Source organism: Schistocerca cancellata, chromosome 1, assembly GCF_023864275.1.
Source record: "Schistocerca cancellata isolate TAMUIC-IGC-003103 chromosome 1, iqSchCanc2.1, whole genome shotgun sequence".
Classification (NCBI taxonomy): domain Eukaryota; kingdom Metazoa; phylum Arthropoda; class Insecta; order Orthoptera; family Acrididae; genus Schistocerca; species Schistocerca cancellata.
In genome coordinates, this window is record NC_064626.1 from 173,660,558 (window position 1) to 173,804,736 (window position 144,179).

Here is a 144,179-nt window from a genome sequence, read left to right on the forward strand (position 1 = left end):
AGGACAAATGTAAGGATGTAGAGGCTTATCTCACGAAGGTTAAGATAGATACTGCCTACAGGAAAATTAAAGAGACCTTTCGAGAAAAGAGAACCACTTGCATGAATATCAAGAGCTGAGATGGAAACTCAGTTCTAAGCAAAGAAGGGAAAGCAGAAAGATGGAAGAAGTACATAGAAGGTCTATACAGGGGCGATGTTCTTGAGGACAATATTATGGAAATGGAAGAGGATGTAGATGAAGATGAAATGGGAGATATGATACTGCCTGAAGAGTTTGACAGAGCACTGAAAGACCTGAGTCGAAACAAGGCCCCGGGAGTAGACAACATTCCATTAGAATTACTGACAGTCTTGGGAGAGCCAGGCCTAACAAAACTCTACCATCTGGTGAGCAAGATGTATGAGACAGGCGAAATTCCCTCAGACTTCAAGAAGAATATAGTAATTCCAATCCCAAAGAAAGCAGATGTTGACAGATGTGAAAATTACCGATCTATCAGTTTAATAAGTCACAGCTGCAAAATACTACGCGAATTCTTTACAGACGAATGGAAAAACTGGTAGAAGCCGACCTCAGGGAAGATCAGTTTCGATTCCGTAGATATGTTGGAACACGTGAGGCAATACTGACCTTACGACTTATCTTAGTTGTAAGATTAAGGAAAGGCAAACCTACGTTTCTAGCATTTGTAGACTTAGAGAAAGCTTTTGATAATGTTGACTGGAATACTCTCTTTCAAATTCTGAAGATGACAGGGGTAAAATACAGGGAGCGAAAGGCTATTTACAATTCGTACAGAAACCAGATGGCAGTTATAAGAGCCGAGGGACAGGAAAGGGAAACAGTGGGTGGGAAGGGAATGAGACAGGGTTGTAGCCTCTCCCTAATACTATTCAATCTGTATATTGAGCAAGCAGTAAAGGAAACAAAAGAAAAGTTCGGAGTAGGTATTAAAATCCATGGAGAAGAAATAAAAACTTTGAGGTTTGCCGATGACATTGTAATTCTGTCAGAAACAGCAAATGACTTGGAAGAGCAGTTGAACGGAATGGACAGTGTCTTGAAAGGAGGGTATAAGATGAACATCAACAAAAGCAAAACGAGGATAATGGAATGTAGTCGAATTAAATCAGGTGATGCTGAGGAAATTGGATTAGAAAGTGAGACACTTAAAGTAGTGAAGGAGTTATGTTATTTGGGGAGCAAAATAACTGATGATGGTCGATGTAGAGAGGATATAAAATGTAGACTGGCAACAGCAAGGAAAGCGTTTCTGAAGAAGAGAAATTTGTTAACATCGAGTATAGATTTAAGTGTCAGGAAGTCGTTTGTGAAAGTATTTGTATGGAGTGTAGCCATGTATGGAAGCGCAACATGGACGATAAATAGTTTAGACAAGAAGAGAATAGAAGCTTTCGAAGTGTGGTGTTACAGAAGAATGCTGAAGATTAGATGGGTAGATCACATAACTAATGAGGAGGTATTGAATAGAATTGGGGAGAAGAGGAGTTTGTGGCACAGCTTGACTAGAAGAAGGGATTGGTTGGTAGGACATGTTCTGAGGCTTCAAGGGATCACCAATTTGGTACTGGAGGGCAGCGTGGAGGGTAAAAATCGTAGAGGGAGACCAAAAGATGAATACACTAAGCAGTTTCAGAAGGATGTAGGCTGTAGTAGGTACTGGGAGATGAAGAAGCTTGCACAGGATAGAGTAGCATGGAGAGCTGCACCAAACCAGCCTCAGGACTGAAGACCACAACAACAACAACAAATCAGAACATTGAATTTAAGTAGTATTAAAAATTTAATGTATTTGAAACGTCAAGTACATAGTACATTATGTAACCAAATGTTCCATTACCTTTCAAAAATCCTTGCAAAAAGTGGGTAAAACACTTTGCAAACAAGTTGTGATAAGAGTAGTCCACTTGTTTAAAGACAGTAAATACAGTAAATGGCAACAATCTCTGTAAGTACCCCACAAATACAACTAAATGTTTCTGAAAAATATCACAGGAGATTGCTATTGGTATACGTGTTGAGAGATGTCAGCTGAACAGATGTCTTTAAATTTCTGACATGGTTTGCTGGAACCACTGACCATATGCAACCCTTCGACCTAGAAGAAATAACGCAACTCTTACGAGAGGTTGCTGCTAATAAGGTACCTGGAGGGGATGACAACCTTTTACAAGAGGTTTTGGCACTTACTTGTAACACATCTCATGCAGACCTCTAATGAAGTTTTAAAAGGTATATTTTAAATGGTATATCATTACTGGAGACTTTCACTGAGGGAATCATTGACCTTATAGCCAAGCACGGCAAACGGACAATGTCACAGCAGTATCGATATATCAAGCGCCTTAAAGTATTGTCAAGTTCTATACTTGGGTACTTAATGCAGAAATGTGGACAGTCATCCCCACTAATACTGGGACAATACTAATTAAGTACAGAACAAGGTCGATCCAAAGCAGAGTTTCTTTTACTGTACAGTGTTTCTTTTCCTATTCTCTAAATGGTGTGGCATGAGAACACCTCCTTGTTGTTCACATTTTTAAACTTAAAAAATGCCTATGGTCACATTGAGTTCTATCTAAGTCAGTACCAAATGACCAATGGCGTTAAGCCCAGTTTCGTTCAGACTGTAATGGGCTGCATCTTGCTCGTCAACACGAGAATTAGGGTCTGTCAGTCCCACACATTTCACTTAACTTTCAATCGTGGTCTGAGACAAGAATGCTCACTATAACTGAGGTTATATACATTAGCCATCGCACCACTTCTGTGCTGAATCCATTCTAACCTCAAAGGCTTCATGTTACTGGGACATAAATATGGAGTTCAAGCATGTGCAGATGTCATAAATATCACCCATGTTGGTGAAGCAGATCTTCATCTCATGCAAAAACACATACATGAATATGAAGAGGGCAATGGCGCCATCCTCAATAAGCAAAATTCAGCCCTGCAGGTCAGATATGAACAAGCCATGCACCTATTGTACTGTCTCCCAAATGTCACACTCCATAAGCAATTGGGTTTGAACATCTCAGCCAACCCAAAGTATATGTTGCATAAGAGCTGGGTGAATAAAATCCCTTTGAATAACTTGATGAGAGCACCAACTGTATCATTTTGAAATATCACAAATGGCACATTTATGCTTTATCTAGGCTCTACCACGTTGCATTAGTATACCGTATCCCAATCAAGAAAGTGAATCAAATTCTGGCAGCCACTGGTTAGGTGGTCTCATCATACCTTCAAGTTATCGTCTCTAACGACAGCCAAACCCATTTCTGAAGGTGTTTTAGGTTTGTGCATTCGTGTAGTCCATTTCAGTCTTATTTATGCCAGATCTGTTTTCAGTTTGTCATCAGCCACAAGAAATTCTGCAGCTAAAAGCTTGTTCAATGTCTGCAGGACGGTTTAAATGTCTCTGCCAATATTCATACCTGAAACAGAACCGCTGTCACATTATGTGCAGTTGTATTTCATTATGGCAAGTAACAAAGGGGTGGACTCCCTCCACAGTTCCACAGCTTTTTTTATACCAGTAAGCATTTCAGCATCCATCAGTACGCTTTATGGAGTTACTCATCAACAACCTATAGGAGAATTTGGCGAAATGTTCATCAAAAATTCCTACCTTCAGATGTCACATCCACTTCATCTTCAACTAGGGTGAAGTTACACAACGTAAGTCTAACGCCAAATTCTCTCTGCAGAAAAAGTCATTTACAAGATATCTTTGCATATTCATTTGATTTGATCAAAATACAGTTTGTTCATGAACAAGGAAAAAGCTGAATTTAATTATCAGAACAAGTGCTACTACCATTGACTTGACCATAATTTTCGAACTGGACTAACTCATGTTCCTAGGGATAAAATACTTGTCATACTCTTGGTATATCGCACAAAGGTGCAGCAGAAAATATGTTGAGTGGTTCCAAAAGTTTTTAATGATCTCTCCTAGTTTACATTAATGAAGAATACAAGCTGGTATTCAGTGAGGACCAACGATGCTCTTAGAGTGATAATGGTCTTCACTGAACCAGAACGAATACATAATCCAAAAGAAGGAACCTTTTTCCTTATTTTCCCATCACAAACTTGAAAAAAATTAATTTCAAGAATTAAGATTAAATAAAGAGAAAGAAAAGGAGAAAAAAGAAAAACCTACATTGAAGAATATAGTGTGAGGAAAAACAAAAGTGGTGTAGGGGTAGCATAAGCAACTCATTAGTGAAGGTTGTGGTTCGATTCCTGTGTGGGTATGGATTGTTGCTGAGCACATCCTTTGGATCAGAATGACTGTTAAACATTAGGTTTATAGTAGATATGGTGTTTCTATGTAAGGACTAGCAACAATTTCCTATAACACATAAAATATGATATATAATTTTACAATAATGAGAGAATTCAAATGACTCTGTGGAAGTATATTTCTGTATATCTCTTGAAAGCTTGGAGCAGTTTTAATTAGACCATCTGAAAAAAGTACTATAGACTGTTATGGAACTATTATTTGGAGAAATGGTCTGAGGTGGCATCAAGAAAAGGCTGATGTGTACTGAAAATGACCGATACTGGTACTGTATCTACAACTGTTGGGATCTCTATGCCTGCTGATAAAATATCTGAGTTTAATCAACAGAACGTTCTGAAAATATTTAGAAATTAACAAAACTCTTTAGAATCTTCTGTAAGGAACTGATATGGAAGACTTTTTTTGCTCCATTATGTTCTGGTGCACTTCAAAATTCTAATGGCAAAGCTTGCAGAATTGCAGTGCAAACACAAGATTTTGAAGATGAAATATGCATTGTCATCGACAGACATTTATGCACCTTCTTTTAACTTTAACTGCTGTAGGGATATGCTGAACTCAGCAGGGTTCTTAGACTATGAACATCTATTCAGTTCCTTTTGGTTCTTGAGAACAGAGCTCTCCATTCCTAGTGGTTATCGTTTCTACCCATCTCTAGTCCAGAGTACTGGCTGCAGTGCAAGTGACATAGATATTATTTATGTGATTAACTCAGTTGAGATCATGGAGGTAAAAAAAGAAGGGAGTTGTCATTACGTCACAAACTTCAAGCCAATGTCTGCCATCTTAAGTAGCCCAAAACATTAGTTTCACTGCATTCATACCTCCGTGGCTCACTGCGATGATACTACCCCATGACATCACTCTGATGTGCCAGTGCCCACTTTCGACTGTATTGGGTGCTTTGACTGTGTGGAGACACAGGTGTTTCATCAAAAATTCCAACTTTCATTGTTTGTGGGAGTACCAATCGATCTGATAGTAATTTACAGTTGAAAGGAATCACATTTAATTTGTAAGTGGAGCTGTTCAAGCAGTATTTTCTTTTGCTTGCATGGCTTATGCTTGCACTGTTTATTTTTAGTGTAGTGGTGTTATTTCTGTCATTTGATGTTAGATTTGCCTTACTTTACTCAGTGTCCATTCTCTCTCTCCTTTCTTGTCTTTTTCGTTGGCTTTCAAACCGCAAATTCTCTGACATCTGGGCCACACTATATCAACTATCTCATCCCCATACAACACACAACCCCGTATCTGCACTGATTATTGGGCAGCATCTCACGCCCTAGATTTCTCCCTCCAATAATTATTCATTGCTTGCACTTCCTTTCTCTTTAAAAAAATATTCTGTCTAGGCCAGCTACAGAAAGAAGTCATGTGTGTGTGAGTTTTGTGTGTATGATTGTATGAACGTGTATGTATACTTTGCTTCCTTTCTGAAAAAGGCTTTGGCTGAAAAATTAAATGAATTGTAATGCCTGCCAGTTGCTCAGTGTGCGAGTAGCAATCAATCCATTTCACATTATGTTATTCCCTCATGAATGTCGTTGTAAATAATCCACTGCACTTCAACATTAATAATGATGTACATAATCAAATACCAGAAGAAGAAAGTGACATTGATTACACCACACCAAGGTTGTCTGTAGCACAAACAGGGATTCACAATGCGGCAACCAAAAGTTTTGATCACTTATCCATTGATAACAAAGTAACATTTCAAACTAAAATGAAAACGTTTCTCTTTAACAACTGCTTCTATTCCACAGAAGATTGTCTATTATTGTAATGTGTGAATCGCGATTTGTGGAAGTTACTAACGTCTGTCTGTATTTAATTAAAAGGAAAAACCTAATAAATGATCAGCATGGAGCCACAGTTACAAAAAAGTTGATGTCAATATACACACATCAAAAAAAGTTTTGCATCACCTCGGTTGCGAGAGTTCCAGAACCTGTACAGAAAATTGGAATAGAGATCAACATAAACATCATTTCCGCCCTTTTTATTGCTCGCGAAAACCACACATTGTATGTTGTAACACCATACAGCGAGACCTTCAGAGGTGGTGGTCCAGATTGCTATGCACACCAGTACCTCTAATACCCTGTAGCACATCCTCTTTCATTGATGCATCCCTGTATTCGTCATGGCATACTATCCACAGGCTCATTAAGACATTGTTGGTCCAGATTGTCCCGCTCCTCAACGACGATTCGGCGTAGATCCCTCAGAGTGGTTGGTGGGTCATGTTGGCCATATACAGCTCTTTTCAATCTATCCCAGCCATGTTCGACAGGGTTCATGTCTAGACAAAATGTTCACACTCTAGTGGAGCGATGTCGTTATCCTGAAGGAAGTCATTCACTAGATGTGCACGACGGGGGCGCGAATTGTCGTCCATGAAGAAGAATGCCTCGCCAATATGGTGCCGATATGGTTGCACTATCTGTCATACAGCCGTTATGGCGTCGTCCATGACCACAAGTGGCGGACATTGGCCCCACATAATGCCACTCCAAAACAGCAGGGAACCACCACCTTGCTCCACTTGCTGGACAGTGTGTCTAAGGCGTTCAGCCTGACCAGGTTGCCTCCAAACCCGTCTCTGACGATTGCCTGGTTGAAGGCATATACGACACTCATCGGTGAAGAGAACGTGATGCCAGTCCTGAGTGGTCGATTGAGCACGTTGTTGGACTCATCTCTACCACTCTGCATGGTGTCATGGTTGCAAAGATGGACCTTGCTGTGGACGTCGGGAGTGAAGTTGCGCAGCATGCAGCCTACTGCGCCCAGTTTGAGTCGCAACACAGCGTCCTGTGGCTGCACGAAAAGCATTATTCAACATGGTTGCATTGCTGTCAGGGTTCCTCTGTGCCATAATCAGTAGGTATCGGGCATCCACTGCAATATTAGCCCTTGGGCGGCCTGAGTGAGGCATGTCATCGACAGTTCCTGTATCTCTGTATCTCCTCCATGTCTGAACATCATCACTTCTGTTCACTCCGAGGCACCTGGACACTTCCTTTGTTGAGAGCCCTTCCTGGCACAAAGCAGCAATGCGGACGCGATCGAAACTAGGTATTGACTCTCTAGGCATGGCTGGACTACAGACAACATGAGCCGTGTACCTCCTTCCTGGTGGAATGACTGGAATTGATCGGCTGTCGAACCCCCTCCATCTAATAGGCGCTCCTCATGCATGGTTGTTTACACCTTTGGGTGGCTTTAGTGACATTTATGAACAATCAAAGGGACTGTGTCTGTGATATAATATCCACAGTGAACGTCTATTTTCAGGAGTTCTGGGAATGAGGGAGATGCAAAACTTTTTTGATATGTGTATAATGATTCATTCCACACCACTATGATTTATCATGCAAATGTTACACAGAATGTGGTACTAAGTAACTAAATAAGTAACTAGCTATGGGTGTACCACAAAGCGTGGTATTGGCTTCCATACTTCATCAACCTTAAAAAGGAAACTCAGAAGTAAAACCAACCAGATGATGAAAATAGACATACATTCCAATTGTGCGAAATTTGGTTATTCCTGAAAAACTGACAGAGTTACTGGTGAGAAATAATCTGGGAAAAGAAGTAAATAGAAACTGTTTGAAGGCCTACATCTTACACAAGTTACGCTATCATTACTAAAAAAAGGTTACCTACCTTAATGTTAAAGCAAAATATCCATTTTATGGGGTCTTAAATGATTGAGACCATTCCCCTTAATCACATTTGTAGCATTACACAATGGTGAAATATGCTTAAAAAATTATAGCCTTTTGTTTTACCCTATAAACCGCTATTATTGGCGACATACTGTACGATGTATCATAGGTGAGATATGAAAGTGAAATGTGTAAGCTTAAGTGAGACTAATGCACTGACAATCTAATAAAACAAGAACTCTATTCTACATGGATGTCTATCTTTATGCAGTTCTGTTTCTTTGATGTTTAATAATAGTTCACTTTGTTGACTTACACAAGATACAATGGCGTGCCTTGCTTCTTTCGTCATTGCACGCGTTTGTAGGATAACAAAGAACACATAGGTAAGTTTTATGCAAACGTGAACAGTAAAAATGTTGTGAATACGAACTGAAAGCTGAAAATGTGACAAACGGGAAGCAGTACCAGTAAGCAAACAAGAATTGGTTTCGGAATTTGAGATTCATTTGCTATCGATACAAATATAGTAAAAGTGAAATAAAATGCATTACGAAAGCATCCTTCACACAACACATCCTTCCCTTCCTGGTTATTCGAAATATATTAACTAAAAAAAAGCTACATCAACCTGGACAAATTTGTCGTATTGCAAGAGCGTTTGAAGACAGAAAAACGCTCGAAAATGCCTGCCTTCTTTACACTATGTCATTCATGTAATAGTTGTAACTTTTAGTCTTTAAAAGAGCTGCTGCATGCACACAACAAAAATAATGAGCAAAATGCAATCGCAAACAGCAGTCTGCTAATGTTTTGGGCTATTTAAGATGGTGGCAGGATCCACCTACTCTGGCTTCAAAACAACATACAATGTAAGCCTACAGGGCCACTCCCATCCTTTTTTTAACTCCATGGTTGAGACATTGTTGAGACATGGTTGAGACCTTCGACCATAGGTACTATATCTATGTTAAGGGTTGAGACCATTTGATATACAAACATCAAAAAAAGTTTTGCATCACCCCAGTTTCCAAAACTCCTGAAAATAGACGTTGACTGTGGATATTTTATCACAGAATCCCTTTGACTGTTCAGAGATGTCACTAAACCCACCCAAAGATCTAAACAACCATGCATCAGGAGCGCCTATTAGACGGAGGGAGTTCGACAGCCAATCAGTTCCAGTTATTCCACCAGGAAGGAGGTACACGGCTCATGTTGTCTGTAGTTCATCCACACCTAGACAGTCAACTCCGCGTCTGCATTGTTACTTTGTACCAGGAAGGGCTCTCAACAAGGGAAGTGTCAAGGTGTCTCAGAGTGAACCAAAGCGATGTTGTTTGTACATGGAGGAGACACAGAGAGACAGGAACTGTCGATGACATGCCTCGCTCAGGCCAACCAAGGGCTACTACTGCAGTGGATGATTGCTACTTAAGGACTAAGGCTTATAGGAACCCAGACAGCAACGCCACCATGTTGAATAATGCTTTTCGTGCAGCCACAGGACGTCGTGTTACGACTCAAACTGTGCACAATGGGCTGCATGATGGGCAACTTCACTCCCAACGTCCATGGCGAGGTCCATCTTTGCAATCACGACACCATGCAGAGCAGTACAAATGGGCCCAACAACGTGCTGTATGAACTGCTCAGGATTGGCGTCACATTCTCTTCACCAATGTGTTGAATATGCCTTCAACCACACAATTGTCAGAGACACATTGTCCAGCAAGTGTAGCAAGGTGGAGGTTCCCTGATGTTTTGGGATGGCATTATGTGGGGGCAACGTACTCCGCTGGTGGTCATGGAAGTCGCCATAACGGCTGTACAATACGTGACTGACATCCTCCAACCGATAGTGCAACCATATTGGCAGAATATTGAAGAGGCATGGACGACAGTTCACGCCCCCATTGTATACATCTTGTGAATGACCATCTTCAGAATAACGATATCGCTCGACTAGAGCGGCCAGCATGTTCTCCAGACATGAACCCTATAAAACATACCTGGGATAGATTGAAAAGGGCGGTTTATGGCCGACATGTCCCACCAACACTCTGAGGAATCTACGTCGAATCGCCATTGAGGAGCGGGGCAACCTGGACCAATAATGCCTTGATGAACTTGTGGATAATATGCCACGACGAATACAGGCATGCGTCAGTACAAGAGGACGTGCTGCAGGGTATTAGAGGTACCAGTGTGTACAGCAATCTGGACCTCCACCTCTGAAAGTATCGCTGTATGGTGGTACAACATGCAATATGTAGTTTTCATGAGCAATAAAAAGGGTGGATATGATGTTTATGTTGATCTCTATTCAAATTTTCTGTACAGTTTCCGGAACTGTCGGAACCGAGGTGATACAAAACTTTTTTTGACTTGTGTATATCTATCGAATGAACATAGTCGACTGCAGGCGCTCCCAATATCAAAGCGGACTGGTCACGTGATTTTGGGACTACACTGCTTGTCTGCAAATTGTTTCAATAGCGAAACTTGAGTATTACACGTATTTGCTTTGTGTTATATATGTTTGAGTTGCAGAAACTGCTATGGTGCAGTATTGTCGTTGCTATGGTTGTAAACAAATGAGTCTGAAAGGCGTGAACAACAAGTGGATAATTGTAACTGTCATATTGATATGAAGAACTTTGTATGTTGAAACATATCGAGACACTGTTTTATAAAATCTTGTATTGTAGAGATAATTTTTGCGATTTTATAGACATGTATTTATGTAACAAGTGATAGATAAATTTTCAAGTTTTTTTAAGCAAACTGTGTCAGTGTATACGTATCAGCGCTATATTCACATGTGGTAAAGCTTACACATCACAGTCTGTTTAATTTCCTTCAGTTTATGCAGATTCTCAAACTCTAGTGTGCATCTAAGTACTTCTACATGAGACAGTTTACTATAGTGTCACTATAACGTAATTAATTGGCGTTGATTCAACAATATGAATCAGTGCAATAGGAAACGTAAAAAAATATTGTTGGCTGTCACTTCTTTCATTACTCCAAAATTCGAGCACTGATCTTGTGTATTTTATGTTTTGACACACTGTATGGTTACTTTACTGATGAGATGGGGTACAATGTTATAGATATTAGAATTGTCTGTAAAAATCAGAAGGGTAAATAAAGAAAAACTGAAAATAATAATCGGCAAATAGATGGTGCAAATCGCTTACCATGTTTACTGTAACAATTTCATAGTTACAAATGCATTGGTTTTTCGTGACACCTCTGCGCTGTCTCCATTGTCATTGTTAAGACACGGTCACACTAGTTTTGTGGGTCCCTGAGTCGTGTCTGAAATGAAAGTTTTGGCAGCTGCACGTCGTACAAGTTGTGGTAGAGTTAAAGCTTATTGCGTGGAATTGCTGCATAAGAAAAAAATAAGAAACGTGTGACTGAATGAGGAAAAGACGTCAGCTCGGCATCCTTGCTGCAATAATTTATAATAGAAGATCCCAGAAGTTCTTTTAATTATCTTAGAATGTCACCAGAACTGTTCACGTTTCTTCAAATAGAGTTAATCATGCGATAAGGAATAAAGGTACTGTAATGCATGAAGCACTGTCGCCAGAACTGAAATTACCTATCATATTGCATGCATTACAATCGAGAGCACTCGGCTGCTGTAAGATACGGTTTTAATTGGTGATGACGCTATTTCATTAACACCAATAATTATTAACATTAACAGTAGTAATTATTAACATTAGCAACAATAATTATTCGAAGCAGGCCGCATAAAGAAGAGAATTTTTGCAAACTACTCTCTTGAAGACAGATCTGTACAGTGGCAATATTTCAAAATTCCCTGCAGTGACGTTTTAAATAGATGAATACTGAATAAAGAATGCGTCTCCTTGAATTTGTATAGCCTTCCCTTCTGTCAACAATACTCCTTAACAAAGAATTGGCCAACTCGAACAATGGGATTTTAGTCTTGTAGACGAAAGCATTGCCACAGCTAGAATTACACTTGCTTATATTTTTCTTAACTCAGTTGTATATGTGCTCCTACCTCAATAAATTTTACCCTGCAGCTCAGATATTGTCAAACCATCTAGGTTATGATCGCACATGATGATCTCAGCAGCAGTAATATGTTGCTTATTTTTGTAATCAGCATCACTGAAATCCCACAAACACCTATGCAAAGCATAGATATCCAAAACGCGAACATTATTCTCCGTTCCCCACTTCCTATTTCAGTTTGTCTATACTCTACGAACACACATAACCCCAAAACTAATGCAACTAGTGCCGCCAAAGTTGGAACACGCCAAAAGTGTTTAGTTTCACCAACGAGTTGCGCAAACGCGCGGCGCGCATGCGCAGTGGCGGTAGCGCAGTTGCCTGCAACCTAGTGTCGTCGTGTAATCTAGGCTTAATGTAATTAATGTTCCGTCCCAAAATCACGTGACTTCACCAGGAGCAGGACGAAATTGTAATTCTGCGCATCCGAACGCTCATTCATAGATATTTATACTCTATAGTTGAGACAAGAGATCACTGGTACTTTCGAGCAAGGAGATTCGAACTTCCTTCCCTTGGAGTCTGTGATCCGTAGATGTGGGCGTGTAGCATCTCTGTAGATTGCTCAAGGAATATCGTGTGCGCAGAGGTTTTAATGTCACCTTGGAGATAGATTTTTTTTTATTGGTGTGTGTTTCCCAGAGTGGAGTGTGATTGTGGCGTGGGTGTTGCGTGTTGTGAGTGTGAGTTTGTAACTGCTGTTAGTGATGTTGCAGCGGGGCGTCCGAATCTTGTGTAGCAGGACTTCACAGCGGCAGGTTAGTACTGAAAATTCTATTATACATGTGGTAAAGTGACATTTCTACTGAAAGTTTCCTATTACAGTAATTTCACCAGCGCAAATCTTTTTAATACCATAAAATACTGGAAACCCTGTCTTAATGACTTTGTGCTTGTTCTAGAACGAATGAACGAATATTAGCCCTTCTGTCGTGTAAACTTTCAGCACCGTAAGAAATAAAGTATGTAAATTTATTGTGTTCATTGTCAAGATGAATTCATTACCCGCAAACGAATTCGTGAGCTCCATGCAGTGGAGGTTCTTTATTTAATGACACTGAAGAATGGGCTGGTAAGCACAAAAACTCGCGCTTGTGAGCAGAGGACATTTCTTTTAACTTGACTGAGTCATAGTAATATGTAAAGTTGCTCTTAACTACATCAATTTGCACAAATTGTATCAAAAATGCAGTATTTTTCATGATTATGTGGACAACATTTATTTTAATTGAGCGAATTAGTCTTCAGAAATTACATACACGCATGTGCCATATGCGAATAAGTTACGTCCCCTGTGTGTGTATTTTTGTGTTTATAGTGACTTATGCCAGCAATGTAGCTACATTTGTTTATTAACGATATTCTGGTATTAACGATATTCTGGTCATCTAAGTACAAGCTTACATAATGTGATAAAGTGGATGGCATATGCCAATCCTTTTGTACCAACTGCCAGGTTTTTTGTTTGAAGATTTACTTCATGTATGGACTTCGATGCCAGTGAAGACAGTGTATGGAATAGCGAAGAGGCGAGAGCGTGTTGGAATGTTGAAGGCTTACCATTAATACTGAGAATATGCAGGAGACGTGAGCTGCCAATTGCCCTCACCCCGAAACTTAACGTCGATAACATGTTTGTTTACCTTCCGACACTGAAATTAATAGTAGAAACTGCATGGTAGAATCAGAGAGCCTATGTCAAATATAGTCTCAGACGAGTATTTTGATACATATTATCTAATGACGTATCACACGTAAACCACAAAGAGTGTCTACTGTGTAACTTTTACAAAGATTAGGATTGAAGGAGGTGATGCAGTGGTAAGACAATACTCATATTGTGGAAGACAGTCATATAAATTCTGTCAGGCCATCAATAATTGTGTTTCCCATAATTTTATTAAATTGCTTAAGGGAAATCTCTGGATGGTTACATCGCAATGGCAAGGCAGACTTCCTTCCCCAACGTAAGCATGTGTTCTGTCTACAAAGCACTTGGTGTTGATGGGAGGGTAAACCCTGACATCATTTCTTCCTTCCAGAGATGAAGGTCCTAACTCTTGGAAGGTCTTGTGGATTAACAATTAAAAGTTTGATTTTAAGCCATTATGTTACGTAATGTTTTCACATCAGATCTGCAACTCATTTTCTTGAATGCAGTGTGCTACATGTTTCACAGTTTCTGTTCAATTTCTATGACAGCAGTAATTGTGACTGTGTTCTGTGTGCTGTTGTATGTTTGCAGTGATTGAAATGTGTATGAGTTAAATTCTTGCTTCATCAGTGTTTGAAACACTTTCTGCTTCCCTTTTCATAAATAATACTGAAATTTACTTCAACTCATATTCAGTTGTCGTAAATCGTGTCTTGTAGAAAATGCACTGTAGTCAGGGCAGGTCCAGAAATCTGTAATGAACAGCTGAATTACAGATGATGTCAGAGAAATGAAATTGTTTACTGCACCACACATGGAAACTGTTGATAAATCTTGTACTTGCTAATTTGGAGGCAAGATATGTTATATGTTTTCGCATTTGATTGTGGGCTTGTCACAAAGGACAGAAGTGTTGATCACTCTGCCTGTTAAATGGAGGACACAGTGGACTACCTCATCATGGGTTTATAGATACATAATTACCATTGGCTTAACAACTTTTGTCATGTGTATATTTTAACACCTTACACCAACTTGCCACTATTCAGAGAGTTAAAGTGGATGATGATACCCTCAATGATGAAAAATGTCTCCAAGCTCTGTTTTCTTTTGACAACTGTATGGTTGTCTCATTACCTAAAAGTGTTTTTGGTTTGATGAATATGGTGGAAGCAGAAACCTGACTTCCAATACTCAGTCATATGGAGCACAGCCTGTATACTGTAGGATGAGCACTTTAGCCTGACCAGTTCGCTGCACTTTCGGACAATCATTGAATGGTCAAGGGCTAGTACTGCTTTTCAGTGCATAGGTGTGATATGGAATTCACACTGCAATGAGCTTCCACTATATGTAAATGATTGTACTGTGTTATATGCTACTAGAGAGACAAGTGTAAGTTTAATGGCTCTTTAATCTAGCACAACTATCATTTCATCAATAATTAGCAACATTTCACGTGATGAAGGCTAGCATGTCTTGAAAAGTAATCAGTTGCTGAAACTATGCTGTAAATGTATATAAATTTTTCTTGTTAAAGTGACTTTTTTTTTCGTATATTGCCTTTCCAGATGCAATCAAGAATGTTGATGTCCAAGATACTGGCAAGTAGTAGCATACTTACTCTTTCTTTTTTGTGTGTGTTTTTAGTGTAGAGGTTCGCCGTGAGTTTTCCAGTCCATTTGAGTATGAGCTATCTAAAAAGAACTTTTGACTAAATACAGGGCCAGTGTAGTACGTGAATGAAATTCTGAATAATAATAAAGATATCAGTTTCTCATTTATATAGCTAATCTCTCTTCTTCTTAGTCGTCCCCCCACCCCTGCCTTCCTCCCCAATCATAGTGCCTTACATGTCCGGCACCCCCTCTTCAGTCATAGTATCATATGTGTGTACACCATATTGAGATTTATCCATGACAAAAGTGTGTTAAAAATCCTCATTTGGCTTATTTTTAAATCCCATTCATTGCTCTTTGACAGTTACCAAATCATGTTAATGGTAGAGTAGCAAATATTCATAGGAGAGATGAATGATTATTTACAGATTTCTTTAGTCAATACAAATGCATCACAGAAATATTTAAATCCAGAGTGGGAAATTACGTGCTCCTTTGGGGCTCTCCATGCCCTTATCAGAAGGGCTCCCTCCTAGTAGATATTTCCAGCCAGCTCAGTCTAATCTGTTTGAACATGGGTACACCCACATTTCTTTCCAATTCCACACACTCCTTTTCCCACTTGGACCTTTCAATTCATACTGCTCAGTTTGCTCATCATCTCAAGTAGTTCATTCTCTCTGACACACACTTGCATGACCATTTCACAGGTGTCATTCGTTTGCTGATGCTTTTCCCATCTGGGTGTCCAGCCAAGTGGCAGCTTTCCAAATCTGACTGGCAGCTCTACTCCTCACTGGCCACTTTTGATGAAAGCCATTTTCCTTGCATTGATGACCAGGTAGAATACCTTACAAGCAATACACTTACTGCCACAGAATGTTCCATACCTTGCATCTCTTCCTTGGCATGACATACCCCAATCCTCTGGTGGACTGAGGCATGCTGTGACACAATCCGCACATGGAGACTGGCTCTCCACAGTTTTAAACACCGTTTTCAGGGATAACAAAACAGCTTAAGGGCTTTCTTTTCTAAGCTCTTTTAACAATTTTACTCCCTCTTCTCTTTGGGGTAATTTCTGTCAGCTTTCAGCAACTGCAGTTCACATCTTGGCTTTTGAGGGTGACGCACTGCCTGAGAAGGTCATATCAATGTGATGTTAAGCCTTACGTCCCTCCTCCCATGCGCTGCTTTAAGTGCTGGTGGTTTGGGCACATGTCATCGAGATATGACACCAACCCTACTTGTCAGGATTGCGGACGTGCCTGCCACCCCAACGTCCCATGTTCGCCGCCCCCTGTTTGTGTCAACTGCGGACAGATACATTCACCTTGCTCGTCAGACTGCATGGTTTATCACAAAGAACGGAAGATTATGGAGTATAAGACCTTGAACAGGCTCACTTACACAGAGGCTAAAGGCAAGTACGATCGACTTCACCCTGTGCGCATTTCATCGCCGTATGCTGCAGCAGCTTAGATGTCACCATCCCTGGCAATGAGCCCCCAAGCTCAGCCGCTTTTTGTGGGCCCTCCAGCCTGGCCGTCTATTCCTGTCCCCCCTGGTAGTTGGGGGAATACCCTCTTCCATTGCTCCCCTGTTTTCAACATCGGGAGTAACAACCCCTCCTTCTTTGGGGACTTCAGTCCCCACCTCTGCGCCGGAGAAGTGCCCGCCTCCTCCGGCTCCCCCTGCGTAGAAGGGATCGCTTGGTGCCCTCCCTTCCACAGTTACTGCCCCTCCAGATGTCAGCCAGTGGCTGAAAAATCCACCACCTGAGGGCCATAGGGCTTCCAGGTCTTCCTCGGTCCATGAGACTGGGTCGGAAAAGCCCACCCAGCCCGATAAACCAAAGGACAAATGAGACCCTACCAAAATGAAGAAAAGCAAAAGGAGAAGGACATAGAGACAGAAAAGGAGTTCACCACTGCACCTGAAGATGATGTGGAGCATCTAGCGTCCACTCGGGAGCTAGACGTTGCACGACCCGCAGCCCCTATGGAAGTTGATCAGGTTACTTCGCAATCGGTGGCGGCGAGTGCTTCTAAGGCGTGACCTATCCCCCCCCAGGTTCTTTCATGTCTTCACAGTTGGATACCATTATCCTTCAATGGAATTGCTATGGTTTTTTCCACCACCTTACTGGGTTGAAACAGCTTTTGCGCCGCTTCCCTGCCACTTGTCTGGCCCTACAGGAAACCCGGTTTCCTGTTCGGCAGACCCCCTCCCTCTATGGCTACCGAGGTTACTATAAGAACTGCTTAGAATACAACAGGGTGTCTGGCGGTGTCTGTGTTTATGTTCTTGCCACTGTTCCTAGTGCCCCAGTGCCACTTCACAGGCCTCTCGAGGCTGTGGCTGTTTGAATCCGGACAGGGATGGAGCTTACCATCTGTTCCCTCTACCTTCCCCCGGATGAGGTCGTCCCTCTTGCTGACCTAGCTACCTTGTCCTCCCAGCTCCCCCCGCCATTCATCCTTTTGGGGAACTTTAATGCCCACCACCCTTCATAGGGTGGGGCCCAGATCTCGGGCCAGGGTACGAACGTTGACGCTCTCTTGGCACAGCATGACATTTGCCTCCTTAACACTGGTGCTCACACATATTTTAGCTTGACTTATGGTGCATACTTGGCCATTGACCTCTCTTTTAGTAGCCCAGGTCTTCTTCCATACCTCAGTTAGAGGGTGCACGACGACCTCTGTGGTAGCGACCACTTTCCTATCCTGGTTTCTCTTTTTCAATCCCAATCCCCTGACCAGCTGCCACGATGGTCTCTTCGTGGAGCTGATTGGGTAGCCTACACCTCAGCTACTATGGTCATTGCTCCGCTTCCTTGTGACATTGATTTGGCAGTGGACGAGGTCGCTATGGCCATTGTTTCTGCTGCCGGGGCAACTGTCCCCTCTTCTTCAAGTACCCTAAGGCGTAAGTCAGTCCCTTGGTGGACACCAGAAATTGCAGAAGCTATCCGGGACCGCAGGCGAGCCCTGCAACAACACCGGTGTCATCCTTCCCTAAAGAATCTGGTCGCTTTAAATGGCTGTGGGCCCGGGCTCGGCGGTTAATCCGGTGGAGCAAGCAGGCCTGCTGGGAATGAAATGTTGCCACCATAGGTTCTTGCACCTCCCCATCTCAGGTGTGGTCACGGGTTCAGCGCATTTTTGGCTGTCGGCCTCATGCGTCTGTCCCTTTCCTTTCTCTTCGGGGTACACTTTGTACTGACCCAATCGCCATCACCGAACATCTGGCAGAGTACTTCGCTCGTAGTTCCGCGACAGCAGGCTACAGCGCAGAATTCCGCACCATTAAAGAGCGTATGCAGTTGTTGGGAACGGTACAACGCCCTGTTTTGTGAATGGGAGTTCCAAAGTGACCTTACAGCTTGCCTTGATACCTCTCCAGGTCCAGACCAAATTCACAACCAGTTTTCGCCATATCGCGGCGCACTGTCAGGGTGAATTACTCGCCCTGTTTAACTGCACCTGGATGGAGGGCATTTTCCCAACTCGTTGGCAGGATAGCGTTACCATCCCGGTGCTGAAACCTGGTGCAGATCCGCTGGTGGTTGATAGCTATCGCCCTCTCAGCCTTAACAACGTTATGTGCAAACTCCTGGAATGGATGTTGAATTGGCGGCTCATGCGGATCCTTGAAGCTCAGGGCCTCCTGGCCCAACAACAAGGGGGCTTCCGTCAGGGCCGCACAGCAATCGACAATTTAGTCTCGTTAAAGTCGGCTATTCGTACAGCTTTTACTCGGTGAGAACATCTAGTTGCTGTTTTCTTTGATCTTCGGAAGGCATACAATACCACCTGGCGCCATCACATCCTTGCTACGCTGCACGAATGGGGCTTACGGGGTCCACTTCTGATTTTTCTACGGAATTTTCTCTCCAATCGCTCCTTTTGGGTTAGAGTTGGCACTTATTTTAGCTTTACTCATATTCAGGAGAACGGTGTCCGCAGGGCTCGGTTCTCAGTGTTCCCCTCTTTTTGGTGGCGATTAATGGTCTTGCGGTTGCAGTGCGCTCATCGATCTGTTCCTCTGTATATGCCGATGACTTTTGTCTTTATTACAGTTCCCCAAGCATCAGTGTCGCTGAACGGCGGCTGCAGGGAGTCATCTGTAAGGCACATTTTTGGGCATCCAACCATGGTTTTCAGTTCTCAGCCTCTAAGACCCGAGTGATGCAATTCTGTCGTCGTTGAACGGTCCACCTCCATCCAGAGCTCTACCTTGCCAATGAACTCCTTCGTATTGAAGAGACACATGGCTTTCTTGGCATGCTGTTTGATTCTCAGCTGACTTGGACACCTCATCTTCACGAGCTTAAATTACGGTGCTGGCGGCACCTCAACATCCTTCACTGCCTCAGCCACACCATTTGGGGAGCTGCACGAAAAACCCTACTACAGCTCTATAAGGCCTTAGTCCAGTCCCGTCTCGACTACGAGAGTGTGGTGTACGACTCAGCAGCACCTTCAATGTTGCAGATCCTCGACCCGATTCTCCATTGTGGCGTTAGACTGGCGACAAGTGCCTTCCGCACTAGCTCGGTGACTAGCCTTCTTGTAGAAGATGGAATCCCTCCCCTACAATTCCGCCGACAACAGTTGCTTGCGTTGTACATCACCCATGTCCATGCCTCGCCTGACCATCCAAACCGCAAGCTCCTTTTTCCATCTTCTGCACTCTTCTCCTCACGACGGCGGCCTAGGTCAGGTCTCCCGATCACAGTCCGCGTTCGTTCTCTTCTCTCGTCACTCGGGTCCTTTCCTCTTCCTCCATCCTTCCGGCCCTCTTTTTCTACCCCTCTTTGGTCCCTCCCTCGCTTGCGGCTTTGCTTGGATTTGTCCTGCGGCTGCAAGTCCTCTGTTCCACCTGCCAGCCTTCGTCAACAATTCCTGGCGCTTCTTGCCTCATTTCCCGATGCAGATGTAGTCTACACCGATGGTTCTGTGGTCGATGGACGCACTGGGTTTGCTTTCATCCAATGCGACTACATTGTGCAGCATTACCTACCTTGTGGGAGCAGTGTTTTCACTGCGGAGCTGGTTGCTCTTTGTCGTGCACTCGCTCACCTTTCCTTCTTCCCTGGGGAGTCATTTGTCATATGCAGTGACTCCCTGAGTGGATTGCAAGCATTCAACCATTGTTTTTCTCGGGACCCTTTGGTGCACGGTATTCAAGATGCTGATTTTGCTCCCACCGAGTGTGGTCGTTCAACAACGTTTGTGTGGACCCCAGGCCACATCGGCATTCCAGGAAACGAATGTGTCGATCGGTTGGCCAAGCAGGCCACTACTTCGCCACCCCTGGAGCTTGGTCTCGTGGAAAGAGACCTCCAGTCAGCCCTACATCGCAAGGTCCGCGATGTCTGGGGCTCTGAATGGTCTGTCTTGAACACGCCAAATATGCTCCGCATGGTAAAGTCGTCCACGGCCATATGGAACTCATCCTTGAGGAGCATGCTTAGGGACTCAGTTGTTCTCTGCCGTCTCCGAATTGGACATACGTGGTTGACCTACAGCTATCTCCTTCGCCATGAGAACCCGCCAAAGTGTCGCTGTGATGCAGGGCTGACAGTGGTCCATCTTCTGATGGACTGCCCCCTTACGACAGTCCTTTAATTTACCAGCTGCACTTTCCTTAATTCTAGGTGACGATGCCTCTGTAGCTGACTCAGTTTTAAGTTTTATCCATGCAGCTGGGTTTTATCACTCACTTTAGTGTGGGCGCTCTCGCATGATTTCTCAGGCTACACCCACTCCAGCGACTTTTAATTGTGACGTGGATACCAAAATAGTGTCTTTTATGGTAACAAGTTGTGATGGTACCTGTATCAACACTTTCCAGCTGGAGGTTCTTCATTTGTAGTTGAGTGGTTGACCTTTTACCTGATCCATCAACCACTGTAGTCTGTTTTACTCTAGTCAATTATTTGCTCTGCTCCTTTTAAGTGTCCTCTATTTTGTGTTATTGCGGTGTTCATTTTAGCTCTGTACCTCTTGGTGTTCCCTCCCTTTGGGTGCAGAGGTTACGCTTTTACTGTATAAGCCTTTTACAAGTATGTCTGTTTGGAACAGGGAACTGATGACCTCTATGTTTAGCCCCCATCAAACCCCAAAGCCAACCAACCAAATCTGTCTACTTGAGCAGCGTCTTCAGCAGTGTCTTGATTGTCTTTACTCAAGGAGCATCAACAAATGGCTTTTCAGTGTGCACTGACAAGACTGTGTGTATGAATTTCTGGCAGCACCGAGGGTTTCTTCCTCTGTCCCTATGTCTCGGCCCATTCCTTCGTCCGTTCATTGACAAAACGAAATTTTCGGGACCCACGTTTTGTAGGAAACTGTTGGCCTTCCCACATCTCTTTCTTGCAGCTCATTTTACTCGCTCCTCAGTGTTCTAACTGTTTTATGTGATGGGGAGCGGATTGGACCCCCCTCCTCCGTTTATACCGGTCCCTTGTACATTTGAAACTGGATTATGGATGTATCATATATTCATCTGCATATCCATCTATCTTACATCGTCTTAACACCATCCACCATTGCAGAATATGTTTAGCCGCTGGCACTTCTATACTAGACCCGTTGGGTGTCTTTATGCTAAGCCTACTGACTTACCGTTGTCATAATGGCAGGATGTTCTCCTCAGTCATTACATGAGTGTCTGTCTTCTGTGCCCAGTCTCCCCTCCTATGCTCCCTTTTTTTGATAATTCCCTTGACCACCAGGATGGGCTGCGCCTGTCTTCTCTGTTGCCTGATGGTGTTCACTTTCGTTTGCTGCTTCAACAGCTTTATGCTTCCTGCCATGTTCACCATGTGTGCAAGCTCTTCGCTGCCCTGGCTTTGTGCTGAGGTACTTGTTAATTTTGGACTCCATTTGCTTCTTAAGAACCCTATTCCTGGTGTATCACAGTGAGTTTCTCGCACTTCACATGAGGCTCGGTGACAGTGTCTTCCTCTACACTGATAGTGGTGTCGGGTGTGCCTTTGTACTTGGTGATGATCCTTTTCAATATCAGCTCCTTGACCACTGCTCAATTTTTACTGCAGAGCTCTATGCCCTTTTATCAGGCCACCCAGTACATCTGGAATATCTCCATTGGCTTGCTGTGTGTGTGTGGGGGGGGGGGGGGGGGGGCAGTATAGTGTTCCTGTGGGTTGCTGGTCACGTCGGTGTGCCAGGGAATGATGCTGCTGCAAAGGCTGCAGCTCTCCTCCCTTGGCCTACTAGTCATTGTGTTCCCCCAGATTATCTTCATGTCACTGTCTTTCAGCATGTAGTATCACTTCAAAGTGCACAATAGTCTTTTCTCCAGGGGCACAAACTCCAGGACATTAAACCACACAATAATATGGTAGACTTCATCTTGGCTCTCACATCACAATAAGCTCATATTAGCCCAGCTGCACATAGGACAATGTCATTTTATAGTGTGTTTAAAATTAGTTGCGACTTTTGATAGTTCCGCACTGGGCGAGTAGGGGCAGCATTGTTGTCGGCATGTGCTGAGTGCTCCATTGGGCAGCAATAAGGCCACACCTACTTTACATTGCAGATGTTAGCTGCTGCCAGGCAAACATTTTTTGGTGGCAAAGAAATGATAGTAATCAGCAGAGAAGTTAAATCAATGATCATTTATACACACTCACAGTTACAGTGTAAATGGAGTGACCCAAGGGAAGAACCGTCACTGTCCTCTTCCTCGGAATGTACTAGTCCCAATTGAAGTTGCCACCTCTTCAATCTGTTCTTCCAGCATTCCTTCATGAATCCAAGTCTCCTCAACTACCTTCTTCGTATGGCTGACAACTCAAGGCCAGTCCTCTGAAGTAACATTCGCTATGGCTTCTTTTGTCAGCATTTAAATGTCACTGAGCGTAAACTTCTTGTTGTTTTTTGCCACACTACATTTCACCTGCCTTCATACATTCTCACTAGGATTTAAATGAGCATGATATGGAGGAAGCCTGATTAAATTATGGCCTTATCAGTAGCCAGTTCATTGACCTGATAGTGTGGAGTTTTTATCTTGTAAAATACTACAATGTCATTTAACTCAACTTTATTCATGCCAGGTTCAATTTTATCCCCCCTCCCCGCGGGTCCGGCAGTTGAAATAGGTTTGAGGTATTCGTGCCTGTCGTAAGAGGCGGCTAAAAGGAGTCTCACATGTTTCGGCCTTTATGTGATGGTCCCCTGTGGGGTTTGACCTCCATATTTCAAAATTTTCCCAGAGAGCAAGTCAATTGGGGAAGGGTGCCTTACATGGTGCATTGTGTCCATCGTGCACTGAGACCTTTCACTTCCTATGTCGACGTGGATCTGCTTTCTGATTCTCATTTTACAGCTGTTGTGCAAGGTCACCCTGCATCCACTGTGCAGTATCATTTATTGTGCTGATGATGGTAATGGACTTGTTTGCACCTGATATCCAGCACAGTAGCAAGTCTGTTGTGGTGGAGCCGCCATGTACCCTGTTGGTTGTAGCCCCCTGACCCCACACGGATCACTCTGCTGATGCCTGCACCGTTAACTCCCCACGTATGCCAAGTGGTAGATGCCCATCCCCCTGGAGCATCGGGACTCCTGGCAATGGCCCTCCTACCAGGTGGCCTTTGCTGTGGCTGGGTGGCACCCTTGGGGAGGATCCCTGGTCAGAGTGGGTGACACCAGGGTGGATGCCACGTGATGAAGTGTAGTACATCATCTCTTGTTGGTGGTCAAACACCAGCAGTCTGTAAGTGTTCACGGGCTCAATTCAACACGCAGAAGTCCGGCCCCGTATTGTTCCCCTCCCAGGCCACACAATGGGAGGAACACCAGGCTAAGGATGGCAGCAGCTCTTATTCGCCCCAGTACCTTGTATATTCGAGAGCAGATGGGGAATCTTTCATGATGATGAAGCCTCAGTTTTTTGTTAAGCATTTAGAGGACAAGTTTGGGGAGGTGGAGGGATTGTCCAAAATGAGATCTAGGTCAGTCTTGATCAAAACAGCATCCTCTGCCCAGTCACAGGCGTTACTTGCTTTTGACAAACTGGGGGTGTTTCTGTAACCATCATGCCCCACAAGAGCTTAAATATGGACCAGGGTATCATATTTCACAGGGACCTTCTTCTGAAGTCTGACAATGAGCTGCACACCAATTTAGAGTGTCCACCAGGGTCCGAGGGATAATCAGGTTGCCACTGGTGCTTTCATCTTGGCCTTCGAGGGTCATACATTACCCAAGAAGGTCAAGGTGATCGTCTACCACTGTGATGTAAAGCCCTGTATCGCTCCCCCAATACGGTACTTTAAATGCTGGAAATTTGGCCATAAGTCTTCATGCTGTACTTCCAGCATCACGTGTCATATCCCAAAACTCCACGTGCCCCGCCTCCCATCTGTGTAAACTGCAGAGAGCACCATTCGCCTTGCTCACCAGACTGCAGGATTCTCCAGAAAGAAAGGAAAATCATGGAGTACAAGACCCTAGACCGATTGACCAACAATGAGGCTAAGAGGAAATTTGAACGCCTACATCCAGTGTGCATGACACAATCTTAAGCTGCCGCTAGAACAGTTCTAGCCGCATCAGCTCCACCAACCTCAGTCACTTCTCAGGGCTGTAAGTCTGCACCTGTCCCCTTGAAGGTGGGGAGGGGGGGGGCACTTCCCTCCCTGCTGCTCCTGCACCATCTACTTCAGGAGCAACACTCCCCCAACTATCGGGGACGTCTGTCCCCACTTTTAAGCTGGAGAAGCATACAACTCCTTCGGCTCCTGTCGCTAGGAAGGGGTCCCTTGGGTCACTCCCTTCCCAGGTTTCTGCTAGTGGGAAAGATTACACCCGCTGGTGGCAGCTAATTGAAGGGCTTCATGCTCATCCTCAGTCCCGGAGACTGAATCAGTGAAATCCTCCCAGCCAGAAAAACCCAAGGAACAGAGAGAGAGATCCAAAAGGAAGATCCCCAAGGCCAAGAGACCTGCGGTTGCACCCACACCACTGCTCCCTACAAGCTCTGCATCTGTGGATGAGGTGGAGATTCTGGCGTCCACCAAGGACCTTGATCTCGCCAAACCCTTAGACACAAGGGATATGGACTGCTCAGGCAATAAGTCGGTGGCAGCAGGTGACCCTGAGGCGTAAACTGCCTCATTGGATGCTCCACGCCTTCCCAGTCACACAATGTCATCCTCCAGTGGAATTGTCATGGTTTTTTCCACCGCCTGGCTGAGCTATGGAAACTGTTAAACTTTACACCTGCTTTCTGCATTGCCCTCCAGGAAACCTGGTTCCTGGCAATGCGGACAACCGCCCTCCGTGGCTATAAGGATATTACAGGAACCATAGTGACTAAATCGAGTGTCAGGTGGGGTTTGTGTTTATGTCCTAAGCTCATTCTGTAGTGAAACTGTGCCCTTTCAAACCCCTCTTGAAGCTGTTGCTGTCAGAATAAGGACGACACAGGAAATAACTGTCTGCAATGTATATCTTCCTCCAGATGGTGCAGTACCTCTGAATGTATTAGCTGCACTGATTGATCAACTCCCTAAATCTTTCCTACTTCTGGGAGATTTTAATTCCCATAACCCCTTGTGGGGTGGTACCATGCTTACTGGCCGAGGCAGAGATGTCAAAACTTTACTGTCGCAATTCGACCTCTGCCTCTTAAATACTGGGTCCGCCACACATTTCAGTGTGGTTCATAGTAGTTACTCAGCCATTGATTTATCAGTTTGCAGCCCAGGACTTCTCCCATCTATCCAATGGAGAGTACATGACGACTTGTGTGTAATGACCACTTCCCCATCTTCCTGTCACAGCCCCGGCATCAGGCCCACGGACGCCTGCCTAGATGGGCTTTAAACTAGGCGGACTGGGAAGCCTTCACCTCTCTGTCACTGTTGAGTCTCCCCCACAGGGTAACATCGATGTGATGGTTGAGCGGGTGATGCCAACAGTAGATTCTGTGGCAGAAAATATGATCCCTTGTTCCTTACGGTGCCCCGGGCGAAAGGTAGTCCTTTGGTGGCCTCCGGAAGTCACTGAAGCAATTGAGGAGCTACAGCGGCATAAGTGGCACCCTTCCGTGGAGCTCCTCATAGCCTTGAAACAGCTCTGTGCCCGCGTTCACCAACTTACCAAATGACAGAAGCAGGAGTGCTGGGAGAGATAACGTCTCGACCATTAGGTGCCATACGTCACCTTCCCAAGTCTGGGCAAATATCAAACATGTTTTCGGGTACCAGGCCCCAATAGGTGTTCTCGTTGTTAACATAAATGGCGTGTTATCTACCGACACGAACACAATTGCAGAGCACTTGGCTGAGCACTAAGCTGGAGTCTCTGCGTTGGAGAACTACCCCCCAGCCTTTCGCACTCTAATGGCGGCTGGAAGGGAAAGTCCTCTTGTTCACTACATGCCACAGTGAATGCTATAATGCTTCATTTACAGAGTGGGAGCTCCTCAGTGCCCTAGCACATTGCCCCAACGCAGCTCCTGGGCCAGATCGGATCCACAGTCAGACGATTAAACCTCTTTCATCTGATTATAAGCGACATCTCATCGTCATCTTCGACCGGATCTGGTGCGATGCGCCTTTCCATCATTACTGTGCTCAAACCCGGTAAAAGCCCGCTTTATGTGGATAGCTATCAGCCCATCAGCCTCACCACCACTCTTTGTAAGCTGCTGGAATGTATGGTGTGCTGGCGGTTGGGTTGGGTCCTGGAGTCACAAGGCCTACTGGCTCCATGTGAGGGTGGCTTCTGCCAGGGTCGCTTTACCACTGATAATCTTGTTTCCCTCGAGTCTGCCATCCGAACATCCAGATGCTAAAACCTGGTTGCCATCTTTCTTGATTTTCAACAAGTGTATGACACGACCTGGTGACATCATATCCTTGCCATATTATATGAGTTGGGTCTCCGAGGCCCACTCCTGATTTTTATCTAAAATTTCCTGTCGCTTCGTACTTTTCGGGTCCAAGTTGGTGCCTCCCGTATTTCCCCGCTTACCCAGGAGAATGGGGTCATGTAGGGCTCTGTATTGAGTGTATCTCTATTTTTAGAGGCCATTAATGGTCTAGCAGTAGCTTTAGGGCCATCCGTCTCACCCTCTCTGTATGCAGAAGACTTCTGCATTTCATAATGCTCCACCCAGTACCGATGTTGCTGAGCGGCGCCTACAGGGAGCCATCCACAAGGCGCAGTCATGGGCTCTAGCCAACGGTTTCCAGTTTTCGGCCGCAAAGTCATTTGTTATGCGCTTCTGTCAGCGTCATTCCATTCATCCAATTACGTGGCACATATTGGTAGTTCTCCTGCACGTCCAAATTACCATCTCCTTTTCCCACCCACAGTGGTTCATCTCCCACATCAGCAGTCCAGGTCAGGGCTTCCAGTTGCAGTTGGTTTCCAATCCCTTCTTTTGGAACTGGAGTCCTTACCTTTTCCACGTGTACTTGAGGTACATTCATGTACACCTCCATGGTGTACACCTAGTCCATGGCTTCACTTGGAACTTTCACGTGGCCCTAAGGACTCAGTTAACCCTGTGGCTCTCTGCTGCCACTTCCTCTCAATTCTTCACATGTACTGAGGCCATGAAGTGGTTTACACTGACGGCTCGATGGCTGATGATTATGTTGGTTTCGTTTATGTCCATGGAGGACATATTGAAGTGGCTACATCCCACGCTCTTGAGCACATCCGTTCATGCCCTGGTGAGTCGTTTCTTCTGTGTACTGACTCTTTGAGCAGCCTACGAGCTATCAACCAGTGCTATCCTCGTCATCCTTCGGTAGGGACCGTCCTGGAGTCCATCTATGCTAGAACGGTTTAGTCGTTCAGTGGTGTTTGTCTGGACCCCAGGTAACGTCTGCATTCCAGGCAACAGACTTGCCGACTGGCTGGCCAAATAGGCTACATGGAAACCACTTGAGGAGATCAGTTTCTCTGCAACTGATCTGCGTTCAGGACTACGCCGCAAGGTTTTGCAGCTTTGGGAGACGGAATGGCATAACCTCAGTATGCACAACAAACTGCCGGCGATTAAGGAGACTACGAATGTGTGGAAGACCTCCAAGCGGGGCTTTTGCAGGGGCTCTGTGGTTCTTTGTCGGTTCCGCGTTCGCCATGCTTTGGAGACACAGGGCTACCTCCTGCGCTGTGATGACCCGCCACAGTGTTGGTGCGGCACCCGGCTGACAGTGGCCCTAATATCTACGTGAGCTGTCTTTCTTTGGTTGCCCTGAGACGGACTCTTCAGTTACCGGACTCGTTGCCATTAATTTTAGCTGAGAACGCCTCATCGGCTAATTTAATTGTACGTTTTATATATGACAGTGGGTTTTATCATTCTATGTAAGTTTTAGCGCATGTCCTTTGTCCCTTTGTGTTCTCCACTCTAATGCTTTTAGGCTGGATGTTTTAATTGTGTCACAGAGTGGCTGGCTTTTCCTTTTATTCTCATGATCAGCCAGCCACAGACATCTGCTCTCTTGTTTTTATCCCTTCTATCTGTTTCTTGCTTTTCTGTGGTTTTCTTTTCCTGTTTTGTCCATTGTAGTGCCGGTTGTCGTTCTTCTGGTTCTTCCTTTCTCCTGTTATTGTGCTGTATGTCTCCTTTCTTTTCCTCTTTCCTTGTGTAATTATTTTACTGGGAACAAGGGACCGATGACCTTGCAGGTTTGTCCCTTCCCCGACCCCCCCCTTCCTCCCCCCCCTCCCCCACCCCTCGGTCTTTTAAACCAACCAACCAACCAACCAACTTTATCTGATGGAACGTTTCTTTGCACCCAGAGCAAAATATCTACTTTTCTCCTCTGCATTATCAGTATTTTATCTATCATAACAGAGTAGTATGGCGCATTGTCCATTACAATTGTTGTATTTGGAGGAACATTCTGCAGCAGAACATCAGAAAACCACTCCATGAAAACTTTGGCATTCATTTCCTCATTATAGCGACCTTGCTTCCTGGAACAGAACAGCAATAAACAGTTGGAAAGAAGCCACAAGCAGAGCCAGCATGGAAGCAAATTATCCTGCCATCCTTGCCTATCAGTACTTTCATCATTCCCTGTGCTGTGAGATCCATCCTCTCCTTTGTTACTAGGTGCTATTTCTTGGAAAATAGCTTGAAGGTGCATAGCTTTATTTAAGAGATTTTTCATCTTGTTTGCCTTGAATAGATTTATTACATTTTGACTCTGCAGTACAAATCCTGAAAAACAACCGTTCCTTATTCCAATAGATACATATTTTATTAAAGTGTGCATGGTTTCATTGACATAGTGTACTTGATAGCAATCTGGAACTGTAATCTCTTTGAAATATGTGAACTGAGTTATTGCATTGCTGATTTTTTGCAATGCTGCCAGTTTGGAACATGGTACAAAGTGAGTAAAGAAGTTGCAGCCAGTGTGTTACCAGACTTCATGGAATTCTCTATGGTAATTACGAAAAACTAGTTTCACACTAAAAGTGTGTGTGTGTGTGTGTGTGTGTGTGTGTGTGTGTGTGTGTGTGTGTGTGTGTGTGTGAGAGAGAGAGAGAGAGAGAGAGAGAGAGAGAGAGAGAGAGAGAGAGATCGCACGCGCATTACTGTCATAAACCTGTCCACCAAATTGTATTAGTCATTGAGAAGATGGGTATGTGTTTTTGGATTATTATAGCAGTTTCTCACTGTTCAGAACAGTAAACAGAACATTACTTTTCAGTGTGTTCAAGATCTGTTAGCAACTCTGCATAAAGAAATCAAATGGGAGAGGTGAAGAATGACAGTAAAAAATATCCTAATCCTCTACGAGTGTCTCATTGTCAGTAAATTATTATTAAAAATATTATAATACAGTAAGACTTCTGAATAACATACATGTATGGGGAAAATTGTACTGCAGTATACTGTATAAGTAAATTAGTGAAAATTCATCTTCATTGAAGTACAGTACTTCATTAAAATATCCCCATACACTAGTATAATACAGTATTAATTTTTTTTTTTTTTTTTTTTTTCCACACGTTCTAGATGGTTGGTTCGAAATAATCATGTATTTTTCTCTGAACAAGAGTGTCATTTATAATTGTCAACTTCGTACATGTTTTAACTGCTAAAGTTAAACTGAGTCCATCTTCATCACTTTTCTAAAAGGTAGTATTTAAATTTTCTTACCTCTTCAGCTGCCTGCTTACTTGAAACTGGAGTAAAGTCTGGTTCAATTCAATCCTGTTGTCTATTCTCAACGTTGTCACCTCACCCTTCTTGATGAAGCTCTTGTTTTGAGTTCACTTATACTAGTTGATGTAACTTCTGTGAATACTGGATAATCAATATTGGGATATCCTTCAGAGCCACCAGATTCCTCTACTATAGTCACAAGTTTTTGCTGATGCTCTTTGATTTTTCCCCCCCACACTGTCATCAGTTGCTGAAGCATGGTCATTAAAGATGAACCCTGCCGTCTTGAAACAGTTGCCGATGTAACGTATGTTACTTGTTTTAAGGCTGAAGAAATCCATACAATTGCATGCAGTACCATGACAGATTTCCAGAGTTCATGCCTTGATTCAAAATTGTCTGTTTGAGAGACAAAATGTCTCAACACTTTACACCTGTAAAACACTTCAAAATTTTGAATAATTTCCTCATTCAGTAATTAACAATGTGCAGTTGAATTTTGCAGCAGAAAGAAATTCTTGCATTTTTTTAGTGCAGTACTGCAGTGGTAAGCGGCATTATCCATAAACAAAATTACTTTTTCTTATGTCTTTCCATTCTTCTGTCAAATGCCATCAACCATTCACTGATTATTGCTCTCATCATCCAAAATCATTTATTAACATACCACTTCATTTTCAGTTTACTCAAGACAATACCCTTTAAACATCTAAGCTTTGCAACCTTACCAATAATTAAAGGCTTTTAAAATTTGCCCATCATATTAGCACACAGTGGAACAGTGACTTGTTCTTTCGAAATGTTGTCTCCTTTCAAGCTAAATGATTTAATGGAAAGAATTCTGAAGGAAAGACTAGCCTTGTCAAAGTTGAAAATGTTTTTCTTTGTAACTCCCATAAATTCCTGTTATCCACTTTCTCCAATCTGACACAATGTTTTCATCCACTGAACTGGATTCATCATACATGGGTAGAAAAGAGATGTTGTATCTACTCCTAAATTTGTCAAACCAGCATACAGATGTTTAAAATCACGAAGTCCTAAATCCTTGCCAATTGCAGGTGCTGTCTCACAAATCAGAGGCCACTAACTGGAGCCTGGCAGAACCATTCAAAAATCAAATTGTCAACTTCTAAACCTGGTGTGTTGGGAAAAACTTGTCTACTGATATCATTTTCAGCCCACAATTTCGGAATGCCCTTTTTGTTTCTTAAATTTCACTGATCTCTGTTTCTACAGCAGCACGAGTTGTAGCCATATCTCTAACATTAAACTTTCCTTTCTATAGACTTGATGATGATGAGCTTTTCAATCAACGTTTTTGTGACATCTTAACACTACAGTGCATAAGCTCTCTTCCTTGACAATAGAAACAGTGTGTACTTTAACTTACAAACATTCAAAAGTATGATAATGATTGTTGCCATTTACTTTACACAACCATCTGTTCTTTCATGCTGTCCATTATTTGGAACTTTTAACTGTTGTTGGGAGATACAGTTCAGCAGCCACGTCTATTATTGAGATTTTCTGCTGTTAGGGAGCTGACAAACCCTAAGGTTCTAAGCAGTCAAACAAAGGTGATCTTCCCCTTCTCCACCTTGACATTCTTCCTCAGCAATGTCACCATGCTATACCCTCACCCAGACAATCTCTGTTTCACTGGGATGCCATCAACAAGCATTCCGCCGGCCTGCCGAAGGCAAATACCAACACCTCTGTCGAACTAATGGACAAGGATCCTCCTATCTCTGAAGCTGGTCGTTGTGAATGTTCTGGAACTTTGCAGCCACCTCTGTGACTGCCCCCTTATTTGACCCATCTCCTGTCATCGGACATGGTTATTCTGCAATGAATTTACGACATAGGAGCCAATAGGTTTTAATTACAGCTCCTCTTGCGATCATACTGTCCTGTTGTTTCCTGCCTCCAGGAAACAGAATTACACCCTCAAGATCACTTTTACCCTCAACACTTAAATTCAGTCTGTTTTGAACTTCCCCCAGAGGTGGAGACTCCGGATCATTGGGGAGTCATGTTGCTCATTAGAGATGACATCTATAGTCACAGCATTTCTTTGCATACCCAGCTTCAAGTTGTTACTGTCTGTCGTCCCTTCCTGGTTTCACCTTGTCTCTTTGCAACATCTACTCACCCTCATCTTCTGCTGTCACCAGGGCAGACATTTTGCAAGTTATTGCTCAACTTCCTCCTCCCTTTTTGCTGCTTGGCGATTTTGATGCCTGCCTTTGCCTTTGGGGCTCTCCATGCCTCTGTCAGAGAGGCTCTCTCCTAGTAGATATCTTCAACTAGCTCAATCTAATCTGTTTGAACCTGGGTACACCCACATTTATTTTCAATTCCATGGACTTCTTTTCCAACTTGGACCTTTTGATATGTACTGCTCAGCTTGCTCATCTTCTCGAGTACTCTGTTCTCTCCAACACACACTCAAGTGACCATTTCCCATGTGTCATTCATTAGTTAATGCCTATCCTATCTGTGAGGCAAACCAACTGGCAGCTATTCAAGCTGACTGGCAGCTGTGCTCCTTACTGGCCACTTTCAATACACGCCATTTCTTCTGCATTGGTGACCAGATAGAATACCTTACAAGCACTATCCTTACAGCAACAGAATGTTGCATACCTCTCATATCTTTCTCGCACCAACATACCTCTGTCCACTGGTGGACTGAAGCATGCCGCAATGCAATCTGCACGTGGAGACAAGCTATCTGCATTTTTAAACACCATCCCACAATGGTGAACTGTATCAGCTATCCATATAAACAGCTACATGTGCAACATTACCAAATTTTGAGGGATAACAAAAAAGCTAGTTCGCTTTCTTTTCAAAGCTCTTTTAACAGCTTTACTCCCTCTTCTGCTGTTTGGGATTATCTCTGATGGCTTTCAGGAACCACAGTTCATTCCCCACTTCCTGATCTGACCATGGCGAACAATGTCATTGTATATCATGTTGATATCTCCAACACCTTGGGCCGATATTTTGCAGACATTTTGAGTTTCACCCACTACCATCCTGCCTTCCTCCCTGCGAATCAGGTAGCAGAGGCAAGGGCAGTATCTGTTTCATCCCATAATCATGAATGTTACAATACTGCTTTTACTGAGGGAGCTTAAACATTCATTCTCTTCGTCCCAGTCATCCGCTCCAGGACCAGATGGCATTAACATTCTGATGTTGCAACACCTATCTCCGGAGGGTTTAAGTTTTCTCCTCCATGCATATAACTGCATTTGGATGTATGGCACATTTCCCAGTCACTGGTGTGAGGCTATTGTCATTCACATACCCAAGACTGGTAACGTCAAACACATTCCTTCCATCTGGCGCCCAATTTCCCTCGCCAGTTATGTCTTCAAGGTGATGGAACATATGATTAATGGTCAGCTAGTGTGGTTGCTCAAGTCTCAGAATCTCCTCACTAACGCCCAGTGTGGATTCTGTAGGCATTACTCTGCAGTTGATCATCTTATCCCTGTGTCAACTCATATTATGAACAGTTTTTTGCAGAATTGCCGAACTGTGGTCATATTTTTTGATTTGTAGAAGTCATATTACACTTGCTGGAGGATGGGTATGCTCCATATTATGCAAGAGTATGGCTTCTGGGTCACCTGCCCCTTTTTGTCTGGGAATTTTTAAAAGATTGTATTTTTAAGGTATGTGTGGACTTGGTTCTGTTGGACACTTTTATTCAAGACAACGGGATGCCTCAAAGTTCCGTGCTCAGCGTCGTATTATTTGCCATAACCATTAATGCTATTGTCTCCCACCAGGTATCTCAGCCTCTCTTTTCATTGATGACATTTCTGTCTACTGCAGCTCTTAATGGACTCCTCTACTTGAGCAGAGTCTTCGGGAATGTCTTGATCATCTCTATTCATGGAGCATTGAAAATGGCTTCCGGGTTTCTGCTGATAGTACTGTCTGTGTTAATTTCTGGCAGTGCCAGGAATTTCTTCCCCATCCCTGTATCTCGGTCCATTCCCTCTTCTGTTGGTCTTCCCGCATCTCTTACTGCTCGCAACCCTTGACAGTGCACCACTTCCTGATCATGTGTCCATTTCTTAACTGTTTACATTCAAATCTGTGTTTGCCCTCAACTTTGTTAGATGTTTTAGCTGAAGACACGCATTTTGTTGATTGTGTCTTAGTTTTTATTCACTGCAGCAGCATGGCGAAGCAAATTTGATACCCCCCATTGGGACATCCACCATCTCAATGATGATTTGAGAAATTTTCGCTATGGACCTCCTTGTCCTTACCTGCTTCACTTTTAAATTTGCTTGTTTGAATTTTTGCTTTTTCACCTCAGGTTATTACATAGTACTTGTTTTTTCTTACATTATGACGTGGGCACTTATGACCTTAGCAGTTTTGCACTGTAGAGCACCAACCAACAGAACTATCATTAGTTTTTTTAATGTCCTCTATTTTATCTTATACAAATGTTGATATAAAGAGACCATGACAACCATTTATAATAATATTCACTTTTATTGATAAGTTAATTCATGACAAGTAAGGAAAAGTTCCCTCATAATCATCAACATATTTTTCTGGTTTTCACTTAATGCATTTGGTACCTACATGCTAGATTTTTTAACATTGTTCATAAAATATGAGTGTAACATTGTTACATTCCTCTGTGTAACTGTGAGCTTTGTACTTGAAATAGCAGATCACAGACGTGAAATAGTGAATAGGGGTCCAAAAATGCTGCTGTGTTGACAGACAGACAAATTCCACGTTAAAAATATATGCAGCAACCTTTAATGTTGCATTTTATTGCTTGATTTTTCTCTTAACCTTGCAATAAAATAAAAATATCACCATATTTGAGTGGATGTGCATTCTTAAAGAAATGTATTTCATTAGAATTTATTCACAAAAAATTGCATTTCATGAAATTTGTTTGTGATACTGTGCAAAGTAAATGTGTGTTTGTTTCCCATTAGTTGAAACTGCCAAGTAATGAGTTATCAAACAATGGAAAATCCATGGTGGAATGTAACAATATTAGAGAAGGAAAGTTGCTAATCACCATATAACGGAGATGCTGAGTTGCGGTAGGCACAGCAAAAAAGTGGTGGTTTCAGTTGTCTGAGATTGCAGACGTGTGTGCAAGTTGCGTTTGCGTGAGAGAGTGTGTGTGTGCGTGTGTGTGTACGTGTGTCTACTGCTGACAAAGGCCTTAATGGCCGAAAGCTATAATTGTGTGGATATTTTTGTTGTGCCTATCGCAACTCGGCATCTCCGCTATATGGTCAGTAGCAACTTTCCTCTCTAATAAAGTAATGAGTTGTGTAATTCTTCTTTACTGGAGAGTTGCCTCTTTGTGCACAAGTGGGTATTCTGTGTGCAGAGTGATGGTTTTTTATTGTGCTGGCAGCCAATTTTTTACATTAGACCATAATAAATGTCCTCCCTCTCTTTTTCCAGAAAGCTCTTTCATCATTTTTTGGAAGCAAGAGCAATTTTGCAACTAAAGCAGACTTTGAAACAAAGGTACAGTACTGCATTAATAAGAATTATATAAATTATGCAGAATACCTGTTTCAAGCCTTCTAAAGCTGTCTTTAATGCCACAAATATATTTTAGCCATTTCGTCTACACAAACTCGATTCTGGCCCAACTACACAAGTTAGTGTGACACGTGATGAAGCACTTATGTTGTATAAGCATATGCATCTTATCCGTCGAATGGAATCGGCTGCAGGCAATTTATACAAGGAAAAAATTGTACGCGGATTTTGTCACTTGTATTCTGGTCAGGTATGGTTAACAAAGAAAATTTATCTTGTATTTGTGTACTAGGAGACCAATATTTGACTTGTGGTGCCTTACCATGAATTCTTACACCTTTGTAGGAGGCTGTTGCAGTGGGAATCAAAGCTGCTCTCAGGCCACAGGACAGTGTAATCACTGCCTATAGAGCTCATGGTTGGACTTACCTGATGGGAATTCCACCATCAGTCGTTCTGTCAGAGCTTACGGGGAGGAAATCAGGCTGTGCAAGAGGAAAAGGAGGATCTATGCACATGTATGCCGATAACTTCTATGGTGGAAATGGTATTGTTGGAGCTCAAGTTAGTAAACTTCTTTGAATTTTCTATTATATTTATGTTTACCATGACTCTAACAATTTAGTTTCATTAGTCCGCCTCCAAATTTGCAACTTTCTAACACGCTGATGCTTTGAACAAAGTAACAAAACACAATTTGTTCATCAAATTCATGTGCATTTATCAATTAGTAAGTGGTTTTGCTATGATTTACGTTCATTCTGAAGAAAAACAATTTATTTTTAACATTAGAAAACAGAGACTAATTTACACATCAGATTGATGCCTTATTCATATCTTTTTCCCCAGTCTCTTAAAATTTTTAAAGAAACAATTTGGAATTTGAATGTGTATACTTTCCCCTGTTTAGAATAGCTCATTCATCATGTAGGGATTCGTGCATCACTGATAGATTGTGAGTAACTGCCATTCTAATGGTCCATTGTCTCAAGCCAACTGCTTCTCCTTAGAAGTAAACCATCTTGTATTATCTGTTGTAGCAAAGTTCTTGTAGACTGCAAATATTTTAGGATTAAAGAAAGCTTTTAGTTTTTGATGGGCACACACAAATGAAGGAAAACTTACTAGCTTTGTTATCCTTGGATGAGTTAGAGTATGCACATGCATGTGCCTGTGACCGTATGTTGTGTTTCATGACGTAATTTGGCATCGTGAAACAACCAAAGCTATCTGTTGGTGGCAACAAGGCACTCAACGTCCCGTCATGCAGCAGTTCACTGCCGATAGTTATCATCCTATAAACTTTCCCATGTTGGCTACATCATAGAAGGCAGACAAAACCAAGCAAGTTTCAGACAGTTACTGCCCTCTCAGTTCCTGATTTGCGCCCAAACAAATGGAGGGCCATTTCTCTCTACCAATCCATTGTTATTTGTGGAAAATATTGAAAACATATTTGGAAAGCTGTCTTCTTTCAGCAAATTATGGAGTGGTTCCATTTTAATCAAGATGACAGATCTTACACATTTCTTGACAACACACTCTTATTCACAACACAGTGATGTACCATTTCCCATCACACTCCATAAAAACATCAACATGCGACATGGATTAATTTTTCTCTGGGAGTTAATGCTGCCGACAGACTGACTATGCGAACACTTGGAGAGGTGAGGGGTCCTCTTCACGCATTGTGATCTGTCACCAGTGGGTATGGAACGACATCAATGGACATGGATTCGGAATCCAACGGCATGGGGGGGGGGGATCTAGTTCCTGTGGGGTCAACATAGAAGCCTTCTCTTCAGATTATATCTTCTTCTCTTCCACAACTTTTAGTGGTACTTTTGGTGGTCAAGATCCTTGTGAGGAGTTATCTGCTGCTGTTTCTCAGATGAATCAGATCATCTCTACTAGTGAAGAAATTGTCAAAGTACACACAATGATTCTCGGGTTTTTCAATGCAGTCCAGCATGTTTAGGACTACTCTTGATCCCAATAGTAGGTCATCCCTTGCACTATCTTCTGGATCCTTTCCACAGTATAAATCAAATTTGAAACAATAGCCACTTGCTCCACAAAGAGACCACAACTTATAGCCAAATCTAATAAGCTTGCCTCAGATAAACTGTTTCAGCCCACTTCGTCCAATCATTTCGTCAATTGACAAATTTCCTCAAATATTCCAAATTTTTGAAAAGATGCATTTATCATTTTCAAGAGAGGTCTAATTTTGAATCTGCGATCATGTTTGTTTTCATTGCCTAAGTCATTATCTTGAAAATGAAGCAATGTTTTCAACTTCTGATATTTATTCCTTGACATAGCTGTCTTTATAATTGGTATGCCAACATCTTCATCTTCAGACCAGTATAGCTTTTCAGCAGGGAGCTTATGGTAACCAGCAAAAAGAAGAAATATAACAAAGACCTTCACATCTTCAACTGTGAGGATAAAATCCTGCATATTCTTCATATTTACTGCATATCTCATAGTTTCTATCACTATGAACTCGTATATGTTTTCGTTCATAAGCTCTTCAAACATCTCTTTCGGAGTCAAGGAAGAAAGTTGTTCCTTCAATTCCTCTCTCTTCATGCTGATGTCATGATCACTAGTTTGAGACAGCCTTGTATAAACTGGAGGTGTCTTTTTTCCAAGTGCTTTTCTCATCAGTAAGATGTCTCTCCTTCGATTTACTTCTGGAAACTTGGGATGTACTTGGCAGTGAAGTTTTACATACATTTTCTTCGTTATTCTCTGATGGAACATAATGTAATTCAATAGCCCCTGGCACATCTGAGACTTCCACGGTTCCAGTAACATCGTCTGGACCTTCTTCTTCGTCGGTCATACAGTCTCCCTCAGGAGGACATACGGTGATATCAATATGGTCCTGATCATCTGACACCGCATTATAGAATGTGTCACTGTTTATTATTTCTTCGTTAGTGAGATATCTATCTCGTCTGAAGGCCATTATAATCTATATAAAATGAAATGAAATAAAATAAAGTGAAATGAAAGAATAATACATTAGCACAAACTACAGAAAATGGAATGTGTAAATACCTCTGTCCGTCTGGAACTGTATTATTTACTAATGGGTAACATATTCATAAATATACTTACATAATACGCTGTAAATTTCAAAGTAACTTCATACCCTGTAATATATATAACAGGGGTCATTACTTACTTCAGCAACAAAATCTGGTAAAATTACCATGTTCTAAATAGAAAATACATCAGCAGTAGCAGAGTTTCATATTCGAACGTGCAGCAATACAAATAACTGAAATGATAACACCAAGTCCCAGTGTCCTATTTTGAGTACACCAAATTTTATAACAATGGAAAACAGTGAATTTTAACTCCAATTGAGCTAACAATGCAAGTAGTTTAAAAGACACATTGTTGACTATAATTAATCACAAAAAGATCTTTGCCACATATTTCAAATATTACTAAATTGTCGATAAAGTAAATACCTGTAATAACGAAAAGTGTGCCTTAGTATTCAGTAATCAGTTAATGGCAGGATTATTGCTTTTAATTTCCTGTAAGCATACATTTGTTATAAAAAGCATCAACAAATGACGTATAACAGTAATAGTTTCAAATTAATAATTTATTGTTTATTTATAAATAAATATGTGCTCTGTCCTCAAAATAGGACACTGGTACTTAATGGGTTAATTTTCTTCTTCTTAAAATGAGGGACATTGTTCTCAATTTTAAAAGTTCATACAGGCTTCCAGGCGTCTCATTTGATGAGTATCGGACACAGTTACCCCATCTGAAGAATATAAATGCCAAAGGGCTAAAGGCATGCAGTCCTGCCTTGACTACAGATGCAGGGTTTACAACTCAGTTAGATCATCTTATCATAAACAATCATTGCTGTACATGAGGGGATTTGGTTGGCAACAGGAGTATACAGAATCAGTCAAACTCACAGCCTCTGGTGAGCCACTACTCTTTATTCAGTGGCAGAACTTCATGGTGTAACATGTGTGCAGCCTACTCTAGGCCCCAGTCAGTAGCATTCCATACTGTTGGTCCCCATTCAGTGGAGCAGCGAATATTGACAGCATGACGTAGTGGCTCTTACTGTGAATCAGAGTCCTGTGCTTCGTAGTGGTTCATGTCGCTGACTGCCCTGGTGCGTAAGGAGACAAGAGTTATTTTAGATTTATTAAATTACAAAAATAATTATACCCTAGGCTGTTTTTAAATCAATGTATTCCAGAATTTTAGCCAAGCATTGCAACTGTGTGGTAGTTTACACTGATGGGTCTGAGCAGGAAGATTCTATTGGCTGTGCTTTATTTCCAGAATATGCTCTCAAGATTTGATTATCTGATACATTCACATTGTATGGTGCTGAATTATATGCAATCTTGAGGATGCTGAAGCAGATGCAAAGTAATCATACTACCTAATTCCTTATCTGCACGAACTTGCAAGTGCCCTGAGCCTACGCATAATGTGTGTCAAACGGAGAGGTATATGTAGATAATTCACGGCTCTCTTTTTCCTGTTAGAGACGCAAGGCAAGGAGGTGTCATTCCAGTGCATACCGTGGCACATGGGAAGTCAGGGTAATGAAGCCGCTATGGATGCCTGATTGGAAAGTACAATTTCCAAATGTGCTGACCCTACACATACAGTCACCTCAACATGAAGATACAGTTACCTTGCTGTTGAGGCACAGAATAATGTGCATGTGCAAGGAATAATGGTTAGGATTGAGGAGCAACATACTGTGATCATTGAAATAAATAACACAGTCATTGCTTTCCTCCTTCCAGCCACTGCAGCAGGAGGAAAGTATTCTTTAATGCGCCTCTGTATAGGGCACTGTACTGTGAAACATGGATTCCTCCTCTGATGGGAGGATCCATCAGTATTAACACTTATGCTGTACAGATATCTGTATGAATTTTAGCTCGATGTATTTTATACCAAGATATAAGGGTTGCAACCCATTTTCAAGTTGACCTGCCATCTTCAAATAGATGATGAATCAAATTTAGTTTGTGTTTTAATAAATTGTGTTATGTGCAACCTTTTACATAGCTTCTCAGGTAAACGATTTTAATTTGTCTTTAGGGTGATAGCTTCATCTTCTACATTTCCACTGATTAAACAGGCACAGTTCCCGATAATACAATTTTGCTTTTGTCTAGTTATAGTCTGTGTATAGAGACATTTGTCTGTAATTATTTTAGTAAGGGGGCTGATCATCTTGCTGTTGAGCATCCTGTACATGTTGCTGCTGCCACCACCACCACCACCACCACCACGGTTCACACAGACATCATCAGGGAATGGATTCCCCTGCATAACACATTGGGAGCCATAGAAGTGCAAGTGCAAAAGATCCCAGTGATCACCATTTGTAACATTTATTTACCTCCAGGCAGGGCACTTACTTACATTGAGATGACCACCTTCATCCCTTTCATCCTTGGGGATCCCCCTCCGGGGAAAGCACCATGTTGTTTGGTAGGAGTCTTCTGATTGACCAGCTTCTTTCCTGTCTTCATCTCTTTGTCGTCTAGGACAATTCTCGTATCCACTTCAGTGCTGCCCTTGGCATCTTTTTCGCCATCAACCATATGATCTCTTTACTAAATCTCATGGCTTTGCTAAAGTAGTCACTACATGGTGATCTTTGTGATAGTGACCATTTGTGGTGATCCTGACACTTCCTTACCACCACCTGACTGAGCATTTAACATGCTGAATTCTTCAAAGAGGCAACTGGAGTTGTAAGGTGTACACACACACACACACACACACACACACACACACACACACACACTCAGTTAGTACCCGGACCATGATATGTTTTAAGGGTCTGAATAGTGTTTTCACAGTGGAGCTGTTGGCCATAAGAGCCCTATGCTTAACAATACGAACCTTCCTGGGCTGCATTTTAATTTATAGTGAGTCAGTGAGCAGTCAAATGGCTATTGACTGATGTTACTCTTGTCTTTCCATGATATTGGCTGTTCATAATTTCTCTCTCACGTTATTTGTACTGCCTACTTTCGCATTTCTCTGGTCCCAAGTTGTATCCCAGGGAATAAACTGACCAACATTTGGGTAGAGAAGTGGTTATTCATCCAACATTCACTTTGATGATCCTGCTTTTGGAAGGAACTCATCATGCCATTAACACTGGATTTTTCTATATGTGATGAGACACCTCTCTGTATTGTTACGGAGCCTTGCAGACAGTAGCTTGCATCCTAGTGGAATGCCTCCCTCCTCCTGGCGCTCCATGCTAAGCGTGTTCTTCTGTATTCTTTGCCTCTAATATTGATGGCCGACTCGTGGATAATTGAACTAGTTTTCCAGTTTCTCCATAAATGTTGTTTTCATTCTGTTTTCAAGGTGGGGGCAGGGTGTCTGTGGTTGGGGCATCTCCCACCAGGAGCTGGGTTTGGAGGGCCCTCAACTTGACCTCATCTTCCAGCTGGATTTGTCATCTCTTCTACTCTGTTTTAATCATTTGTTATCAATAAACCAACAAACTGTCAGGCATAGAAAACTGCTGGATAAGTCACCTCACTGGTTGGAAGAAGGCAAGGGAATACCACCTCCAGTAGAAGCACAATAAGTGAAGAAAGCATTGTGGTGTTCAAAACAACCATCAAGTTTAATTTAATGATTTCTTACCCATAGTTTATCACATCAAACATTTCAAGGAATGCTCTGCTTCTCAGTCTTTGCTAATAGTTCAATGTTCGAAGCCTCACACCTATGGCCTTGCAGAAATCCCATGTGGGAGAATTCCGTAAAACACATTAATATAGCTTGTTCCTTCATAGTTTAAAATAGCTTGTTCCACCATAATGAAAGTTCGTAATAAATATATTCTACATCTACGTACATGGTTACTGCGCAATTCACAATTAGGTGTATGGCAGAGGGTTCATTGAACCACCTTTAAACTGTTTCTCCGCCGTTCGACTCCCAGACAGCACATGGGAAAAACAAACACTTCAGTCTTTCTGTGCAAGCTCTAATTTCTCTGGTTTTATTATGATGATCATTTCTCTCTATGTAGGATGGTATCATCAAAAGATTTTCATATTCAGAGGAGAAAGTTGGTGAATGAAATTTCGTGAGAAGGTTCTCCTACAGTGAAAAATGCCTTTGGTTTAATAATACCAATTCAGATATTATATCTGTGGCACACTCTCCCCTATTTCATGGTAATACAAAACGAGTTACACTTCATTGAGTTTTTTCGATGTCCTTCGTCTATCCTATCTGATGCAGATCCCACACTGTACAGCAGTACTCCAGAAAAGCGCAGACAGGTCTAGTGTAAGCAGCCACTTTGGTAGACGTGCTACATTATCTATTTGATCGTCCCAGTTTAAGTTATTCATAACTGTAATCCCCAAGTATTTAGTTGAATTCACAGCCTTTAGATTTGCGTGATTTATATTGTAATTGAAATGCAGCAGATTCTTTTTAGTGTCATGTGAGTGACTTCATGCTTTTCATGATTTAGAGTCAATTGTCATTTTTTGCACTGTATAGATATCTTATCTAAATCATTTTGCAATTCTTTTTGATCATCTGACTACTTTACGTGATGGTAAATGACAGCATCATCTGCAAACAATCTAAGAGGACTGCTCAGATTGTCTCCTAAATCGTTTATGTATATCAGGAATAGCAGAGGGGCCTATAACACTTCTTTGGGGAACACCAGATATTATTTCTCTTTTACTCAATGACTGTGTCAGTTATTATGAACAGTGGCCTTTCTGGCAGGAAATCACAAATAGTCACACAGCTGAGACGATACTCATTCATAAAAGATGAGTATATTTTGTATGTATTATTGGCTCTTATAATAAATTTTGGATTTACAGCTTTTGCAATCTTTTCTAGACAGTCAATGCTTTCTTTTAAGATGTGGCTGTTATAAATTTTGCTTGTGTGAGACATGAGTATCTCCCAGCATATACAATGTTCAAATAACTTACGGGGATGCAGGCAGGTGACATCATCGATAACTGCCGATATTTCAAAATAGTACACCCTGCCATTTTCAAGGCAAAACTGCAGCAAGTAAGTGCTGTGCAAGGGGACCTAAAAAATCTATTTTCAGATAATTCTGGAAAGATAAACAGTAGCACCAGCACAAACCGAAGCCGACGGGCATCAGAAATTATCAGTAGTGAAGTTAATAATAAACAGTGGAGGTAGCATAAACTCTGCCCCTCTGTTTTTTGATGAGGGAAAGAGCAGTATTCCATGCAGCATTTAAACAAAACCCACCATCTCTGTTTGTAAGGTTACTTGCTAATTTAATTTAAACAGCTTCCTTAATAACACTATCCCAATAACTGGAAGTACATACCAGACTCCCATATTGTTATATTCAATATGATGGGTGGTGCCAAGACAGTCTCCTGCAATAGTGGATAGGCTCCGCTGTTTTTTTTTTGTGTGTGTGTGTGTGTGTGTGTGTGTGTGTGTGTGTGTGCCACTTGCACTTAGTACACTGGTCTTCCACAGTCCAACCAATAGGCGACAGCAAGGAATATGATAGATGCCTGTCTTGTGCTAACCAAGATCATCCTTTACAGAACCTAAAAGGACCGTTATCTTGCGTGGTAGACCAAAACATACTTCACATCATATTTCTGCAATATATGGCCAATCCTGTTCGAAATGCTCCCTGTGTAAGGCAGACAGGCTGTAGACTTTGATGCCACTATGGTATTATCATCACTCATCCAGTGCACAGCTGGTTTACAGCACAATGCATGTCTGATCTGTCTTTCACTACAACCACTCTGGTGAAAGCTGACTTAGAGATGGACTAGCTCTCAGGATTCCAGATAACATGTGCCCTGTGAACCAAGGTTCCTGTTATGCCGGACGGTGGCAAGTATCAGCTTGTAGATGCAAATCAGTGTGAGTACGCTTCCTATAAGCAGTGTGTCCCACATACCATCCACCTTCCTCCTGACCAACACATCAAGGAAGGGAAGACAGCCTTCATTTTCCACCTCCATTATGAAACAAATATTAGAGTGGATTGAATTCAGGCATTCTAAAGCCATTCAAGTTCTCACTGTCATAAGGACAAACAACAGAAGTGTTGTCTACATCTCTGATAGAACACACAGGTTTCAGGGCCGCCAACTCCAAGGCACGTTCCTCGAAATCTTCCATAAACAAATTGGCAATAACAGGTGACAATGGGCTTCCCAACACAACTTCCATCTGTCTGTTCATAGTACTGTTCTTTGAATAATAAGTAAGTGGAAGGCTACACAGGCTGAAATAGATACGTTAATTCGGCACAAAACGTAACCTCAATCAGCTGTCTGTCTGATTCAGTGAATCATAGGATCAGTGCTGACCCCACAAAAGATGTTGAGTGAAAGATTAGAGGCCTCTTGAAGAAAAGTCTCTTATCACAGGAGACTGTAAAGAGTCTGAGTTCTTATTGCACTGTTTGCCCTAGGTTATATGGTCTACCTAAAATCTACAGGGAAGGGGTACTTTGTCATCCGATTGTGAGTAACATTGGTGGTCTGACATATCATGTAGTAAAACACCTTGCCACTCTGTTGAGCCCTCAAGTAGGTCAGTGTGAGAACCACATCAAGAACTCGGCAGATTTCTTACGTTAATTACAGGGAATGCATTTGAATGACTGATATTCTAGTAAGTTTTGATGTGGTCTCTCTCTTCACTCATGTTCCTCTGTGTGACTTTTTACAGTTAATTGAGGTTAGGTTTGGTGCTGAATTAACTAACCTATTTCAAATGTATTGGCTTCCACCTATTTTGTATTCAGTGACTAGTAATACGAGCAGACAGATGGAGCTGGGGTGGAAAGCCCGTTGTCACCTATTATTGCTAATTTGTTTACGGAAGATTTTGAGGAATGTGTCTTGGAGTTGGGGGCATTGAATCCTGTGTGTTCTTTCATATATATAGATGATACTTTTGTTGTTTGGCCTCATGATAGTGAGAATTTCAATGACTTTTTAGAACACCCGAATTCAACCCACCCAAATATTTGTTTCATAATGGAGATGGAAAGGATGGCTGTCCCGTACCTGGGTTCATAGGCCACATGTCTTTTCAGACCATGAGAGTTTGTCAGCCGAGTTAGCCCATCTTGAAGTCACCTTTCCTCAGAATAGTTATATTGAAAGACAGATCAGACATGCATTGTGCTATTGAACAACTGTGCACCTGGTGAGCGACAGTAATACCGAAGTGACACCAAAGTCTACGGACTTTTGTCTTATGCAGGGAGCATTTTGAACAGGATTGGCCATATTTTGCAGAAATATCACGTCAAGTGTGTTTTTCGAACACCATATAAGATCAGGGTCCTTTTAGGTTCTGTAGAGTGTGATCTTGGTTTCCATAAGGCTGGTGTTTACTGTGTTTCTTGCAGTTGTGGCATGTCTTATATCGGTCACACTATCAGGACTGTGGACGACCAGTGTGCTGAGTATAAGTGGCACACAAACTTATAACAGCTGACCAAATCTGCCATTGCAGAATGTTGTCTTGGCATCAGTCATCTTATGGAATAGAACAACAGAGATATTCTAGGATGCTCTTCCAGTTGTTGGGATAGTGTTATTAAGGAAGCTGTTGAAATTAATCTAACACATACATTTATAAAGAGAGAGTGTGGTTTTTGTTTAAATTCTGTATGGAATGCAGCTCATTTCCTTCTCAAAAAACAGAAGTACAGAATTTATGCTACCTCACCCATAGATTATTAATTTCACTATCGAAAATTTCTGCTGTTAGTAATCTTTGGTTTGTGATGGCATTAGTGTTTACAGCATTTGTGTGTGTGTGTGTGTGTGTGTGTGTGTGTGTGTGTGTGTGTGTGTGTGTGTGTGTTTTATCTTTATGCAATTCTCTGAAAAGAACAATTTTAAATGCCCTTGCACAGCACTTACTTGCTGCAATTTTGCCTTGAAACTGGCAATGTGTGGTCCTGTCGAAATATTGGTGGTTGTCGATGGGATCACCCAGCTCCATTCCCATAAATTATTTGAACACTTTTGCTTGCATTTTCTGCTGCTGAGATTAGACCTAATCTGTGGGAGTATTGTCATTGGTAATAAAGGTAAACCTCACACCACGATAATGGTCAGCTATGTGTGTAAACAAGTTGTCTATGCTGCCACCTCACTATCAGTGTCTTGGTCTAAAGATGGTTATTTGAACAAAATTAGTCACTAAGTACAAAGAAAAAGTGTCTTGGACTGCTTTTAAAGATCAGTTTTTGGTAAGTGTCTGAAATTATATATGTATCTGATGTTTATTTTAAAATACTAATCTGTTATTGGTTTTGTAGTATTAGTTCAGAATCTTTATAATTTATGGAAGAGCCAAGTCGAGCAATTTTCTTTTCTTTTTTCCACTTTTTGTTGGAAAGCAGCTTGATTGTAACTGTAGCAGCAGTAATAATACACATCAACACTATTGGTTTTAATGTTACAGGTTCCCTTAGGCGTTGGAATTGCTTTTGCACACAAATACCAGGGCTCAGATGCCGTGTGTGTTGCTCTGTATGGTGATGGAGCTGCCAATCAAGGACAGATCTTTGAGGTTTACAATATGGCCAAACTCCTGAATCTACCTTGTATATTTGTTTGTGAGAATAATGGTTATGGAATGGGAACAAGTGTAGAACGAGCATCTGCAAGTACAGCATATTATACAAGAGGAGACTACATTCCAGGATTATGGGTTAGTAAAATAAGTGATATCTTATAAGTAATTAATATGTGCAGCTGCAATCTTTCAGTTGCACAAATTTCAATGATACAGTGTTACCTTAGGAGCTTTATTGTTGTATCTTGCATATATCTGCACCAAATGTAATGCTGTGACTTCTGATGTCAGTTCCAAAAATGTTGTCCAAGTTTGGAGTCGGCTTCGACGGTTCTCAGGTGCGCCTAGTTTCTCCCCGGTCTCTGGGCTCACTGTTGCGCATGATACATTAGTGGACCCCGTCGCAATTTCTAACTCATTGAGTCAGCACTTTGCTGAGATTTCGAGCTCTTCCAATTACCCGCCAGCGTTTCTCCCGAAGAAACGTGCAGCGGAAGTGCGACATCTTGCTTTCTCCTCTCAAAATCACGAAAGCTACAATACCGTTTTCTCCATGCGGGAACTCCAACATGCCCTCTCTTCTTCTCGCTCCTCCGCCCCAGGACCGGATGGTATCCATATCCTCCGCACACTGTTCTCTTGGGGCTTTCGAGGTCGGCTGCCCCTTTTTCTTTGCGAATTTATGGCAGAGCGCACATTTAGGGTGCGGGTGAACACTACTCTCTCCCGTACTTTCTCCCAAGAAAACGGGGTACCCCAGGGCTCCGTGCTGAGTGTTGTACTGTTTGCCATTGCCATCAATCCAATTATGGATTGTCTCCTTCCTGATGTCTCGGGCTCCCTCTTTGTGGACGATTTTGCGATCTACTACAGCTCTCAACGGACCAGCCTTCTTGAACGACGTCTTCAAGGATGTCTCGATCGCCTCCACTCTTGGAGCATCGAAACCGGCTTCCGTTTTTCTCCCAGTAAGACCGTTTGTGTTAATTTTTGGCGACGTAAGGAGTTTCTTCCACCCTCCTTACATCTAGGACCTGTCAACCTTCTGTTTTCAGACGTCGCTAAATTCTTGGGTCTTATGTTTGACAGAAAACTATGCTGGTCCTCCCACATTTCGTATATTTCGGCTCGCTGTCTGCGATCCCTCAACACCCTCCGTGTCCTGAATGGTACCTCCTGGGGAGCGGACAGAGTGGTCCTTCTCCGCCTTTATCGCGCCTTAGTGCGCTCGAAATTGGACTATGGAAGCATAGTCTACTCCTCTGCTCGGCCGTCTATTCTTCAGCGTCTCGACTCTATCCACCACCGTGGATTACGTTTAGTGTCTGGAGCTTTTTACACCAGCCCTGTGGAAAGCCTTTATGCTGAGACTGCTGAACCTCCGCTGTCCAATCGGCGAGCAGTCCTTCTGAGCCGTTATGCCAGCCATCTGTCTTCCATGCCTGCTAATCCAGCCCATGACATATTTTTCAACGCCTCCTTCGATGTAGGGTATGCAGGCCGCCCTTCCTCCCTACTACCACCGGGAGTCCGCTTCCGTCAACTGCTCCATTCTCTTTCCTTCCGCTTTCCTAAAACCTTCTTGACAACTTGGGGTACAGCACCGCCTTGGCTCCGTTCCCGGATCTGCCTGCTCCGTGACCTTTGTCGATTTCCCAAGGATGGTACCCCTTCACTTGTTTATCGTCGAGCATTTGCTGCTCTATGTGCACAAATGACGGAAGCCACATTTATTTACACCGATGGCTCGAAAACATCATTAGGTGTAGGGAGTGCCTGTGTTGTTGGCGACACCACAAATCACTTTCGGCTTCCCGACCAGTGTTCGGTCTATACTGCGGAGCTTTACGCTGTTCTCCGGGCTGTCCACTACATCCGCCGCCATCAGCGGATACAGTACGTTATCTGCTCCGATTCTCTCAGCTCTCTCCTCAGTCTCCAAGCTCTCTACCCTGTGCACCCTCTGGTCCACCGGATTCAGGACTGTCTGCGCTTGCTCCACCTGGGGGGCGTCTCAGTGGCGTTCCTCTGGCTCCCGGGACACGTTGGTATCTGCGGAAATGAGGCGGCCGATATTGCAGCCAAGGCTGCAGTTTCTCTTCTTCGGCCAGCTATTCCATCGATTCCCGTCGCCGATCTACGGAGCGTTTTATGTCGTCGTGTTGTTCAGTTATGGCACGCGCACTGGTCGACACTTCCCCAAAATAAATTGCGGGACGTGAAAACTCTTCCTTGTGCTTGGACCTCTTCCTCCCGAACGCGTCGTCGGGAGGAGGTAATTTTAACTAGACTCCGGATAGGGCACTGTCTTTTTAGCCATAGACATCTTTTAAGCGGTGATCCTCCTCCACTCTGTCCCCACTGCTCTCAGCCGTGGACGGTCAGACACCTTTTAATTGAATGCCACTATTTTAATCCGTTACGCTCCCGTCTACAGCTATCGCCTGATCTATCGTCGATTTTAGCAGATGACACGCGCTCAGCCGACCGCGTTCTGCAGTTTATTAGTGACAGTGAAATGACGTCAGTCATTTGAAGTTTTTTTTTTTGGGGACACTCACCCCCTGTCTGTAGTGGATTTTTAAGCATTCTTTCTACTTTTAGTTTCTCCAATTTTATGAGTTTGTTCCCATTGCTGTTAGTTTTCAATTTCGGTTTTGTGCTGTCTTAAGTCACGGGCTGGGCGCTAATGACCATAGAAGTTTTGCGCCCTAAAACCACAAAAAAAAAAAAAAAAAAAAAAAAAAAAAAAAAAAAAAAAAAAAAAAAAAAAAAATTTAGCAGATGACACGCGATCGGCCTATCGCGTTCTAGAGTTCATTCGTGCCAGTGAAATGACGTCAGTCATTTGAAGTTTTTTTGGGACAACCAACCCCCTTCTGTAGTGAATTTTTAAGCCTTCCTTCTGCTTTTAGTTTCTCCAATTTTATGACTTTCATTCCCATTGCTGCTAGTTTCCGTTTTCGTTTTTTTACTGTTTCCTAAGTCACAGACCGGGCGCTAATGACCTTAGCAGTTTTGCACCCTAAAACCATAACAAAAACAAAAAAACAGATAGTGAGATATGAAAATACTGCCAGTGAGTTTGTGGACTGTGAGCTTTATTGAAGATTCATGGATTTATCTCCATAAAATTTGACCATTTGCCTGTTAATGGTAGTTTCAGAAATGATTATCTTATGTGTGTGAGGTTTTTTGCAATGGAGGGGTTAAATGTGGTTTAAGCAGCCCATAGAAAATTTCTTGTTGCGATACTTTGTTTAAACGAAAAATGTTCATTTTCATATTAATCAAAAATGACTGATTTTACTTAGAAGGGGGTCAACGATTTGGCTCAAACAGTGTGAATAGAAGCATGTAGCTGCCATCCATTTCAACTTCCTAGAATATCTCACCTGAGTGGTTCTTGGTCCACAGGAAAAGAGAAAACACACACTAAAGATTTTGAAGTACAGTAGTTTTGAGCACTAACTATCAAGTCATTGGCATACTGCAGTGGTCAAGGGCACTGACTGTCAGTCTCCAGCTCAGCTACAACTTTCACTATTACTGTGATTTTTTAAGTTTTTATTTATTCTTCATAATGTCACCGCCATTGGTTTGTAATTTTCTTGCATTCTTAAATCTTTCCTATGTTCCAGAGATGATGAATGCAATTTGGTATTTACAGTGCCACACTGTTCTATTTCTTTCCTCCAAATTTGAGGATGACCTTGTTTTGTTTCCCCAATATTAGGAGTCATGATTTCAGTGATGGGAAAGTCCATTTTGGATGAACACCAGCAAAATCGGTGAGATTCTTCTTAGCAGCCAAGGATACCAGAATAAGAGATGAATGTTCATTAGGATTGTAATCATTATTGTTTATGTCTGTATTCGAAAACGGAACCTGTTACATATAAAATAGGACTGCATACAGTAAAAGTGTGTATGAGGAAAGGGGGGGGGGGGTGGAAGATATCTATATAGATTTACTATGAAATTATCATTTATAATTTTAAAAACCTGCTCTGCAGTTTCTCAACCCATAATTATTGCTATGGGATCTGCAGATTCAGAACAACTATAAGTGATCTTACATTTTGTTTATAAGTTGAAAGGGCACTGGTGAAATTTTTCTCAAAAGCCTTCATAAAAAGTTAAAGTTTCAATGTGTTCATCAATCACTTCACTGGTAGGAAATTCTTGTTGAGTTTCCATTTTTGAACAAAATAATAAATTTTCATGCAAAATCACCAAAGGCCCTGGGTGAGAGGCTGTTCGCATATGTAGAGTGTGTTAGAAAATGTCAGAAAACAGGTATAGTAAGGACCAACTGTAGGGTATTTGAAATGACTATCAGAGCCATGTGCTCTGAATGCATGAAAGTGAACTAAGAAACAGTTTGGAGTGGGGATATGACAACAGAATGTTGCTGTTGAAGGACAAATGTAATTACAAACCATCAAAAATGTATCATTTAAAATAATTACTGCTCAGATATATTGTGTTGTTGTGGTCTTCAGTCCAGAGACTGGTTTGATGCAGCTCTCTATGCTACTCTATCCCATGCAAGCTTCATCATCTCCCAGTACCTACTGCAACCTACATCCTTCTGAATCTGCTTAGTGTATTCACCTCTTTGTCTCCCTCTTTGATTTTTACCCTCCACGCTGCCCTCCAATACTAAATTGGTGATCCCTTGATGCCTCAGAATATGCCCTACCAACCGATTCCTTCTTCTGGTCAAGTTCTGCTACAAACTTCTCTTCTCTCCAATTCTATTCAATACCTACTCAGTAGTTATGTGATCTACCCATCTAATCTTCAGCATTCTTCTGTAGCACCACACTTCGAAAGCTTCTATTCTCTTCTTGCCCAAACTATTCATCGTCCACGTTTCACTTCCATACATGCCTACACTCCATACAAATACTTTCAGAAACTACTTCCTGACACTTAAATCTATACTCGATGTTAACAAATTTCTCTTCTTCAGAAACGCTTTCCTTGCCATTCCCAGTCTACATTTTATATCCTCTCTACTTCGACCATCATCAGTTATTTTGCTCCCCAAATAGCAAAACTCCTTTACTACTTTAAGTGCCTCATTTCCTAATCTAATTCCCTCAGCGTCACCTGACTTAATTCGACTACATTCCATTATCCTCATTTTGCTTTTGTTGATGTTCATCTTACATCCTCCTTTCAAGACACTGGTCCATTCGGTTCAACTGCTCTTCCAAGTCCTTTGCTGTCGCTGACAGAATTACAATGTCATCGGCGAACCCCAACGTTTTTATTTCCTCTCCATGGACTTTAATACCTACTCCGAATTTTTCTTTTGTTTCCTTTACTGCTTACTCAAATACAGATTGAACAACATCGGGGAGGGCAAAAAACCCTGTCTCACTCCCTTCCCAACCGCTGCTTCCCTTTCGTGTCCCTCGACTCTTATAACTGCCATCTGGTTTCTGTACAAATTGTAAAAAGCTTTTCACTCCCTGTATTTTACCCCTGCCACCTTCAGAATTTGAAAGAGAGTATTCCAGTGAACGTTGTGAAAAGCTTTCTCTAAGTCTACAAATGCGAGAAATGTAGGTTTGCCTTTCCTTAATCTATTTTCTAAGATAAGTCGTAGGTGTGTGTGTGTGTGTGTGTGTGTGTGTGTGTGTGTGTGTGTGTGTGTGTCCACACAAACCACAGCCAGTCCTTGGCCTCACTCAGTCCAGCCTTCTACACTTACCTGTCATCTGCACCTTCATCTCCCAGACCCAGTATCTGCATGTCTCCCATGATACTACCCTTCCATCCCAGTCTCAGCCATCCCAGTGGTCTCTTTCCTTCTGCTTTTCCATTCATTACAGCCTTTATTACCGTGTTCTTCCCTCTCCTCCTCACATGTCCGTACCATGTTAGTCTCTTAATTTTCACTCTAAAATCTATAGAGAATGTTTTTTCTTCATATGGCTCACTCTGGTGGGATAGTCTAGGAATTTTAAAGGAGCCTCAACTTGCTTATATTCCCACAGTTTGAGCCAAATTGGTGAACCCCATCGCACACCCTCCCCTTCCTTGTTAGTATGTTAGTAGTGAGTGGGAGGTATTTTTCATATCAGGTTAATGGGTAGGAGCAATACTGTGTGAAGGACTTGTCATTCCATATCCCATTTCATACTCCAGAGAAAAAGGAAACTGCAAGTTTGTTTCAATCGGGAACTGCAAACTCCACAACCAAATTAATGAGATTCAAGATAGGGAGAAGGGCTGCATTGTATCTTGAAGTTTTCCCAGCGTATTGATTGGTCCATCATATTTCGGGCTTGCAGCCGGATCACGTTGACATCTTGGCACGATATTTCGGCTAACAAACATGCAGCCATCTTCAGGTGAGTACGAGACTAAAGATTACTGGTGCGCGTCGTTCTATATATACCGAAAATTGGCGCGGCGGCACCTGCGCAGTGGAGAAGGCTAATACCGCGCCCCCTATCTAATTTGGCGCGCTCTGCAGCAGAAGCGGCCCGCGCATGCGTAGTGGTGTACCTACATTTGCGCTATCTGTCGTAAAGCGCCTTCGCGCAGCTGAGGCGCGGTAGTTGAAAGTATAAAATCAATTTTCGTCAGCCAGTTTTTCTTCTCCATGGGGCCAAACTACAAATGTGTCATCCTGGAGAAAAAAAACTGGCAGGATTCTTAAAACATCTGAATTCCATTCACAAGAATATTCAGTTTACCATGGAGGTCGAAAAAGATAGATGTCTGCTGTTTCTGGATGTCCTTGTCAATCGTAGAATCGATGGATCTTTGGGGCACTCCGTTTACCGGAAGCCCACACACACAGATCTGTATTTGCAGGCGACAAGCTGCCACCACTCTGCACAAACCATGGGTTTGCTGCGTACTCTGGTGCACCGGGCACATGTGGTATCTGATAAGAACAGCCTTCCTAAAGAATTGGAACATTTGCAATCCGTCTTCAGGGAGAATGGATATTCTATACGCCAAATCCGCACAGCTGTAACAAAGAAGAAATGTAAAGAGAAACAAGAAGAAGATGATAAAGAGGTGGTCAGGTCCAGGGCGTTCCTTCCGTATGTGGGTAACCTCTCCTCTAAAACAGGAAGGATTTTAAAGAAGCATTGTGTTAAAGTGATCTTCCGACCACCTACGAAAATATCTTCTTTGCTTGGCTCTGTGACGGACGATCTGGGTCTGAGGAAGGCGGGTATTTATAAGATCCCTTGTCAATGTGGCAAATCCTACATTGGCCAAACTACTCGCACAGTACGAGAAAGATGCGTGGAGCATGAGCGCCACACATGTCTACTACAGCCCAACAAATCAGCCATAGCAGAACACTGTATTTCGATGGGACATTCCATGGATTATTGTGGAACAAAAATTTTAGCGACAACTAGATCTTTTTGGGAATCCATTATCAAGGAGTCCGTGGAGATACGATTGGCAGAAGATCTTATCAATCGAGACGGTGGCTTTCAGATGGATAAAGCATGGGATCCTGTAATTTCTTTAATCGCTTCACATAGACATTGGTCTGCATCTAGTGCGACGGCTGACGAAAATTGATTTTATACTTTCGACTACCGCGCCTCAGTTGCGCGAAGGCGCTTTACGACAGATAGCGCAAATGTAGGTACACCACTACGCATGCGCGGGCCGCTTCTGCTGCAGAAGCGCGCCAAATTAGATAGGGGGCGCGGTATTAGCCTTCTCCACTGCGCAGGCGCCGCCGCGCCAATTTTCGGTATATATAGAACGACGCGCACCAGTAATCTTCAGTCTCGTACTCACCTGAAGATGGCTGCATGTTTGTTAGCCGAAATATCGTGCCAAGATGTCAACGTGATCCGGCTGCAAGCCCGAAATATGATGGACCAAGGGCTGCATTGTTCATAAATCTGTTTAATGCCGATAGATTTCAGCTACTGTGTAGGTATCTTCAACACCCAAGATATTCATGAGTCTCCCACTTCCTTGCCTACTTAGTTCTGTTTCCCTCCCAGGGTTTAACCTCACACTTCCAAAATTCTACAGAAGTGTGAACCATTTAAGGAAAGACGCCTTAAGTGGTGCACCAGATATTCATAGGCCGGTTAGATCTCTTGTGCCTCTTATTTTCGTCGCTTTGCAACCTCACCCCCAATTCAGATTTTTGGGGAAGGACACCTTCTTCCATTCTCTGCTGTCATCTTTTGCCTTCATAACAGTGCTGAATTTTTCTGCATCCAAAATCTAGCCCGGTAACCAGTCCATCATGGTGGGGCCATAAGGCTACCCTCTTGGTCGAACCCCCTTGACAACACAGGTTTGCACTGCTGATACCTGAGCTGCAAACTCCACGCATATGGCAAGGAACAATGCTGACAGGTATGACCCTAAATTGTTTCCCACCATAGCTACATCACAGGAGGAACATAGGACTATTCGACAAGGTATTTAGTCTGCAGCAGAACAGATGTGGACTCCTTTCTTGCTAGAAAACCTCTGTTGTTTTGTCGAAAACATGGAGGATATGTTGGGGAATTGGCTGCGCTATTGAAAATGAGAAATGGCACAGTCCTCATTCGGACAGCTCCCCAGCCCAGTCCAAGGCGTTGCTCACCCTTGATCAGCTGGATGATGTTCCTATTTCTGTCGCCCCTTAAAAACCTCACCAGGTCCAGAGGATTATTTTCCAATGCGACCTTCTCTTGCACTCTGACAAGCTCTGCACAGTTTAGAATGGCAGTGTGTTCGCTTCTTCCGGTGCGTCTGTAAGGGACCAAGAGACAATTGGGTTGCTACTGGTGTCATCATCTTGGCCTTTGAGGGCGATTCATTGCCTGAAAAGGTCAAGATGATGGTATACCGATTTGACATAAAACCATACGTCCGTCCCCCTATGCGGTGCTTTAAATGCTAGAAATTTAGGCACGTCTTTCCACTGCAATTCCAACGCCACATGTCAAGATTGCTGACAACCACTGCATCAGGCCCCCTGCGGGTCTGGCAGTTAGAATAGGCCTGCGGTATTCCTGCCTGTTGTAAGAGGTGACTAAAAGGAGTGTAACATGTTTCAGCCTTTATGTGATGGTCCCTTGTAGGGTTTGACCTCCATTTTTCCAAAATTTTACCGAAGAGCGAGCCAACTGGCCAAGGGTGCCTTACATTGTGCATCATGTCCATCGTGCATGGAGATCTTTGGCCCACTTTATCATCATGAATTTGCAGTTCCACTTATCTTCCATCTGTTGGGCAAGGACGCCTTCCTGGGTGCATTTTCCTCCATCCACTGTGCAGTGTCGTTTTCTGCACCAATGATGACCACGGACTTCTTTGCACCTCGTATCCAGCATGGTAGCCAGTCCTTTGTGATGGGGCTGCCATGTACCCTGTTGGTTGTAGCCCCCTGACTACACAGGGATCGTTCTGCTGATTCCTGCACCATTAACTCCCCACATATGCCAAGGAGTAAATGCCCGTGACCTTGGGGCATCGGGTCTCCTGGCACAGGCCATCCTGCCTTTGCTGCAGCTGGGTGGCGCCTTGGGGAGGGCCCCTGGTCGGAGTGGGTGGCATCAGGGCGGATGACACGCCATGAAGCGTAGTACGTCATCTCTTGCTGGTGGTCCACCACCAGCAGTCTCTAAACGATCGAGGTCTAACTTTCAATGCAAAGAAATACGACCACCAATCGTTCCACTCCCTGGCCACACCATGGGAGGCTAAGAATGGCAGCAAAGCTTATTCAGCCCGATACCTCATATGTACATAGGTGGGAAATCTTTCATGTCAATGAAGCCTCAATTTTTTGTGCAGCATTTAGAGGACATGTTTGGGGAGCTGGAGGGTTTGTCCAAAATGCACTCTGGGTCAGTCTTGGTAAAAACCGCATCCTATGCCCAGTCGTGGGCATTACTCACCTGTGACAAGCTAGGGGATGTTTCTGTTTCCATCACACCCCATAAGAGCTTAAACATGGTCCAGGGTATTATATTCCACAGGGACCTTGTTTTAGTCTGATGATAAGATGCTCCCCAACTTCGAGTGATGAGGTGTTCATTTCGTCCTGTGCATCCATTGACGTACTAGGGATAATTAGATTGCCACTGATGCCTTCATCGTGGCCTTCGAGGGTGACACATTACCCGAAAAGGTCAAGGTGATGGTTTACCACTGTGATGTGAAACCATTTATCCCTCCCTCAATGTGCTGCTTTAAGTGCTGGAAGTTAGGGCATATGTCTTCTCGTTGTACTTCCAGCATCACGTGCCGAGATTATGGACGTCCATCACACCCCACTACTGCATGTGCCCTGGCTCCCATCTGTGTCAACTACGAAGAGCACCATTCGCCTTGCTCGCCAGGCTGCGAGGTTTTAGAGAAAGAAAGGAAAATAATGGAATACAAGACCCTGGACCAACTGACCTTCACTGAGTCTAAGAGAAAATATGAGAGGCTACATCCTGTGTGTATGACATCGACCTACACTGCTGCTACGACAACGGTTCCAGCTCCTTCCGTTCGGCCTATTCCAGTCGGCTCTCAGAGCCGCAAGACTACATCTGCCCCCTTGATGGTGCTTCCCTCGCTGTTGCTCCCACACCACCTACCTCGGGAGCACTGCGCCCCCCTCCCCCCCCCCCCCTTCCCCACACCCACCCGCCCCTTCTCCCCAACCATCAGGGACATCTGTCCCCACTTCTCAGCCGGAGAAGTGTATGTCTTCTTCAGCTCCTCTCACTAGGAAGGGGTCCCTTGGGTCCCTCCCTTCCCAGGTTTCTACTAATGGGAAACATGACACCCGCCAGTGACGGGAGTGCCTAAAAGCAGCTGGTCATAGGGATTCGTGATCTTCCTCAGTCATGGAAACTGAATCAGTGAAGCCCTCCCAGCCAGCGAACCCCAAGATCAGTGAGAGAAATTCAAAAAGAAGACCCCCCCCCCCCCCCATGACCAAGGAAATTGTGGTGGCACCCACACCACTGCTCCCTACAAGCTCTGCGTCTGAGGATGAGGTGGAGATTCCGGTGTCCACTGAGGATCTAGATCTTGCCAGACTGTGAGACACAATGGATATAGACTGTTCAGGAACTAAGTCGGTGGCAGCAGGTGACCCTGAGGCATAAACTGCCTCATTGGACAGTGCCTTCCCAGCCTCACAATCGCATCATCCTCCAGAACAATTGCAGCAGTTTTTTCCACCACTTGGCTTAGCTAAGGCAACTGTTATGCTTTACACCTGCTTTCCGCAATGCCCTCCAGAAGGCCTGGTTCCCACCAATGCAGACCTCTGCCCTCCGCAGATGGAGTTGCGTCTATGTCCTGAACTCAATATGTAGTGAAACTGTGCCCCTTCAAACCCCTCTTGAAGCTGTGGCTGTCAGGGTATGGACAACTCAGGAAATAACTGTCTGCAATGTATATCTTCCTACAGATGGTGCAGTACCTCTGAATGTATTAGCTGCACTGATTGATCAACTCCCTAAATCTTTCCTACTTCTGGGAGATTTTAATTCCCATAACCCCTTGTGGGGTGGTACCATGCTTACTGGCCGAGGCAGAGATGTCGAAACTTTACTGTCGCAATTCGACCTCTGCCTCTTAAATACTGGGTCCGCCACACATTTCAGTGTGGTTCATAGTAGTTACTCGGCCATCGATTTATCAATTTGCAGCCCAGGACTTCTCCCATCTATCCACTGGAGAGCACATGACTACTTGTGTGGTTGACATTTCCCCATCTTCCTGTCACTGCCCCTGTGTCAGGCCCACAGACACCTGCCCAGATGTGCTTTAAACAAGGCGGACTGAGAAGCTTTCAGTCCCTGTTGAATCTCCCGTACATGGTAACATCGATGTGATGGTTGAGTGTGTCACCAGGACAATCGTTTCTGCAGCAGAAATTGTGATCCATTGTTCCTTATGGTGCCCCCGGCGAAAGTCAGTACCCTGGTGGTCGCCGGAAATTGCTGGGGCCATTAAAGAGCATAAGGGGGCTCTACAGTGACATGAGCAGCACCCTTTCCTAGACCCCCCAATAGCCTTTAAATCGCTCCGTGCCCACGTTCGCCAGCTTATAAAAAGACGGAAACAGCAGTGTTGGGAGAGGTATGTGTTGACCATTGTGTGCCATATGTCACCTTCCCAAGTCTGGATGATGGTCAGACATGTTTTTGGGTACCAGACCCCAACGGGTGCCCCTGGTGTTAACATCAAAGGCATGTTATCTACAGGCGCAAACGCAAGAGCTCTTTGCTGAGTGCCATTCTTGCACCTCTGCATCGGAGAATTACCCCACAGACTTTCGCACCCTCAAGTGGTGGATGGAAGGGAAAGTCCTCTCGTTGCTATACGCCAAAGTGAACCCTATAACGCCCTATTTACAGAGCAGGAGCTCCTTAGCACCCTTGCACATCGCCTGACACAGCTCCTGGACCAGATCGGATCCACAGTGGGATGATTAAACATCTCTCGACTGATTACAAGTGAAATCTCATTGTCAACTTCAACCAGATCTGGGTCTGGTGCGGCGGCATCTTTCCGTCGCATTGGCGGGAGAGCATCATCATTTCCGTGTTCAAATCAGGTAAAAACCCGCTTAATGTGGATAGCTATCCGCCCATCAGCCTCACTTGTGTTCTTTGTAAGCTGCTATAACATATAGTGAACCAGCGGATGTGTTGGGTACTGGAGTCACGTGGCCTATTGGCTCCATGACAGGGCAGTTTCCGCCAGAGTCACTCTACCATTGATAATCTTGTGTCCCTCAAGCTTGCCATCTGAACAGCCTTTTCCAGACGCCAACACCTGGTTGCCATCTTTTTTTATTTATGAAAAGCTTATGATACAACCTGGTGACATCATATCCTTGCCACATGATATGAGTGGGGTCTCCGGGGCCCACTCCTGATTTTTATCCAAAATTTCCTGTCACTCTGTACTTTTCATGTCCAAGTTGGTGTCTCACTAGTTTCACCCATATCCAGGGGAATGGAGTCCCGCAAGGCTCTGTATTGAGTGTGTCTATATATATCTAGTGACCATTAACAATCTAGCAGCAGCTGCAGGGCCATCCATCTCACCTTCTCTGTGTGCAGACAACTTCTGCATTTTGTACTGCTGCTCCAGTAGTGATGTTGCTGAACGGTGCCTACAGGGAGCCATCCACAAGGCACACTGTAGTGGAGACATATCAATTCTAAGACTGGTTTTTGGCACTCAGTTGACTTGGCTTCCTCATCTTCGTCAGCCTAAGCGGAAGCGCTGCCTGCACTTTCAATGCCCTCTGCTGCCTGAGCAATGCCAACTGCGGTGTTGATCGTTCCTCGCTGTTGGAGCTCTACAGAGCCCTTGTTCAATCCCACCTTGACTATGTGAGTGTGATTTTATGGTTTGGTGGCACCCTCAGCATTGCATTTACTTGACCCAGTGCACCACTGTGACACTACACTAGTGACAGGAGCTTTTAGGAAGCTGGAGTCCCTCCATTGAAGATCAGACATGCACAGCTACTCGCCAGTTATGTTGGACACATTCATAGCTCTCCTGAGCATCCTAATTACCGTCTCGTTTTGCCAACCACAGCAGTTCATCTCCCATATCAGCTGCCCAGGTCAGGGCTTACGATTGCGATTCGCGTCTGGTCCCTACTGTCTGAACTTGAGTCCTTTCCTTTACCATCTCTACTTGAGGTTCATTCACATACATCTCCATGGTGTAAACATAGGCTGAAGCTTCGCCTGGACCTTTCAAATGCCCCTAAGGACTCAGTTAACCCTGCAGCTGTCCGCTGTCACTTCCTCTCGATTCTTGACATGTACTGGGGCCGTGCAGTGGTTTACACCAACGGCTCGATGGCTGATGATCACGTTGGCTTCGTGTATGTACATGGAGGACATATTGAACAGCACTCCTTGCCAGATGGCTGCAGTGTTTTCACTGCAAGAGCTGGTAGCCATATCTCTTGCCCTTGAGCACATCCGCTCCTGCCCTGGGGAGTCGTTTCTTCTGTGTACTGACTCCTTGAGCAACCTACAAGCTATCGACCATTGCTACCCTCGTCATCCTTTGGTAGTGACCATCCAGGAGTCCCTCTATGCCCTGGAACAGTTTAGTCATTCAGTGGTGTTTGTCTGGACCCCAGGTCACATCGGAATTACAGGAAATGAACATGCCGACAGGCTGGCCAAACGTGCTACACAGCAGCTGTTTCTGGAGGTTGGCATCCCCGTAACTGACCTGCGTTCGTTACTACGCCGCAAGGTTTTTCAGCTTTGGGAGACAGAATGGCATAATCTCAGTATGCACAACAAACTGTGTGCCATTAAGGAGACTACGAATGTGTGGAAATCCTCGATGAGGGCTTAATACAGGGACTCTGCGGTTCTCTGTCAGCTCCGCATTGCCCACGCTTCGGCGACCCACGGCTACCTCCTGCTCCGTGAAGATCCGTGTCAGTGTCGGTGTGCCTGGTTGACATTGGCCCATACCCTGATGCCCTGCGACGAAATCTTTGTTTACCGGACATGTTGTCACTAATTTTATCTGACAATGCCTCATCAACTGATTTAGTTTTACGTTTTATTTGTGAGGGTGGGTTGTATCATTTGATCTAAGTTTTAGCACATGTGCTTTGTCCCTCAATGTCCTCCACTGTAGTGATTTTAGGGTGAAGGTTTTAATGTAGTGCAAAGTGACTGGCTTCTCCTTTTTATTCTCATGGTCAGTCAGCCATGGTAATCTGCTTTCTTGTTTTAATCTCCTCTACCTGTTTCTTGCATCTCTCTGTGTTTTTATTTTCGTCTTTTGTTCCTTGTAGTGTTTCTGACATTTTTGTCATATTTCCTTTGTTTCATTATTGTGCTCTACATCTCATTTGTTTTATTCTTTCCCTTATATGATTGTTTTCACAGGAACAAGGGACTGATGGCCAAGCAGTTTTGGCCCTTTCCCCCTTTTTTAAACTGAAAAAAAAAACACACACTGCATATTCTATGTGCATCTCCTCCCAACCATGTCAACTGTGGAGAGCACCACACCCCCTGCTCGCCGTACTGTACAGTACTCTAAAAGGAGCAGAAAATTATGAAGTACAAGACTCTGAAGCAGCTGATGTACCGCCAAGAGGCGAAACAGAGAAATGAATGGTTGCACCCCATTTGCTTGACATTTACATACACTGCAGTTAAGTCATCACCCTCACTAGTGATGGTAGCCTCTTTGCCTCTGCCTCATACAGTGGACCCTCAGGGCCACCCTGTTACACCCCCCCCCCCCCCTCCCCTTTCATGGTAGGGAGAACTACTTCTTCAGTTGTTCCCGAAACTTCTATTTTGGGGGCAACGCCTCCCGAAATGCCAGGGATGTTGGTCTCCACACCCCAGCTGGAGCAGCAACAGCCTCCTCCAGCTCCTCGCACCTGAAGGAGCCATAAGCTGCTATACGAAGGGTTCACGGTCTTCCTCTCTGCCTGAAGCTACTTCGGAGAAGTCCTTCCAGCGAGCCCCTGAAGAGAAGTGTGGAAGCAAGCAGATGACGTAATAGTCTGCTAAGAAACAGGACACCCCAGTGGCCCCAACAACACCAGTCCGTAACAGTTCCATGCCTGAGGACAAGGTGGAGATTCTAGTGTCACCCAAGGACCTAGGTCTTGCCAACACTTCAGACTTGATACCAGCTCTCAGGTGGTGGCAGCAAGTGCCACTGAGGTGTAAACTGCCTCCTTGGTCCCTTCATGACTTTCCAAATGACTGACAGCATCATCCACTAGTGGAACTGTGGCAGTTTTTTTCTCCCACCTGACTGAGTTATGACAAATTTTAAGCATTACACCTGCTTTTAGCGTAGCCCTTCAGGAAACCTGGTTTATCCAATGTGGACTCCCACCCCTCGTGGCTATCGGGACTACTACAAAAACCATCCGGACTGTAACAGAATGTCAGATGGAGTCTGTATCTACGTCCTTACCTCTGCCTGTAGTATACCTGTGCCCCTTCAAATACCTTTAGAAGCTGTGGCTATCAGGGTGAGGACAACACAGTAAATTACCATCTGTGACATCTACCTTCCTGCAGATGGTAAAGTGCCGCACCCTATATTGGCTGCACTAATTTCCTAACTCCCCCCAACTTTTCTACTTCTGAGTGATTTTAATGCCCATGAACCTTTGTGGGATGGAACCAAGATTAGTGGTCATGGTAAAGATGTTGAGGATCTGCTAACTCAACTCACCCTTTGCCTCCTAAATACAGTTGCCCCCACCCATTTCAGTGTGGCTCATGGCACATACTTGGCCATTGATGTCTCAGTTTGACTTCTGGCCTTCTCCATCCATCCACTGGAGAGCTCACAATGACTTTTGTGGTAGTGACCACTTTCTGCTATTCCTGTCCCTTCCCCAGCATCACTCACCTGGATGGTTGCCCAGATGGGCTCTTAACCCAGACTGACGGGGACACTTTCACTTCCACTACCACTGTTGATTTGCTGTTGCATGGTAACATCAGTGAGGTGATCCAGACCATCACTATTACCATTATTGCCGCAACTGAATCCAATAAAATATGGTGCAGAGTGATCTACACCCTACAAGCACCGCACATTGGAGGATCCTCTCGCCACTGTAAGAATTCAGTGGACTGTGGCAAATTTTCTGACAGATCTGCCCTCTATTTTAAGCAATGTTCAAATGAGTGTAATTCAAGTTTTGTGAATTGTCCAACATTTTTAACAAGATTTTAGGGAGAAGTTTGTAGTTTGTCCACAGGGTGACTGGCTGATGTGAGTTTTTTGTAAGTGGCCAGCACCAGTCACAGTTCTCTGCTGCACTTTTCTTTTAGGTCTTCTAGTGCATGTCTCAATGTTGGGTGCCCATAACACACACACACACACACACACACACATATATATATATATATATATATATACCAACCTGTCAGAACTCCGGAGATGGGAACTTGCCCTTCAGCATATCCTCTCTTCTCGCTATCCGCCAGGCCTCAATCTCCGCTAATTTCTAATTTCAATCTGCCGCCACTCATACCTCACCTGTCTTTCAACAACCAGAGCCACTTCCTCATCCTCTCAAACCCAGAACCTCCCACAGAAGAACCCATATCCTTTTGTCTTTCCTTCTCCTTCCCTCTTTCCTGACGAGGCAACCGTTGGTTGCGAAAGCTTGGATTTTGTGTGTATGTTTGTGTTTGTTTGTGTGTCTGTCGACCTGCCAGCACTTTCATTTGGTAAGTCACATCTATTTTAAATATATATATATATATATATATAATCATCAATCCCTTGTTCCTCAGGTTGCCCCCAGACAGTGCCATGGTGGTCACTGGAAATCGCTGCAGCCATCAGAGACCACAGGCAGGCCCTCCAATGTCATAAGTGCCACCTGTCCCTGGAGCATCTCATTGCCTTCAAACAGCTACATGCCAGAGTCCATTAGGTCATCAACTGATGGAAGCAGGAATGTTGGAAATGATATGTTTCCCCCATTGGAGCACGAACCTCTCCTACCCAGTTTTGGACCAAGCTCAGATGTCTTTACAGATACCTCACCCATGAAAGTATACCTGAAATTTCCACACATTCAGCTTTATGTGCCAATCCAGATATCATTGCAAAGTGCCTTGCTGAGTATTATGCTTGCACCTCTGCATCTGAGAATTACTGCTCTGCCTTTTGTCTCCTCAAACAGTGGGTGCAAAGACAACACGTATCTTTTGCTCCCCGCCACCATGAGTCATGTAATGGTCCCTTCAGTGAGTGGAAATTTCTGTGCCCTTGCTGGTTGTCCTGACACTTTGCCTGGACCAGACTGCACCCATTCCCAAATGATTAAACATCTGCCAGCAGACTATTGGTGCCACCTCCTTGCTGTCTTTAACCACATCTGGAGCAATGGCAAATTCCTGTTGCAGTGGCTGGAAATTATCATCATTCCAGTGCTAAGACCTGGTAAGAACCCACTAGATGTGGACAGCTATCATCCAATCCGCCTCACCAACATTCTGTGCAAGCTGCTTGAATGTACGGCGAGCCGGCTGTTGTGTGAGCTCCTTAAGTCTCTGAGCCTTCTGGCTTCATCCCAGGGCAGTTTTTGACGAGATCGCTCCACCACTGACAACTTGGAGTCTGCCATCTGAACAGCCATTTTCCAGTGTCAGCACCTTATTGCTGTCTTTTTTGACTTGACAAAAGCCTACGATACCACTTGGTGACACCACATCCTTGCTACTCTGCATGAGTGGGGTCTCTGGATCCCACTACCAATTTTTTATACAGAACTTTTTGTCACTCCACACTTTCAGAGTTAGTCAGTGATTCACACAGTTTGCCCCACATCCAAGAGAATAGGGTTCTGCAGGGCTCTGTACTGAGCATCACATTCTTTTTTTAATTGCCATTAATGGTCTCACAGCAGAAGTGGGGTCCTCAGTATCCCCTTCTTATATGCTGCCGATTTTTGTATTTCCATCTGCTCCTCTTCTGTTGGTGTGGCTGAATGTCAACTGCAGGGAGCCATAAAAAAGGTGCATTCATTGGCCCTCACTCACAACTTTGTTTTTAGTTGCCAAGACGTGCATCATGCGCTTTCCTCGTTGTCATATTGTCCACCCACATCCAGAACTTTTACCTCGATGACCAACTACTTATTATAGGGGAGGCTTACCACTTTTTGGGACTGATACTCGACACCTGCTTAACTTGGCTTCCCCATGTTCGTCAGCTTAAGGAAAAATGCTGGCAGCATCTTGATGTTATTCGATGCCTGAGCCACACCGCCTAGGGTGCTGATCACCCTACCCTGCTACAGCTGTACAAAGCCATTGTGCAGTCCTGTCTTGAGTATGGGAGCCTGGTGTATGATTCCACGTCACCCTCGGTGTTGCAGCTGCTGGATCCTGTAAACCTTTGTGTAGTTCGGCTTGTGATGGGGGCTTTCCAAATAAGACTCCTCATGGAAGCTGGCATTCCTCCATTGCGGATCAGGTGACAACAATTGCTTGCCAATTATACTGCCCTCATTCATAGTTCACCTCACCATCCCAATTACCATCTTCTTTTCCCTAACATGGTGCTCAGTCTCCTGTAGCAGTGGGTGAAATCGGGGATTCTAATTGCAACCCCTGTACGGTCACTTTTTATTGCACTCGACACTTTCCCTCTACCAGGTTTCCTGCGCATTCACTCATGTATGCCTCCATGGTCTTTGCCTCGGCCACAGCTATGTGTGGACTTATCGCAAGGCCCAAAATGCTCAGTTCCACATGAGGCCCTCCACCAGCAATTTTTCTCTCTTCTCAGCGAGTTCTTAAGCTCAGAAATAGTCTACACTGATGACTAGATGGTCAGTGGTCATGTAGACTTCGCGTACGCTCATGCTGGACATACTGAACAGCGTTCCTTGCTGGATGGCTGCATGCTTCTGTGCTGGTGAGTCCTTCTTTGGTAATGACTATCCGGGAGTCTCTCTATGCCCTCGGAAACAGTGGATGTCCAGTGTCTTTTTGTTTGGAAATCAGGGCAAATGTTGGAGTCCCGGGGAATGAACTTTCTGACGGGCTGGCTAAACAGGATACCAATAAACCAACTCTGGAGATCGGTCTGCCAGAGAGTTTTCGAGATCTGGGATACTGAGTGGTACACCCTCAGTACACCAAGTAAACTATGTGTTACTGAGGAGACAGTGAATGTGTGGTGGCCATCCATGCAACCCACTCTGAGGTACTCCATTGTCCTTTGCCGGCTCCACATCAGCCATACTCGTCTGACACTGGGTCACCACCTCAGTCGCAAGGACCCACCTACGTGTTGCTGTGGTTCCCATATCACTGTCGTCCACATCTTGTTGCACTGCCCAATTTTAGCGACTCTGCAGTGAACTTTTAACCTTGCTGCCACACTGCCGGTGGTATTGGGAGACATTTCCTCAGCAGTTGGTATAGTTTTAAGTTTTATTCTTGAGGACGGTTTTTATTACACTATCTAAGGGTGGGCATCTGGTCTTCTCTCCCAGGCCTCCACCCTCCCTCCATTTTAACGCCTTCTCACTCTTTCCTTGCTGTTTGTTTGCTTTGGTGTTCATCCTTTCCCTATCTGTGCTCCTATAATCTTGTCTTTTAGGCTGGAGATTTTTAGTGGGTTGCAGAGTGGCGGGCTCATCCTTTTTTTTCTAATTTGCGATCAAACAACCTAGACCGTCTACTACTTTATTTTAATGCCTGTCCCTAATTTTCCTTTTAGTGCAAGTTTTCCCCTTTGGTGTAGCTTCTTTCATTTTCTCTTTCAGTGTGTTTCCCAGTTAGTTTTACCCCATTTTACTTTCCCTAACTCCTTTAGGGAATAGTTTTAATGCGAGACCTTTTTTAGATAAGGAAAAAGGGACTGATGACCTTGTAGCATGGTTCCTTTACTCCCCAAACCAACCAACTTAAACTTGCATACTAATATTACCCATGTCATAAAGACCCATCACACTTGATACTACATTGCCATTATAAATAATAGACAGTTAAATTAAGTTTACTACTTACATTTCCATACACCTAACCTCATCGTGTGACATCAGTAGTAACAAGCATCCTCTTTAGTACTTTCTTGTATTTAAAAAATAAAATGTTAGAATTTACATAAAATTACAGTGACATTCTTAAACAGTAATATATATTAAGTAATTATGTTACAACCAGAAGGAAGAATCCACATATATCTGAAATATTAACATTTGTTTATGTTTGAAACCAAAATCAGTACTACTAGTAATAAAAACAAGTTATTCCATAAGAATACATGATACGTACCAAGTGCTTAATTATCTCTTCCAATGGAACTTACAATCTGAAAAGTAACTTACATAGTTGTGAAATATGAACCAGTGTTAAAATTTCAAGGAAGTACAGTGTACAAATTGATTTATTTAAAAAAAAAGTGTTGTCTTTTTTTCAATTGAAATTAAATTTGGTCGTATGTTAGCTAATAACAAATTACAATGTCATGATAGCAGTGCCTGCTAAGTAGGGCAAACTGGAAGAAGGCTCGAGATTAGATGCTGTGAGCATATGGCGTTACAGTGGAGGGGAGTAGTAGAAAATTCAGATTTTGCTACCCACCTGGTGACACTGGGCATGATGCTCCTGATCTGACCTCACAACTAAAGCTGCTACATAGACGGGATAAGGGCAGAGTTTTGGAGCTCATGTAGAAAATGAGGATATTTTGATATCAGAGATCGCCCATGCAACCTTGCCCAGTGAGCAGGTAGCAGTGAGAAGCACTTAGTTTTAGGGGCTTTTCAGAAGGCACCTGGTTGGGAAGAATAAGGGACTTTCATAGGTCCAAAGGCCACGCAACATCTCTTAAATATGACTCTGTATAGTGCTTTGTGATGGCTCATTAAGAGAGAACAAAATTTATAGCTCATGAACCAAACCATTTTTTCCATTTGCCTCAGACAGTGCACACATCTGCATTAGAAATAACACCACACCAAGTTACATATGTTTCTATACTGAATTGTGATAAGTATTTATAAGTCAATTTATATGTTGTAGCTCCTTGAAATCCTATCACTGGTTGATATTTGACAATCATGTTAGTTACTTTTCATAATCAAAGCTACGTCGGAAGAAATAGTTAAGCACACAGTATGCTATATGTATTCCTATTGTATAACTTATTTTTTACTAGTGTTGATGTAAACTACATACAAAAACACATGTTATTAATATTTCAAATTGTGGATTCTTCTTTCTGGTTGTAACATAATTATTCAATGCAATTTCTTATTTAAGGACGCCATTTTACTTTTATGCAAACTACTACATTTTATTTCTTAAATTTTTTTAAGGTGTAATATGCAGGTAACTATAATAAAGAGGGTGCTTGTTACTACTGATTTCACATGCCGAGGTTAGCTGCATGGAAATGTAAGCAGCAAGCTCGGTTTAACTGTTTATCTGTAATGGCAATGTGGTACCATATGTGACTTTATTTATTTCCTTTGAATCATCATGATGTGGATATAATTGATATGTAAATTTATGTTTTACAAACTGAGGTATTTGGGATCTGGTTTTAATTTGTATTTTAATGTCTGATTCTCATTATGTTCTTTTATTCATGTTGCACTGAAGATACCTACACATTAGCTGAAATCAATCTGCATTAAACACATTAAAATTTATGACCAGTGTTTCCCTTCCTGCTAACTTAAAAGGAAATTGATCACAAATATTGATTTTGTTGTAAACATATTGATACTTGTACTTACATCTCACTTTCAGCTGTACTTGATGCAATAAGCAAATTATCTGCATTTTCTATGTGCAATATTTTTTGTGCCTTAAAGGTAGATGGAATGGATGTTTTGGCAACAAGAGAAGCTACTCGTTTTGCAATTGCACACTGTCTCAGTGGTAAGGGACCAATTGTCTTAGAAGCTGCCACATATAGATACAGTGGTCATTCAATGTCTGATCCTGGAACTAGTTATCGAACAAGAGAAGAAATACAAGAAGTAAGACAAACAAGAGATCCTATAACATCCTTCAAAGAAAAAATAATTAATGCAGAGCTGGCTACTTCAGAAGAGTTGAAGGTAAGATGTGAATCACACCTGTTAACATCACAACCTTGTCTTTAAAAATATATATTTTTACTGCATTTACTCATATTGGTTTGTTAATTGTTTGTTTGAAATTGTAGTGATAGAGCTCCAGAATAGACGATGGCCTTTTTTTCAGTTAAGGGGGATTTTTTTCAGCAAAAACTAATTTCATACCTCTGCAAACAATAACTTATGTACATTAATGGATATGACAAAAAATTACAAAAATAGTCTATCAGTATATCGCTATCCCCTACGTAAAAAGGGAAGAAGCGATAGTGCTACTTAAAGTTCACTCCGCCACAAACCAAAGGTGGTTTGCGAAATATATATGAAGATGTATATAGGTGATTGATAAAAACATCACTTTATCTTCTTATTACAGGATGTGGGTGGATCATTGTGTACAGAATTGGTTAAAACATGTTAAACATGGCAGCCACATTGGATTTACCATATTTACTCGAGTATAAGATCATCCTAAATATATTATCACAGGTATTATTGTGTCGCATCCCAAGCGTGGGTATTGCGAGGGATTGAGTGACACGGTTCGTGAAAGGGATTTAGCCAGTTGACCTTAGTGAGAGGGAGATTTTATGACCTGGCTAAGATGTGGAAATCCCTGGTGTGAAGGTACAAGGCTAGGAAGCAGGTGGAATTAAAGTCTTGCTAACTTTAACAAGTTGCAGTTTATTCTGAATAATTACAGCTCACCTTAACTGTGTGGTCTGGACTCGTATTTGGGAGGACGACGGTTCAATCCCGTGTCCAGCCATCCTGATTTAGGTTTTCCGTGATTTCCCTAAATCGCTCCAGGCAAATGCCGGGATGGTTTCTTTGAAAGGGCACAGCCGGCTTCCTTCCCCGTCCTTCTCTAATCCAATGAGACCGATGACCTCGCTGTCTGGTCTCCTTCCCCAAACAACCCCAACCCAACTCCCTAACTGTGTGGTGATTGCATTCACAGGAAGGCCAAGTCTAATACAGAGATGGTGACTGATTCCACCATTCTGACTGCCTACTAGAAGCTCTGCGATACTTCCTACGTCAGAGTCCCCCGCGGCTACGCCCTAATGCTCTTCAGCCACTATCTCCGGCTGCCTGCCTACAGCCGGCTCCTCAGCCCAAGTCGGCTGCTGCTATCACACTGACTACTGTCGCTGCCTAGGGCCTAACATCAAGAGGTGAAGAAGAAGAAGAAGAAGAAGAAAAAGAAAAACGTGCAGAGCGGCGTGTTCCCGAGTTTTGTTAGCATTCCCCCCTTCGACCCCCCCCAGTGCTTGGTATGACGTAGCGTTGAAGGCAACTTGTCCTTATTTGGTAACGTTTAAGTATTATTGTTGTTATTGTTCTTCAGAGGCTGGGTGGAGGGTTAGAGGCGCCTCTCCCTATATGGTCACGCACTGTGTTCTGAGCCCTTCATTGGCTCCTCATAACGTAGTGCTGTCCCCACCAAGGGCCCTCTTTCTTTCTCTCTCTACTCCCAGACCTCTCTCTCTAGCCAAAAATGCTTTCTGTTGATACTGTTAATTGACTGCTTATCATGAGTCCCAGCACAGAGCTTCGTTTGTCTGTTGGCTGTTTGCTTTCTTATCAAGTGCCGCTGGCTGACAGTTTGAACTTCTGCCCCAGCTGACCCCTCAGCCACGCGCAGCATCCAGCGCTACAATTTTAACTCCTTCCTACGTACTATTCTTGGCATACTGCCTGAAAACGACTGTAATTAGACTTGGCTTATTCCTGTGGTTACAACAATTGTCGCGTAGAAGAAGGTGTAATTAGATGAGTGATGAACACTAACTTCACTAAAGAAGATTTATTCAGCACTTGCACATACAAGAACGCCGAGCAAACTGCCTCCGGCCAGAACACATACAGTATATATACAGCTACAGAACATTCCAGTACAATGATTCTTGACATCTGTGGATACTTCTAGAATGTACTCAAACCTAATATAGAATTAAAATTGTACAGTCCAGGTGAGTTTTGAACTCGTGACTGTCCATGCAACAGTTTAGTATCGCAACCACTACAACCCGGTGGTACTCAGCTTCTTCTGCGACATTGCTTCCCTCTGAAGAGAACAGCCTCTCAGTGTTACGTTCTCCTAGTCCGGGAACAAGTCATCGGTCCTGCATACTCAGACTCCTGATGACTGATGCTCGCTCTGGCGGTGATTTTAGAACTTCTTTTGCCGCTACGCTCTTTGTCACCTTTCTGCTTGTTGCTGGAACTTCGAATTTTCCCTGGGTGGCAGGATGCTTGTAGGTCTTCATTCTCTGATCTTTCATCGTCTTGTGTCGAGGTCGAAATCTTCAACTTCATAAGTAAATCAGACAACTGTTTTACAACCTTATAAGGTCGAAAGTAGCAACTGAGGAGCTTCTCAGAGAGGCCAACCTACAGAACAGGAACGAAGATCCAGACGAGGTCACCAGGCTGGTAGACAGCAGAGTGGTGACCTGCATCATACCTTCAGCGATCGTTATCTTGAGCCTGCAGCATGCGGAGTCAAGCTAACTGCTGAGCTTCCTCAGCTCTGGTTGACACCTGGCCGATGTAGTCATCGTCCACATCATTAGGATGTAACGGAAACCCAATGTCCATCGTCGTAGTCGCCAGGAAAAATGGCGTAAATCCTGTGGTGTCTTGTTTGGTGGTGTTGTAGGCAAACATCACGAAAGGTAGCACCTCATCCCAGTTGCTCTGCTCAACATTGACAAACATTGATAGCATGTTGGCCGAGGTCTTATTAAGGCGTTCAGTAAGCCCATTAGTTTGCAGATGGTAGGCAGTCATCGCGTGATGAGTAATGTTGCACCGACGGTTTATCTCTGTCACAAGATTCGATTGAAAAACTTTCCCTTGATCCGAAGTTAACGACCTTGGAGCACCATGTTTTAATACAATGTCTTCCACGATGAATTTGGCTACCTTGGATCCTTCGGCTGTTTTCACGGCTTTTGTAATGGCAGAGCATGTCAGATAATCAGTGCAAACAATAATCCATCTATTGCCACTAGCAGACGTTGGTAATGGTCCGAAGAGGTCAATCCCATCATGCTGGAAAGGTGTTTCAGCTGGTGGAATTGGTATGAGTCGGCCAGGTGGTTTCTGAGGAACTGCCTTTCTCCTCTGACACTCTCTACAGTGTGTCACATATTGACAGACACTCCTAAATAAACTTGGCCAGAAAAATCTGTTGCGGATTCTATTGTTATTCTTAATAAATTCTAAATGTCCGGCCTCAGGTGTGTCATGGCATTTCTGTAGAACATCTAAGTGCATGTGTTTAGGAATCACTGGTAGCCACCTGTTTCCAAACGCATCAAAGTTTTTCTTGCAAAGTAATACATTAACTACATTAAATTGTCCTTTCACATCCCCTGCCCAATTTAAGGCAAGCATAATTTGATACATCTTGGCGTCCTTCTTCCGGCTAGGTGATCGGCTGGAGCTTCTAAATGGCGATGGAGACCTTGATTGGCATGTTGGGCAGCGTCCCCTTATGGTGATGGTGACCTATGTCGTCCTGCACCCACATCATCTTTTTCTTCATTTTTGTCATCCTGGAGTTGGCGTCAGCTAAGATTGGTCTGCTGTCATGTGGCATAGGAGTCGTCAAATATCCACCGCCTTTCTCGACAATAGCACACCACATGTCCCGGTTGTCTGCAGTGGAAACATACTGGTTGGTTATCCTGGGTCCTCCATACATCAGTCTTCCTTGGTACCCAAACAGGTTCCTGATGCGGCATTGTAGGAACATAACTCCGCCTGGGTCTCAACTTTTTCACCATTTTAAAGGGAAATGAAGGACGAGAGTTTGGGGGTAGCGGGGAGGGGGTTAGTCTCCACATAAGCCATGCTTATGTTGAATGATTTTGCTGTTTCCTCTTCATTTACACTTCTCACGTCAAGTGAAAACAAAACGGGTTTCGGTGGTTGGGAGCTGTCAAGTGAATTAAAATACATTCGTGTAATTATGGAAGGCTAACATATGTTGTTAGTTCAGTTTTCTGATACTTTTTTCCCAGGTTTTTGGCAGCCAGTTGTCTTGCAGAACAATGTAGTTATTTTTGTTGGTTTGCTAAATAAATGTGGCTTTTATTAATCTTTTCCCCAGAGGCAATCAATTTATTAGAAACGAAGTTTTTCATTCCACACTATTGGCTAGTTTAAACTGTTCACTGAATGTCAAGTGCATGTGTGGCATTATGCCATAATAAAGAAACAAATATGAGATAATACAGTACTGGTACTCAAAGAAAATTTGCATCCCGAAACTCGCACTGCAAAGCTTAATACTAGTTTGGGGCCTACTTCATTGTAACTCTGTACAAATGAATGTGCACTTGAAGCCGAATTATGCATTTTAGTATCATGTGCGAAATTCCAATGCTCTTGAAGTATCCTGTTTCTTGTATGGCATCAGGTAAGATCTCTTAATACTATACATGTACAAACATGCGGACTTACTATGTCATCGTAACTGCCCATGCGCAGCAATGCCTGTTTCCTGGCGCTTTACGGTGACTCCTGAAATGAAGCTATTTCCAACAGGTTGTGGAAAATATTGCGAATGGTGCTTTGAAAAGTATTAATTTCAAAGTAAAATTCTTTTTACACAAGATTAATTATGTATGTTACATGTGCGAATGTTTAATGAAGTTCTTAAATCACAGAGTGTTTGACTCTCGTTTAAAATTTAACACATTGAGGACTATCCAGTTAGAAGAATTTCAAGCTCATAAGAAAAGACATTAATGTCATTATTGAAAAATTTATTGGCACGTTTGTGTGATGCATTTTAAAGTGTCACACACGCAAAGAAGACCAATATTATATGTCAAAGCTTAGCTTTTCTTGTAGCTTATTAATCTTAAAGACCAATATTATTTGGGAAAGTTTAACTTTTCCTATTTGAGTGTTCACACTACATAACAGTTATGTTGTTGGCTGACTGTCATGTGTCCTATGCTCTGAATATCTGCTGCCATTGGCTGGCAAGATCACATGACATGATTGGCTTACAAAAGCGCATTTCAGTCTCATTTTCAATGCTTTGAAACCAACATTCTGTTTCAAATCTATAGTTTCGTAATACGAATACAAAAATATGCGGTGTATCATAATATGAAAATACACAGTGTAAATGGTGCTGCACATCACATATCTTTCCAAAACTTTTTGCCGAGTTTTTTTGTTCTCTGAAATTCCATGCTGGTGTATAAAACCTTTACCAATCAAAGGGCTGATATTTTTACAGCTCCAAGGGAAAGTATACTGTCACTTATCATGGCAAAATCTTATTTTTCACCTTGGAAGAAATGTATTTTCACATGAGAAAAACTGCGTTTTTTAACTGGGAAATCCATTAAAATCCAGGATTTCCCCCCCCCCCCCTTTAATTGTCCATCTATACACCCTGTAGATAGAATACAATAGCATTCTAGCCATCATTACTAAAAAGTTACTGACAATGCAGAAACTCATATTTTCCCAAGGCCAGCTGATAAAATCCCAACAGGCAAGGCTTGTTGCTCATTTAAAGGACCCAGATGGACTCTGCATTAGCATTGAAAACTACAGTCTCTTATTGAATGTAAATGTTGTTGCAGAAATTAATACACATATAACATTCTAGTTGGGACTACAACACAGGAAACCAAAGATAACACAATTGAAAATGTGTAAAGTACACATCCCCACTGAATTAGCTCCAATCTGTTGTACTTTGATAGATGGAGTGTGGTTGGAATGTGGACAAGTCACCACTTCCTAAAGTCCAAGCAATAAACCTGGTCAGCATGCACCAAATGTCAGGGACCACTTTTTGAACAATAAAAGTGAAGGCTATTTTATTTTTCTAAGATTGTGACATTAAGAAACTATATGGACAAATGAAATTAAGTCTATGTAGGGTCATTCCATGTCAATTCAACCAATTTGAGAAAATGTTCCAGCTGATAGTCTCATATTTGGCTGAAATTTAGCACACCAATGCTACCAAGTGTGGAATACTCATGTACAAACTTTTAAGTTCCCCTGCCAATTAGTTCCAGAATTATTGCTTGTGAAAGAAGATGGCGTGACCCGGAAATTGCAACCCGCATATGGCAATCTATCTTCAGACCCAACTTCAGGTCTTAATAACTTTGGAACTATTTCGCACAGTCCAGTGAAATTTTTACAACCCAGTAACATCCACTTAGAGGACACAGTCTGTGAATCAAAACACCAACAACATATTTCTGAGGGAAAATAAAAAATTCCAAAATGTGATTAAAAAAAATGTAATACATTAAAAGGTACATATTGTAGGTGCCCTCTGTGCCAAATATAATTCACTCAAAAAGGGTATACATTTTTTTTCTGGTAAGCTTAATGTGGCCTAAACACACACAGAACTCATCATGCCCATATCACTCACACAAACAGAGTTATATGTACACAAAAATACAAAAATTTGATAAATTATCTGAAAAACATGGATTTTCTAAGTGTGGTAGCACAAAAGGGACAAGTGATATCCAAGCCAAATTTCAAACACTGCATAAGTAGACCATAATATAATATGTGGCAAAATTTCAACATGTTATTGCAAGGCATTTGTGTACAATAAAAGTTGACAGAGATGTATTTGTTTATGTTTCTTTTAACATGATTTAGCAAGTAATAGTGATGATGCAGACAGCTTGTTTCAGATAAAGCTGCAGCAATTGTTAGGAACCATTAGGCAACAGAAAGTTAAACAATGGTAGTTTTCAGGGACAGAATGAGTCATTGTTAGGCAGGAACAACAAAGGAAACAAGCAACAATTACAGGTTACTCATGTTTTTAAGATTCTAGTTCAGACTGGTCAGTATTGTTGTGGAAAGTCAGCATGGAGGCAGAAGAGTGTACTAGTGGTGCTTTTGTTCAAACAAGTTGCAGTATTCAGAATGAGATTTTCACTCTGCAGCGGAGTGTGCGCTGATGTGAAACTTCCTGGCAGATTAAAACTGTGTGCCCGACCGAGACTCGAACTCGGGACCTTTGCCTTTCGCGGGCAAGCGCTCTACCATCTGAGCTACCGAAGCACGACTCACGCCCGGTACTCACAGCTTTACTTCTGCCAGTACCTCGTCTCCTACCTTCCAAACTTTACAGAAGCTCTCCTGCGAACCTTGCAGAACTAGCACTCCTGAAAGAAAGGATATTGCGGAGACATGGCTTAGCCACAGCCTGGGGGATGTTTCCAGAATGAGATTTTCACTCTGCAGCGGAGTGTGCGCTGATGTGAAACTTCCTGGCAGATTAAAACTGTGTGCCCGACCGAGACTCGAACTCGGGACCTTTGCCTTTCGCGGGCAAGTGCTCTACCAACTGAGCTACCGAAGCACGACTCACGCCCGGTACTCACAGCTTTACTTCTGCCAGTACCTCGTCTCCTACCTTCCAAACTTTACAGAAGCTCTCCTGCGAACCATGCAGAACTAGCACTCCTGAAAGAAAGGATATTGCGGAGACATGGCTTAGCCACAGCCTGGGGGATGTTTCCAGAATGAGATTTTCACTCTGCAGCGGAGTGTGCGCTGATGTGAAACTTCCTGGCAGATTAAAACTGTGTGCCCGACCGAGACTCGAACTCGGGACCTTTGCCTTTCGCGGGCAAGTGCTCTACCAACTGAGCTACCGAAGCACGACTCACGCCCGGTACTCACAGCTTTACTTCTGCCAGTACCTCGTCTCCTACCTTCCAAACTTTACAGAAGCTCTCCTGCGAACCTTGCAGAACTAGCACTCCTGAAAGAAAGGATATTGCGGAGACATGGCTTAGCCACAGCCTGGGGGATGTTTCCAGAATGAGATTTTCACTCTGCAGCGGAGTGTGCGCTGATGTGAAACTTCCTGGCAGATTAAAACTGTGTGCCCGACCGAGACTCGAACTCGGGACCTTTGCCTTTCGCGGGCAAGTGCTCTACCAACTGAGCTACCGAAGCACGACTCACGCCCGGTACTCACAGCTTTACTTCTGCCAGTACCTCGTCTCCTACCTTCCAAACTTTACAGAAGCTCTCCTGCGAACCTTGCAGAACTAGCACTCCTGAAAGAAAGGATATTGCGGAGACATGGCTTAGCCACAGCCTGGGGGATGTTTCCAGGATGAGATTTTCACTCTGCAGCGGAGTGTGCGCTGATGTGAAACTTCCTGGCAGATTAAAACTGTGTGCCCGACCGAGACTCGAACTCGGGACCTTTGCCTTTCGCGGGCAAGTGCTCTACCAACTGAGCTACCGAAGCACGACTCACGCCCGGTACTCACAGCTTTACTTCTGCCAGTACCTCGTCTCCTACCTTCCAAACTTTACAGAAGCTCTCCTGCGAACCTTGCAGAACTAGCACTCCTGAAAGAAAGGATATTGCGGAGACATGGCTTAGCCACAGCCTGGGGGATGTTTCCAGAATGAGATTTTCACTCTGCAGCGGAGTGTGCGCTGATGTGACACTTCCTGGCAGATTAAAACTGTGTGCCCGACCGAGACTCGAACTCGGGACCTTTGCCTTTCGCGGGCAAGTGCTCTACCAACTGAGCTACCGAAGCACGACTCACGCCCGGTACTCACAGCTTTACTTCTGCCAGTACCTCGTCTCCTACCTTCCAAACTTTACAGAAGCTCTCCTGCGAACCTTGCAGAACTAGCACTCCTGAAAGAAAGGATATTGCGGAGACATGGCTTAGCCACAGCCTGGGGGATGTTTCCAGAATGAGATTTTCACTCTGCAGCGGAGTGTGCGCTGATGTGAAACTTCCTGGCAGATTAAAACTGTGTGCCCGACCGAGACTCGAACTCGGGACCTTTGCCTTTCGCGGGCAAGTGCTCTACCAACTGAGCTACCGAAGCACGACTCACGCCCGGTACTCACAGCTTTACTTCTGCCAGTACCTCGTCTCCTACCTTCCAAACTTTACAGAAGCTCTCCTGCGAACCTTGCAGAACTAGCACTCCTGAAAGAAAGGATATTGCGGAGACATGGCTTAGCCACAGCCTGGGGGATGTTTCCAGAATGAGATTTTCACTCTGCAGCGGAGTGTGCGCTGATGTGAAACTTCCTGGCAGATTAAAACTGTGTGCCCGACCGAGACTCGAACTCGGGACCTTTGCCTTTCGCGGGCAAGTGCTCTACCAACTGAGCTACCGAAGCACGACTCACGCCCGGTACTCACAGCTTTACTTCTGCCAGTACCTCGTCTCCTACCTTCCAAACTTTACAGAAGCTCTCCTGCGAACCTTGCAGAACTAGCACTCCTGAAAGAAAGGATATTGCGGAGACATGGCTTAGCCACAGCCTGGGGGATGTTTCCAGAATGAGATTTTCACTCTGCAGCGGAGTGTGCGCTGATGTGAAACTTCCTGGCAGATTAAAACTGTGTGCCCGACCGAGACTCGAACTCGGGACCTTTGCCTTTCGCGGGCAAGTGCTCTACCAACTGAGCTACCGAAGCACGACTCACGCCCGGTACTCACAGCTTTACTTCTGCCAGTACCTCGTCTCCTACCTTCCAAACTTTACAGAAGCTCTCCTGCGAACCTTGCAGAACTAGCACTCCTGAAAGAAAGGATATTGCGGAGACATGGCTTAGCCACAGCCTGGGGGATGTTTCCAGAATGAGATTTTCACTCTGCAGCGGAGTGTGCGCTGATGTGAAACTTCCTGGCAGATTAAAACTGTGTGCCCGACCGAGACTCGAACTCGGGACCTTTGCCTTTCGCGGGCAAGTGCTCTACCAACTGAGCTACCGAAGCACGACTCACGCCCGGTACTCACAGCTTTACTTCTGCCAGTACCTCGTCTCCTACCTTCCAAACTTTACAGAAGCTCTCCTGCGAACCTTGCAGAACTAGCACTCCTGAAAGAAAGGATATTGCGGAGACATGGCTTAGCCACAGCCTGGGGGATGTTTCCAGAATGAGATTTTCACTCTGCAGCGGAGTGTGCGCTGATGTGAAACTTCCTGGCAGATTAAAACTGTGTGCCCGACCGAGACTCGAACTCGGGACCTTTGCCTTTCGCGGGCAAGTGCTCTACCAACTGAGCTACCGAAGCACGACTCACGCCCGGTACTCACAGCTTTACTTCTGCCAGTACCTCGTCTCCTACCTTCCAAACTTTACAGAAGCTCTCCTGCGAACCTTGCAGAACTAGCACTCCTGAAAGAAAGGATATTGCGGAGACATGGCTTAGCCACAGCCTGGGGGATGTTTCCAGAATGAGATTTTCACTCTGCAGCGGAGTGTGCGCTGATGTGACACTTCCTGGCAGATTAAAACTGTGTGCCCGACCGAGACTCGAACTCGGGACCTTTGCCTTTCGCGGGCAAGTGCTCTACCAACTGAGCTACCGAAGCACGACTCACGCCCGGTACTCACAGCTTTACTTCTGCCAGTACCTCGTCTCCTACCTTCCAAACTTTACAGAAGCTCTCCTGCGAACCTTGCAGAACTAGCACTCCTGAAAGAAAGGATATTGCGGAGACATGGCTTAGCCACAGCCTGGGGGATGTTTCCAGAATGAGATTTTCACTCTGCAGCGGAGTGTGCGCTGATGTGAAACTTCCTGGCAGATTAAAACTGTGTGCCCGACCGAGACTCGAACTCGGGACCTTTGCCTTTCGCGGGCAAGTGCTCTACCAACTGAGCTACCGAAGCACGACTCACGCCCGGTACTCACAGCTTTACTTCTGCCAGTACCTCGTCTCCTACCTTCCAAACTTTACAGAAGCTCTCCTGCGAACCTTGCAGAACTAGCACTCCTGAAAGAAAGGATATTGCGGAGACATGGCTTAGCCACAGCCTGGGGGATGTTTCCAGAATGAGATTTTCACTCTGCAGCGGAGTGTGCGCTGATGTGAAACTTCCTGGCAGATTAAAACTGTGTGCCCGACCGAGACTCGAACTCGGGACCTTTGCCTTTCGCGGGCAAGTGCTCTACCAACTGAGCTACCGAAGCACGACTCACGCCCGGTACTCACAGCTTTACTTCTGCCAGTACCTCGTCTCCTACCTTCCAAACTTTACAGAAGCTCTCCTGCGAACCTTGCAGAACTAGCACTCCTGAAAGAAAGGATATTGCGGAGACATGGCTTAGCCACAGCCTGGGGGATGTTTCCAGAATGAGATTTTCACTCTGCAGCGGAGTGTGCGCTGATGTGAAACTTCCTGGCAGATTAAAACTGTGTGCCCGACCGAGACTCGAACTCGGGACCTTTGCCTTTCGCGGGCAAGTGCTCTACCAACTGAGCTACCGAAGCACGACTCACGCCCGGTACTCACAGCTTTACTTCTGCCAGTACCTCGTCTCCTACCTTCCAAACTTTACAGAAGCTCTCCTGCGAACCTTGCAGAACTAGCACTCCTGAAAGAAAGGATATTGCGGAGACATGGCTTAGCCACAGCCTGGGGGATGTTTCCAGAATGAGATTTTCACTCTGCAGCGGAGTGTGCGCTGATGTGACACTTCCTGGCAGATTAAAACTGTGTGCCCGACCGAGACTCGAACTCGGGACCTTTGCCTTTCGCGGGCAAGTGCTCTACCAACTGAGCTACCGAAGCACGACTCACGCCCGGTACTCACAGCTTTACTTCTGCCAGTACCTCGTCTCCTACCTTCCAAACTTTACAGAAGCTCTCCTGCGAACCTTGCAGAACTAGCACTCCTGAAAGAAAGGATATTGCGGAGACATGGCTTAGCCACAGCCTGGGGGATGTTTCCAGAATGAGATTTTCACTCTGCAGCGGAGTGTGCGCTGATGTGAAACTTCCTGGCAGATTAAAACTGTGTGCCCGACCGAGACTCGAACTCGGGACCTTTGCCTTTCGCGGGCAAGTGCTCTACCAACTGAGCTACCGAAGCACGACTCACGCCCGGTACTCACAGCTTTACTTCTGCCAGTACCTCGTCTCCTACCTTCCAAACTTTACAGAAGCTCTCCTGCGAACCTTGCAGAACTAGCACTCCTGAAAGAAAGGATATTGCGGAGACATGGCTTAGCCACAGCCTGGGGGATGTTTCCAGAATGAGATTTTCACTCTGCAGCGGAGTGTGCGCTGATGTGAAACTTCCTGGCAGATTAAAACTGTGTGCCCGACCGAGACTCGAACTCGGGACCTTTGCCTTCCGCGGGCAAGGGCGTGAGTCGTGCTTCGGTAGCTCAGTTGGTAGAGCACTTGCCCGCGAAAGGCAAAGGTCCCGAGTTCGAGTCTCGGTCGGGCACACAGTTTTAATCTGCCAGGAAGTTTCACATCAGCGCACACTCCGCTGCAGAGTGAAAATCTCATTCTGGAAACATCCCCCAGGCTGTGGCTAAGCCATGTCTCCGCAATATCCTTTCTTTCAGGAGTGCTAGTTCTGCAAGGTTCGCAGGAGAGCTTCTGTAAAGTTTGGAAGGTAGGAGACGAGGTACTGGCAGAAGTAAAGCTGTGAGTACCGGGCGTGAGTCGTGCTTCGGTAGCTCAGTTGGTAGAGCACTTGCCCGCGAAAGGCAAAGGTCCCGAGTTCGAGTCTCGGTCGGGCACACAGTTTTAATCTGCCAGGAAGTTTCAAGTTGCAGTATTGGTAGAGCACAAGTGTCTGAATGTCATAAAACAACATATGGAACAAAATGTGGCATTTGCTTTGTACTGTACGATCTGGATGAATCTGACCAAGATTTGTTGCTATGGAGATCTGGGATACACCCTGTGGGCACAAGAAGTACAGTTCCAGGAAACTTTAGTCTTTGCTATCATCATATGAAAGTGTTTCTGGATAAGTATTCTTTCCTACAAAGAAGTTGTTGAGATCCATTTCAGATTCATAAGAAGACAGTGAAGTGTAGCCTCAGAGAAATTGATATAAAATCAGTATTGAAAGTGAATCAGTGCATGGGACTTAACATGAAACCAGGACAAAAGCTACGTTCCAGGTGTGTTACACTGCTGAAAAATGAAGAATAGTCTGATAATTTACATGACGGTGATGAAGAGTATTAGTCACCTACAACCACAGTGGATGAGCAAGCTAGGAAAATAAAAGCAACCCAAGGAGTGCTTCCACAACTTCAGCAGGCTCATTGTAAGCAATTGAGTTCAGAAATAAAGATGCTAGTGTTGGAGTTTTATGAAAATAATGACTATAGGCGAATAATGCCTGGAAAAAAAGAATATGTAACGGTGAAAATGGGAAATGTACGTGTACAGATGCAAAAAAGACTGTTACTATGCAACATATCGGAACTACGAGGGCCGTTCAGAAAGTAACCTCCGGTTGATTTAAAAAAATACACCCAGTTAAATAAAAATATTTTAATATATACATCGTACAACTACATCTTTGCACTATTTTTCTACATAGTCTCCATAGCGATTGAGGCACTTATCGTATCTCTTCACAAGCTTTGAAATTCCTTCTGCATAAAAATCACCCGCTTGTGCCTGGAGCCAGCCTGTGACCGCATCTTTGAGCTCTTCGTCGTCATCAAACCGCTGTGACCCGAGCCATTTCTTCAAATGCATGAAGAGGTGATAATCACTTGGTGCCAGGTCTGGGCTGTAAGGTGGATGGTTGATAACGTCACACTTGAAGGACTCAAGAAGGGCCGTTGTTCTGTGAGCAGAGTGAGGACGGGCGTTATCGTGCAAAAAAACGATACCGGAAGTCAGCATACCACGGCGTTTGTTCTGTATAGCCCGTCGTAACTTTTTTATTGTTTCACAGTACACGTCTTGATTAATGGTCGTACCACGTTCCATGAATTCAACCAACAACACCCCTTTGGCATCCCAAAACACCGTTGCCATCAGTTTTCTGGCAGAAAAATCTTGCGAGGCTTTTCTTGGTTTGGTAGGCGAATTTGAATGTGTCCACATCTTTGATTGTTCTTTTGTCTCAGGGTTCACGTACTTAATCCAGGTTTCGTCACCGGTCACGATTCTGTTTAACAATAGTTCTCCTTCGGCCTCATAACGTGACAGAAAGTCTAATGCAGAGGCCATTCTTTGAGTTTTGTGGTGGTCGGTAAGAATTTTGGGCACCCATCATGCACAGAACTTACGGTAACCCAATCTTGCTGTCACTATCTCGTACAAGAGAGTCTTAGAAATCTGTGGAAAACCAGTAGACATTGAGAAACGTCGATTTTCACGAACTTTTGCATCAACTGTCTGAACGAGTTCGTCAGTCACCAATGATGGTCTACCACTCCTCTCTTCATCATGAACGTTTTCTCGTCCACTTTTAAATAAACGTACCCATTCACGGACAACTCCTTAACTCATAACTCTTGGTCCGTACACGGCACAAAGCTCACGATGAATAGCTGCTGCAGAATATCCTTTGGCTGTAAAAAACCTTATGACAGCACGCACTTCACATTTGGCGGGGTTTTCTATTGCAGCACACATTTCAAACTGCCACAAAAACTAAACTAGTGCAGGTACGACGTTCACTCGACCACGGCTTGATGCTGACTGACCTGTTGAGTGCGTGAATGCACAGATGGCGTCGCTACTACCCCCACAACCCGCACTGTGACCGATCGGAGGTTACTTTCTGAACCGCCCTCGTATATGTAGAATTCAAGGAAAAGTATCCCAATACCAAAGTAGGTTTACCAGTAAACATTAATGATAGGTTGTGTTAATCTGTCTGTATGTTGTTGCTTAGTGATTACAGTTGTGGGAGAGGATAAGAAGAGGCAGAGCAGTTTACGTTATGTTTTTATAAAATTGTGTTGTGGAACAATGGCCACATCACCAAATACATCTGTCAACTTCCATTGTACACAAATGTCTTTCAATAACATGCTGAAATTTTGAGATATATATTATTATGGTCTACTTTTGCAGTGTGTGAAATTTGGCTTGGAAATCACTTGTCCCTTTTGTGCTACCACATTTAGAAAATCCATGTTTTTCAGGTAATTTTTCAAATTTTTGTATTTTCGTGTGCATGTAACTCAGTTTTTGTGACTGATATGGGCATGATGAGTTCTGTGTGTATTTAGGCCGCATTAAGCTTACCACAAAAAAATTTATACCCTTTTTGAGTGAATTATATTTGGCATAGAGGACACTTACAATACATATCTTTTAATATATTACATTTTTTTAATCACATTTTGGAATTTTTTATTTTCCCTCAGAAATATGTTGGTGTTTTGATTCATGGAGTGTGTTCTCTAAATGGATGTTACTGGGTTGTAAAAATTTCCCTGGACTGTGTGGGATAGTTCCAAAGTTATTAAGACCTGAAGTTGGGTCTGAAGATAGATTGCCAGATGCGGGTTGCAATTTCCAGGTCACACCACCTTCTTTCACAAGTCATAATACTGGAACTAATTGGCATGGGAAACTAATACTTTGTACACGAGTGTTCCACACTTGGTAGAATTAGTGTACTGAATTTCAGTCAAATCTGAGAATATGAGCTGGAGACCCTGGTTGAACTGACATGAAATGACCCTATAACTAATCTCTGGCTAAAATTAAATATTGCTTAAGCTTACTGTGTGTCAAGTCATTACCCCGTGTACTGCTGTTGTCAGTCTGTACTGATTTAACTCTGAAGAAAATCTCTTATCAATTTTAGGTCTTTCACATGCACAGAGGACAGAAGATACACACAATTTATGAGAACATTTCTCATGGAAAAACAGTGGTGTGGCTAAAAATAATTTAAAATAGATTTCAAACAATCTCGACTGCAAAAACATTTATTTTGATGGTAACTGGTTTCAGTCAATTACCATTCTCGGGCCCTCATACGATGATAGTAGGCAGTGATGGCAAATTGTGTAGGCATTGTAACGCCACAAATTTCAACTGTTATGGAGAGCAATGGGGTTGTTAAATAAGTGATGCTGCACCTATTGCATACCAAATTATGTATTTTGATATAACTTGTTTTTCCATGCATTAGATATTATATACCCTACTTTATTTGTTATCTTGTTGATTACTTGGTCAATGTAATCTGCAGAGATCTGACACATATTGTGACAATTGTCTTAGTTGCATGCCAGTATTTTGTCACAGCTAGTCGCTATCACAACGTTGAATTCACCTTCTGTTGAAACGTGCACATTGACACATCCACACTGCTTCCGTGGTAAGTAACTTTGCCACTCAATCAGTATTTCCAGTGGCACTACAATGTGTAGGACCAATCTGCAATACCTGGCATGCATCTCTCAATGTCAGCTCGCATGTCAATATGTATTTAACATGCAGTCGCTGTCACAGCTCTTAAATCATATTTTGCTGGATGGCTCATATTGATACAACAACACTGTCTCCATGGGAACTGTTGACATCACTTAACCACTATCTTTGCTGGCATACAATTTATGAGTTTGCTATAAATCCCCACAAATGGCTGTCAGTGTTCTCACAACTTATTATGATCAGTTATCTCATTTATATATATTTTTGTCACATATTGACAAAATACTGTTCATAGCAGTTACATTATATGTACCCATTTCTTCATTTGTTATTAGCTTTCGTGTAATTATTCTGTACATACCTTATTGTAACAATTGTTTTAAGTCCTGTATGCCTGATGGGCAATAGCTGACATAATTTAGCATTCAGGAGGTGGAGCATCGCATATTTAAGCAACTACTGCATTGCTGCCCTTGGCAGTTGATATACGTGGACTTAAATCATCTGCTTCATTCACTGCCACCACCTACCGTCATGCTACTAAGGTCTGAGGATGTTCAAACACTGATGGAAACCAGTTACCATCATAATAAACGTTTTTGTGGTAGAGACTGTTTGGAATCCATTTTAAAAGATATGTATGTGCTTTGGTTGTACAATAAAACCTTTACCAATGGCGTAAATTTCTGGTTATACAGGAAATTATTTTTTAAGCACATACATAGATCTTGAAATGAATTATCTAATTGGTAACCCCCCCCCCCCAGGGAGGGGGGGGGGAGGGGGCTCAATTATTTTGTGAGTTTGTGCATGGCGCACTTGGTGCCCTGAGCTATTGCAGCCAATTCTTCCTTCCCTGGCTGCATTTCCTTCACCCTGCCCCTCCCTCCCTATCCTCGCTCCTTCCCCGCTGCCTCCTCCTTCCTCTCTCTTGATGTTCTGATTTATATTGACCTGGCTATCCACCTGGTTCCCTATATTGCTTGAAATTTGGTTCCTCCTGCCTGTTTTCTTTCATCGTTTTTGGCACGTAGATCCCTGTTTAAGGTTTGATCTCCACTTCTAAATTTTGTGTTTTTAGTGTGAACCATTTGGGGAAGAATTCCCTCCCCAGTGTCTATGGTATGAATTCCTCTCCCCCTTTCCTACCCCTCTTCCTTCCCCTGCTGTAGCCCTCCACCCCCCTAGGTCACGAGCAAGTGTTGCCAGTCTATGTGGTGGGACTGTTACGTACCCACCTGACTGAACTCCCTGACAACACAGGGATCACACTGCTGATACTTGAGCTATTCCCTCTTCATGTTTGCCAAGGACTGGTTGCTTGTCTTCCTGGAGCATTGGAACTCCCGGCAATGGCTGCCATGCCAAGCGGCCTTGCTGTAGCTGGGTGGTGCCCATGAGAAGATCCCCTAATGGGAATGGGAGGTATCAGGTCGGATACTTGGTGCATGAAGCGTATCAAGCTGCAAAAATCCGGCCATTCTCAAACGACCGTCTCTTAGAATGGTAAAGGATCATTGAGTGGTGCTTTTTATGGGAGGAGGGCAAGCCTTGCCATTTTGGGATGAAATACATTCCCCTCTACCTTGTCTGTACTAGAAAGGATGGGGACACATTCTCCGCCACAAAGCCATTATTTTTTGTGGAGAATATCGAGGACAAGTTTGGTGAATTGGAGTCACTCAGTAAGATGCAGTCAAGCTCCCTGTTGATCAGCATTTCTTCTGCAGCTCTTTGTGCTTGTGATCGTCTTGGCAGTGTCCCAGCATCTGTTACCCCTCACCAATTTCTGAATATGGTCCAGGGAATGTTTTTCATAGGGACTTCATCCTGCAAACTGGCAAGTCTAATCTGGAGCAATGCGGCATACATTTTTTTCAATATGTTCAGAAGACAAGTGCACCGATACTGGCACCTTTATTCTGGCTTTTGAGGGTATACTCTATGAGGTGGTCCAGGTTATGTGCTACAGATGTGACACAAAACCATACATCCCACCACCCACTAGGTGCTGTCAGTGCTTGCGTTTTGGGCATGTTACTTCCATTGTACAGTGGACTCTCTGTGTGGTGACTGACTGCGGACACCCACTCCATGAGGGAGGCCCCTGTGTTCCACCCCCTGTGTGTCATGACTGCCACGCTCCTTGTTCGCCAGATTGCCCAGCTGAAGATCAAAGTGTACAAATACCTGGATTGCCTTTGTTATGCTGCGGCTCACCAAAATATGAGACACGCCATGTGGTGTCACTTTCTTCAACTTTTGCCTTTGTTACATCCTTTCCCTCTTGGAACTCGTCCTTGCCCCAGCCCTGTCACCTCTCCCCTCCCTCTCCCCTGCAGTTACGACACCCTCCCCTCCAGGAGCTGCTCCCCTTCCCTGGCCAAAGAAGGACTCCACTTCTTCAGCACCTGCCAAGGATGGGACTCCCCACAAGAACCCCTCTCCTCGACATCTCTGTCTGGAAGCCTACTGCCACAACTCGTCCATGAGAAGTGCCATCTGTGTGCCTCAAGGTCGCCCTGTCTCATTTCGATTGCCCTTCAACAACTCTCTCTTGAATTGCATTGATGTAGTCATGCAGGGCAGCTCTGCCACTATTCTTTTTGCTGCTGGCACTGCTGTCCCCCTACTCAAGTCCCCCTCGTAGTCAACCAGAACCGTGGTGAACCAAGGACGTAGCAGTCGCTGTCCAGGACTGCCAACACATGCTGCAGTGATTTAAACGACATCCTTCATGGACAAACCTCCTCGCTTTTAAGTGTCTCCATGCTAAGACTTGTCACCTTATTAAGCACAGTAAAAAGGAATGCTGGAAGTGCTATGTTTCCTCCATGGAGATGTATGGCTCTTCATCACAGTTCCGTAGCCTTGTGGGCCACCAGTGACAAATCAACTGTCCAGGGTCATATCCTCCAAGGTGCTCTGTCTACTGATCCATTGGTCCTTGCACAACACCTGGTGACACACTTTGCAATGGTGTCAGCGTCCTCTTCCTATCCCGCTACCTTTCTCCAGCAGAAACACCGATTTGAACAACCCCCCTCCCTCCCCATCCTCTACTTCAACCCCCACCACACTGAATCGTATAATGAACCTTTCTCTGAATGGGAATTCTTGCAGGATCTTACCTCTTCATGTGACAAGGCCCCAGGCTTCGATTCCATCCACAACCAGATGATCCAGCGCTTGGATACCCAAAGGCAACATCTACTCAGGATCTTCAACCACATTTGGCTCACGGATATTTTCCCGTCACACTGGCAAGACAGTAGAGCTATCCACATCCTTAAGCCCACGAAGAACCCAGAGTCTCTCAACAGCTACCACCCAATTAGCCTGACAAACGTACTTTGTAAACTGCGTGAGAGGAGCTTCTGATTATGTTGGGGAATTGATTCTTGGGATCTTTTGTCTCTGCATCAATGTGGCTTCCAGGAAGGATGATCTCCAACTGACCATTTACTCAGATTGGAAACAGGAATCCAACAGGTTTTTACTAACTGCCAGCACCTTGTCACAGTCTTTTTTGACCTAAATAAGGCATACGACACGGCTTGGTGCCATCACATTTTAGCTGCTCTGTATGACTGGTGGTTTCGCGGCCCATTTCCAATTTTTATCTGTGAGTTTTTATCCCACCATCTCTTCTGTGTTAAGAGTTGGCACTTCTCACCAACCCCCGGATTCAGGTGAATAGTATCCCACAGTGCCCTGTGTTAGGTATCGCACACTTCCTCATAGTTATCAATGGTACCTCTGTTGGGCTTTTGGTTACCACGGCATTGTATGTTAACAATTTTTGCATCTGGTGTCCGCCTGCGTAGTTGGGTGGTAATGTGCTCGCCTCCCATGCAAGCAGGCTCAGGTTCGATTCCCGGCTGGGTTGGAGATTTTCTCCACTCAGGGATTGGGTGCTGTGTTGTCTTCATCATTTCATCCTCATCACCAGTGCACAAGTCACCCAATATGGCATCGAATAAAATAAGACTTGCAATTGGCAGCCGAACTTCTCCGAATAAGGGCCTCCCAGCCAACGATGTCATATGCTCATACAATTTCATTTGCACCTGGTGCAGCTCTCTTTCAGTAGCATCTGCTGAGCGCAGGCTCCAATGCGCCATTCGACGGGCCTTTGTGTGTGCTCTCGCCCATGGTTCCAGTTTTCTCCCTCGTAAATACGAGCTATACATTTTTGTCATTGATCCACAGTTCACCCCAATCCAGAACTTTATTTAAGCAACCAGCTTCTAGATGTTGTAGCAAAGTCCAGTTTCTTGGGAATTATTTTTGATGAAAAGCTGATGTGGCTGCCCCATATCCACCACCTTGAAGAGTACATGCATGCAGAAGCATAATGCTCTCTCCCTTCTGGTCCACACATCTTGGGGTGCAGACTGTGCTACTCTTTTCCATCTGTACCCTGCTCTGGTCTTGGCCAGACTAGATTACGGTAGTCAGGTTTATGGGTCAGCGGCTCCTTCCAGTCTGAAAATACTTGACCCTGTTCACCATTGTGGGGTGCTTCTGCCTGTTGGTGCCTTTCGCACTAGTCATGTTGGCAGTTTCCTTGCAAAAGCGGTGATTCCTCCTCTTCAAATACAACAGAGCCAACTCCTGATTTCTTATGCAATTGCCATTCGCCATTTCTCTGACCATCCAATGTTCCCTGTTCTCTTTGCAAATGAGAGATGTCTCCCTCCTGATAACTGGCAACAGGTGGAATTGCCAGTTAGAACGAGTCTCATTTCCCCCTGTCAGGATCTCCATCTGCACTCACTGGAATGTGATCCTTGTATCCACACACACACACACACACACACACACACACTCCACCCTTTTGGGTGGTGCCTTGACCATGGATTAGGACCAACCTGTTCCAGGGTCCTAAGGTCTCAGTCGCCCCTATGGTTTTCTGGTGCCTTGTATATTCATCCTTGCACTGATGGTTCTAAGATAATAGATAAGGTGAGATATGCTGTCATGTCTCCTACTGGCTTAGAACACCACCAGGATCATGTAGTGGGTCCACAGTAGAGCTGCTGACCATTCACAGAACCCTCCTTTTTGTTACTCAGGCCTCCCTCCACACTGTTTTAAAATGTACTCACTAATGAGCAGCCTGTAGGCTATCGCCTGATGCTACTCTTGCCACCCTTTGTTCTCTGCTATCCATAACCTTCTTTCTGTCCTTGGCGATACCAACTGCTCATTTGTCTTTCTCTGGGTCCCAAGTCATGTGGGGATATCAGGGAGTGAACTAGCTGACTGGCTAGAGAGTAGATACTTAACCCCATTCCCTTTAATGATTCCAGCTGCGGATATGCAGATCTATATCAAATCTGTCTTTGCCCAATAGTGGAATGACATCTGGTTCACTACTGCTCTCAGTAATAAACCCTGCATAATCAAGGAGACTATTGCAGCTTGGCACTCTTTCTTCCTCCTCTCTCAAAAGGACTCCACTGTCTTACACCGTCTATGCATTGGTCATACCAGGCTCGCTCATTGTTTCCTCTTCCGTGATTAACCACCCCCACAGTGTGGTTGTCGAGCCAGACTGATGGTATCACATATATTGGTGGAATGTCCCCTTCTTTTGGCCCTTTGTAATGAGTATAGTCCTCCAGATTCCTTAATTTCAATATTAGCAGAACATTCACGGATGGTTGAACTGGTTCTCAGTTCCCTCCATGAATGCAGTTTTCATTTTCAAATACAAGGTTTTGCTTTACTCCTGGAGCAGGTGCAGGGTGAATGTGGTTGGAACCTCTCTGTATATTTTCTCTGCCTGGGACCCATGATCAATACCCCTTGCAAAGACCGCTCTTTTATCCCTCTGTTTTCCCAGTTTTTAGATTTGGGGTACCCTGTTACACCTTCTGCTGTGTGTGTTTTGACTTCCTCATTTTATAGTTTGACTCCTCTGGTTGCATCCATCCACCTTTAGTGGACGCTCTCTCTTCTGTGTGTAATTTTAGAGTTGTGAGACTGATGACCTCGCTGTTTAGTCCCATAACCCCCTCAATCAGTCAATTGGTGAACACATTGGTAGTGCAAACTTTTTGCCAAAAAGGTATAGAATTATAGTTATTTAAATTTCTTCAGTTGAATATTTATCTATTGGGTTTTCTAGCTCATAAAAGCATACAGAAGTTTGATGTCAACATCAAACATTGTGCAGTAGACTGAGAGTGATTACAAGACCTGGATATACATTACATGTATATGATATCCCCAGTGGACAAGAAGTATATCGTAGACCTGAGTTTCTTCTGGCATATGCAGTGCTTAGATAACTTACAGGAATGCAACAGAGTGACATTGCTGGCAACCACTGATATTTTGACAGGTGATCAACCTGTCATTTTTAAGGCAAAATTGTGGCAAGTATGTATCTGTGCAAGTTAATTTAAAACCTCAATCTGGGAAGCAATTCCAGAAAGGGTAGCATCGTACAAAAGGCGCAATATTTCGGCAAGCCAACTTCTTGCCAGAAAAGTCGGCTTGCCGAAATATCGTGCCTTTTGAACAATGCTACCCGGCTGAATACCCGAGAAATTCTCAAGACTTCCAGAAAGGTCACACACACACACACACACACACACACACACACACACAGTTAACACTAGCACCACCACACAACCATAGGTGACTGACACCAGACATTATTGATAGTAAGAATTACTAAACAATGAGTGAAGTAGCATTAACTCCGTCCCACTGGTTTTTGACAAGGAAGAGAGCAGGATCCCAGAATTTAAGCAAAAACTTCCATCCCTTCTTACAAAGTTACTTGCTGATTTAATCTCAACTGCTTCCTTAGTATCACTATCTCAGTAGCTGGAACTTCATGCCAGAATCTCCTGTGCTATATTCCATAGGGCAACAATTGCCAATACAATGTTTTGCAATAGCATATTTTATCGGCTGTTGTAAGCATGTCTGATGCTTATGCTCACAAGGGGAAGGCCTCAGACACAGCCAACTGATTCGGCTCAAATTTGGCATGTCGCTTGGGTACAACCTAAAACTAAGGAATCTAAGATATTTTGGGTCAACACCCCCCACATTTTTGAGAAAATTTCCCCTAAAGGTTATGACGAGCAGTCGACTCAAAATTAGCGGGATCGATAGATAATTGTAAATAGAGCATTTTTCATTATCAGGTCGATCAGTTGTAGAATTTTGGAACACGTATTATGTTAAAGTATAATGACTTTTCTGGAGACTAGAAATCTACTCTGTAGGAATCAGCATGGGTTTCGAAAAAGACGGTCGTGTGAAACCCAGCTCGCGCTATTTGTCCATGAGACTCAGATGGCCATAGACACGGGTTCACAGGTCGTTGCCCTGTTTCTTGACTTCTGCAAGGCGTTCAATACAGTTCCCCACAGTCGTTTAATGAACAAAGTAAGAGCATATGGACTATCAGACCAATTGTGTGGTTGGATTGAAGATTTCCTAGATAACAGAACGCAGCATGTCATTCTGAGTGATTTCAGGTGTGCCGCAGGGGAGCGCCATAGGACCGTTGCTATTCACAATATACATAAATGACCTTGTGGATGACATCGGAAGTTCACTGAGGCTTTTTGCAGATGATGCAGTGGTGTATCGAGAGGTTGTAACAATGGAAAATCGTACTGAAATGCAGGAGGATCTGCAGCGAATTGACGCACGGTGCAGGGAATGGCAATTGAATCTCAATGTAGACAAGTGTAATGTGCTGCAAATACATAGAAAGATAGATCCCTTATCATTTAGTTAGAAAATAGCAGGTCAGCAACTGGAAGCAGTTAATTCCATAAATTATCTGGGAGTATGCATTAGGAGTAATTTAAAATGGAATGATCATATAAAGTTGATCGTCGGTAAAGCAGATGCCAGACTGAGATTCATTGGAAGAATCCTAAGGAAATGTAATCCGAAAACAAAGGAAGTAGGTTACAGTACGCTTGTTCACCCACTGCTTGAATACTGCTCAGCAGTGTGGGATCCGTACCAGATAGGGTTGATAGAAGAGATAGAGAAGATCGAACGGAGAGCAGCACGCTTCGTTACAGGATCATTTAGTAATCGCGAAAGCATTACGGAGATGATAGATAAACTCCAGTGGAAGATTCTGCAGGAGAGACGCTCAGTAGCTCGGTACGGGCTTTTGTTGAAGTTTTGAGAACATACCTTCACCGAAGAGTCAAGCAGTATATTGTTCCCTCCTATGTATATCTCACGAAGAGACCATGAGGATAAAATCAGAGAGATTAGAGCCCACACAGAAGCATACCGACAATCCTTCTTTCCACGAACAATACGAGATTGGAATAGAAGGGAGAACCGATAGAGGTACTTAGGGTACCCTCCGCTACACACCGTCAGGTGGCTTGCGGAGTATGGATGTAGATGTAGATGCAGATGTAGATGTATGGAGTCCGAAAACGCATACTTTTCCAGATATCGAGGTAAGAAACTTTTACAAGTGCCTCTTCTGTATCCACATGGTAAACTCACGTCGCCAACAGCATCGATAGCGCAATGGCCAAGCTAGCCGGCACTCTAGCTCAGCGTGTTCGGTCAGAGGGTTAGCTGCCCTCTGTAACAAAAAAACTGAGTGAACAGATCAACGAAGAACCTAAATGGGTGTCATCGGACGACTGCCCCGAACATATTCAACAAACTATATAGAACAAAATGTTTCCATATCTCAATTGATAGGGACAGGAGGGTTAATAAGGTAAGTAAATCAATAAGGAATGATAATAATAAGTTATGCAAATAAATTTCTCAAACCTCTTGGCATAGTAAACAACTAAAATGTTACTTCAGGTCACTTTACAATGGCTCTTCCAGTCACTGTTACGTGTCGTCACTTTTCTTCGAACAACTAGATGGATGGTACTTGTCACATAAACATTCGAAACTAATATACTCACGGCACCAAGAACATCTAATGAATGCAATCTTTTGACAGCTACACTGTTCCTTTCGAAGAGTCGGCGGAAAACAAACTTGGTTTACATTTAAAAATGTCTTTTTCGGGAACTAATTTTGATGCTTACCATGCATACGATATCATTGCCTGAAAAATCGGTGCTGAGAGTTGGTTATGAATTATGACGTGAATAGTTATTGCATCCGTGCGGTTGTGCAGTTCCCGCTGGGTTTCCAGAAGCACACTGAAATTCTGAAGCCTGGAAATAAAGTTTTTACCCTGGCGATAGAAATAAACATCACACAGCTGGCACACAGGTGTGCAGTTTGGCGGTATTACGTTTACTGTGCACGTCGGCTGACCCTCGCCATCTATAAACATTGTGTCACGTATTGTAGTATTAATTTGTCCACACCAGGAATCCAATATTAGACAAAACTTGTTATCAGAAATGTATGGTTTTAAAACATTCTCAAGAAATGTTCTGTAAATCGCATTCATCAGTTTCCCAGATTTGGAGCAGGTAATGTAAACATTTTTCAATGAGTCGGTTAAACGATGGACCTTTTCTATAACGCGAGGACCAACTGTAACATTCGTTTCTTGTAAACACAGGAAAACCTTAGGCAACACTTTTCCAGAGGCTGTGATGGCATATTGCGCCATGTACGAATGTGTTAGCATGTTTTTACTACCGATTGCGACAAGGGTTCGTTTTTCTCCCTTAAGCGATAACGTGCGTCGAATGTTCACCTGATACTCGCATCCTGTTTGATCGGTGTTGATCATGTAATCATGATTAAAACCGGTCATAAGTGGCGTTGTTTGCTTGCTGAAAAGAGCCGCCACTTTCTGTATATCTTCTATATTTTGTACCTCCTTATGAGAGACGTATTTAGTGATGTGCCGTTGACGAATTTTATACTCCGATTTGAAATTTCTTACCCAAAATAATGATGCAGCAAACGTAAAATCCTTGTTGGCCGTATATGGAAGTGCTGCACCTGCAGTCCACTCCTGAAGTACTCTCGTTGTTACATTCTCGTTACAACAACGAGATTCGACAAATCGGTCGTATGTCCACTTATTTATCGCCTGGTATTTGTCGTATCTTCTCCCTCCTTTAACGATATCACTTTCCCACAATTTCAAGTCCTTCTTCCTTTTCAGGTCTGTTGTTGCTCCATTGTTTTGCAGTGGTTGTAAGTTCCAGTTTGGATGATTCCTGGCTAGCGCTACCGCCTTTACTTTTACTTCAAGGGATATATCGCCGTGGTTCAATCATTTAGTAACTGGTTCGTAATACTCATCGGGAACAGATGAAGCACATATTCCCAGTGACATGGAGATTTCCAAAGTGTTACGACCATTTTGCGATTCACTGGTCGGGATATCTTCCACTGAATCATCTTCTGCTTCGTCTTCATGGTATAGTACTTCAGTATCAACAAAAGTAATTTCGTTCGTCAGCTCCAAAAAAAGCTCGACGATAGCTGCTCCTATCAATCTGGAACGCTGAGAAACAGAACTGCCTGCTTCTAGTAGTGTATTGATAGTGCATCTGTCTTGCAACAGCCGGCCGGTGTGGCCGAGCGGTTCTAGGCGCTTCAGTCTGGAGCCGTGCAACCGCTACGATCGCAGGTTCGAATCCTGCCTCGGGCATGGATGTGTGTGATGTCCTTAGGTTAGTTAGGTTTAAGTAGTTCTAAGTTCTAGGGGACTGATGACCTCAGATGTTGTCCCATAGTGCTCAGAGCCATTTGAACCATTTTTTTGTCTTGCAACACGTTTACAAAACAAACCCAGCGTCGGTAACTTCCTGCTTGCCGTCGATGTGACAGGCTCCCAAACTATATATTACAGCACTAGTCGAAGGGTGTGCATCCTCCATTATTCAGATTATGCACCTGAAGGATATGACACAACAAACAATAACTAGTTAGCTACGGCATAAACAGACGAGCTAATTACTACAAACTACATACAGTACTCATCATATGTTACTTACGGTAGAGCACTGTATTCATTCACAAAACGTATTTCATTTGGCACATTAATGATGGAAAAGTCACTACATGTATCCGCGAGGTTCGCAGCATCCTAATGACGGAAAACAACTCTCTCCGATTGACCTCTACAAGGCTCGTGCCGGACACCTTCACTCTTCCAGGTTCACAACTATGATATGAGGAAGAGGCAACCGGGACAACATAACTCTCCGCGTGTGCATTCTGTCCCGCGCCTCACTGTAAAGAAGCGTCAACCGGTTGGCTATCTATGATCCCTCATGAGGAATTCGCAGCACTCTTACTCGGTGTTGTTTTCATGTGACAAGGCTTAAAAGTTTAATACTTTACGAACTCATGGCGCTCGGGAAATTAGTTTGCCTACCTTATTATGGTCATTGCTTATTGATTTACTTACCTTTTGACCCTCCTATCCCTATCAATTGAGATATGGAAAAATACAAACGAAAAGAATAACATCCGCTAGGTTTCTTCGAGATTCGAAACCAGGTTTTCTGATTCCCAGCCAGTTACTTTGGCCGTTGCGTTATCGGCGCTGTCAGCGAAAAGCGTTTACCATGTGGGTACAGAAGTGGCAGTTGTAAAAGTTTCTTTCCTCGATTTGTGGAAAAAGTTTGCGTTTGCGGACCGCATACCTGATGATGAAAAATGCTCTATTTACAATTATCTATCAATCCCTCCAATTTTGAATTGATTGCTCGTCATAACCTTTAGGGGCGATTTTCTCAAAATTGCGGGGGTGTTGACCCAAAATATCTTAAGAGTCCTTCGTTTTAGGTTGTACACAAGCGACCTGCCAAATTTGAGCCGAATCGGTTGGCCGTGTCTGAGGCCTTCCCCTTGTCAGTACATCAGTCCTCTTGGTTTGTGTAAGATGGGTGTCTGTTATATTCTGTGCAGTTGTGGCATGTCACATATTGTTCAGACTGTCAGGACCATGAAGGTTTGGTCCACTGAGCATAAGCACCACACACATTTATGACACCCATGCAGATCATTTATTGCAGAACATTGTCTTAGCAGTGCTCATCCTCTGGAATATGTCACAGAGATTCTGGCCCCCCCCCCCCAGGGGGTCCACAACTCTTTTGTGGATACGTGCGTAGCGAGCACGGGACCCCGAGCTAATGTGGCCTTCCTTCCTTTCCGGGCCGCATACCTTCCCTTTCCGCATCCTTCCCCATCCCGCATCTTCGCCCCTCCTCCCCTCACCTCTGGCTCTTTGCTTCCCTTTCTCCCCATCTGGGAGTATGGTTTGTGCCTACGTCCGGAGACAGACGCTCGAAACTGTTCCAACTTCCTTGCTTTCTCCACTTGCAAGTCTTCGTCCTTCCTCTGTCCATTTCTTTTCCTTTCCTCTTCTCTTTGCACTTTTCTCCGCTGCGGCGTTTGAGACCCCTCTTCTTTCCTTTCCTCTTCTCTTTTTTCCTCCCTGTGCGTGTCTGAAGGCCGACCCACGCACCTCCATGCGTAGCCGGTGACGGGGTAACGCGTAATTCCCCGCCCCGGGTAGACAGGTAGGACACGTATGTACCCCCTGGTAGCGGCCAGGCCCAGGGAGGGGTGATTACCGAGCTCATACCTTCCGAAAGTGCCGATTGGTCCCTCCGTCCGTTTATCGGGAGGTGTGACCTGAGGTGTGAACAATCACCTAAGGCGGGAGTGCCCTCAGTGAGGGCCCCCACAAGGGAGGAGCGCACCATCGGAGACGCCGGTAATCATGGGGGATTCTTCCGCAATGGTTTCCTCACCTTCCACTATGTCTGCTCACAAACGTAAGTATACTGAGTCTCAGCCACAGACGGTTCTTCCATCGTTGCCACAGTTCCTTGTTGTTTCTCGGTCTGACGAAGGTCACGACTTCTCCACGGTCAACCCTTTCATTATTCAGAAAGGTGTCGACGCAATTGCAGGTCCTGTAAAGTCTTGTTCCAGATTACGGAATGGCACCCTGTTGTTAGAAACACACAGTGCCCTCCAGGCACAAAAATTGCTGCGTACTTCTCTGCTCCACACCTTCCCTGTCCGGGTGGAACCGCACCGTACCTTAAATTCCTCGCGTGGGGTTGTTTATACACGATCCCTCGATGGATTGTCTGACGAAGAAATTCAGCACTACCTGTCTGACCAGGGCGTAACGGCTGTTCATAGAGTTATGAAAAGGGTTGACACAAACATCATTCCAACCCGCACTGTCTTCTTGACGTTTGACAAAGTTCAACTCCCATCGAAAATCAAAGCGGGCTATGACATAATTTCCGTCGCCCTTAAGTCCCAAACCCTACGCGTTGCTATCGATGTCAGCGGTTCAATCACACCAGCCAGTCCTGTTCCAATCCGGCCAAATGTGTTACGTGTGGCAAGGATGCCCATGAGGGTGCTTGTCCACCTCCATCCCCTCGCTGCATCAACTGTATGGGTGACCACCCTTCTTCCTCTCGAGATTGCCCCGTTTTTAAGGACGAAAAGCTCATCCAGGAAATAAGAGTGAAGGAAAAGGTGTCGACCTTTGCTGCTCGAAAATTATTCGCCAGTCGACAGCCCACCGTGCCTCAGACAGGAAAATACAGCACTGTCCTTGCTTCTCCTCGGCCAACAAAGGAGGCGGCCACGCAGACTTGCGACCTCACCTTTAGTACCATGGTCATCAGATCGGCCAGCGCAAAGATCGCCCATTCAACCTCACCACTTTCGCCTGCCCACTCTATGGCTCACCCTTCGTCGGGTTCTGCTAAATCTCGAGCCCACAAGTCAGACGCCAAGTCTTCGAAAAAAGAGCATACTCGTGAAGAGTTTTTACGTACCGCAACTTCACAACCATCGGTTCCTCCTTCATCTAAACATCATACTTTCAAGAAGGCTACAAAGAAACCCAGTTCCTCTCCTTCTCCGCCAAGGCATGTCCCATCTACAGCACCACCTGGCAGAAATCGCCCTCGGCCGTCTTCTGTGTCGCCGAGGCGCACTGCTGGTGGCCGGTCAACCGGCCGATCGCTGGTGGCAGGGGCTGCTCCTGACCAACCTATGGATCAGGATCTTCTGCCTTCGGCTGAATGCCATTCCATGCTGTCGGTCGCAAGCTCTGAGCAGTCGTTGAGTTGACAGCACCCTTGGTCACATTCCTCCAATTTCTGTTCACCCTATGTCCATTATCCACTGGAATATCCGCGGCATTCGAGCCAATCGGGATGAATTGTCGGTCCTCTTACGATCCTACTCGCCGGTCATCTTCTGTCTTCAGGAAACAAAGCTGCGTCCCCATGACTGCTTTGTTCTCCCCCATTTTCAGTCCATCCGATATGACCTCCCCTCTGTTGAAGGCACTCCAGCCCATGGAGGACTCATGATTCTTCTCCATGATACTCTCCGTTATCACCCAATCCCCTTAAACAGTTCCTTCCAAGCTGTCGCCGTCCATCTTTCCCTTTCTGGATGCACGTTCTCTCTTTGTACCGTATACATTCCATCATCCACACCAATGGCACGAGCTGATCTCCTTCATCTTCTTGGTCAACTTCCACCTCCCTATTTGCTGGTTGGGGACTTCAATGCCCACCACCCGCTTTGGGGATCTCCACATCCTTGTCCACGTGGCTCTCTATTGCTAGACGTCTTCCACCAAGCGGATCTAGTTTGCCTCAACACTGGGGTCCCCACATTTTTGTCTGCCTCCACGACAAATTTATTTCATTTGGACCTTGCGGTCGGTACTGTTCCGCTAGCTCGGCGCTTCGAATGGTTCGCCCTTGATGATACACACTCGAGTGACCACTTTCCATGTGTCCTTAGACTGCAGCCTCCACTGCCATATATGCGCTCGCGACGCTGGAAATTTGCCCAAGCCGATTGGACACTTTTTTCGTCTTTAGCGACATTTGATGACCGTTGCTTTCCCAGCGTCGACGATGAGGTCACACATATTACCGACGTTATTCTTACAGCTGCGGAACGTTCAATACCACGCACCTCCGAATTGCCCCGGCGCCCCCCAGTTCCTTGGTGGAACGAGGCATGCCATGACGCAATACGTGAGCGGCGACGTGCTCTTCGCATTTTCCGTCACCATCCTACTTTGGCCAACTATATCCGCAATAAGCAGCTCCGTGCGCGATGCTGTCGCGTCATCCGCGATAGCAAGAAGGCAAGCTGGAAATTCTTTATTAGCTCATTTAACACCTTCACTCCCTCCTCAGAAGTTTGGAGTCGGCTTCGACGGTTCTCAGGCGCGCCTCGTTTCTCCCCGGTCTCTGGGCTCACTGTCGCGCATGATACCTTAGTGGACCCCGTCGCAATTTCTAACACATTGGGTCAACACTTTGCTGAGATTTCGAGCTCTTCAAATTACCCGCCAGCGTTTCTCCCGAAGAAACGTGCAGCGGAAGTGCGACATCTTGCTTTCTCCTCTCAAAATCACGAAAGCTACAATACTGTTTTCTCCATGCGGGAACTCCAACATGCCCTCTCTTCTTCTCGCTCCTCCGCCCCAGGACCGGATGGTATCCATGTCCAAATGTTGCTGCATTTATCAACCCATAGTCTGCGTTACCTCCTTCGCCTTTATAATCGAATTTGGACCGACAGTACCTTTCCCAGACGGTGGCGGGAAGCTTTTGTCGTTCCCGTTCCGAAACCTGGAAAGGACTAACATCTCCCCTCTAGCTATCGCCCCATTTCTCTCACAAGTAGTGTCTGTAAGGTTTTGGAGCGTATGGTGAATTACCGTTTAGCTTGGTGGCTGGAATCCCGCAGTCTTTTAACACCAGCCCAATGCGGATTTCGGAAGCATCGTTCTGCAGTTGACCATCTTGTTGCTCTCTCCACTTATATCATGAACAATTTTCTCTGGAAACGCCAAACGGTAGCAATATTTTTTGATCTGGAGAGAGCATACGATACCTGTTGGAGGACAGGCATCCTCCGCACACTGTTCTCTTGGGGCTTTCGAGGCCGGCTGCCCCTTTTTCTTCGCGAATTTATGGCAGAGCGCACTTTTAGGGTGAGGGTAAACACTACTCTCTCCCGTACTTTCTCCCAAGAAAACGGGGTACCCCAGGGCTTCGTGCTGAGTGTTGTACTGTTTGCCATTGCCATAAATCCAATTATGGATTGTCTCCTTCCTGATGTCTCGGGCTCCCTCTTTGTGGACGATTTTGCGATCTACTACAGCTCTCAACGGACCAGCCTTCTTGAACGACGTCTTCAAGGATGTCTCGATCGCCTCCACTCGTGGAGCATCGAAACCGGCTTCCGTTTCTCACCCAGTAAGACTGATTGTGTCAATTTTTGGTGACGTAAGGAGTTTCTTCCGCCCTCCTTATATCTAGGTCGTGTCAACCTTCTGTTTTCAGACGTCGCTAAATTCTTGGGTCTTATGTTTGACAGAAAACTGTGCTGGTCCTCCCACGTTTCCTATCTTTCGGCTCGCTGTCTGCGATCGCTTAACACCCTCCGTGTCCTGAATGGTACCTCCTGGGGAGCGGACCGAGTGGTCCTTCTCCGCCTCTATCGCGCCTTAGTGCGCTCGAAATTGGATTATGGAAGCATAGTCTACTCCTCTGCTCGGCCGTCTATTCTTCGGCGTCTCGACTCTATCCACCACCGTGGATTACGTTTAGTGTCTGGAGCTTTTTACACTAGCCCTGTGGAAAGCCTTTATGCTGAGACTGCTGAACCTCCGCTGTCCAATTGGCGAGCAGTCCTCCTGAGTCGTTATGCTAGCCATCTGTCTTCCATGCCTGCTAATCCAGCCCATGACTTTTTTTTTCGACGCCTCCTTTGATGTAGGGTATGCAGGCCGCTCCTCCTCCCTACTACCCCCGGGAGTCCGCTTCCGTCAACTGCTCCATTCTCTTTCCTTCCGCTTTCCTAAAACCTTCTTGACAACTTGGGGTACAGCACCGCCTTGGCTCCGTCCCCGGATCTGCCTGCTCCGTGACCTTTGTCAATTTCCCAAGGATGGTACCCCTACACTTGTTTATCGTCGGGCATTTGCTGCTCTATGTGCACAAATGACGGACGCCACATTTATTTACACCGACGGCTCGAAAACATCGTTAGGTGTAGGGAGTGCCTATATTGTTGGCGACACCCCAAATCGCTTTTGGCTTCCCGACCAGTGTTCGGTTTATACTGCGGAGCTTCACGCTGTTCTCCGGGTTGTCCACTACATCCGCCGCCATCAGCGGATACAGTACGTTATCTGCTCAGATTCTCTCAGCTCTCTCCTCAGTCTCCAAGCTCTTTACCCTGTGCACCCTCTGGTCCACCGGATTCAGGACTGTCTGCGCTTGCTCCACCTGGGGGGCGTCTCGGTGGCGTTCCTCTGGCTCCCGGGACACGCTGGTATCTGTGGGAATGAGGCGGCCGATATAGCGGCCAAGGCTGCAGTCTCTCTTTCTCGGCCAGCTATTCAGTCGCTTCCCTTCACCGATCTACGGAGCGGTTTATGTCGCAAAGTTGCTCATTTATGGCATGCGCATTGGTCGGCACTTCCCCGTAATAAATTGCGGGAAGTGAAAGCCCTTCCTTGCGCTTGGACCTCTTCCTCCTGAACGCGTCGTCAGGAGGAGGTAATTTTAGCTAGACTCCGGATAGGGCACTGTCTTTTTAGCCATCAACATCTTTTAAGCGGCGATCTTCCCCCACTCTGTCCCCACTGCTCTCAGCTGTGGACGGTAAGACACCTTTTAATTAAATGCCCCTATTTTAATCCGTTACGCTCCCGTCTACAGCTATCGCCTGATCTATCGTCGATTTTAGCAGATGACACGCGCTCAGCCGACCGCGTTCTCCAGTTTATTAGTGACAGTGAAATGACGTCAGTCATTTGAAGCTTTTTTTGGGGACAACCACCCCCTTTCTGTAGTGGATTTTTAAGCATTCTTCTATTTTTAGTTTCTCCAATTTTCAATTTTATGTCTTTGTTCCCATTGCTGCTGGTTTTCAGTTTCGGTTTTTTACTGTCTTAAGTCACGGGCTGGGCGCTAATGACCATAGAAGTTTTGCGCCCAAAAAAAAAAAAAAAAAAGAGAGAGAGAGAGAGAGAGATTCTGGCATGCACTTCCAGCTATTGCGATAGTGTTATTAAGGAAGCAGTTGAGATTAAATTACAAAGTAACCTTGTCAATGGAGATGGAAAATTTGGCTTAAATTCTGTGCAGAGTGCTGCTCTCTTCCTTGTCAAAAAACAGAAGAACAGAGTTTATTCTCCCTCAGTATCAATCACTTCTGGCACTGGTCATCTTTGGTTTTGTGGTGGCACTAGTGTTTACAGTGATTGTGAGTTTTATCCTTCCACAATTGCTCTGCAAACCAAGGTTTTAAATTCACTTGCACAGTGCTTACTTCCTGCAGTGTTGTCATGAAAATGACAGGTTGGTCACCTGTCAAAATATTGGTGGTTGTCAACAATGTCACCTGGCTGCATTCCCATAAGTTTTCTGAACAAGAAGTGTATATGGGCAATACTGGATAGCAGTTGACAACAATCAATGTCGACTGATTTAGATAAGATGGCGGACCCACCAACATGATTACATTCTATAAACATCATCATGAAATTGCTTGTAGTCCGCAGCTCGTGGTCATGCGGTAGCGTTCTCGCCTCCCACGCCCGGGTTCCTGGGTTCGATTCCCGGCAGGGTCAGGGATTTTCTCCGCCTCGTGATGACTGGGTGTTGTGTGATGTCCTTAGGTTAGTTAGGTTTAAGTAGTTCTAAGTTCTAGGGGACTGATGACCATAGATGTTAAGTCCCATAGTGCTCAGAGCCAAATTGCTTGTACACGTGTTGATAGGTGTGTTTCAGCATAATGAAATATGATGCTGTAGGGCATTATATACACAGAATTATAGTTTCAAATCGAACAGAGCTATTAGGTCCCATCCTACCCAACACCTCCAAAATCGGAACATAAGTGTGTTCCAAAAGGAGCACCAAAATTGTATGACAGTTAAGACTGTATTTATGTTGCTTGGGATTTGATGTTAGTTCCAAACCTAACCACCATTTTGGAAATTGCTACATATTGCCCAAAAACAAAAAAGTGCACATTAACCCATTTGATAATAGCTCTCTGCAAATCAAAGTTAATGTTTCTTTGTATGAAATAATATGCCACAGTTCCAGTGTTGGTACTTTCCTATTAAAAAGCACCACATCTGCAGCTGTTTGAAGGTAGTTAGTATGTTATCCAGAAGAGACACAATTATTTTACTTAAAATTTTTATCTTTCCTTCACTATGCGGAGTGGCCGCGTAGTTTGAGGTTCCTTAGGAATTCACACACATTTGAACATGTGATCTTTCCTTCCATTTGAGATAATACTGAAGTTTTGGCTGAACTCAACAAATTATTCAATAATGTACTACTAACACCACCACACCCAGTATATTTATTAGGTTGGCATTGTTAGCAGACAAAGCACTAGTGGCACTAATTGTTTCAACTTCAAGCCACTTCCACAGATTCAAACCTAGGGAGACTGGAGCAGAAGAAAGTCAATTGCACAATGATTGTATACAGTACTCGAAACCCAAAACCTTACCAGTATCATTATGTCTCGATTACACATTTTTCGTCCGCCGCTCGTGGTCTCGCGGTAGCGTTCTCGCTTCCCGAGCACGGGGTCCCGGGTTCGATTCCTGGCGGGGTCAGGGATTTTCACCTGCCTCGAGATGACTGGGTGTTTGTGTTGTCCTCATCATTTCATCATCATCCAGGAAAGTGGCGAAATTGGACTGAGCAAAGACTGGGTAATTGTACGGGCGCTGATAACCACGCAGTTGAGCGCCCCACAAACCAAACATCATCATCACATCATCATACACATTTTTCTCTCTTCGTTAATATTGTCAGATTAAGTGTAAATGGTAGATATTTTATAATTATGATAAAACAAAAGCAAATGGAAATCTTCATTCTGCACACAGAGATTTTGAAGGGACCAATAAAAAACGTTGAAAAAAAAAAAGTCAGCATCATGTTTTGAATTTTACCTGATGCCTGTTGTTGCAGTTGCTTGGATTTTGTGGAATTTCTATGCAGTAATCATCCTCCGTTATAATCCATATCATGTTTTAAATTATTTATTTCCAAAATTGTCAAGAAATTAACTTTTGAGCTTGGAATCTCAAGGCACATTGTTTATATCCTTTCTGATACAATTTGTGTGTCTTAGACATTTGATATCATCATGTACTTAAAGCAATTTATGGAAGCAATCTTTATTTCTCCCCCACCCTCAGATAAATATGTTATTTGAATTAGTGAAAAAATATTTTATTAACTTAATGTGTGTTAACAATAGTAAAATACTTTTTCCTTTGTTGACAGAAACTGGAGAGTGAAATAAGAACAGAAATTGATGATGCAGTTAAGTTAGCAAAGTCTGAAAAGGAATGTAACTTGGAAGAACTGACAGCAGACATTTATGCTAGTTCACAGGAGATTTCAGTCAGAGGTACTCTGCCATGGAGCAGTTTGAAACATAAGAATATAGGGAAACCAATAAATTTGTGAGGTTCAAGTATTTGTCACTTGTTGGTGTAGTGAACTCTAATGCGATCTGTACATATATTTAATGTGCTGTAAAGTGATCCAAGTACTTTTAAAATTCTGTTGTGTGATATTATAATTGTTGTTATATTTATCACAAATAATTCAGTTTTATTGTTGCATTATAATCATTGTTGCCACTGTTTACATAAGGACAGTTGTTGTGCTCAGATAAAAAATTTTGTAAGTTTCTTTTATGAGGAAGTATTAGTTTCATAAATAGTGTACAGAATAGGAGTAGGGAGTAGATATTCATAAATTGCCCATTCATTCACTGCCAGTTGCACCAAATCTGAGAAATGGTCATTGTGACAATTTAATTCACTTTCTTGGATAAAGACTCCAAAAGCTGCCATTGTTTAAACGTTAATGATATTTGTTCTCCAAAAATTTCCTGTAAGGAGGATATATATTTTGTAATTGTGACTGTGGCAGGTGGTAGATGATGGACATACAAATTCCATGTTGTGACTGTTATGTTACCATAAACTGTGCATTTAAACTCAATTCTCATGATGATTTGTGAAAAAATTGTACTGCTTATCAAAGATTCTAGCATTTATATTTAGATAGCCATAGTTGAACTTTTTTTCCAAGTTTATTTAGTTGATGCTGATCACTCATGTAGTGTTATGAAGCTTTTTATACATTTAACTACTGCATTTAACAACATTTGCTATCTGTTTTTGTGGAAATGTAACAATCCTGCTTATGGCTTATGGCTTTTAATTCATCGAACAAAAATAGATTATTACTAAGTTTATTGTTGCCAAATTTTCAGGTTGCAGAGATTTTTAGTAACTAAATTTATCATAATATTATTATTTCATGTTTGATACGAAATGTTGGGTACTTATGTTACTTTTGAATTAGTAAGTCAAAAGTGAGGTTATTGGTCATTGATTCCACTGTAAAAGTGTTGTTCTTATGAGAAGACAGACTATAATATATACATACACACACAGTAGTTTCAGTACATTCAGGGACTAAGCCCACACCCCTCACAATTCTCTCTCTCTCTCTCTCTCTCTCTCTCTCTCTCTCTCTCTCAGCCAAAAGCTGACACACAAGAATGCTACTGTGGACAGGCCCAATCCAGTGCAATGCAAAATACACAATTTATAGGACTGTTAATATGATACATGAATTCGTGCAAGCAGGTGTTTGACAGCTGCCTCATGGAATATATCATTCACAGTCTGGCTGTAAGTTTGGAGGTGCAAGTTTGCAAAATAAATAATTCCTCGAGAATTGAAAAATGCACTGAGCATGGTCTTCACCTCTGATTTTGATGCGCACATTTTCGTCATGTGGCCCTATTCTATTTACTACCATTTAAGTAAGTGTCTTTTTGACAAATGGTATTCTGAACACCAAGTTTAATCTCTCGTGATTATGTACAACTTTGTACACACCTTTTACATACCTAGCTAGCCTTGTATGACACTGTTGAAGCTTGCCTTCAGTCATACAAACTCAATCTCCTGTGCATGCAAAATTTGATTTCTTTCTTTTGGCACATTGAATACTTACCAGTCTACCAGTATATGGATTGTCTCCTAAGGTCTCAATGATTTTTAAAATATGAAAACATTTCAGATAACTTGCTTAGAGTCAACTATTTTTAATAAGTTTTGCATCATTTCATACATTTCAGCCATCTTTTTCTCATGTTCAAAACAAAATGTAGAGCAATGTACCACAGTTATTTTGGAAACCATGACAAAGAATAAATGCGCAGCACTGCGGATCTTGTGTACTAGAGGCAGGTAATTCAGTCTACACAGGTCCGCATTTGTTCAGATCATAGCATCACTTGTTTCTCGTGCAAAGATCAAAGATTCAGTTCCACAAATGAAGCCTCCAGGCTTTGCGTGTAGCTTTACTTGATGATTGACCTCAAGTTAATGTTTCATACTTTCTTTGTACAGGAACTCCAAATAGAGGTGCACTACACAGAACTCATTCACTGTATGTTGTCAACATGAACCAGGAAGTCTCGTAAGGGACTTGCTGTTCAGGCACACATGTGCAGCTGCATGCCCTGGCCACAAACTACTTATAAAGGTCATTCCCATAAACATAAATCCTTGACATTAATTAATGGCTAACTGTTTACAAAAAAATAATCGAAGAGTAATTTTTGTCTGCAAATTACCTGTATTTTGTGTAGGTGACACTTCCTTAAGCATCCAGCAGTAATATCAAGTATCTTTTGTCCATATCCAATACAGAACAATAAATGTATGATGGAAAACTAAAAAAAAAATCCTTTATGTAATCTATGCTTTTTTACTGTATTGTAAGCTAAGTCATGTATTTGTTAGCAAAAAATACAATTTTATGGTGCTTTAAAGTTATTCTAAACTAATTTATTCACAGTGGCATTTTAGCAATCTTCATTTTGATAGTGTAAACCTATTTATTGTAACATGATAGTGTGGTAAGAGGTCTGTCATCTCATTAGAAAGTAAATATTTACTACTGAGTCAGTAATGAAATATTCTTATTAAGAGAATTGGATTGTACCTACATCCAGAAACATGCATTAAATAACATTGTGTGAGTAGTAGCTTCATAATTAATGTTAAAGTACATTTTTCACTTTTTGTCACTTTTGTTGCAATAGCTTATTGTATATTGTTACATTATTTTCCTCTGTTATTATTATTTTTTTTTTTTTTTAAGAAAACTGTAGCATTCCATTTTATTATGCAGTTCTAAACTGCTTTATTTATTGAGTCTCTTTACAAAATGTGCCATTTTTCTGTCTGTAGCAAGTTCTCTTCATTGGTTTATAAAATGTCAATGAATGTACTCTATGTTGTTCAGTTGCAGTTTTCAAAATAATGCCAGTAGATCTGCCATTTTTGTGAAATGTTAAAACACACTGCAGTTAATAAAAACAGTTCCTAGATATAAACTGAATCTGTGATTTAACTTACCCAGCTTAGATGCTGACTGTTGTGCCTTAACTCCAACAAGTGTTGTAATAATCATTGTGTATGCACGTACTCCATATGATTTGAAGATGATATAATTAAGAAAAAAAACCATATTTGTTTAAGAGGCATGACAACATGCTCATTAGTGCTGATGTAAATTAATAGTATGAAATGAGCAGGTGAATGTGGAAAGGCCTTGAAAATTGTGATCAAGTAGCATCCCTCTTCCCCTACCTGCTGATTTCTCTCTCATGTGCTCCTCCTCTCCCACCCCAGGTTGTTATTGAATGCACTACATACGCCAAGTTATCAGATTAATGAACAATCACAGACAGGTTTTGGTTTGTTGTGTGTGTTGGACGTGACACATGATGCTTTCTGAGTGTTCTCTTGTGGAGATTGTTGCCAGTGTGAACTTAAATATTGTTATAGGTTATTTACAGAATTATTCTTACAATATGGTTGTGATTTATGGGCTACGACTCTCTGTTGTGGATTAAAACTTTTCCTGGGGAGGAGAACATAAAAGTACAATGGAAGTTTACCTGAATTTTGACTCGTTATATTTTATCTACGGACCAGTCACACACTGGTGCAAAACAGTTCAATTTAAAGATGCTCACAGGTTTATAATATCCTTGCAGACATGTTAGCTGTTTTAATATTAAAATTGTGTAGCTGGAGTTATCTTTTAACAATAAGCTCGACAGCAGAACAAATATATTTAAATTAACCTTTTAATTTACTAACATCAGTTTATTATTGACACTAATTATTTCAGCAACTGTAGCAGCAGTCAATTCACAAAGTAAACTAAAGGTCTCACTCACAACTTGCAAGAAACTGTTTGTGTGAATGCACTTCCCAACACAACTTTACTCTTCACATGTATTATCACTGGTGGAAAAATTGAAAGACAAAATGATCCCACTTAATAATCAACATTCCTACAGTTTTACAACACGTAAATCTTCTAAATCGTGATGTACACTCCAAAAAAACAAACTCTGGAAACTGCTGCAACACAGTTGGTTGCCACTTAAAACCAGTTAGTGACTGTACTGCTAGTGTCAGTGATAACTGATCTCCTTTCTCTTTTGTTCCTAAACCCAGTGCCTTGACCCTTTTGATTCTGGGACACAAATCTCCCAGTCAAAGTGTGACATCTCATGTTAAACAAGACATCTTGATTCTCTGGAGTCCTCAGCCGATGTCCCCTTCACTTCTCAACACCAAGTCCCAGCTAAATTATGCCATATCCTCACCACATCCTTTGAGTTTATCTGCAAATGGTTGCTGCATCCATAGCTCCCCCTCCATGCCATTTTGTCATAGTGTCATGCTGAAAGTTACAAATTTGTACAACTTAGAGTAACTACATTAGTAAATGTAGTTAAACAAAAGTTATTTAATTATGTGCATTTAAACACTGATTACAAGATATTAGTTACTCTACATTTACTACTTCTATCCTTTCAAAAAAGCTTAAGTTATGAATTATTTCAATGACATGTTTTAATTTTGTTGTTAAACTAACACACAGATGTTGTGCACATTGGAATGATAAACACTCCTATTTATGTTTCAATTTAACAAGATTGTTGAGAAAACAAGACAGCTAGTCTTCTGCGGGCCTTCATTATTTAAACCTGCATGTGTGGTCTGCCTCAAGTGTAGGTGACTATAACAGATAATAGCTCTATGTGAAGTGTTGTAAAAGAAGCCACGTTGCTGGTGCCTGTACTTTCTGAGATTTTTAACAAATACTGAAGCAATGAAATGGGTAAGTAATATGCACTGCCAGCTTCAAACTCTTATGGGGCGAAAGTGTATGATATCCTCATGTGTGTGAAGGAGACGATGTCCCTTTGTGGACACTTTATGGTGCCCGGGCAATGTACTATATGTAACAAATACTAAAGTGTGCAATCTGCTTGACCATAAAAAAGGATGATTTTTAAGATGTGGGCCACTGGTGCCTGAATTCATGAAATGGGTGCGTGATTGATACCATTAGTTTCTACGCCAGCACTACCAATATCATGGGCTATCCGGCCTGAGCAATGTGTGAAAGATGCAACCCTCCGACGCAGCAGCTAGCCACAATTTCCTGCAGTGCTTTGGGGTACTAACAATACCACATGTTGGGAGTGCGACCCAACACCCATCCGTCATGCTGACAGGAAGCACGAAGCATTGCTGGGTGGTCTTTCTGTTACCACCTAATTCTAATAGTGACAAAATAAGTGCCTTGTAATAATCGGAACACAAAAAAACTGAAGTAATCTGCTTGCTGCTGGATTTTTGAAACATTGCTCTGTTTCATGGTGCTGTATATCAAAACAGTACATGCAAAATAAACTCACCCAACTTCCTTTTTCTGACAGTATGAGACAATATTTACAATGTGATCTCTGATAAAATTACTGACTAAGCAAAATAATGTCTCAATAAAATAACAAACTGCTTCTTCCCAAATTTTTAGAGCACTCGGCTGATTATCTTTCCAGAAATCGTACTCTGAACTGGTTCAGCAATACATATACACTAAATCCATAGAACATATCATCACCTGAATAGCAGAGTCCACTTTGTCCTCCCATAGCAGTTGAATCTTTAATGTTCCTCCCTGCTATTTTGGGCAGGGAAAGTTTTTGGAATAAGTGCGCACAAACCATTTGTTATTCGCATATACCATGCTATGTAATTGAAGGTTGTTAAAAAAAGTTTCCAGTAAGTACATAATGGTAAAATAGAGATTTAGAATGTAGGTTTTAAACTGTAAAATGTTTCTAGGTGCTGATGTGAATTCCAAAAATAATTTTAGTTGTTGTTTTTGTTTTGGTCTTCAGTCCAGAGACTGGTTTGATGCAGCTCTCCACGCTACTCTATCCTGTGCAAGCTTCTGCATCTCCCAGTACCTGCTTCAACCTACATCCTTCTGAATCGGTTTAGTGTATTCATCTCTTGGCTTCCCTCTATGATTTTTACCCTCCGTGCTGCCCTCCAATACTAAATTGGTGATCCCTTGATACCTCGGAATTTTAGTTATGAAAAGTAAACTAGACCTGAAAAAAGGTAGGAAATTGAGGAGCTGGTACCTGAATAATATCAAATAATAACTGGTTGTGGAGAGTTTGAGTTGGGTATTAGATAACAACTAACTTAAGATAGGGGAAAGGAATAAGATCAATGAATGAGTAGCTTTGAGAGGTCAAATATTGGAAACAGTGGACGCAAAACTAAGCAAGAAGACAAGGCCAAGCAGAAATTCATGCATAATAAATGATAAACTGAATTGATGAATAGAGAAAATTCCCCAGAGGGGAATATGGTTCGAGGAGGAAATGCAAACCTCTAGAAGTCTACATGAATATAGGAAAGATAGATGCCACTTATGGTTGAGTAAAGAAACTGTTGGAGAAAGAGTAGCAGCTGTGTGAACGTACAGAACTACAATGGTGAACAGGGACTAGGGTTCTTCGGCAAGTAAGGATCGAATCACCATAACTAATCGAACATTCTGCGAACATTGAAACGCGTGTGAGCATGCGGTGCTGTCATGCAATGCCATTTGCATTGGTACTGTCGTAGTGTGCTGTGCACAGTTAAAATATTTAAAACAACTGATTAGGCCACCGATTGTGAAATATGGTCAGTGATCAAATTTTGACACCAAGAAACATTGCAGCAGCATTGACATCTAAATGAGGGATGTGGCCCTAATGCAATGAGTGACACCAAAGTGCATAAGTCGATGAGCTCTTTCAAGGAGGTTGGGAAAAGTCCATGATGGACCGTAATCAGGCTGACCATTAGCAGGGTTGCCCCAAGTTCTGGAAATCAGGGAATTTCAAACATGTCAGGGAAATCAGGAAAATTTGAAAAAAATACTGGGAAAAATTTTGTTTTTGTCTCAGTAGATGAAATGGTTCTTTTACTAAGATGTCATGCATCCTGCTGGCTGGGCACAGCAGAGTATGAGAGTCACTTCCGTACCCCCTCATTCTTACTGCTTCTTCCTTTACTACCACCCCCCCACCCCCCAGTTTGCAGTCAGTGCTGTCACCACTTTCTGCTGCTAACCTAGCAGCTACCGATGAGAGGCAGGGAGGCATGAGGAGTGGTTAGTTTGGATCTGATTCTTAGAGACTATTGTTGCAGTGGTTGGAGACAGCAGTCATGTGTGCATGAGTTGTGTCTGAATGACTGGGTGACTGTGTGTGCACACTCATTTTCTGACAGAGGCTGTGGCTAAAAATTTAGTTGTGAGAGTGTGATTGCCTTTTTATGTGCCTGTCTGCAGATCAGTGATTATCTTTACAGTGAGTTGATACCTAACCTCGTTGGTATTGATTTTCAGAGTAGTTACCCAAGTTATCTGTTGCATGGATTGACCACCGCGGTCTCGTTTCGTCAACGTGGTGTCTGTGACATGTAAATAGCTGACCACACCAGTGGGCTTGCATGACAGGCCAAAACCACAAGCCATTTCTGTGAGTATCTCTAACGGATTGCCCTGCCAGTCTCAAGCCCAACATTTCCCACTAATGCACAGGCCCTGTCCATCAGATCTAGTATCACCGATCTGCTTGCAGGCCAGGTATGTGTGGTGTATGCGGCAGATTTTCGTGGTTTATTCATGGACTCAGGACCGTGGTGCTCCTTGGCAGGCCAGAAGCCACAGGCAATGGATTTTGGGAACTGTGACTCGCACTGCAAGAATATTGTGCAGTGGGACATTTTATAGACATTTTATTTGTTCTAGTACATTTTGGCACCTTGACAGTTGTTTATATATTAGAAAGCATGGTTAATTGTGGCAGTCACTGGCAGTTTCTATGTTATGTACTCATGGATTTCATGAAAGAAAAACCACACAATACCTGTAAAATAACAGACGTAACACAGTGGGCAATAACCAACAATAACAAACATAGTAGAACCGACATTGTATTAGCAGTCACCTATTGTGTTGGTTTATACAACTTTTCCCTGCCTTCTACAGTTCTTTCAAAAGGCCTACTTTTTTCTGAGATTACTTCTGAAATCAGTCAAGATAGTTTAAATCTGTCTTGCAACTCCAAGAAATAAATATTTTTGCCACCAAATGTGTTTTGTTTTATTGAAAATAACATCAGTGGTCTTAATGAAACATATATAACATTTGGCTTGCTTTCTCCGTCTAAAAACAGTTCATTGAAAAAGATGGTGTTAGTACTTAAGATTTTTGCTCATGTGTTTAGAAGTATAGAAGTCCTTGCATTTTTTTGTCATTTTATGTCTTTACTTACTCTTGAGATCTCAAAATTTGTCTGCCCAGGGTATGTGTGTGGCTTGCATGGGTCCCTGAGCTATTGCAGCTTTTATTCTTTTCTGGACTGCTTCCCCTTCTCCTTCCTTGTTCTTCTTCCTTTACCTTTGCCCCTTCCTTCTCCTTCTTCCTTTCCCTTTGCCACTTCCTTCTCTTTCTTCCTTTCTCTTTGCGCCTTTCTTCTCCTTCCCGAGCCTTCCTTTCTTTCTCTTTGTCTTTTCCTTTGCCAGCCTGTCTATCCTCATGACTTTGCTTCATCTTGCAGTTTTGATTGGTCGCTTTTTTTTCCTCCTCTTTGGATTTTCTTTTTCTGGTCCCCCTCAGGGGTTTGACCTCCATCCCCAAATTTGAAATCTTTAGTGTGAGCTAGATGGGGAAAACACCCTCCCTAGTGTCTTTGGTGTAGGTTCCTCTCCTCCTCCTCCTCCTCCTCCTCCTCCTCCTCTTCCCCCCCCCCCCCTCCCTCTCCCTTTTCTCCCCTTCCCCTCCCTCCCAGCCAAAGCCCTTTTGCCTCCTTGCTAGGTCGCCAGCTTAGTAGTCAGTCCATGTGGTGGGGCTGTTATGTACCCATCTGGCTGAGCCCCCTTATACCACAGGGATCACACTGCTGTGAATGTCTTGTGCAAGCCTAGGAGAGGTTGCCCATCTTTTCAGGGCATCGGAACTTCCAGCAACGACCATCCTGCCAGGCAGCCATTGCTGTGACTGGGTGGTATCCACAAGGTGAGCCGCTGTTTGGAGTGGGTGGTACCAAGGCGGACATTTGGTACATGAAATGTATTAAACTCTATGGCCCCTCTACTGTGGCCGCATCTCTTCCTTAATGCAGTCCTGTTTCAGTTCCTGTTTCTGTCCTTCCAGCCTTACCCTCCATGGCCATCCCCTGGGCGCAGTGCCAGGTCCACTGGCTTGAGGCGAAACCCTTTCCATGGTTCCTGGTCTGTACCAGGACCGACAGGGAGACTTTCGCCGCCACCAAACCACTATTCTTTGTGGAACATACTGAGGACAAGTTCGGTGAAGTTGAGTCATTAAGCAAGATGAGATCTGGCTCTCTCCTTATAAAAGACAATTTCAGCCAGCCTCCCTCTGTGCCTACAACCATTTAGGAGACAAACCCGTGGCTACATGGCTATCACTCCTCACAAGTCACTCAGTATGACGCAGCATGTAATTTTCCATAGGGACCTTCTCATCGAGTTCGATGATAAACTTACGGCTAAACTGGAACAGAGTGGTGTTCGTCTGATCCAGCATGTCCAGAAAGGCCCTAATGACCATCGTGCAGACACTGGCACTTTCAACATGGCATTTGAGGGGGATATCCTGCCCGAGAAGGTCAAGGTAATGATATACAGATACGATGTGAAACTGTACATTCCACTTTCCATGCATTGCTTCCATTGCCTCAAGTTTGGCCACATGTCCTCGCGAAGCGATGTCACTCCCATCTGTGGCAACTGTGGCCACCCTCTTCATGTGGGGAGCCCTTGTACCCCATCACCTAGCTGTGTAAACTGCTCTGGTCTCCATTCTCCCCACTCACTGGAATGTCCAGTGTACATGAAAGAAAAAATAATTCAGGCAATAAAGACCCTTGACTGCCTTAGCTACTTTGAAGCCTGGAAGAAATTTGACTGACTTCACCCTGTAAATCTCTCCTCTACCTATGCCTCAGTTATGCCCTCCCTTCCTCAGCCCACCCCTTTACCCACATCCTGCACCCCTTCCCTCACTCTTGCAGGTCATGTCCCTTCACATACAGGAACTACTCCTCCTCCTCCTCCTCCTCCTCCTCCTCCTCTTTGGCCAGGGGAAACGCCCTCTTCTTTGGCTCCTGCTAGGTGTGGGGCTCTGACTCAGAACACCCCTCACCACCATTCTCAGGACAGGAAGCTTGCACCCTCATGCAGGGGAGAGACCCATGCTCCAAGGGCCCCAAAGCCACTCGCTGTCTGTTCAATCCTGACATCACTGCCACCTGTCCCCTTACTGATAATGCCTCCTCCCTCCATCCATCCAAGGGAGGAGAAGAAGCTGCACTAGTCAAAGGACGAAGGCTTCCTGGAGGGCTTCGCCCCTCCACCTCATCCCGAATCAGACCCAGTTTTTAGGTATGTCACCCCACCCTTGTTGGTGACGACCACCAACCTAGTGACTTGACATCCCCTCGGTTTCTTTATGTCTCACCTGGACTCTCACCACACGATAATCCAGTCGAATTGTAACAGATATAATCACCACCTCCTGTAAATACAACTCCTTGTTTCCTCCTACTCTTCATTCTGTCTTGCCCTTTAAGAAACTCACTTTAATGATGACCACTCTCTAACATTTCGTGCTATTGGGCATTCTGTCAGAACTGTGCTGGCCCCGGGACAGTGTCTGGAGGGGTCTGCACTTTAGTTTGCACCAATATCATTAGTGACTGGATCTCCCTTCATACCATCTGGGAAGCAATAGCAGTTAAGAGTGAGACGACTCCGGCAATCACTGTTTGCAATGGCTACCTCCCTCCAGGTAGGCCACTTCCTTATGCTGAACTATCTACCTTAATACAGCAATTCCCACCCCTGTATCTCCTCCTTGGGGACTTCAATGCACGCCACCCCCTGTGGGGGAGTGCCACATCATTAGGTAGGGGTCTTCTACTTGACCATCTTACTATAGACTTTGATTTGTGTCTCCTCATGGCACCTTTACTGCTATTGATCTCGCAATCTCCTGCCCTGCTCTCTTGGCTTGCCTACATTGATCATCCCGTAATGACCTTTGTAACAGTAACCATTTTATGGTGATTCTGTGATTCCCAGGCAGACACACACCGACGTAGGGCATTTCACAAGGCCAATTGGCCTTTATATATGTCTGCTGTGCTTTTCGACACCTCTCACTTGGATTGCATTGATGCAATCATGTAGGGCATCTCTGCCACTGTTCTTCATGCTGCTGACACAGCTGTCCCCCTCATCTTCGACCCGTACCATGGTGGACCAAGGATGTAACAGTCACTATTCAGGAATGCCGATGGGTGCTGCAGCGATTTAAACGGCACCCTTCACAGACCAACCTCATTGCTTTTAGGCGTCTCCATGCTAAGGATAATTCCCTTATTAAGTAGAGTAAAAATGAATGCTCGGACCACTATGTTTCCTCCCTGCGGACGTATGGCTCTTCATTGCAGACTTGGTCCAAGCGCTGCAGCCTTCTGGGCCACCAGTGACAGTCAACTGTCCAGGGGCTTACTCTTAAAGGTGCTGATCCATCGGTCCTTGCAGACAGCATCAGCAACCTCTTCCTATCCTGCCACCTTTCTGTGGCAGAAACACACAGTTGAACACACCCTCACCAAGCTGAACCCTATAATTTACCTTTCACTGAATGGGAATTCTTGCAGGCTCTCACCTCTTCACATGACGCAGCCCCAGACCCAGATTCCCTCCACAACCAAATGATCCAACACTTGAAAATTACGTAGAGGCAATATCTACTCAGGGTCTTCAACCACATTTGGCTCACAGGTGCCTTCTGCTCAGAATGGTGAGACAGTATTGAGACACCCCGCTAAACCCGCCGAAGAGGACAGGTAGTTTAAATTGTGGAAAGGGGCCAAAATAATGGGTTGTCAGTTACACTCGAACATACAACTTTATTATTTGATCAAACATTACAAGAGCCCAAAAAAAAAAATTTTTTTTTAACACACGGCTTTAATCTTTGGGACTTAATTACTGGCTAAAAGCCACTTTAATTTAAAAATGGCTGAAGGTCAATAACTTAAAACGCAAGCATAATCAGAAATTTAAAAGGCAAGCCTTCTCTTAAAACAATTCTTTAGTTAGGCTGAAGTAAACAAATTAAATTCAAATCAGTTGAAGGCCTAGCACTTAAAACTTCATAACATTAATTTTTTTTTTTTTTTTAAATACGAAAGGCCTTACATGAAACAGTTCTTTAATTTAGGCTGAAGGCCTTAAGAGCAAACAACTCAAACTCAAAATTGGCTGAAGGTCCAAGACTTAAAATGCAATAACATTAAAATTTTTATAATGCCAAAGGGCTTATGTGAAACAGTACTCTAAACTAGGCTCAAGACCTTAATAGCAAAACAACTCCAATTTAAAACAAAAATCAGCTAGAAGCCATACAAGTACAAACAACAAGAACAAATTTAAAAAAATAGGACAGCACACCCAAGGGCGCTCAGATGTTCGAGGGTCAGCCTGGAATTCAAACACTAACGCTCGCTTAGGTGAGACAAGCAGTTGGGCCATCCATTCACGATCCGACGACAAACCAACTGACCGACAGTCAACGGACCCATCGACAAGATACTTCCACTTCACCCGACCAGGGCCAACAGGGAGATCAATGGAACAACGTGGAAGATATTTGCACCCACAACCATTCATACATGGAGCTGTCAAACTACACACTGTGCTGGACAGCAACAACATGATGAGGTAACTACACTGCCTGAAATTTACGTAAATGGCCAGGGCATGTAACCGGAACATTAACGGCCACAAGGCAAAAGATTCTGCTGGTGTACTTCAATTCAAATAACCAAATACAGTGGATCGCCACTGTAGGGCGACTAGAATTTTCCAACTTGAGAACCACATTGTTGCTCGCGGAAATATCCCAACAGCTGCCAACAAACTCCAAATGACACAATGTGAACAGTCTTGACTTGCTGGTAGGTTTAATCAAAACTCAACTTTCGTGTCCAGGGTCGGTGAGCCACGGACCTCGTAGCAATGGGAACAGTGCCACACACTCCGACACCGTGTAGAGACCACCAGCAGGCCCAGCCAAACTACGCCCCACTGAGAATTCCTTGCTGCTCCATGCCAACCGACCGACTCGGCGGTCTAGTAGCATCTGCCGAGTGCCGGCTCCAAGGCGCCATCCTATGGACCTCTGCATAGGTTACCTCCCATGGCTTCCAATTTTCTCCCTCCAAAATGTGGGTTATGAATTTTTTTGTCAATTCATAGTACACCCTGATCCGAAACTTTATTTAGGTAACCAGCCCCTAGATGTTGCTGGTTCTCTAAATAAAATGTTGCAGCACAGTCCTGTTTCTTAGGCTTTTTTTTTTCTGGTCTTGTCCAGACTAGATTATGGAAGTCAGGTTTATGGCTCAGCAGCTCCTTCCATTCTGAAAATACTTGATCCTGTTCACCATAGTGGTGTGGGTCTAGCTATTGGTGCCTTTCACCCTAGTCCTGTTGACAATCTCCTCACAGAAGCGGGGATTCCCCCTCTACAAATATGACAGAGCCGATTCCTGGTTTATTATGGAATCACCATTCGCAATTTCTCTGACCACCTGTGTACTCTGTCCTATTTGCAAGCAAGGGACATCTCCCTCCTAATCACTGCTCATGGGTGGGCTGCCAGTTGGAATGCGTCTCACTTCCCTCTGTGGGGATCTTCATCTCCATTCACTGAAATGTGCCCCATGTATTTCCTGTCTCAACCCCCACCCCCTTGGATGGTGCCTAGACCACAGATTAAGGTTGACCTATAGCAGGATCCTAAGGTCTCTGTCACCCCTATGGTCTTCCGGCATCCTGTACATTTCATTCTTGCAGAGTTCCAGGGTGCTACCATCTTCTACACTGATGGTTCTAAGATGATAGGTAAAGCGCGATATGCTTTCACGTCTCCTACGGGCTTAGAACACCATTTATTGCCAGAATCATATAGTGTGTTCACAGCAGAGCTGCTAGCTGTTACCAGGGCCCTCCATTCCATTACTCAGGTCTCCCTCCAAAGTGTGTTAATATGTACTGACTTACTGAGCAGCCTGCTCCTCTTGCCATCCTTTGGTCTCTGCTATCCATGACCTTCTCTCTACCCATAGCCCCTGCCTGCTCAGTTGTCTTTCTCTGAGTCCCACGTCATGTCGGTATCCCAGGGAATGAAGTGGCTGGCCGTTTGGCTTGATAAGCTGATAGTCATCCCCCATTCCCTTTCATGACTGTAGCTGCGGATATGCAGATCTATGTCAAATCTCTCTGCCCGAAAGTGGAATGCCATCTGTTGCACTGCTGCTCTCAGAAGTAAACTCTGCACAGTCAAGGAGACCACTGTGCTTTGGTGCTCTTCCTTCCACTCCTAAAAGAAGGGGTCCTCTGCTTTCTGCCCTCTATGCATTGGTCATATCAAGCTCACCCATTGTGTCCTGTGTAATGATCCACTGCCACAATATGGTTGTGGAGCCAGACTGACAGTATCCCACATAATGGTGGAATGTCCCCCTCATGCTAAGTATAGTCTTCCTTAATTTTAATATTAGCAGACAATTCACAGATGGTTGAAATGGTCGGTAGTTTCCTCCGTAAAAGTGATTACTTCCAGATATAAGGTTTTGCTTTACTTCTGGAGCAGCGGCAGTGTGGCTGTGGTTGGGGACTCTCTTCACGTTTTCTCAGTCTGGGACCCCAAGACCACTCCCCTGTGAAAAGACCACTCAGTTTTCAGATTTGGACTAACCTTTTATGCCTTTTTGCATTGTGTTTTAACTTCCTTGTTTTATAGTTTGACTCCCCTGATTGGACCCATCCACTTCTAGCTGACCCTTTTTCTTCTGTGTGTAACTTGGGAATCACGGGACTGATGATCTCCTGTTTGGTCCCATAAACCCTCTCAATTAATCAATCAATTACTCTCAAAATTTGTCAGGGAAAAATGCAAAAACTTGTCTGGAAATCAGGGAATTTCACTTGAGGAAACTCTTGGCAACCCTGATTAGTGATCTTAGAAGATTTGGTCAAAGCTGTGAACAAAAAGATTCATGAAGCTGGCAATTCACAATTTCAGTTTTTGCATTGAAATTTCTGAATATGGGTAAAATAACTCTGCACAAAATTGTCCCGGAAACATTAGGCTCGTTATCCTCACAGTGGCAGATGTCTAGGACTTAGAGATACAAAAGCATGTAGAACATTATGAGAAATGCTTAAACAAATATGGAATCTATGTAGAAAAATAAACATTTAAGGAAATAAATAAAAACAGTGCTTTGGGGGAAAAAATCTGTGATGGTTTGTTTTATAAGAAATTGGACCTTACTTTCTGAATAATTCTCATACTAAGGTTGAAAGTCGGAAGGAATGTGCAGAAGGCAAATATAAAGGAAAGAAACTTGAAGACAGTATTATGGAAAGTGAAGTGGATGTGCATCAATATGAGGTGGATGATAGACTGTTGTGTGTAAAATTTACATTGTACAGAAAGATCAGAATTGAAACAAGGCGAAAGCAGACCAAGGCCTGAATGCAGTAAGCAGGTCCAACTGGATGTAAAGTGCACTAACTATACCAAAATGAAGAGACTTGTACAGGGTAGACCAAAAGAAGAGGTGCATCAAACCAATCTTCCTTCAATAACAGTAGTGGAATGAGAACAGGATGCTGCAATGCCACACATGCTACAGCTTTTTTTAAATATATTTTTGGGCATTTGTACAGGGAGGGTCAATGCATCTTATGTTAATATAGTAGATGGACTAGGTAGGGACAAAATTCAAATCATCTATAACAAGGATGGAGAGCTATTGTGTGATGTGTTTGTGGATGTACGAGGGTGATTTGAAGTTCTCGGAATGGGAAAAAAAAAAAAAAAAAAAAAAAAAACTTACACCACTGAAACTTTTTTTATTTTTCAATGTAGTCTCCTTTCAGATTAATGCACTTGGTCCAACGATGTTCCAGTGCTTTTACCCCATCTCGAAAATGAGTTTCCTCCAGGCCTGCGAAGTAGTTGTCAATTCCGGCTATCAATTCTTCGTTTGAAGTGAATCTTCATCCACCAAGAAAAGTTGTCAGTTTTGGGAAGAGGTGGAAGTCTGATGGAGCCATATCAGGTGCATAAGGTGGGTATGGAAACAATTCATACCTTAGTTTGTGTAATTTTGCCACGGTGACGGCATGTGTGCGAGCGCTCGTCAAGAGTCGCAGCATCCATCTTGCAGTTTATTTTTCATTTCTAATTCTGCAGTTAAAATGTGATATACCCTTTCAGATGAAATCTGGCAAGCATGAGCAATTTCACCCACTTTCAGTCTGCAATCCTTCATGAGTATTTTGTGCAATTTTGCAGTGATTTCTGGAGTAGTGACACATCTTGGCTGACCTCTACGCAGATAATCATCTAAGCTCTCCCGGCCAAATTTAAATTCATTTGTCCACTTGGCAACAGTCGAATATGAAGTAGCCGAGTCCCCCCGGTGTGTTATGGGAATTAGCATGAATATCTTTTGCTTTCGTACCTTTCTTTACGAAGTACTTAATCACTGCTCGAATCTCGATTTGTTTCCATCTTCACAAATCACTATGGGGGAACAACAACAGATCCATGTCACCACCACAGCTCTCTTCCAAGAGCACTGACGTGGCACATGCTTACAGGCAACAGTCCAATTAATATCAATGTTAACAACTCGTTGTGTTAGCGCTGACTTCTCATGGTGATTCCAAGAACTTTTCAAACCACTCTCATATTTTGGCAAGGGTTGTTTCAAGAACCTTGCTGGAGAGACTGTGGTTGGACCTGTGGGTTATTTGGAAGATGTTTCTCTGGGGCGTTCGTGGGATTTTAGGAAGGGAAGGTTACAAGTTGTCTCCCATGGCTCTTGGTAAAAACTGGTGGTGTGGATGACTGTACACAGTTATTCTAAGAGAAGGAAAATTCTGTTGTTTATTGTGGTGGTTTGTAATGAATTTGAAGACGACTGCTATGTCAGTAGTGGTTAATGTCCAATCAACTCATATTACATATATGTGGTGGAAAATGGAATCCACTAGCATTCGCATTCAGTTAGTGAGTTAGTGTTATGGCATCAGTACAGCTGTGAGTAAGAGTTATCTGTGTGGACATAACTGTGATAATATTTTGTGTATAAATACTTTTCACATATTCATCTATGTGTAACAGTCATTCTCTGTGGCTTGGGCCATGTTACACTGCAAAGTGTCAATGTTCAGACTAAGTGGAGTGCAGCTTACATCATCATCAGCAGCAGCAGGCCAGCACCAGTTGTCACACCACTGGTCCCTGGGGCATAGGCATCAGCTTCAGCAGCAGAGGACATGTGTGATATTGGCTACTGCAGAGACAGAACAGGTGCCAGCAACAATGGCATCTGTATATGAGTACCAAAACAGCAAGGCATGAGCATCTCATCTACGTAGCATGAAATGTGGCCAAGGCAAAAAGTGATGCAGAGTATGCAATAAAGGCCCCCACAAAAATATCGGGGCACTTGGAAACAAGTAATGTAGAGTCAGACAAACTTATGAACATAATACATCAATGAAGATTTCTGCATAACCACAAAGGTTACTGTTACAAAAACACTACAGTTGAAATACAGTCTCTCTCATTGGGCACTATCCGATGCAAAACTGACTGGTTGTCTAAAACAACTAGAAAAAGAAAATTTCAGGCTTAGGGAGGAAAACAAAAATAAGAAGGCCCATTTGTTCAGTAGTGTGGCAGCCACTAGCTGAGATGACCACCATAAAAGCAAAGATTGAGACCACACAAGCCAAGCAAGCTAGCACATTACGATCAAATCCAAATACAGGAGAGATGCAAAGGACATACAGGCAAGCCGTGCAGAGCTAATTGAGCCCTAGAAAGAAAATGTAAGAATCAAGAAAATGAAGACAGAACACAATGTATTCATAACTGAAACAGGAAAGGAAATCAAGAAGTTGAAACAAACATTTTACTAAATAAAAAAATGATATGCAAGTCACAGAGGAAACCGAGCCTGAAGCATAGTGTATGATATTCCAGTAACAATGCCATAAAGTGAATTAATTGAGTCAGTATACAAACAGATATGAAGCAATTCTGAGAAGGGACAAAAGTCAGGTTTGGAACAAGTCTACAGGAGAATCAGACAATAATTATGTGCTGGAGGTAACTCCAAAAGTCAGAGCACAATTGGTTGCACAGAAAAGAATATACACTGGATTTCAGACACTCCTGTGACAGACTATACTGCAGTCACCAAATGCTATAACTGCCACAGCAATGGGCACATTACAAAGTACTGTAGAGAAAACAAACTGGTATGCTCCCACGGTGTAGAACGTGAACATCTAAAAAAAGGACAGTAAAAATGGCAAGCGAGCTCCAGTGTGCATTCCATGTGCCAAAAGGTATATAGGCAGCCAGAGAGGCAGAGACTGTGTGACGTACCAAATGTTCTTGGAACAAGAAATTCAGAGCACAGAATACTGATTCTGAACCAGTATGTAATCTGTTAACGAGCATCACAGGAAACCACAGAGTAAATATAAACACAATAAATATCAAGTCAACAGCTGAAGGTGAAACATTGTAAAGGAAGAAAACTATTAAACCAATCCCATTAATCAAATGGATTATAAAATTACCTGCAGTCTTTGTAAGGCGTGGAAACCTCCATCAAGAAGAAAGCAAGATGCAGAAAGAGCCAAAATACTGTGGTCCAATGTGAAAGTTAGAACCAGAAGACACATAAAAACACAGACTGAAAATGTGACTGACCTTTTACACAAAGGTGATAATGAGATGGACAACAAGTAGGCCAATAAGAAGAGTAATAGAGGGGAGGAGTTGAGTTTCCGGAAGTGGCTAAGAAGAAAGAAAACGAGGAATGGATAACATGCCTGTCTCTAGACCAGGAGACTTGTAGAGCAACATACTCCCAGATTCAGAAAAAATTGAAAGTGCAGTGAATGTGATTTGCGATAGCACGCAACAGCTAACAGAGTAAGATTATAAAAGTACCCAGATCATAGGAGAACCTACAGATGACAACAGGAATTATAGAAAGGACACAAATGATAATATACATGATATGACAAATGGAAGAAGTTTATGGCTGGACATGCAGCCTCTTTACAAAATGTGTGAAAAAGCAATGACACTAGGTAAATGGGAGGATATGCCTGTGTTAACAATAGCAATGAGACACCTGGTTAGACACATTCATTCAAAGGTTGTACCATAATTTTCCTGTCACAGAAGAAGTTGATAGTATTCGGCTCAGTGTCAACAACTTGCTTATAAGTACAGATGAACTGTGGACCCTATTTGACATCACCTATAAGAACTGGTGGAAGACAACTTATGCTGAGCATATTTATAAACAATTAGTGATGAGATGTGGCCAAATTGTATACTGTATTAGCACAGATTAGAATGGTCTCATAGTCATGTGCTCAATAAGTTCCCATATCATTTGCATATAATCAATTTGCACCCCAGTGGCAACAGAACAGAGATAAATTATTTAAATCAGCCAGATAAATGCTATGTGCAGGCCATGGTGATCCGAGAACTCCGGAAAATGTTAATAGTAGTTGGGTGTGCACATACAATGCGCACAGGAGCCATATTCCACAAATGTGGCATTATCCCACATGCCAATTACAGCACATCATGACACCACATGGTCATCCAATGACCGCTATTTCGTTGCCAGATAAAGACTTACGAGTGACAAAGATACATCAACTGTGTGACAAACAAGCAACATCAGTAGAAATGATCAGTACTGCAGGAAAATATTAAATAACCAATCAATATTTTCAATACAGTCATGATATACCACCACATACAGAAAATTTAAAAACAGTAGCAATACCGGGTTGACAAGACAGATAAGTTTTCATAATGGATACAAATGTGAAATGAACATTGTGACATGGCAGAGTAACTATTAAAAGAGGACTCTCCCTTCAGGACACTGTACAAGAACTTGGCCATCTTGTCATTAATAGGCCTCTCAGCCCAGCTACTTTACAAAACACCACAGATGGGGAATAAATATAGATATCACCATTGCGAAAATGAAAGTTAGTGACCACACTGCAGATTAGAATTAATGTGATGGACTTACAACAAATGACTATAATCTCATTTACTTCACAATTACATACGCAGATAATGATTTAAATGCTAACATCTAGTGCAAACAACTGTACAATCTACACAAAGCAAATTGGGGAATTAAAACTACAGCCTCCAAAAGGAAGCAGTATTGATATTGACACCAAAGCTGTCGAACTGGTGCAGACCATGCAATAGGAGGTGATCCCAGCACTTGTTAGGAAGTGAAAAGGGTGCAAAATTCCCTGCAGTCACATCCTACATTCTTTAAGATGCAGAGCAAGACATATGAAAAGATACAATCTGAGACTGTTAAGGGAAAGAAGGTTAAGTTTCTGTCAGTCAGTCAGACAAACAACAATATGCCTACTGAGCAAGTCTAAATGACAATATGAGAAGAAACCATATCACTCTCAAAATCCATGAAGGTATCTCCAGCATTGCTCCCTATCTCCTGCTACAACAACATTTATAACCATTTGTCCATGTCTCGTGTCTATTTGAATTGAATATCCTCCCACCCCATTTTGTCCCAGTGAGTTACTCAAATGCTCAAAGAATCGTAGAACCTATACTGCTCCTAAGTTTTCACACATCGTCAGGGGAAACAAACATGCCACAGGTAATGGCAGAGACAGTTCTGCAGTTGATAAATGCAAGATGATGACATGGCTGGTGGCAAACTTGTAATAAATTCAACATCTACATCTATGTCTATACTCTGCAAACCACCAGGAGGGCATGGGAGAGGCTATGTCCCATTGTACCAGTTATTAGGGTTCCTTCCTGTTCTATTTGTGTATGGACTGTGGGAAAAATTACTGTTTGAATACCTCTGTGCATGCAGTAATTATTCTAATCTTATCCTCATGGTCCCTATGTGAGTGATATGTTGGAGGTTGTAGTACATTCCTGGATTAATCATTTAAAGCCAGTTCTTGAAACTATTAATAGACTTTCCTGGGATAGTTTATGTCTGTCTTCAACAGTCTGCCAGTTCAGTTGCTTCATTATTTCTGTGACACACTGCCACAGTTCAAACAAACGTTTGACCATTCGTGCTGCCCTTCTCTGTATACGTTCAATATCCCTAATCTGGTATGAGTCCCACACACTTCAGCAATATGCTAGAACTGGCCACACGAGCGAGTTGTAAGTAATCTCCTTTGCAGACTAATTGCACTTCCCCAGTATTCTACCAATAAAGCGAAGTCTACCACCTGCTTTATGCACAACTGAACCTATGTGATCATTCCATTTCATATCCCTACAAAGTGTTACACCTAGTTATTTAATTGAGTTGGCTGATTCCAATGGTGACTCATTAATGTGATAGTCATAGGGTACTATGTTTTTTTCATTTCGTGAAGTGCACAATTTTGCATTTCTGAACATTTAGAGCAAGTTGCCAATCTCTGCACCACATTGAAATCTTATCAAGATCTAACTGAATATTTATGAAACTTCTCTCAGATAGTACTTCATCATAGATAACTGCATCATCTCCAAAAAGCCTGATTTTGCTATTAATATCATCTGCAAGGTCATTAATGTACAACATGAACAGCAAGGGTCCCAATGCACTTCCCTGGAGCACACTTGAAGTTGCCTCTACATCTGACAATGACTCTCCATCCAAGATAACATGCTGTGTCCTCCCTACCAAAAAGCCCTCAATCTAGTCACAAATTTCACTTTATACCCCATATGATCGTAATTTTGTTAATAAGTGTGGGTGTTAGATGAAGATGAAATAGGAGATATGATGCTGCATGAAGAGTTTGACAGAGCACTGAAAGACCTAAGTTGAAACAAGGCCCCAGGAGTAGACAACATTCCATTAGAACTACCGACAGCCTTGGGAGAGCCAGTCCTGACAAAACTCTACCATCTGGTGAGCAAGATGTATGAGAGAGACAAAATTCCCTCAGACTTCAAGAAGAACATAATAATTCCAGTCCCAAAGAAAGCAGGTGTTGACAGATGTGAAAATTACCAAACTATCAGTTTAATAAGTCACAGCTGCAAAATACTAACGTGAATTCTTTACAGACGAATGGAAAAACTGGTAGAAGCCGACCTGGGGAAGATCAGTTTGGGTTTCGTAGAAATGTTGGAACACGTGAGGAAATACTGACCCTGCGACTTATCTTAGAAGAAAGATTAAGAAAAGGCAAACCTACATTTCTAGCATTTGTAGACTTAGAGAAAGCTTTTGACAATGTTGACTGGAATACTCTCTTTCAAATTCTGAAGGTGGCAAGGGTAAAATACAGGGAGCAAAAGGCTATTTACAATTTGTACAGAAATCAGATGGCAGTTATAAGAGTCGAGGGACATGAAAGGGAAGCAGTGGTTGGGAAGGGAGTGAGACAGGGTTGTAGCCTCTCCCCGATGCTATTCAATCTGTATATTGAGCAAACAGTGAAGGAAACGAAAGAAAAGTTCCGAGTAGGTATTAAAATCCATGGAGAAGAAATAAAAACTTTGATGTTTGCTGATGACATTGTAATTCTGTCAGAGACAGCAAAGGACTTGGAAGAGCAGTTGAATGGAATGGACAGTGTCTTGAAACGAGGGTATAAGATGAACATCAACAAAAGCAAAACGAAGATAATGGAATGTAGTCTAATTAAGACGGGTGATGCTGCGGGAATTAGATTAGGAAATAAGACACTTAAAGTGGTAATGGAGTTTTGCTATTTGGGGAGCAAAATAACTGATGATGGTCGAAGTAGAGAGGATATAAAATGTAGACTGGCAACGACAAGGAAAGCGTTTCTGAAGAAGAGAAATTTGTTAACATTGAGTATTGATTTAAGTGTCAGGAAGTCGTTTCTGAAAGTATTTGTATGGAGTGTAACCATGTATGGAAGTGAAACATGGACGATAAATAGTTTAGACAAGACGAGAATAGAAGCTTTCGAAATTTGGTGCTACAGAAGAATGCTGAAGGTTAGATGGGTAGTTCACATAACTAATGAGGAGGTATTGAATAGAATTGGGGAGAAGAGGAGTTTGTGGCACAACTTGACTAGAAGAAGGGATCAGTTGGTAGGACATGTTCTGAGGCATCAAGGGATCATCAATTTAGTACTGGAGGGCAGCGTGGAAGGTAAAAATCGTAGAGGGAGACCAAGAGATGAATACACTAAGCAGATTCAGAAGGATGTAGGCTGCAGTAGGTACTGGGAGATGAAGAGGCTTGCACAGGATAGAGTAGCATGGAGAGCTGCATCAAACCAGTCTCAGGACTGAAGACCACAACAACAACAGATGTGGGTGTGGTAATCAGTCAAATGCTTTTTGGAAATCAAGGAATACTGCATCTATCTGGTTTCCTCGATCCACAGCTTTCAGTATGTCATATGAGAAAAATGAGAGTTGGATTTCACATGCCTGATATTTTTAAAATTCATGCTGGCTGGCAATGAGGAGGTAATTCTGTTCAAGATACCTCATTGTGTTTGAGCTCAGAATATGCTAAATCAGTATCAAGGATATAGGACAGCAGTTTTGTGGATCAGTTCTACTACCCTTCTTATAGACAGGTGTGACCTGCGCCTTTTCCCAAGAACTGGGCACAGTGTTTTGTTTGAGGGGTCTATGATAGATTATAGTTAGAAAACAGGTTAACAACCAAAAATTCAGCATAGAATCTGACAGAGATTCCATCAGACTCTGGAGCTTTTTTTCAATTTTAATGATTTCAGTTGTTTCTCAATGCCACTGACACCAATACTTATTTCATTCATCTTTTCATTGGTACAAGGGTTAAACTGGGGCACTTCTCCTGGGTTTTCCTTTGTAAAGGAACATTTGAAAACAGAGTTAAGCATTTCAGCTTTTACTTTGGTACCCTCAATTTCAGTTCCTGTCTCATTTGCCAGGGACTGGACACTAACTTTGGTGCCACTAATAGCCTTTACATACGACCAGAATTTCTTTGGGTTCTGTGAAAGATCACTTTACAGTATTCTGCTACAGTATTCATTGAAGGCATCATGCATTGCTCTCTTGACAACCAAACACATTTCATTCAGCATATGTCTATCTATAGCTTTATGCTTTGTTTTACACCTGTTATGCAGTAAGCTCTATTTCTTTAGAAGTTTCAAGTTCCTCATTGAGGTATGACACTACTGATTTTTTATTTATTGTACTGAACATGTATATCTTTCTGCTTAGTTTAGTTGTCCTTTGTACTTTGGTAATCATTGTTGCAACTACCGCATCGTGGTCACTGATACCAGTTTCGATGTGGACATCCTCAAAGAGGTTGGGTCTATTTGTTGCCATTGGATCCAATATATTTCCATCGTGAGTAGGGTTCCTAACTATCTGTTCTAGATATTTTCCAGAGAAGGCGTTTAGTAAAGTTTCACAGGGTGTCTTTCATCATCACCACTAACAAAACTGTATTTTTTCCAGTTAATTGTTGGATGATTAAAGTCTTCACTGATGATTACAGTATGACTGGGGAACTAACGTACACGTGAACTGAGGTTTTCTCTAAAGTTTTCGGTTACATAAGGAGATGAATCTGGTGGGCAATAGGAGGATTCAATTAACATTATATGCCCACACTGGATTTTGAATCATGGCCAAACAGTCTCACATGCAGCTTCCATTTCTATCTTGGTGGTTTTGAGTTTTGTCTACTGTGACAAATACACCATCTCCATTTCCCATTTGCCTCTCCTTTCAATGTATACTTAAATTTTCCCCAAAAATCCCACTGTTATCAATTTCAGGTTTCAACCAGCTTTCTGTACCTAGTATTATGTGAGCTACACTGTTTCATGAGCACTTCAAAGTCTGGCACTTTGTTGCGAATGGTTTGGCAGTTTACCATTATGATTTTAATACTCTCACCTGTGGGAGGCATTTCTTTCAAACTTGCACTGATACTTCTGTGATTTGTACAGCTATTGTTATCGGTATTGGATGGAGAGTTGCCTAATCTAAAAAACACTTGTGTGTACCCCACACGCAGTCGGCTACCTGAGTAATAGCCTCTGATGTGTAGTGCGCACCTAACCTATTTAGCGGGACCCTACAGTTCTCAGCGCAATGGCACAAGTCCAGGAAGCCACAGTCTAGCTTGTCACAGAACCTTCAAAGTCTTTGGTTCAGCCCTTCCACTGAACTCAGAGCCACAGGGCTATGATCAGTTCTGGGGACAATGGTGCAAATTGTGAGCTTCATTGAAGCTCCACACGCAAGGCTGATCTTCTCAACCTTCTCTACCAGTCGCTGGAATGACCCAAGAATGACCTCAGAGTCCAGACAACAGGCATCATTTGTTCCAATGTGCACCACAGTCTGCAGTTGATTGCAGCAGATTCCCTCAATGGCTGGCGGAATGGCCACTTCGACATACTGAATACCCTCTGGCATACAGACTGAGTGCACCTGGTGTTCTTTCCTGTCCCTGGCTGCCATTTTCCTAAGACGTACCATCATCTGCTGCATGTCTGAACTGTTGATGATTAATAGACCTCTGTCCTTTTGCATTTGCCTCCTCCTGACACCGGACAAAACATGTTTCCCCAAAACAGGTGAAGTGAGTCCCGCTTGGTAAGTTTCAGTTTCAGTTAAAGACAGCACCTTAAAACTTTTGGTTAGGGGGATCGGTACAACACCCTGAGTCCTCTCTGGTACCCATCCACCCTATATAGGACACCTATATCTACCATTGATACACCACTTGCAGTCAGATGGACAGGTAGAGACAGATCCTATACTTTCTGCATAGGAGACAGGATTCACAGGAGAGGATAGTACTTGAGGAGGTACCTCTGGTACAGTTATCACAAGCACTCGACTCTCGGGAGCTCTTCCAACACACCAGTTCACAGCAGTTGCCAATTGTTTGATAGTAGTCAGGGCCATTTCTGAGTGCTTACAAATGCCAACCAACCCATCCTACGTTTGAGAACAGCATTCACAGGGTGGCTGCATTTTGGTTGGTGCAATGAATTAATTAAGAGTGTGTTCCGTCCACCTTCTAAGATTAGGGCCCTGCTCGACTCTGTGAAGGACGATTTGGGGCTTAGGAAACCTGGGGTGTACAAAATTCCGTGTCAAGCTTATGTTGGCCATTCTATTCGCACATGGATGACAGGTGTGTGGAACATCGCCGTCATACGAGGCTACAACAACCGGAAAAATCGGCGATAGTAGAACACTACCTAAATGAGGGAAACAAAATGAAATTTGAGGAAACTGTTGTGGTTGCCGGCATTTCCGGTTTTTGGAACAGTGTCTATAAGGAGGCGATTGAAATTACGTTGGCTGATAATTTAATCAAGAGAGACCATGGGTTTCCTCTTAGCAAAACGTGGAATCCTGTATTATCTCGCATCAAAACTGAACATTCTTCGGTGCGGCCTTGATTGTGATATATCGTTGCCAGCAGTATTTCACTAAGGGCGGCACCACCTCCCTGTTTTGGAGGGCAGAAACCATGATGGGCGGCTCATGCGCCGTGTACTGAACGGTGGCCTATATAGGATGTCGATTTGCAACCTGGCGTCAGTTCTCAGCGGGACTCATCAGCAGAAGCAGCGTTTTCCTGAAGATGGCGACCAGTTGGATTGCCGAAATATCGAGTCAAGTTGATTTTAGGATCCGGCAGCAAACCCGAAGAGACTTTCAAGACTTATTACACCGGGAAAGCCTACGCAATCACATTATCTTGATCAAAATCACTAAAACACAATCCATTACCTCAAGCAGTCACAACAGTGTTCCATAAAATGCACTGCTCCATAACCAGCCATCCTTCATTACAACCTAATAACAGTTTTTTTCCCTCTTGCCTACAAGACAAATTCACCATCCCCAACAAATCCAACTTAAACCACGCTAATTCCCCGTATATCCATAAGCACTTACTGTGGGGTCCTACCCACTTGTCTCATATAGGGTGCCTAAAGGATGCTGCATTCTCGGAATGCTATACAACAATTCAGTCAAATCACATTAATAGATTTTATTCCAATAAAGGAGATAGACAATACTTAACTTTGAATTTGCAATGGTGTCATAAGCAATGGGTGACATGCAAACAATCTAAGTCCTTTGCAGTATACAATGTCCATGTAAGCAATTGATATGCATCATACGTCACTGCTATTGTAGTGCTCTCTGCTAGTACTGTGCTAATACTCTCTGGCTGAGGCTGGAAGGAGTGGCCGCTTATATTCTCTTCAACTAGAGGGCACTCCTGTCATGGTGCAGTCCTTGTCAGCAGGCTATTGGCTGATGTCGTCTCACCGCCTTCTTTGCTCTTGCGATCTTCATCTTCGCACTGGCACTTGTCGATACATTCCTCCTCCCTCCGCAAAGTGACAGACCATTGTCATGCAGGAGTGTGACCATGGTGGGGGAGGCAGGAGTGTGGTCACAGCATCAGGCCGGAAGCTGTGGCTGCTGGGGATGTCAAGCTTCCAGCCGTACCCGGCCATCCGGCCTGCGCTCTGGAGGAAACGTCCCCCAGAAAATGACCAGAAGAGTAGGCGTCCACCTCCTGATGCCAGGAATCAGATGAAGAATGTAGTGACTGCTGCGGTGTGGGTGGGTCCAGCTTCATCAGTGGGACAAGAGGAGGTGGAGGAAGTGAAGGCTTCGTTTCCACGGAGTCATCCCACTGTAATCTTACCCTCCCACACAACACCATTATATTTCTCTGTTATTTGCAAAAGTTTTGAAAGCTTTGAGAGGCATAAGATATACAAAAGAAAAACTTTTTACTTATTTTCAGTTTCTCTTCTTGTTGTTGGCTCCAGTTATTGTGTCTAGGGGTACATACTTGCAGCTGAAAGTTTGATTTAACGTGGTGGATTGCTGGTGACTAAATAACTGATGAATATATGCCTGTATATTTCTTGAATTTTATTCTTTGTCACATTATTAACTATCACACTATCTTTACATTTTCCACATAAAAAAAAACAATAATTATATTGATGTTGGCAAACTTAGAAAAATGTCTACTTCCAACAGAGGTATGCCACTACTCCCTTCATTCTGCAGTACTCACAATATTCCAAAGAGCTTACAAACTTTCTTGACAAAAGAAGGATCTTTAATAATTTATAACATTATTGTATAACTGAATCTAGAAATAAATTTAATAATTAGTGTTAGATTGTGCAACTAATAATATGAACTTTTAAGTATCAAATTTCACAATTTCAAATATTTCTAAGAGAAGAGTAATTTTAAACATTAGTACATGTTGATTGAAACAAATTCATTTCTTTTTATACATTTTAGCCTAAAATATAACACAACATATACAAAATCATATGAAATCCTTTTAGTGAAATATCCGAGATAAAGTTTACCTATATGAGATTCGCAATTGATTCTGGCATTGGTTGCTTCTATAAAAAAGGTAGTGTTAGAGGAGGGTGTCCCATTACAATATCCCCCTCACAAAATTGGGAAACAGTATGTTTACAATATTTTGTGACAGACTACAAGGTTTGCCAAACAGTAAACAAAACGATACCCGGGACTGCATATAGGTGTATAGAAGTATCTGATACATAACATATTACAGAAAACATAAGAAATATATCCACAATGCAAATCGTAATCTATACATATATCAGGATATGGCATTCAGATTTTCAGATCTGTGGAACATACTGTCACAAAAAAATACTACAAAATCAAAACAACAACATTACACCACCAAATTATAGAAATAATTACAGAGACAAGGCAAATTACTAGAATTACAAATTGTAAGTTAACATCCATACAATCAAACCTTTAAAGTCTTCAAAAGAGAACAGAAAAAATTTCAGAGCCTAAGTGTAGGATGAGTGAGCCGACTGAAAGCTCACAATGGCGGGTACTGACCAAAAGAGTATACTCAGTCATGAGTAGGAATCAATGAGACTCATGAAACAGAGTATTTAAGGATATGTTGACTCATGAAAGAACAAAATAATGGATAAAATATTAGGGCCTAAGCTTACAATGTGGGAATCGACCCATGAGTCTAAATCACACCAGATGCAAACCAGCAAAAACGTTTCGACAGAACAAAATGAATAAAGTTCATAATCATATTAATAAGTTCAATTATATGCAAAGAGTAGTTGTAAAAAGCATCTAGCCTCAGTCAATGGTTGTATGCTCTCCTTGAGTATGCATACAGTTGCGATGACCAGGGGTACCCAAAACAGAGCTAAGCATGAGTCTGTCCACAACTCAGAATCCAATCAGATACAATATTGCAATACTCAGGATAGATTCAAGTAAACCATGTCATAAATAGCTTTGAATGATGACACAATCCAGTACCTTGAGACCAAAATCAGAGTATGAAAGCAGACATGTATTCATCTTGTTACATTGTCTACACTAGTAAATGTCTTCCACACTATTTGCTAATTGTCCTCACAAACTAACCTATGTATATAAAGACCTAGAAGATTTACTTACAGATGATAAAAAATAATATATACATACTAATTTAAAGTTACATAATGCATTGGAAACTCAATCCCCCTACAAAATTATGCATCTGTGCTGAGAAACATTGTCTTTAGCAGTCTTGGCTTACAAATCACAAACATCAGTCACAACACATCCAGTCAACAGATGCTCGAGTATATTACCCGGCACCCATGATCTCTTGCAAGTTGGCTGGTCCAGCAGGATACAGCCATACCACAGTGTGGGGACTGAGTCTGCCCACATCTTTCAGTTTCCTCCATAGAGTTCTCATCGCATGCTCCAACAGATAGGTAACTTCCTGTATAGTATTCACATCAAATCCTGAAACATTGTTTTGTGTACTAAATATGCTGTTCAGTAGCTTCCTCACATCACACAAGATATGTTCTCCTTAATAACTTGTTTTAAAGTCAATTATATGAGATTTATACTTACTTACTTACTTACTGCGTTGGCCACATAAACCGCAGTTGGTCTTTGGCCTCACCAGTCAGCCTCCTCTAGCGTCCCTAGTCCATGTATTCTTCTTCAGACAGCCCCGGCATATTCATATCCTCTCTCACCTGATCATTCCATCAGAGTCATGGTCTTCCCCACGGTCTTTTGCCTCTAATATCTTCCTCCATTACCTGCCTGATGATCTGGCCTTCTCAATGTGTCCATACCACTCCAGTCTTCTTTATCTGATCACTGCCATGATGTCCATTGACTTGTATAGCTCCTGCAATTTACAGTTCTTTCTTTTCCTCCATTCATCTCCATATTTAACTGGCCCAAAAATCTGTCTGAGGATGGCATTCTCAAATGTCAGGAGTTTTCTTTCCGTAATTTGGGTGATGGTCCAGGTCTCTGCTCCATATAAGACTACAGGTTGTATTATTGTCTTGTAGATCTTGGTGTTTGAGGATCTCGATAGAAGCCGGGACTTAACAGCTTTCCCAGAGCAAACCTTGACCTGTTTCCTGCTTGTATACATCTGGTAATTTCCTGGTCTATCTCCTTCCTTTCATTGAGTATAGCCCCAAGATACTTAAAGTCTTTTACCCTTTCAAAAGTCCACCACTCGTGGTCTCGCAATAGCGTTCTCGCTTCTCGAACACAGGGTCCCGGGTTTGATTCCCGGCAGCGTCAGGGATTTTCACCTGCCCCGCGATGACTGGGTGTTGTTGTGTCATCTTCATCTTCATCATCATCATTCATCCCCATTATGGTCAGAGGAAGGGAACGGCAAACCACCTCCGTTAGGACCTTGCCTAGTATGGAGATGCAAGTCTCCTGCATCATTCCCCTATGCTCTGTCAAGATGCATGGGACTTCATTTCCATTCCACCCTTTCAAAGACTTTGCCCTCCACCTTTAGGGGTCTGTCATCATTTTCTCTGCTAACTATGAAGTATTTAGTCTTATCCATATTCAACTTCAGGCCTGCTCTCATTGCCTCTTCCATTAGCGTTCTTGTCATCTGAACCAGGTCTTGCTCTTTCTTTGCTATTAAAACTACATTATCCGCAAAGGCCAGGGTGTTGATCTTTCTTCCCAGCTGTATTCCTGTCTCTAGGCTTCCTACCTTTCTCAGGGCTCTCTGCAGTGTCAGGTGAAACAGGAGTGGAGAGAGGCAGTCTCCTTGTCGCACGCCAGTCCTCACCATGAACTTCTTTGATCTGTTTCCATTTACTTTCACCATGCATGTTGTCTCCTGGATGAATATCTGTGTCAGTTTTATGAGTTTTCTGGGAACTTGAGCTCTTTCGAGTTCTTGCCATATTGCGTGTCTATTCACACTATCATATGCTTTTTGGATGTCCACAAAAAGGCAGTGAACATTTTTGCAGAATTCCCAGGTCTTGCATACAATACTTGCCATATTGTATGCAAATGGTCTACAGTTGACTTTCCTTTTCTGAAACCTGCTTGTTGGAATCTCTTAGTTGCTTCATAACAACATGCTCAAGATCTTATAAGCTGTACATAGTAGTGTGATTCCTCTATAGTGGCTACATCTCATTTGGTCTCCTTTTTTTTATTATAGGGCAGATGACAGACTCCTTCCGTTCCTCTGGGATCCTTTCCTTCTTCCAAATTAAGCAGACTAGGTGGTATAGTCTTGCTTGTAGAGTAGCTCTTCCCTCCTTCAGCATCTCTACAGGTATGCCGTCTATTCCTGGTGCCTTCCCCCTCTTCAGCAGTTTTATGGTTGCTCTTACCTCTTCTATGCTTGCTAGTTCATACTCCCCCAATGGTACAGAATCTCTGTTTTCTCTATATGATTCTTCTTCATTTTCTGTTGTAGCACTCATGGTGTTTACATCTACATTCAGGAGGTTTTTGAAGTAGTTTTTCCATTCCTCCATAACTTTCATTTCATCTGTGATTATCTGTCCTTCTTGACCTCTGATCACATCAATCCTTGGATTGTATCCTTCCTTAAAGAAACTGACTGTCCTGTAAAAGTCTCTTGTATTTCCTACTGTCTGGTTTTCTTCAGCCAGTTTTATTTTACTGTTTATGAACTCTCACTTTTCTGTTCGAAGGCCTTGTCTTGCTTCTCTAGTTGCTTCCATGCATCCCAATCTTGTTCTTTCATCCTTTCCATTTGCCAGCCATAACAATTTCGCTGCTTTTCTCTTGGTGGCTGCATCTCTTCACCTATCATTAAACCATCCTCTGCTCTTCCTCCCTATCTCCGTTGGTTTCATCATCTCACTTGAAGCATCTTTTAAACCTGTCTTGATTTTAGACCAAAACTTTTCAATATCATCTTTGTCCGCTTCTTCTATGGAAGCAAACCTGTTTCCAATTTCAAGTGCATATCTTTATTTCAGGTGAAATTAAAAAGTGTTCACATATGAAATGTTAATAAACAGAATTAAATGCAATGAAAGAGAAATGAACTAACAAGGTGATACACACAGATATACTAAGATATTATTCCTAATTTTTACATTACAAACTATGAACATTGTTCCAATTCAAAATTGCAGAAAAATCTACTCATTTAGTCTCATGGCGCTGGCAGGTCGATAGACACACAAACAAAGACACACATACACACAAAATTCAAGCTTTCGCAACAAACGGTTGCTTCGTCAGGAAAGAGGGAAGGAGAGGGAAAGACGAAAGGATGTGGGTTTTAAGGGAGAGGGTAAGGAGTCATTCCAATCCCGGGAGTGGAAAGACTTACGTTAGGGGGAAAAAAGGACAGGTATACACTCGCGCACACACACACACACACACACACACACACACACACACACACACACACACACACATCCATCTGCATATACACAGACACAAGCAGACATTTGTAAAGGCAAAGAGTTTGGGCAGAGATGTCAGTTGAGGTGGAAGTACAGAGGCAAAGATGATGTTGAAAGACAGGTGAGGTATGAGCGGCGGCAAATTGAAATTAGCGGAGATTGAGGCCTGGCGGATAGCGAGAAGAGAGGATATGCTTAAGGGCAAGTTCCCATCTCCGGAGTTCTGACAGGTTGGTGTTAGTGGGAAGTATCCAGATAACCTGGACGGTGTAACACTGTGCCAAGATGTGCTGGCCGTGCACCAAGGCATGTTTAGCCACAGGGTGATCCTCATTACCAACAAACACTGTCTGCTTGTGTCCATTCATGCGAATGGACAGTTTGTTGCTAGTCATTCCCAGATAGAAAGCATCACAGTGTAGGCAGGTCAGTTGGTAAATCACGTGGGTGCTTCAACACGTGGCTCTGCCTTTGATCGTGTACACCTTCCGGGTTACAGGACTGGAGTAGGTGGTGGTGGGAGGGTGCATGGGACAGGTTTTACACCGGGGGCGGTTACAAGGGTGGGAGCCAGCGGGTAGGGAAGGTGGTTTGGGGATTTCATAGGGATGAACTAAGAGGTTACGAAGGTTAGGTGGACGGCGGAAAGACACTCTAGGTGGAGTGGGGAGGCTTTCATGAAGGATGGGTCTCATTTCAGGATTGGATTTGAGGAAGTCGTATCCCTGCTGGAGAGCCACATTCAGAATCTGATCCAGTCCCGGAAAGTATCCTGTCACAAGTGGGGCACTTTTGGGGTTCTTCTGTGGAAGGTTCTGGGTTTGAGGAGATGAGGAAGTGGCTCTGGTTCATTTGCTTCTGTACCAGGTCGGGAGGGTAGTTACGGGATGCGAAAGCTGTTTTCAGGTTGTTGGTGTAATAGTTCAAGGATTCCGGACTGGAGCAGATTCGTTTGCCACGAAGACCTAGGCTGTAGGGAAGGGACCGTTTGATGTGGAATGGGTGGCAGCTGTCATAATGGAGGTACTGTTGCTTGTTGGTGGGTTTGATGTGGACGGACGTGTGAAGCTGGCCATTGGACAGGTGGAGGTCAACGTCAAGGAAAGTGGGATGGGATTTAGAGTAGGACCAGGTGAATCTGATGGAACCAAAGGAGTTGAGGTTGGAGAGGAAATTCTGGAGTTCTTCTTCACTGTGAGTCCAGATCATGAAAATGTCATCAATAAATCTGTACCAAACTTTGGGTTGGCAGGCCTGGGTAACCAAGAAGGCTTCCTCTAAGCGACCCATGAATAGGTTGGCGTACGAGGGGGCCATCCTGGTACCCATGGCTGTTCCCTTTAATTGTTGGTATGTCTGGCCTTCGAAAGTGAAGAAGTTGTGGGTCAGGATGAAGCTGGCTAAGGTAATGAGGAAAGAGGTTTTAGGTAGGGTGGCAGGTGATCGGCGTGAAAGGAAGTGCTCCATCGCAGCGAGGCCCTGGACATGTGGAATATTTGTGTATAAGGAAGTGGCATCAATGGTTACAAGGATGGTTTCCGGGGGTAACAGACTGGGTAGGGATTCCAGGCGTTCGAGAAAGTGGTTGGCGTCTTTGATAAAGGATGGGAGACTGCATGTGATGGGTTGAAGGTGTTGATCTACGTAGGCAGAGATGCGTTCTGTGGGGGCTTGGTAACCAGCTACAATGGGACGGCCGGGATGATTGGGTTTGTGAATTTTAGGAAGAAGGTAGAAGGTAGGGGTGCAGGGTGTTGGTGGGGTCAGGAGGTTGATGGAGTCAGGTGAAAGGTTTTGTAGGGGGCCTAAGGTTCTGAGGATTCCTTGAAGCTCTGCCTGGACATCAGGAATGGGACTACCTTGGCAAACTTTGTAAGTGGTGTTGCCTGAAAGCTGACGCAGTCCCTCAGCCACATACTCCCGACGATCAAGTACCACAGTCGTGGAACCCTTGTCCGCCGGAAGAATGACGATGGATCGGTCAGCCTTCAGATCACGGATAGCCTGGGCTTCAGCAGTGGTGATGTTGAGAGTAGGATTAAGGTTTTTTAAGATGGATTGAGAGGCAAGGCTGGAAGTCAGAAATTCCTGGAAGGTTAGGAGAGGGTGATTTTGAGGAAGAGGAGGTGGGTCCCGCTGTGACGGAGGACGGAACTGTTCCAGGCAGGGTTCAATTTGGATAGTGTCTTGGGGAGTTGGATCATTAGGAGTAGGATTAGGATCATTTTTCTTCATGGCAAAGTGATATTTCCAGCAGAGAGTACGGGTGTAGGACAGTAAATCTTTGACGAGGGCTATTTGGTTAAATCTGGGAGTGGGGCTGAAGGTGAGGCCTTTGGATAGGACAGAGGTTTCGGATTGGGAGAGAGGTTTGGAGGGAAGGTTAACTACTGAATTGGGGTGTTGGGGTGTTGTGCTCCAGTCCGGAATTCTTGAACTATTACACCAACAACCTGAAAACAGCTTTCGCATCCCGTAACTACCCTCCCGACCTGGTACAGAAGCAAATAACCAGAGCCACTTCCTCATCTCCTCAAACCCAGAACCTTCCACAGAAGAACCCCAAAAGTGCCCCACTTGTGACAGGATACTTTCCGGGACTGGATCAGATTCTGAATGTGGCTCTCCAGCAGGGATACGACTTCCTCAAATCCAATCCTGAAATGAGATCCATCCTTGATGAAATCCTCCCCACTCCACCTAGAGTGTCTTTCCGCCATCCACCTAACCTTCGTAACCTCTTAGTTCATCCCTATGAAATCCCCAAACCACCTTCCCTACCCTCTGGCTCCCACCCTTGTAACTGCCCCCGGTGTAAAACCTGTCCCATGCACCCTCACACCACCACCTACACCAGTCCTGTAACCTGGAAGGTGTACACGATCAAAGGCAGAGCCACGTGTGAAAGCACCCACGTGATTTACCAACTGACCTGCCTACACTGTGAAGCCTTCTATGTGGGAATGACCAGCAACAAACTGTCCATTCGCATGAATGGACACAAGCAGACAGTGTTTGTTGGTAATGAGGATCACCCTGTGGCTAAACATGCCTTGGTGCACGGCCAGCACATCTTGGCACAGTGTTACACCGTCCGGGTTATCTGGATACATTTCTGTGTCTGCTTGTGTCTGTGTGTGTATATATATATATATATATATATATATATATATATATATATATATATATATATATATATATATATATATAAAATTCTAAAGCACAAATCTATTACAGAACACAACCATATAGTGTATCATAAATTTTAACTCAGTTAATAGATAAGAAAAAATCACATCATCTTCCATACTGAATCCTAGACAAGGAAAACACAGCTATATAGTTTTGTGAATCTACAGTTAGATTTAAACTCAGTCACTGGATAAGTTAGAACTCTAAGAACTACATGATCTCACATACTAAATTCATGATAGTGGAAAAAGAACAAACAAACAAAAATCAGATACGTATGGATCATGTCTATGTGCTTTCAGTTCAGTGATATTGTGTAATCCAAACAACTTCTTAGATTCTGGATACACTAGTCTGTATGCATTAGGATGTGGATTTTTATGAATTTTGTATGGTCCAATATAAATATCGAAAAATTTCTTTATCTCAAATGTCAACACTTTAAATTTCTCTTTGGCTTTCACCAACACAAGATCTCCTACTTCAAACTTAGAAAATCTGCCTTTACCATCATGTCTCTGCTTTCTCCTATCCCTCTGTTTTTTCATCATCTCCCTAACACACACTCCTCCCTCTCTTGTGGAGACAGAATTTTACATGATGGAAACCCAACATTTTCAGAAATAAAGTTAGCTCGTCTGCAATTAAACATGATTTCAAATGTTGTAAGTTGTTTATAATATCCCCAAAATTACTGACATAATCTATCCAACTCGTATTATTCTTACTACTATATGTTCTAAACAGTCTTCCAATCTCTCTCATATATATTTCTGCAGGATAGTTCGATGAATGGTACACTGAGATTAGAATATGCCTTATCTTTGTGTAATCAACAAAATCTTTCCAAGCTTGTGAAGTAAACTGAGAACCATTATCAGATAAAGTTGTTTTAGGGATTCCCACCTCATGAAAATATGTGTTTTCAAACTTAATGATGATTTACTTACTGGTAGCTTTCTTAATAGGAAACAACTTTATGGACTTCAAAAATACATCAACCACCACAAAAAGATAACAAAATCCATTCTTAGACTTAGGTAAGGGTCCATAAAC

The 144,179-nt window shown here is 43.3% G+C and overlaps 1 protein-coding gene across 1 annotated transcript; it reads left to right on the forward strand.

Moving 5' to 3' along the window:
- Positions 1-12,657: 12,657 nt before the first annotated feature.
- Positions 12,658-109,965, forward strand: LOC126168161 (pyruvate dehydrogenase E1 component subunit alpha, mitochondrial-like). Its single transcript, XM_049920534.1, has 7 exons — positions 12,658-12,839; positions 36,013-36,078; positions 36,173-36,346; positions 36,442-36,660; positions 47,620-47,868; positions 70,073-70,321; positions 106,816-109,965. Exons 1-7 carry the CDS (start codon positions 12,789-12,791, stop codon positions 106,999-107,001), a joined length of 1,194 nt encoding a protein of 397 aa, XP_049776491.1. The 5' UTR covers positions 12,658-12,788; the 3' UTR covers positions 107,002-109,965.
- The last annotated feature ends 34,214 nt before the right edge of the window (positions 109,966-144,179 follow it).

Excerpts from the sequence above, each read along its gene's own strand:
- LOC126168161 (XM_049920534.1), top strand. The coding sequence starts at position 12,789 with ATGTTGCAGCGGGGCGTCCGAATCTTGTGTAGCAGGACTTCACAGCGG. Across the intron at positions 47,869-70,072 it reads ACTACATTCCAGGATTATGG|GTAGATGGAATGGATGTTTT; the intron begins GTTAGTAAAATA and ends TGTGCCTTAAAG. Across the intron at positions 70,322-106,815 it reads CTACTTCAGAAGAGTTGAAG|AAACTGGAGAGTGAAATAAG; the intron begins GTAAGATGTGAA and ends CTTTGTTGACAG.